Below are 138,608 nucleotides of genomic sequence, written 5' to 3'. Positions count from 1 at the left end.
GTGGTATCTGCAGCCTGTCCACCTGCCGCCTTTCGGTGGGTTGACACAGAAATAGAGGAAGAAGGTGGGGAGGAATAACGCGTGCTTCATATTCAAGGGGAGAAATGACATGGATCGCAACGTGGCCTGTATTGAAAGGAGGGTTTTACAGTACAGTACAGCGAAATCCAAACATCAGCGTTGTCACAAGCTCACGATGACATTGTAACACGCTGATGCATAACAACATTTTAGTTTTGTGTCAGCATGTCATTTGCTATTAAGCACAAAATCATCATGACTGAATGTCTTGACACTTTGTCATCGGCATCCTCGACTCCCTGGTAGGACCAGAGAAAAGCCTAAAAAATCATCAAATCGTGGATGTAAGTGGGAACTTTGACCCCATGATGATATTACATTAGAGGTAAGTGGAGTTATTGTAGATTCATGGGGGGGGGACAGAGGTCAAGGGCCTTCAGCAATGACACGACCCAAAAGCAATCTCATTTTAAAAGGTTCTCATTACCTGCGAGTTTCTGCAATGAGGAATGCCGTAAAATCCTTCGGATCCAATTTATTTTGTTGAGTGGGCTGAAACTGAGCCTCAATACCGACTAATACAGCTTCCCAGGACGTCGAACCTCAGACCAGAACACCCAATCTGCTCATTACTGTGTGATAAGGGAATTATATTGCTTATCATACATGACATCGTGTAGCCAGGGTCATGTTCATCATCCGGGCAGTTTGTTTAATTCATCACGTCACACCAGATCACGTCAGCTTGCATGTTTCAAACTGTGGATTGGATTAAGTATTCAGATCATTAAGTAGAAGTACCGAGACAGAATAGTCCAAACTGTTTTTTACTCAAGAAATTTAGTGGATAAAGTAGATTAACAAGGGTGTTGTGAAATGTACTTTGATCTTGTGAATCCCATTTATCTGAGTTTAAAATGTCAGTTTTAGCTAGTAAGATCCGTAGTGTTACAGTTTTTGGCCTTCTCTACATTTTTATATTACCTCAAAAGTGGTGCTGGGACTAATGAGAAGGCTGAGGCAGTTTCTTGATTTAATATGAGCGGCTCCCTCTGGCTTCTCTTTAAATATTTTACAACCAATCGAGTTCAAATAAGGACTGCCTCAGCTGCTGAATCCTCTGTTTTAGATTAGAAACTAATCTCACAAACAATAACTACAGGAGCCCCCAAAAGTGAAGAGCACATGGCCGAGAGCTCGGCTGGAAGCCATGTCGTCTGCCTGATGAGCAAACCCAACCTGTTCAGATACCTTTATAGTCAATCCTTCTGAAGCTTGTGAAATGGACACCATGTCATTCAAAGGCGAGTATTTCACTTCTGGTTGTGGATTACGTGGATTTCGGACTTTTCCCGATGTGAAGGAGTTGTGTTTTTTTGAGCTTGGTGATACGACATAAACTCAACTCCCTCAGCTGCCCCACTGATATTGAATAAATCTGAATAGCAATGACATTATTTTTTCCCCAAGTTCAAAGCCTCCGGCAAATGAGTGATGAAACGTTAAATAATCATTTGGATGTAAGACACCAAGTGCCAAAGAAAAATGCTTCTCTACATTAAATATTAGTGGATAAGCTCCAGGTTTTGTCTCTTGCTGACTGCACACAGATGGAGGCGTTGTCTCTGGTTTCCTGCATATTTAGATGAAATAAAGCTTTTGAGGAAACATTGAGCCTGTGATTATCACCAGGCGCAATGCATACAGCTAATGTATGTATTTGTGTCATGGGCAAAGCCGACATTTTATGCCGTCTTGATGAGGCGCTCCTCTGAAGTCAATACGGAGGATGTAGCATAAAGGGCTAGTTTTCTGGTAGACAGCGTGCATGAATGAGTGATGAAGACTGGAGGTGGCTTGCTGTGTGCGGCGAAGCGTTCATTTTCTGCTGTTAAATGCCTTGTTAGCAGCCCGTCGTACTACTCTCTCTTGCTCAGGCGTGATTGGAGGTCATTGTATTCAGTGTGCATGAGTGAAATTGTCCCAAAGGCCATTGAATGCCAGTAAAAAGCCACAACCTGAAAGAGAACTGCATCTCTCTTTGTCACTTTTTTTTATTCCTGACAATTGTTTGGTTGTTTGGAAACAGATTTAAATTTCATGAGTCTATAAGTCGGACTATGAATATGTAGAAAATAGTTATTATGCAGGTATTTTTCTTGGAAAAGGTTGTGGGAATTTATAGTGAGAAATTGAAAACCTAGATTTCTCACTTGAAAGAAAACAGTTCTAGGAAACATCTGTTTAGTCGAGTAGGAAAAGGCCCAAATTGCAGTGTTGAGTGAGTCAACACTTTCAAAACCAATTTATTTCCACCTGCTAAATGTCAGCATATTAGCATTGCTAATCCTCACCACTGTTCAGTCTACAGTCTATACTGGATTGATGTAAAACGTCCAATGTGTCCTTCTCTCCTTTAAAAAAACGCTATTTGTAACGGGCGTGTTCCTCGCTGTGAGGCGGCTCGCGGTGCTCAGGGTCGCAGCTCTTTGTCTGCTGAGTGGAAACATGGTCCTCGGGACATCCTGAATGTCCTCCCAAAGGTGCCGCCCTTTCATGTGTAAGTTCCCGGCTACGCTAGCCTCATGCACAATCTGCCTCAGTACCTGTTCATATGTTCAATTTGGTGGATGAAGGAGATAAACTGGAGTTTTTACTATCCTTACAACTGCATTTAGATTCATTAGCACACACACAATCTTTCCGTACATGTTCTGGTCGTTAGACCACTTCAACACTGAATGTCTTCTTGTTATTCTCTATTCTTCTCTGTATTGGTGTTTTGTATTTAGCTCAAAAGCTGCCCAATGGCAAAATTCCCTCGGGGTCAAGAAAGCATCCATCCATCTATTTATCCATTTTATCTGTATCCACAGGGAAGCTGCACAAAGAAGTGTTCCGTACTCATTTAAGATAGAAGCCGTCATCAATATTTTTATCGTTGACTTCACGGACCTTAAATTTTTATTGAAATTACCCCGAGGAACAGAAAACAGGAAATGACTTGTGAAATGTAACTTGATCCCCATTAAAGAAATAATATCGGAGGGATGTAAATCTGCAACGGTGCCTTTGTATTTGTACACAACATCCATTTGTTGCTGTAAAGGCAGGGCAGGGATTGAGAATGAGTAGAATGAGACATGCCTCATACGGCCGAAAGCCATTTAGCAACAGACCCACCGAGCGTGAGTGTATTTGTGTACGCTCAAACTCACTTATCTGAACTCAGAGACTAAAGCAGTTCCCTTCAGTCATTTCCCTCCAGTCTCTCTCCTTCTTTTACTCAGCTTTGAACATTTTTTAGATCCATTAAGCTGAGTGACAAATTAGGAAATAGAAAAAAACGGTGAACTTGCAAGGACACAGCGATACGCGACCGCCCCGGGGGCCAGTTCACGTCTTATCGCCTCGTTCCATTGAGTATATGCAACTTCTGCCTCAACTCTTCACAAAGCCTCTTTTGAAAAAATACGCTCCGCAAAAATGTGCTGTGATAGCATCATAAACAAGAATTCACAAACAGTGAGGGGAGCACTGAACATCCGTTCAACTTGAAGTTGGAGGCACACGTTCAAGCACGTCAACCCGCGAAAGGTGATGAAGGAAATCAAGCACAGCAGGAGCGGGAGGCACGTTGTTATTATCAACACTATTTCAATCATCTCTGATGATTGCTGTCTGCTTTCCTGACTCACACAGTAGATGATGAGATGAATTAGCATTACAGCGTGTTTGTGTGTGTGTGTGTGTGTGTGTGTATTTGATGTTTTGAGGGGTCGCATCAGTATTCCCTTCCAGCTCCTGTAAACCTTTTAGGAGTTGCAGTGTCATGCATTGGTGGCGAGAAGAAAAGAATAGAAAATAATATCACTGAACTTGGATGTGTCGTGTGTCTCAAAAAAAGAAACGTCTCTTTCAGTCTGAAAAAAAGCCTCCTCGTAATGTAACATGTTGCATCTTTAATCTTTTATTGATATAGAAAATATCAGCGAATATTTCACGGATCTCCAATTGGTTGACATCAGACATTTGTGATTCGGGTTATAGTTATAAGAAAGGGCCTAATCTAACACCGCAATCTTCTGACAACAGCAGACACTCAGGGAAACAGGAACTTGACTTGACTAAAGCCCGGAGCTCACCGGGGGGATCACGCCGCTGATTGCAATCGCTCAAGATATTTGGACGAAAAAAATCAATTGTGGCGCCAGCTGTCGATGTCAGACAGCCTTGACAATGTTTGCAAAACATTTAAAAAAAAAAAAGCAATTCATCCTCAAAAGTAGGAAGGCCGCCTGCCTGCCCTCGTTCAAAAATGATTTGAGCCTCCAAATTGAGAAGACAAGGTAAAGATTGGGTTCAATTCACAAAAACCACAGAATCCCTGTGTCCTATTTCCTCCGTGTGCCCCTACCGTTCTACACTTACACATTGCCCTTTGCAACATACTCCAAACCCTTAATAAAGGGTTTCTAATCCAAAATGGTTCGTTCACCGCAGCTTGAAATGTACTGTAGTGTCAGCCCGGTGAGGCGGGGGACTTAAAATCTAATAAAAAAATAAGAAATTTATAAAAAAGGGTACCAGCAACGCCACCTAGTTGCGGAGTCTAGGTCTCCATAAAAACCGGTTCTTTGTTCATCGAAGGAAGAACAGCATGGGTTACAAGACTTAAAAACGTGGTTTAAAAGGAGGATTTTATTATAACTAAAAGTCCATAAATAACTACAATTGTAAAAAGTCCAGCTGGAACAAAGCGCTAAAAACAAGGTTTAAAATTCAACCAGCCGCTGATCCGTCCGGCCCTTTCTCTGAGTTTCCGGTTGCCAGTGAGGTGCCCAATCCGTCTCGTCCTTGTATGCACCCTGCCTGCTCGTCCGCTGCCTTGTCGTCCTCCACTGCTTCACTCCACTGTGGCTTCTCCTTCCCGTGGTCTCTCTGCTCGTGGTCTCTCTGCCGTGCTTGGTGTCCTTATAGCAGCTGGGGTGATTGGGGAGGGGAGGTCCTTTCTCCTAGTGAAATATGGTTGGCCAGGGCTCTGTAGTTGATTAGTCCCTCCAGGTGCATGTAGTTGACTAAACATTGGTTTTACAAGTAAAAATGTAATAAAACAAACCATGCTAAAATGTAATAAAACAAAACATGCTAAAATGTTATAAAAACAAAACATGCTAAAATGTTTATAAAAACATGCCATACATAAAACCAAAACCATGCTGAAATATAACCAATAATTAAACCACAATGTCCCCCTGGTGACAGTAGCGCCTCCCCTCTAAGTACGCTGCTGCGATCCACCCTCTTGGATTTGGTGCGTCCTCGTTTGTTCAGGTACTGGGAGTCGTGGCCCGTGTCCACGCGCGCGCGGCCTCCTCTGCGGCGCACGTTCCAAAGCCGCCGGCCAAGTCCGCCCACCCCAACCGCCCACTTCATCGTCCGGCCTCCGCCTGCAGCTCAAAGAGAGGCGGAAAGAAAAAGTCTCATTCGCCAAATCTGTCCATCTAAATGCAATTATACGTTGGCCCAGTTTGTGTGTGTGTGTGTGTGTGCGCGCGTGTGTCAAAGTGATTGCTCTCCAGTGACTTGTTTTGCTGCTCCTCAGGTAATAGGAACCTTGGGAGACAAACTGACGCTGGACTGATTGCCTCTGTGTCCAACAAAGTGCTTCTGGGATAAATAGGAATATTTTTCTCTATGTGACGGGGCATAGTTTTTTCTTCTGTTTCACAAAACTTTCATCGTGACATTAGTTGTGCCTGTTACGAACAAATCGAAGAGCTGTCAATGCTGCAGCAGAGAGAGACCCACAGGTATAACGACAACACCTCCTCTGTTACTGAAAATAGCGGTAAATGTGGTGATAATTGCAGCCAATTACTGTTTCCCCCCCCCCCCGTCGTTTTGATGGAGCTTAAATGCCTTCAGGAAGGAGGCAGAGGACATGACTGTAATGTAATGCCTCCACGTGAAGTTATTATTTCAAGTACAAGTTTCTTACAGGTGGGGGGGGGGATAACGGTAAGGCAACGAAAGACAAACGTGCCGTATTTTAAAGACTTGATCACTCGTGTCAGGATTGACACCACTCGTGTTAAATATGAAGCTAGGAAAACATCAGCTTTAGTCAAAATCAACAATGCTACGCCCACCTCTAAGCGCTCATGCTAAACCTTGCCTGTTGGATAATAGGATCCTATTTTCCCCTCATCAATATGTCCTTCCAGCAAGGTTGTATCTCTGTGTTAAATATTCCATGGATGTTTCTGTATGATTCAATATGGGGAAATCCTCCACCTGCATCTTATCTAAACTCCTAAACATGCACTTGAAACGTCTTGCCCACACATTTTGGTTTTCTTGACTTTCAACATTGATTTTTCCCACAGAAATAACACCATGAAATAACACCACGGTAATGTTGAAACATTGCAAAAAGGATCAGATCTATTGATGAAAACCAAATGTTTTAGCTTGAGTAATTAAACATCACTCAAGCGGACCCTGTAGCTCAAATGAACAACTGAATGTAAACCAAAATGCACTGGATTTCCACATTTTCCACATTTTCTGGCTGTAACATTTTGTAGTCAACATCCACTGAAAAATAATAAATAAGATGGGCAGAAAGAACTCAGGCTGTGAACACTGAAACTGTGAAGGCTGAGTCTAAATATACCGTGTTATGTGACTCCTTCTTTTTTGTTGAAAAGCCTCCTCGTTCCTGAGGAACACAGAGACCCGTCCCATTGTGAGAAACTAAATAGCCCAGATTTCATATATTTTGATGCATGACATAGACTTTGTAAGTAACTGGCCTAAATCATGTAAAATAAGTACAATGTTTTTCCTTTTTTTAAAGTAACTAACACAAATGAGCAGCTTGCGATCGTGTCTCTGTGTGTGTTCATGTGAGCACTGCGGATGCAGATGTCAGAATCTACTTGCGGCGGCACCTCTGTCGCTTGAGGTCGTTGCAGTCTGTAACCAGATCTCACCGTCACAGCCGGCGATACACAACAAATGAAGCCGCAAGGGCACTCCCTGCACTGTATCCGACCGTCTTCCATAGAAGAAAAAAAAAACACGGTGCTCCCAGGTTATTGATTTTATTGAAGTTACTGTCGGTGCAATTGCATCCGGGGACGAAAGCTACGTGCAACCTTCCTGCGATCCTCAGGTTCTGCAGGCCCGTTCGAAAAGGCATCAGGTGGTGTGTGAATGGGTTATCGCATTCCCTCTTGTCGTTTTTAATGAACGAGTCTGCTCTCAGTTGCGTATCATTTTTCACAAAGGTGCTTAAAGGAGGTTTTTCCAATTTTGCGAGGCTACTTTAAACAGTGTGATTGAAACCGAGCTGGAAAAGGGCAGGAAATGTCTCCCGTGGCTCATTTTCAATGACCTCAGCAGCAGAAGAAAAGTGGATGAATGAGCAGGAAGCTGACACACATGCAGGGTTCTAGAGAAGAGAACCTTTATTCAATGCTCTTCCACAGGAAGTATTTTTTATTGCAATTTTGGTTTTGCTAGTGTTTGTAGCAACAGAGAAATCACCCTCCGTCTCGGTGTTCCTGAGCAGGAAGACGCACAGTGTCTCCTTTGCAAATTGCCAGGTGTGCAACTCCTTTTCTCAGAATATGCAATAAGATATGCATGAGATAGAAAGCAACGCCTGTTCGCTTTCATACTCGGATCATTTGAACACGTAACTCAATTTTTCTCCTTTGACTGCAGATCAAATCATGTACGAATGGTGGAATTGTGGGTATTTATTTGAATTTCTTACCCGAGGATTCTGGGCTCAAGATAAGAGGTCATTTCTGACCTCAAGTGACATCTGCTTCTATTCCTGTTTTTTTTTCTTCATGTTGCATCTATAATCTCTTAAATGTTTCCAAGCAGATGCAGTTTGCCAGTCGGAAGCCACCCTTTTTTTTTTTACCTCTCCATGCTTTCATTGTTGACCCCGTTTTGGGGTTTGTGGGTAATTGTGCAAAGTCTGCAGAAATACAGACTTCATAGCGTTCATAAAGGACTCAAATTGTGTGCGAGAGAGCCCTGAAACACTTGGTTTGACAGAGGAACAGTCCACCAGAGACTTTGAGGGAGCGTGCCGTTAGTCTGTGAGCGTGGACATTCTCTGTTTTCATTTATATTCATTCATGTACAGTATGTACAGTGTGTCTGAGAACATTTGAAGCACTCAATACATGTTTTTTATACACCGATTCCCAAGAAAAATAATGAGATTGTGTAATAATATCATGACTGAGCCTACGGCTAAATGAATGCCACAGGGCTGTCACATGAGATCTCTCAGGGAGTTTCATTTCAGAGAACGAGGACAGTGCACGTATCTTCTGAGACGACTTGTTTCTGTTCATCTGTCTCTGTGCTCAGCGGAGCCTCATTGATCCACGGTGTCCTCACAGAAAAGCTGCCCAACACCTTCTTCTTTTGGAACTGGAACAAAACAGAGTGCCACCTGCTGCCAGCTGCTCTCGGGGCACAACGTTTTGTTTCTCCGCTCCTTCACGCCATGATGGGAGATGGGCACCCACCCTCTCCTCCTCCTCCTCCTCCCCCTCCTCCTCCTCCTCCTCCTCCCCCCCTTCATCGCCGCTGTCACTCTCCCATGCTTCACAGGCGCTGCGAAGGGATGAAGAAGCCTGTGAAACAGCTGTGTGCGAGCAGAAGCAGCGAGTCGCTTCTCCAAAGACCCCCTGCTGTAAGATGGCATGATTATACGTGAAACTTGATAGGCCAGTGTGTGTGTGTGTGTGTGTGTGTGCCACTTTTGATTAGATCCGCTGTCCTTAAAGGGAATCTCCTGCGGCTGAATGAAGCGACAAAACAACGACCATCTTTGGATCTGAGCTCGAGTCCTTATTATTCTGGAAGAGCTCAGCGTGCATGTTGCTGCTGCCATCTGCTCCTTCCGCTTCTGCCTGTCTGACAGGAGTCATGTAAAAGAAAAAAACACGCTATGGTTCCTCTGCTAACCAGTTCATGTTGACATCGGAAGCCCTTCACAATGTATTTCATAATTATCAGTGAGCATACGTGACTGACTTTATCTCCCTGCTACACTGTGCGTGTGTGTGTGTGTGTGTGTGTTTATATAAGCAGAACAAGAGCCAGTCGATCTGAACAAAATAAAAATGCAGCAAAAATAAAAGAATATGGCATTAATATATTTGCGTTAGTATTCCCAATGTGTTGTGTTCCCTGTTACGCGATGATTTCCTGCAAGGACACAGGAGTCATTTATTATCCGTATTCTGACATCAGATCTGATTGTTTTGCAGAGGCGGCTTAGTCCGACTAAAGGGACTGAAAGTGAAAGTATTTTCTTCAAGCCAATCAATCAGAATCTCTCTGGATCCACCGACACAAAGGATTCTGTTTGCCGCTCTCCCTCTTCAATAGAAGGATTTCCTAATGAGGCCAAACAGCCGTTGATGTTGTTATGTAAGACAATTCAAAAACTAAAATCATGAACAATCATTATTTTCAACAGTTTCACAATTCATTATTAGATTTATTGCACTACAATGTGCTATTGTGATGAAGTAATGTGGAATATATTAAACAAATACAAGTTAGGTGACAGGGATGCAGGTTGTAAAACACCCAAATCCAAACATGCTAAAAGTTGTGTGTGAAAAGATCTCAAAGACTCTATGATGAGTAAACAGGCCGATGTGTGCAGTGAAATGTTTGATGGGCGAGTCGCTTCCTTTGGTTCCCGCATTGGACCACTTGCTTTCATCAGAGCCCGACAGCCGTCCTGCCGGGCCAGGTGCTTTATTCTCATTCCCTGAACAATTCAATACGCTGATTAATTGCTCCCCTCAGAGTAAAAAGGGCTGAAAAGCCAGCAACGGGCCTGCGGCCATTTCTCCTAAACCAGCACACAAATAATGGAATCGACTGGTTTTAAAAAGTTTTCATAGCTCACGAAGCAACTGTGCTGGTGAAAACATGTTGTTCTTTTGTGTTCACATCAGGAAATATGCAGACGCACACCAGTGGAATGCAAAGTTGTTGGAGTCGTTTAAATAATCTATTCAAAAACATCTGGAAAATATCATCCCTCTGTGGTTCAAGCGAGGGTCATTTTTATTCATCATATTTGGAAAATAAATAGATTAATCTCATGATAATCACAATGTATCTTTTGGTGGTTGTATAGATATTATCAACAGCTCGTGTTTGATTGTAAGGGTCCATCAGCAGAACTTAGACAAAAAGAGCAAAGCAACGAGATCTGTTTTGTTGTTGTTTTGGCAAGCCATGTGACATGTGACATTACATAAATAACAAACTGCTGCATGAACAGTTGTGTATTTTATCCCCGACCACAAATTCATCACAGTGTTCTCAAAAGCCGAAGGATCAAAGGTGTCACACATTAATGTGACGAAAGCTCTGCAGGAAAAGGTCGCTGCTGACATGGCATGCATAAATGATAAGGGCCGTAACAAATGACAGCAATAAACACGTCCACTCAATGGCTTGCCTCCTAAATTATGACCTTAATCAATAGTTGGCCGTGATCATTAGTAAAAGCCTAATAAACCTCTCGCGACTGTTAGCACTTGGGAAAAGGTCAGTCTACTAACAATTTGTCACACTAGAAAAAAGTTTGCAAATAACGTCCCTGAAAGAATATCACAAGTCCCCCCCCCCCCCCGCTGGCAAACGCAGCTTTAAATCATGCTCACACACAAGACTCCACCAAAACCATCCCGCTTGGTGCCTCACGTGATCAACACGTGAGGCTCTCCTCCATCATTGTGCTCGTCTTTGTAAACGCGCAGTCTCCCGAAAACTGCAAAAAAGTCCACCCGGCCTCCGGGCCGCCTGTCTGCAAAACAGCTGTCCCGCCTTCGTCTCCACAAGCAAACGCTTCACGTTACGTGGACGGGACGGGGCCTGAGTGTGTGTGTGTGTGTGTGTGTGTGTGTGTGTTTGTGGGGGGTTTGCCGGCGAGGGGCCTCTCTCTCTCCGAAACCGTCACACCAGAGACGTGACGAACGTAAACGTGCTGCTGTTGCTGTCGCTGACAAAGTTGATTTGGCAGTGCTCCAGCCTGGCGATGTCCCCGATGTCCAACTCCGACAGCAGCTGAGTCGGGTCCGTGCTCGTGGTGAAAATCGTTGCCCGCCGCTGCGCCGCCGCGTGCCCCGCCGCCGGCTTCTCCATCGCCTGCTTCTCGTCTTCACTGTCCCCATCCTCCGCTTGTCCTTCTTCTTCCTCCTCCTCCTCCTCCTCCGCGATGGAGCAGAGGCGGGCGGCGCCGCCGGGGTTGTCGGCCGCCGGCCTGTAGTGGCACTGCCCGTTCAGCAGCCTCCTCAGCGGCATCAGGGGGACCGCGTCCTCGCCCAGCAGCTGCTGCTGGCAGTGCCGGAAGTCGCTCTGGCGCTTCAGCCGCTTGAACTCGCCGAAGGCGGACGTGGCGTTCCGGAAGAGGCTGGCGGCGGCGGCGCGGGCCTTCTCCGGCTTGCCCACCAGGACGGCGTGGCACCGCAGCACCACGGCCATGTTCTTGACCTGGTGCCTGTAGATCCAGGCCAGGATCTTGGGGCGCGACGGGTCGGCGCCGCAGTGGGTGATCCTGTTGAGGGAGTAAAGGTGGACGGGTTTCTTTTTCCCCGATTTGTCGGCGCTCATCCGGATGCCCTGCGGCCCCACCGTCAGCCTCATCTTGACGCTCTGCTCCCCGTAGTTGCTCCTGGCCCAGATCTTGGCCACGGCCTCCCGGGTGCAGCCGTCTCCCTTCGCCGTGATGGTGACCACGCTGCCCAGGTAACGCACGCCGTAGACGGGCTCCTCTTTGTTCAGCTGCACCTTCTGCCGCTTGGTGTGGAAGATGCTGCCCACCCAGTCGAGGGGGCAGTCGGGCAGCAGGTCCGGACAGGAGCGCAGGAGGGACGAGAGGATGGAGTGGTAGGTCAGCCCGGTGCCCAGGCTCTTGGGTTTACTCTTGGACTCATCCTCCACCAGAACAAACTTATTCCTTTTCCAGGGCAGCATGGGTGCAGAAGTAGTCGCAGGGGGGTGGGGGGTCGAGTGAGACCCTCCGCCGCTGCGTCTGCTGTTGTCAGCTCAGGCAGAAGAGTGGGGGGGGGGGGGGAGAGAAAAATCTGGTGCGTGCGAGAGAGAGAGGGGCAAAAAAAAAAAACCAGAAGCAGAGAGAAGCTTCTTCAGCGAGCGGAGAGGAGAGACTGAGGGCTGCGAGCCTCAACCGGTCCGTTTCACCGCTCGCTCCTCCTCCTCCTCCCTCCCTCCCCAAACCCCTCCTCCTCTTCCTCTTCCTCTTCTTTCTCCTCCGCCGTGTGCATCACGCAGCGCGGATCAGGGCAGGAGCCTTAGCCGGCGCTCCAGCGTACCTCGAGCCCCTCTCCCCTCCGCAATGTTTTGCTTCTCGCTACAGACGCTTCATCCAAAGGTTGGACCTTTAGAACATGAACTAACATTGCTCTTTGCTCTAAGTGCTGTTCCCTGCAGTAGCTAGTCTGTCAGCAGGTTTCAAATGTAATTATTTGAAAAATGCACAAAACTTTTATCCTCTATGAATATGGACGTGGACTAATTAATTCAAGAGCAACTCAAAAAAAAAAGGAAAATTATGTTTCTGGAATAAAAAATAGCTTGCATGCCCTTGCTTTTTCAGATTCAGAGGATGAAGCATTAATCATGCACTTGAAATAACGAGTCTCTAACAGAAAATGTGATTTATTTTTTACTCAATTCATCACAAGCTGCATGCCTTCTTCTTGCAAAATATAGACCTGCAGTTTATTTGTCCAATTACATGTTGAATTAATAGGTGGTCATTGTTAGGCGGTAAGATCAGGAAAGTACAACATTGGCCGTTACGTGTTGATGACGTACAGGGCAAAAGCTCTTGTTCTTCACGTCACTATTGACATTACAGTCAGGGTCGAGGACATCACTCAAGAGATGCCAATCGCAGGCGGCGTCTCGGCCGACAACTTAAGTCCAGACCGGCATGCCTCAACAATTAGTGTTTTCTATAATCATGACTTAACTTATAACTCTGTACAGATATTCATGCTCCCTAAAGGCCGAATCACTGTAGTGATCCTCTGTCTTTTCATACGGTGCCACTAGAAGGGCAAATCTCACGCTCGGATAACAGCTCAACGTCCTACGGGTGGAACCTCCCAGCATTTTGGACCGATTTTCATGGTTCATTGAGAGAATTATCATCTTGTGCCATTGCTAGCTGGTCGAACCTTGATCTCCCAAATACTTCACTTTGACCAAACACGTGCGAAATTAAGGATTTCCCTTTGTCAGCTGCACTTTGTCAGCAAGTGTTAACATATTCAGATTTGCAAGTTTTCAGAAGGATGACAACCTTCTACTGTAGCGACCCGATACATAATCAAGATGTCAGGCAACATGCATGTTTCCTATGTGGATGGTAGGTGTGGATTTCGGGGGGGGGGGGGGGGGGGGGGATTTGAGTGAACATGAGCTGGTGCAGCTATTTAAAAGGAGTCTGTGTCGACCTCTGAGCTGCTGGGTTGGTCGAGTGCGGACGGAGTCTCTGCTGAGAGGGTAGTTACACTAGAGGCTACACTACAGACGGAGGTCTCTTTATCTGCTTTTGACGCATGTACCGTGAACAAAAGACAGAGACGTATGGACTGAATAAACAGCAGGACCGTGATCTGAATCAGGAACATCTGGTACCTTCTTGAACTGCCCCCAAAAAGCAGTGAGATACTAGCAGCTGTAGTCCCATTATTCCTCTCTGTAATGTGAGATAGTTCATCTCCGACAGAAGATTAAAGCAGACCCTGATATGCGAAATTGAAAATAATCCATCATGGTTTGGCCTTTCCATAAATGGATAAGTGTATTAAGTATTGACTTATCTGCCATCCCAGTTATCATCCCGGAGAAGAGGGTTCGTCTAATGAAATTAGAAAATATTTCGGCTCTCTGTTCTCATCCAGTTTTCTTCTGTCTTTTCCTGTGAAAGTAGAAGGAATGTTGCAATAATGTCTGAAAGCATGATAATATAATAATTTGTGGCCTGCTGGTACAAAGTGGGATGTATTTCTGAATTGGATTTATTTTTACGTTTAAACTATTTTCTTACATACGCACTTCCTTTCATCCCCGTCATTTATTAAATATTGGAAATCTGGCAAAAAATCCAATGTTCTGAATTAGTTCTGGAGAGTGTTTATGAGCCATGAAGGTAAAGTCCCTTTAGCTTACCTTCAAGTGGTCCATTTACTGCTGTTACTCGTAGCTTGTTTACAGATTTATGGGTAATATGCGCATGTGAGACTGTTCCCCAGTACTCCATTGAGGCTCTAATTATATTTTATTTAAGTGTTTTAGTGTCCTTGTAGTGGTTGTTGCTTTGTGGATACAATTGTGTTTTTATCAAATGCAAATTCATTTTTGAATTTGGAGATCAGCAGAGAGAGAGAGAGAGAGAGAGAGAGAGAGAAGGAGAGAGAGAAATGCCAAACCTACTTGGTTCACCAGAAGCCCCCCCCCCCCCCGAAAACACCTCAAACATTATACACAGACGTTACAATTAGCTTAAAAAAACTCAAGGTAAAGGTGAGTAAGAAAATTGAAACAAACATGCTGAGTTTGCGTTTGAGGTCTTCCTCACCTCCACTAAATTGAATTTCCTCCAGCATCGAATGTTCACCTCACGGTGGGCATGAGGAAGAAAACAAGCGATGACCACTGGAGTCCGTGGGCTTCATCATGAACTGCAGAATGTGATCACAGCAATCCAATAACCTTTATCAGAGTGACACTGCACCCCAACCTGCCTCATCATCCCCTTCCTTACCCACAGTGCCTTTGTTTCTTGCTCTCGGACACATCTTTTTATCCAGGGCAACATATGCTGCATATTTTTACCCAGCAAAGTCACCCTAATTGAATTGCTCTCTCTCTCTCTCTCCTCTCTTCGCCACACTAACTCAGCATGGTATAATCAATTAGAGGGGGCCTGGCAGAGAGGGTCCCGGCTCTTAGATGCCTGATTTATGGCTGTATGTGATTGCGTCAGCGGGGCATCTAAGCTCCCAGTGAAAAGAAAGAGGGAAACTTCAGGCCGCTGTCATGAATAAAACCACAACCACTAATCAAAATGAAGAAAGACACTCACAAAAATGACACGGTAACCACATGAACATCTGAACTAGGGGATTACTGTGTTTACAAAAAGAGGAAGTACAAGCCTCAAAGGATTGAAATCAATATCATCTCACTCTGATACTATAGATTCCCTCTGGCTTTGATGAATACTGAATGCACTTCAAATTAGTCACGGTTTAATGAACAGGACATTGGGTACAGGAGCCTCAATCAGGCCATTAATCAGGGGAACGGTACAGTCACGGGAGTCCTGCAGGTCGACGCTCCCTCATTTACTCCTGTACTGCGTCTCAGGGAACGAGCTGCACGGCAGTAAGTCACTCCTCACTTTGCATGAACACTCAATGCCATTTAAAGAAAAATGTCATTAGCTGAATGGAATCAAAAAACGAGTATATAGCTTCAGTATTTGACCTGGATTCGTGCAGAATATATCATTTGGAGAGGTATGATTATTATGCAGTGAGTTATGATAAAAAATAAAGCAACTCTCATACCTGTGCACTAAAATGTAAAGCCACAGCTCGTGGCTGTTCAGCTTAGCTCAGCACTAAACTAAACTAAATGAGGAGCTAAAAAGCTCTGGGTTAATCGGTGTCAGAGGTCAAAAGTCGTGGACCAAGCGTCGGTGTTGAAAAGGTTGCTTGAGTTATTTAAGAAGACAGATACCACTCACCCAATAACAAAAGGAATGAACGAATGGTCTACACTTTGAAATCCAGCATTTTATCTCATCCCTCATTCACAGTGTGTTAACTGGACACTGATATCCCCATCATCAGCATCATTGGCATCATGTGGTGCAGGTAAATGGGTTATGCCTCTGAAGGTTTAGGGGGACAGAACATGAGGCACGCCACAATAAAGGCTGTGCCCAATAGCTTCATTATACATTCACTGCTCCTGTTGCGTAATCCTCAGAGGCAACCCTCCAGCCACACAACGCCGGAGGATTTCAATATCTCGGGGGAACTGAGGCTTTTCCAAATGATATGCCTTTCACTGAATGAGCAGGTTGCGTGCAAGTTTAGAGCCAAAAGCCGTGTGACACGCTGAGAGAACAACATAAGAAAAATCCTTAAATTATTTCAAAATGCTTTAAATGAGACTCCAAGCTCCAATGTTTTTGTCCAAATGCCCCAGATACCTTTGAGTCCATGAAATGCACCCCCCCCCCTTTTTCATATGCTAATCAATGCTATTTCACCAGTCAGAAAGACATTCAAAGTTTGTTGAAAGTTTGGGATACTAAGGACCAACTTTGTTCTGTTCAGCAGCTAAACCTTCAAATCTGACATTTCAAAAGTTCAAAAGTTGTTTTTGCCTATAAATAACAACATCAAAAATGTCTCATTTCTTCCAGCGTGCTGTGAATTACTTTGACATTTGAAAAAGAGCTTGCAACTCCAAAATCTGTGCTGTGAATCCAGCAGATCATCATTGGAAATGCAAGTGACTGTTGCGCGTTGTGGTTCTCAGTTTATAATTGGATCGACTCTACAAGGAGGAGAGTGTGTCTGGTGGATGTCGCACGGTTAGGCGAGGCTTATCTGAACCACTCGCTGGAGTACTCCAACTGTCGTCTTTGCAAGCCAACGGCTCAGGAGAGGACACGCGTGATGTTCTTCTCGCCCATTGCACTCCTCCCATTGAGCTGCCGCATCCATCTGCTGCCGTTGTTTCTGTCTGTCAGGAACCCGCATGCATGTGTGTGGGGTTGGCATTTGAAAAGGAAACGTTGTGTGACACACGCTAACACACACACACACACACGGGGGGGGGGGGGGGGGGTAAGGAAAGAGGAGTTTATTTCTGTTTTACGTGGGCAGACTCGATGTTAAAGGTAGACTTTGTCCACAACACTGAGTAATATGGAAATATAAGACCAAAGGATATTTCTGTTCTTTTGCTGGGGTTGAAAACACTGTGGGACCATTTTTCCCGTCTGTGGCAGCGGTGTACACGTGTCAGATTGATTATATCAGGCTCATTCAGCCCGAGGGGTTTTGTGTGGCAGCTTTTCTTTTCCTCTTATTTAAAGTTTCTAGAAAGCTAGCTCCAAGAATTCACGATTCAATATACAATATATACAATGTAGTCTGAAGTACAATATAGTGTACAACACAGTTCGTAATAGTCCGCAGTCATTGGCGAGAGCACAAATGATCATCCTACTCCAACCAGCATCCGTGAAGGCGTTGTTCCAGAATGAAGAGCTCAGTCCACGTCAGCTATCAGCAACACGCTTTTGTGCCGCAAACCACTAATAAAGAGATGTCATTTTTTCGGAGGCCCAGAGCAGCTCTACGCTACTCTGAAAGTAAAGCAGCTGAAACATGGCATCTGTATTTACATGTACATTTCATTTTACATTTTTTCGAGATTTAAGTTCTGTTAAAGTGCTATTTTTTAAAAATACCTTACCTGACATAATGAACAGTTTCAGTAGAAGTGTAAATATAGACGGTGCCGGCAATGTGGGGGCATTGAAGAAGTTTCAGGGGAAAATAGACAGAACGGATAAAATCATTTTTTTCCACCTCGATTACACACCTGTGTTTAATTTTAAACTCATATTATACTTGTGCCGTTTGGAATATACACCCTCCGAAAGGTTACCCCTTCTTCATCACAGTTTACGTGAAGGAAAAACAGTCAGAATCATTATAAAATAAAGCTGAATGTTTATTTTAGAAACTAAAAAAATAACAATCACTTTTGTAGTATTTTGAGATTCTCAGTGAGGGTTATCTGTATTTGTGTATATGTGTTCTTGTTTACTAGCTGGCACTCTGTGCCGTGGAAGCTCCCTCTCACTACTGGTTAATAGTGCATGAGGTTTGTTCAGAGAACCATATCCTAACAACTCTGAAGAAGTACACAGCATGCATGATCCAACGAGAATGTGCAATGAAGCAATATATTAAATGGCAAATTCAGTTATTCCAGTAGAGATATTCAGCCAGAGGAGTGAACTCCAAATAGTAATAATACTAATAACGTAATGGTTAAGGTTGGAGTGTGCTATTCATGCTACTGCAGAAAAATACATAATCTGTATGCAGCCAGCAGATATTGACTATAGCTGAAGGGGTCAACTAAGGGCAAGAAAGGGTTGATACCCTCCAGGTGGCCCCTTACATTATTATGGGTCGGAATCTGAATTGATTTCCCTCTTGACCTGACTTTATTTCCTCTGCACCGGCACAAGAAAAATATGTAAACCGTGCAAGAGAAATACCAAATGTGAGACTAACACCAACAGAGCAAAAGAGAGATTCGTGATCTCAGATTAATGAAATTATGAACATTTGACTAAACTATTTACTTGGGTGCAGAGAAGCAAATAATAGTGATAGTGAAAAGCATGACACTAATAACACTAAAGTTGCACGGATGAACGGCCTTCCTGAGAGGAGCAGAGCCATAATTATTGCTATTACGACTGTGTTTCTCCTGCTACAGCACTAGTAACACAGTAAACCAATCTATACTACATGCACACAATATGTGTTATGTACTGATTTGTGTCATACAATGTTGTGTTTCAGGGTTTGAAAAAACAAAAGTGAAACCGGGAAATGATAAAGTGCCTTTGTGTCAAAACCTGTTCTTATTTCCAATGATTAAGAAAGTCTTTCTTGTAAAAGACAATCGAATAAAGGTTTTACCAATCAATAACCCGAAACGATTATTTGATACTTGGCCTTTTATTATTTTAGAGATTACAATGAAAAAATCCATACATCTTTAAATTTACCTTAACTTTAGATCCATGGTTCTAAACGGGCTCTTGTAAATCGTGTGCATATCTGTACAATCAGTGTTTCCGGGAGGTTTTCTGATTCTGATCTTAAAAATAAAGTGCATTGTGCTTTAATTTAAGATCAATGGAAGCCAATAATAAACAAGTACATTTATTCAAGTACTGTACTCACTTAATTTTAGATACTAAACAATTTTTGCTACTCAATGTTTTCACTAGACTAAAATTTTGGGCAAAGTATCTAAAATCTTAACAAAATCACAAAATAACATCAAAATTCCAATATCAAAATGGTCTCATATGTATGACTGATGAATGATAGAGTACTTTTGTGTTCACATGCATTGATTGTATAAAGCAGAGGTGTTACTAACAAGATTGATGACTCATTTACTTTTACATTTAAGTGGTATTATGTATTCATACATAATACAAGGCATCTCTCTTTTTGTCGTGTCTATAAACTACTCTGCACAGCCATCTGCTGGCAGGAAGAAGTATTGCATCACAGAAGCTTTTATTTTGAAGAGGAGCCCGACAGCTGTTGTTCAACCTCTGTTGACAGCGGGACGAGTGCGAATAAAAGGTTAGAAAACACCTTTTTAAAGAAAACGGGCTATCGCTTAATAAAGTGTGTTGTATCGTGACAGCTACGACCGGCTTCAAACGGGCGGGCGAACTGTGTTAATATCTATCTGAAGTGTGGCTAGCTACTAGCTGCTAGCATAGCTCAACAGTCAATGCTAACTAACGTTAGCCGCTGAGCTCGATTCGTGCTACGGAAGTAACGTTGTGTTCCTCTGCTCGGATGCAGCGTTTAGTAAGTTTAAAGTTAACAGGCTTAACGTTAAGTTTTAAAGGTTTCACGGCTTTTAACCATTAAACGGGTGTTTTCTCGAAGGAGATCAGAAAGGTCGCTTTTACTGGCGTTTAGCGTTAGTTTTCTTGCTGACGTTAGCGGTGAACGAGCAGCAATCTTGACTTTAATAATCAGTGCAACACAACGTTACGTAGTGGATATCGTTTAAGAAGCCACAGCTAGTAAAATGATATATATATATATATATATATATATATAAATAAACACCGTCCCCATGTCTTCAATCGTCAAGCCATTCTCCTCACGTCATTGAGTTGAATCTAATGTTTACATGTTAACGAGGCAAAAGTCGAGAATTATGTGTAATATAAACGGCATTTCGGGAGCACCATACTTCATGACGTAACATTCGCACAGTGTGAAATTGATCATTAAAATGATTATCAACAGTGCCTCCCAAGTTTTGGGTTCCAACTAAACCTCTCATCCCTTCCCTTCCAGCACTGAATGCTGCAAACCCCACGATGGACTCCAGTGGGAAACCCTCAACTGCACAAGTTGTGGTTTTAGCCACCAGCTCCGCTTTGACTGCGCTCTTCTATTCCATCTACAAGAGCCGAGCTACAACGGTGGCCAGGTTAAAAGTGAGCCCCGTTTCTCAACACGTTCTCTCTCTCGTGCAGATAAATGACAGCAGTGTGTTCATTTGATGCCTGTTATGTTCTATTTGTTCATGCTTTTTCATGTTTTCTTAAGGGAGCCAAAAGAGTTACCATTGACCAGGGTTTGAAAAAGATCCTGTCTGAAACTCCTGGACGATGTGTCCCGTATGCCGTCATAGAAGGTTTGTTGGGCCTTTTGTGAAGGCCTAAAATAAAGCATCTGCGTCGTGCAGTGCGATTTTACAAAATCCACCCTTCATAATTGCCGTTATGCCGGTTTCACACTGTGACTTGTTTGTTGCCCGCTGCAGGGGTCGTGAGGTCTGTGAAGGAAACTCTGAACAGCCAGTTTGTTGATAACTGTAAAGGCGTGATTGAGAGACTCACCCTGAAGGAGGAGAAGATGGTGTGGAATCGCACCACTCATCTCTGGTGAGGGAAAGCGTTCATTGGATTTAAGAGTAATCACGGACACATCTGCGCTGTAAATCACGTGCGTTTTATTTTCAAGGAAGAAAGTCCGCTAAGGAAAGGGAGACATTTGAAATGATTTGGTTCATGATGGACCACTCTTATTTTTTGCATTAGTTTGTCAGAATGGTTCCCAGCCCACGCGGGTGATATAACAGCCAATGAAATATTACATAAAGCACTAACAACACTTCTATTGTAGGGAACCCGGATTAACTTTTGTTATGTCTTTTAGCAGGTTTCAGTTTGTTTGTTTGCCAAAACCAAATGATTTTCATTCACTCATTTGTCTTTGTTTTTGTTCTGCTGGACCAAGCAGCTACTTAATTATTCATAATAAATATCGTCGTTGGTTGCAGCCCCGAAACATAATAAATAACTGTGACATCTGTGGACAGGAACAACACCGAGAAAGTCATCCACCAGCGCACCAACACCGTTCCCTTTTCTCTCGGGTCTCACGACGACGGAATCGCTGCCGCGGTCCGCGTGGTCCGCCCGCTGGACGCCGCCGAGTTGGACCTGGAGACCACGTACGAGAACTTCCACCCCACCCTCCAGTCCCTGTCCAACGTCATCGGCCACTTCATCAGCGGCGAGCGGCCCAAGGGCATCCACGAGACCGAGGAGATGCTGCGGCTGGGAGAGGGCGTCACGGGCGTCGGAGAGCTGGTCCTCGACAACGACCTGATCAAGCTGCAGCCCCCAAAGCAGGGCTTCCGCTACTTCCTCACGCGGCTGGATTACGAGTCTCTCCTCAGGAAGCAGGGCAACAGCGTGCGGCTGTGGAGGATTCTGACCGTGGCGTGCGGCGTCGCCGCCTGTTCCACCCTCCTGTTCATCCTGTGGCGGCAGTACCACCACCACAGGGCGAGCAGGAAGGAGAGGAGCCTGCTGCAGGAGTTCAAGGAGCAGCAGAAGAAGCGCATGCGCGAGCTCAACGTGGAGGAGGGCAGCGTGTCGCCCTCCAGCTGCAGCGTCTGCCTGGGCCGCGAGCGGTCCTGTGTGTTCCTCGAGTGCGGTCACGTGTGCGCGTGTCTTCAGTGCTTCAACGTCCTGCCGGAGCCAAAGAAGTGCCCCATCTGCAGGGCGCCGATAGACAGGGTGGTGCCCCTCTACAACAGCTAGTGTCCCGTGAGAAGTGTGCTTTTCATCCCACGGTGGGACGTCTGAGACCGGGGGGGGGGAAAAAGGAATCATTCATCTCTTGAGAGGGAATGAGTATTCCTCAAACTGACAATTATTGGTGTTAATAATTGTCAGTTTTTACATGCCACCAAAGAGCGAGCGCACACAGTCAGGCCCTTCAGAATACACTTCAAGGGCGTATTTATCGGTTTAAAAGGGTGGTATATATTTAAATACAGCACATAAATCCTAACCATAGAAATGTTTCAGCTAACGGGCTCGTTGACCCCACTCAGTCTTCACATTTGACATTGGAAACACGTAGAGGCTGTTTGTTCTACCTAACCCTTCCTTACTGTTGGGATTTTTTTCTTTGGTAAGTCGTTGTGGTTCAACTTGTACACGGTTCTCTCAGGTCGTTTTTTATGTTCTGGAGAAAGGGGACAGGCGGACTCTGTCCTTCCTCTCTCGACACTTTGCTGCTAGAAAGACACATGCTGCTCGTGCTGCTGCTCTGCAGACACTGAGCTGAAGAAGGGTGCGGTGCGCCGACGGCCTCACCACCGTCACTGACGCTTATTGTTTGATTTTTCTTGGGCATCTGGTCTATTTCAACAGTAATTGTATTAAAGAAAAATGCATCCTGAACATATACTCTTGTTTTCATTCATTGTGTGGAATAAAGCCACAAGGAGCAAGAAAGGAAACGTTTCCACCAGGAGGAGGGGGGGGGGGGGGGGGGGGGTCCCTGTGAGGAAAACCTTCACGTTGAGATTTTGAAAAATTCAGAGGGCATGAGTAAACTCCAAATTGTGATTTCACGTGTTCTTTTTTTTATTTTGCTATTATCATAATTTCACTTCATTTGAAACTGTATGTTGAAATATAAGGAACAGATTATATTTTAAAAGCCATTTATTCAAAGAGCTGTCATGGTTTCAACAATCTAAAATCTTTATTCTGTCTGGTTTTTTTTATTTAATTCATGTATAAGTAATGGACACATACCAGAGGCAGGAGTGAAGCTTCGGCCTGATTACATTTCAGGCCAGCAGGAAGCTGTAAACAGGCCAGTTTGCACAGAAGAATCCCTTTTTTACCTTCAAGTGATTCTGTATCGTTATAAAAAAAAAAAAACCTCATCCCACGTTATCCTATGAATGTTTAATGGTACCCTACACTGGGGTCTCAGTAGTCATCTGCAGCTTCCCTCTGGATATCTGGTTTCTTGGAGCGAGCTGGTGCCGCTTGGTCCTAAATGTTCTGATGTACAGCGTAATCAGGCCGGACGAGCCTCACGCACTCCCTCTTGTATTGTATTAATGCCCCTGAATGCCTCATCACGGCCACTTTAACAACCAGGCCCATAACTGGCCCAGAGATATGCTTATTTATTCATGTCCCTCCGAATGTTGGTTTCCATTCAATCATTTTGTGTTTATTATATATTTTTTCACCCCGAGGAGTACATCTTCATTAACCTGTTTTTATGCGCATTTTAAGTTTGCTTACTGAGAACCTGAGTGGAATAAATAGTGAAATGCGTGAAGCTTGTGACGAACAAATCCGGTCTGTTTTGACCAATGAGGGGACGGCGACTCTCTTCAAGCCGCGTGAACAGTGAACGGACCAACAAAGACGCCCCGCTGTTACTCCCCAAATGAGACTTTGAATTTGAGAACTGCATGACGGGAGCTGAACCCAGAGCCATTCGTACGCTCTTTATGTCTTTACAGCATTTACTTTTAAGATTTACACGAGATTTGTATTTCAAAGGAAATCACACGTTGCCGCACAAGAACCAGTTGGGCTTCATTTAAATCCTCAGAATCACGATCTCAAACAGTGAGAATACTCAGCCACGTGATTTCTGTGTGATCCGCCTTGACATGAAATGGATATCGGCTGCTAAATCGTCAGATCAATAATAATTACAATAGTGATTATACAAATCTTACTCAAAATGTAAAAGGACTCCATCACAAGCTTTTAGTTGGTATTATTAACATGGTATTCCAGGCATCAAAGATGCTTAATTCACTTAATGTGTACAAAGGACATTTATACTATCAATATATTACCGGTGTATTTATAGATGAATTGCACTTTAGTTTTGTAGCTGTTTGAGGAGGATCAAATATGGCTATATATATATCATGGATATATAGATTATATACACATACGTTAGCTAAAGTATTTGTTGAGTATGCCTTGAATCAATCTTATGTTCTCCTCTTAAAATATAGTGAAGTAGAAATTCCATCAAATGGAAAAACTCAAGTATTCGTTATATCATTATATATAGCAGAACTCCATCCGTACAAACCAGTGTGAGCTTGGCTAATGGTTTAACATTTGTGTGATTTATTAAGAGGAAAACTTCAACAGTCTTCAACCATCTTTACTTCATAGATGAATCACTCATTTCTTTCTCTCCTGATTGCAATTACTTTGCGACATGCAGGCGTGCAATTATTAAAATTACACTTATAACAATGTCATTTTTAATCAAAATAAAAAAAGACTCAAACATGAGGGCCATCTAAAGGCTGTTTGCTCAGATAAACTCACATTGCAGCCGGTTCAAAGGTAACAGCAGGTCTACTGTTATACTTCATAACTTACTTGCAGGACAGGACCATTAATTAAGTTTCTGGAACTCGGTGTTAGTTTGTTACGTTTCCTAGGAGACTAATGGAATTGGTTTATCCATCATTTGGCTTGAATCAGAGTGTCTCACGAAATTTGTTTCCGTGAAGCACCATTGTCAGGGACGGGTAATATAATTAGCTCAACCAGACTTTTCCAGGAAGGCTCTTAGTTGCAGTCAGATAAAAAAGTGTTTTTTTTTAATGGATCGTATTTCTCTTTTTAGCTGCCATTCCTTTCACAGGGCTCAAGCTGCCTTTTCCCCCTATTATGAAGCTATAAAGCCACGTCATCATGGATCAAACTAACATGCATACAGTAAGTAAGTCAGTTTATAAGGTAATACATAAATGAGATCAATTCTAGATATATTCACCACTTTGGACCAAATCCAACATCATTGTTGAGTTACAATTGCATCACTCCTGACGGACAAGGTTGAAGAAAAGAAAACAATGGTTTCCATGGGAACTACTCATCAACCCTTACGTAGAGACAAGGTGAATTTGTTTTACCTCACAATCTACCTCCGGACCAGCTTTCAACTGGACACAGTCATTACTTGTGTGTGTGTGTGTGTGTGTGTGTTCTGTGCGCTATTTATGTGCACATTAATCTGTTGTGACATAAAGCCCTGATTAAATTTGACATCAGCCTCCGCTCTGCAGCCGGAGTTGTTAAAGTAGCTGTAACGCGAGGACATAATTGGCGGTGAAGATTCATTGCAGACGGACTTGTGTAAAATAAGAAGAAACGTAACGACAGATGTGCGAGTGGAGATACGTCAGATGGTTTGACTTTTTTTTCTCTATTAAATGACTGCTTCCATCAGTGGAAACAACTACCCAGTCTGCTGCATCTGCTTCTCACATGTTATGCATTGTACATCAAATATATACATATATACGTGTTGAAACATTTATAGATGCTGTTATATTCTGTCTTATAGTCAGTAGCCTAGCAACAGTATGTGCTTCTTATCCGGTCATTTTCCTTTGATTGTTTATCAAGCATAATGTACCACAATGGATACACATACAAAAATAAACTGAAGGAAATGTATGGACAAAACCAATGCACACATAAGCCAAAGCAAAGTGAACATAAGACACGGGAGCAGAACAAACGCACACTTGCCGTACAGGCCCACACGACACACACATTAATGATTAGAATCATCAGTCGTTCAGTGATTCAAGAGCCATTATCTATGGTGTCTTGCACATTTTATCTTGCAGAGGCAAGGAACTTTTAAAATGATGGTTTGTCAGCCTAATTACTACCCTCTTCTGATTTCAAGGAGCCCCACTATATCAGCTTTTGTTGTTAATGAGGCATGTGCCCGGGGTCACATGTGCTGGAGAAATAAAGCCAATGCCTCGGATGTCACCATGACATCACGTCACCGCCCGAGCCGGGGGGGAATTCATACAGCACGTCCTTCACTCCACTACTGAGGAAGACAATGGGCCCGACTCACTAATAATTTTACCGTTTACCTAAAGTTGTATCCTGGAGAAAAGGGCAAAGTTGTTGCAAGAGAGAAGCACGGCTACTAAAGCAAAAGCATAAGAATTTACAGACTAACCGTCACAAGGAAAAAAAAAATGGTGACCGAAACTGTTGCTTTTCAATTTTATTATTTTCCCAATGTAATCTTGTACTGGGAGAAACTGCTTTTACAGTTTAATATTCTAATTATGAAAAACAACTGATGAGGATGAAAAGAGATCAATTGGTATTTAAAAGTTGTTTCCAATTCATTTGCATATTTTTTTACTGTTTAGTATCGTTGCCTATCAAAAAACTTGTTTAATGAGTGAGATTTGAATAGACAATAGCTGCACTTACGTCTGTTTGATTTTTTTTGCAAACCACTTTGGATAAGACAAGAACAGAAGGGTCCGAGCGTCGACCCTTCTTGTTGTTGACCCCTTTGCGGGAAAATAACGGCAACAGAAAGTGTAACTTTGTCGGTAGTCGTTTTATTTCATGCACCTGCAGAGCTGATCATAGCATCAACATTTATAAAGACAGTAAGCTCTCAATGTCATTTATGAAGGCACACACAGCAAGTTTACTGCACTATACAACTGACCCAGCACATAAAAAATACAATTTATAACACCTACAGCTGCACTGAACTACTGCAATAACATCACAAAAATATTACTATATGACATCTACTGTGTCGTTTACACAAATACTGAACTACTGGCTCCAATTTGGCAATTTACTCACTTTGCAATAAACACCATACCATAAACACATGTGTTCATGCAGAAGGATTTATGCAACTCAGCCTGAGTGGAAAAAAATAATAAATACCTGAGTAAAGCAACACTGTGATGGAATAAGAGAGTCAATCAATAGAGAAAAGTGCCCAAAGAGGCCACACACAGATTTAAGAGACAAATAGAAGAGAGAGAAGGGTATATTTTTTGAAAAAAAAAGGCCAATCGTCTCGCACAAAGCTTATACTGCAATGAACAGATCTATATTTTCTGCCAACTTCAGACCTTGTTCAGGCACTTGCGGTAAATGAGCTGTGAACATGACAGAACTAACGGGACCCTTTGGCCTCAGCAGGACTTCCCATCCTCCTCAGGATTCAATTAATCCATCAGTAAGTGTGTGTGTGTGTGTGTGTCTGTTTTGGCACTTCCTCATTTGTAATTAATAACGGTTAATACATTCCCCACCGTGGTCGTCTTTTCCTCAGTCCTTTGGAATTTTTCCTTCACATTTTTCCTCTTTCTCCACCTCGATGGAAAATGTCAAAAAGTCGAGGAAAGCTGGAAGGACAATTCATACAAATTCAGGAAAAGAGGGTTCGGCAAAAACGACTCTATTTCTATTTTTTATTTTTTACTATTAGACTGTGGCCCCGCTCTGACAAGCGTATTAGCTGCAAAGGGTATTCCATCTAAATCATGTGATGGATTGTTCCCATACAAAAAAGAGCATCCGTTAAAACCTTTGGGTCAGTGCATGGCTGATCTGGCATTCGGCGGCAGTAGACTGCATAGTATTTTGGGGGGTGGCCAGTTTCTCGGCTTCTCGTGGTTGCGGTGACTCCCACGTTCTAAAAATACACCTTTCGATGCCTGTTGCCTGCCGACTTTTCACTCTTTTTCCCCTAACCGGCCCCCCAGCTCCTGATGAATGAGAAGTTACAGTCTGCACCAGCTACTAAATCCACAAAGTGTAATGCTGAAATATGGTTAGATTATAGTTGGTCTCCAAAAGAGGAGAGCAGGAGAATTTTTAAAACATGGTTCTCACATGTTTCGTAACATCAATAGTTTTGGACGGTGTGTTTGGCAAAAAGCCAAAGAAACTACCTTGACACAAATTGTTGCATTGTTGCAGGCAGGTCGATTAATTATCAATTCAGTTTTTAGCAAGTTTGCCGTGTTTGACAACTTCAAGCCATTTGCCTGCATTGGATGTGTCATCTGGTTCGTGTGGTGCAGCCCCTTTTCAAATGCGTGAGGTGAAAACATCCACATTATGTAGCAAACAATGAACTATGCAAGGCAACCTCTGCACCCAGGTCTGCTGCTCTCTTAGAATGCAAATCTGAAAAGACAGGTATATACTAAGATAAGTGAGAAAATATACACTATGGTTATCATTAAATAATAAATAGTAAATTACATGCTAGATTCATAGATTCCCACCAAAGCCACATTTTGTTTTTTTACAAATACTAACATATATTTCTTTATATTTTTGCATATTTTTCTGTGCGCAGAAATGGCAAATATTAAGAACACTGTAATGGCAATAGAAAAAAGTGCAGTACTGCTTGCAAGTACCCAGATGTTGCCATGTAACATTCTCTTCCACAGTACCATCAATCCAGGAAAATCTGTTCATATTTAAAAACAGCATATCAATCCCACAGTTTTTTTTTCTCTTACAATCTTTTTTTCTTTTTAGCATTCACCCCATAACATCAATATGATGACAATAAGAGCTTTTCTCAGATTTTGACGGTCAGTGGTCCAGCATGCTACTAATTTAACTCTGCCCTTCCTTGCCATGAAACTCTAACCCGTGGAACACATCTGATTAGATCCTCACGCGTACAGGGATCCAGCTACAATATGTGGCACCAGCGAGATTAAAGCTAGCACAAAATGCCTCTGAAGAGTGTGTGATATGTTTGGAGATACAGCACATATTAAAAGGAAACACACATCGTTCACAACTGCGACGGCACGATCGGACTCCGGACGACAACATTCCCAAAACAGAGAACACTACGACCTCATTTGGCATAGTATTGAATGGAGCGCTTTGAGTAGTCCGTTTCCTCCTTGCATTCGCGCCCCTCACACGCTGTTGGGGTTGTAACAGAGCATGTTCAGTTGCAGGTTTTCATCCCAGTGTCGGAGGATCATGAAGAGCTGGTTGGCAGCAGCCTTGACGGAGGCCAAGTCCCGCCCTTCCGGGATGTCCTGCGCCCCCAGCCACATGCTGGCCTTGGCGGCCACGAGTTCCCACTCGATGAAGTGACTGGCCGAGCTGTGCTCCAGCCAGGCGAGGGCAACGGCCGTGGCCCACACCATGCTCTCCGGATCTAGCATCCTTTTCGGCACGCCGCCGCCGCCACTGCCGCCGCCGCTGCCACTGCCGCTGCCAGCGGGCGACGACGCTGCTTGCGGGCCCCCCGGCCCGAAGCCCCGTCCGCTGTCCACACACTCCCAGGTGGACTGCGGAGGGGGCTCGGAGGCGTCGGCCCACAGGCTACCGGGCAGCCGAGAGGGGCTGAAGGCGGCGGCGCCCGTGGGCTCGGCGGGTTGCTGCTGCCTCCCTGCTTCACACGGGGGTGTGTGCGCGTCATCAGCACTCTCTGCGCGGCGGCTGCCGGCGTGAGACAGGTGCCCCAGGCTAGTGCGGTGGCTGGTGAAGGGGGACGTCCACTTCAGCTTGTCCATGGGAACGCTAATGGCTTCACACAGGGCGGCGTCCAGCGGAAAGGCACCGCCGGCCAACTGCAACAACACCTGTGCACAGGAAAAATGTTTGTCCAATAACAAACTAAAATGTTTTATTAATCATTCTCTTTTGCCTTGTGCTTTGATTGCTTTTAATTGGTTCATGTGAAGGAATGTGGAGCCTTGTTTTTTTAAATGTGCCATACGAATAAACCTTTACAAGCCGTCTGCGCTCGGCGCTAGGAAATGATGGTGGAAGGTAGCAAAACCCGGACAGTTCATGCAATCAATAATAATTAATCTTTAAATGTATACTATATTCAGTCACATAAATGTCCAATAAAAGAAATGGATGTTGAAAATAGAAATGACATGTTAGAGATGCGACGCTCACCAGAGGAATGTAGTCTTTATTCTCGTTGTCACTCTCTCCAATTGAATCACCGGACTTGCTGTGAGATCGACATATGAATCCTTTGGCAGCCCGAGTCAGCAGGCGAGTCCTGCTGAGGGCCAGTCTTATAGCAGAGAGGGAGACGGATGGAGAGCACACACCACATTATGTTTTCATGACAATAGGGAAAGCAAATGTTATTGATTATTCTGGTAAAACTGTAGTTTTGCAATAGGAATCCAATAAATTGGCCATTTTGAGGCATGCTAATATGGTCATAGTTGGTCCTTGGTATTATACTGATACATTAATCTCAAGCCATCATTCTGCAAAGTCAAAATCAGCTGATACACAAAAAAGAAGACTACATAAACATAAGTTGGACCAGGAATGTTTGCTCCTGCAGTGGTACCAGCGTCACAGAACATTTGTGTTGCCGACCGGGCTCCAATCTCCCACCTGGCAGAAAAAAGGCTCTCAACCAACTTCTGTGATTGGTCAGAGGTCACAGAAGGACTCCTTTGGAAGACTAGGAGACAGAGAAGTAGACAGACGCAGCATTAGACAAGCACAGGAGAGAGAGAGAGAGAGAAAAAGAAAGAAGCAGTGGCAATTTCAGTCAGTCATTAAGTTCTTCAAATTACATTACCTTTTATCCAAAGCGACTTACAATAAGTGCATTTCAACCATAGGTTCTCAGCACGGCTTAATAAACGATCAAATTGACCGATGAGATGTGAAGGACACCTGAGGGCACCGGAGTATTCCACGTGTCCTTTCCCTACAGATACAACACTGGCGTGTGTTTTTGCCTTCAGTTGTTTGTTTCATTGCTTTCAGGGTCAGGACAGTTTGTCCATCCAAGTCACAACATTGTGTTGACTTCAATCATCGCTTGCAACAAGAAGGGATTTCAATGCCAACAACCTCATGTTTTCTCCCTTTGGAATAATGCACCAGACAGATTTATGGCTTTGGCGGACAATGAACCCGATGCACGTACCATCCGTGAAGCTGCTTTTCTCCCAACCGCTGGAGGAGGGGGTGGTGCACGGGGAGACGCCATCCTCTCCGCCTAAGACGACGATACAAGTATTCAAATCAACTGTCAGCTCTCCTTTATTTGAAATAATTACAGAAACTAGAAACGTCAACAAAAACAAAACAAAAAAGGATGAAAGGATAACCAACACTATTGCACATCTGCATCTGCACCCCCGCCGTGCGTGCACCTCTTCTTCTTAACTGGCAGAGCCGAGCAGATGCTCGAGCGGTGTGTTTGGTTTTGATCACCTGCTGTTGCCATGCCACCACGGAAAGCCAATTTCAAATTGTGTGCCCTTTTGCTCAAAGTGAAGTATTTTTAATGTAAGGCAGCGCACAGCCGTCTTGAGGCCTTAATATCTCCCTTCTACCAGCGCACGCAAGAGCGAAAACCCTCTCTATTTCACATGAAAACAGATGAAACACCATTCTTGAAAGATCTCATTCCACCTTCTTCCCGAATGTGATATATATATATTTTTTTTTACTGCAGTCCGACAATGAAACGGAGCCCTGGTGTCATCCTAACCCGATGTCGGTTGGAAATGCAATATATATCAAAGAAAGCCTACTGTTGGGCAGCAGGACATCTTCGGCTTCCTCAGACATGCCGCCGGACTGAGAGCGACCCAGTCCTATGGAGTAGCCCCTGCTCCTCCGGCTCCCCGAACGAGTGCTGGAGCTGGAGCCCCGCTTCAGACCTTCACCTGAAAACACCACGCCGTTGTATTGGTATGTTTTAGAAGCCGTGTTTAGAAGCAGTTTTCCTAGCTGGGCAATTTTGGAAGTGCTTTTTCAGGCTTTTTGGATGGAAGCTCGCTCCACATGTTAAATCTCATTTATTTGGACGGTTAGAGGAGAGATTTACATGCTGCCACATCGTCATGTGTAAAAACACAAACCTACTCATTTTTACTTCAACAAACCAGAGACCACCATTACAAAAGAATTTCATGTCAAAAGTTGTAAAACACAGAAAGGTTGCATGTCATTTCACGCTGCATTGGTTAATTCATTATTTAACGTTTTGTGAATTAAGCTCCATAATTGTTTCAGCTCAAAACCTATAAACTCACAGATTTTTCAAAGGAGATGCGGGTGATATGAAGGTTTCCGGGCAAGTCTGCGAGACTTACCACTGTTTATGTATTCGATGCACGTCTGCAAATACTCATTAGTGTCCAGGTCAATGGGAACAAACGCTGTGTATTGGCTCAGTATATTGCAGGCCTTGCTGGTGTGAATAGCGTATATCTGGTACTTCCTGCCAGAGCCTAGAAATAAAATATTCAAGAATCACATATCATGTGACTATTATAATGTTAAAAATCCTCATCGTCTCTCTGTTGATAATGAGATACAGCTCACCGTGCTCAATGTCACACTCCTTATCCGCCATGTGCTCAAAGTCGCGTATGATGGAGCGTCCAGACAGGTGGTGGAAGGTCTCGTTCCACAGCTCCTCGTGAACCTTCTCCTCGCGTTCTCGGCCGTTCAGGAAGGGCTCGATGTCAAAGACGACCTCCCACTTGGCCGGTTTCCCGCACAGCAGCCCGGACACCACCGCCTTGCAGTCCCCTTTGGGCCGAGGGGCTGCGTCCAGATCTGTTGTTTGGGGCTCCTGTGGAGTTTCTGCGTGACACAACTGGTGTCCATAGCCGTCTGAAATAGAACAGGTTGGATTCCTTAACGTGCACTTGTGTCCTTCAACTCCATCTGACGCTTGCTGCCCCCCCCCGCTGGGAAATCAATTTGTTTGGAATCAATGAATTAAATAATGTTTCCAAAGCTCTCTCTCTCTCTCTCTCCGTGTGCATCAAACGTGGAGGAAGTTCAAATAATTGCTTCCTAAAATGCTACCTTTTCATGTTTTTGATGCATTCTCTGTTGGGTTCCCAAAGTAAGAAGAACAATCTCCCTCCCTTCTCAGGAGTCTCCTCATCGTCAGTCATCATTTCACTTCTTGGATTTTGGGCGGATGTCATTTAAATCTGTTTGTGAGATGCTTTTCACATCCTGGCTTTAGCGACTTTGAAGGCAGATAGTAAGTAGGGTTTCTCTGGAATTTTGGTCTCACCCATGTCCCCGATGCTGCCGACGGGGGGGCTGTCGGTGGACGATCTCGATCCGTCTTCCCCGGCCGAGTTGCGAGCTGCAGGCGGCGCGCCGATGCCGCTCGGCTGGTGGTTGTCCTCCGGCTGGAGATGAAGCTCCGAGCCCACTTCCTGCTGCAGGGGCGGCTCCTTCTGAGCGAGCGGCCTGTGGCAGCTGGCTGGATGCCCTCTGCAAGATGCGGCGCACAGGCTGCCCAACTCCGGCTGAAAACAATATTAGTAAAGATGCTGATGTTTTATTTAGGTACGGAACCACATGTTCTCATTTCAATGTTGTGTATGTCACTGTTTATACATATGCATGTTCATCTATATGCATATTATCTATTTGCAGATTAATGTGGAGTTTATTTTCACGTTCATTTGCCTGTTTAGGACACGGTATGTCAAAAAATAGCACCTCAGCAGTTTCCTAAATCTCATCTGGATGTGATCAAGTCTTTGATTTTCTCTAACCAACTAAAGCCCAAAAGACATTTACTAAAGTACCTCCCGAGGGTTTCTTCAATGTGATGAAAGAATTCAAATAAACAAAAAAAAAGGGGGTAAAATCCTTCCCCTTTTTTATCACAGTTGATTATCATAATTGCATGTCTTTGTGTTTTTTCTGGCAATAGACAAACAGATAAATAGAGTTACTATATTAACTCATATTATTGTTTCAAGACTAATTATGGAACGATGGCAGTGGATCCTCAGCTTAATTTACAAATGGAAGATATAATGTCTTCACATCCCGGCCGTCCCTGTTTGGTTACTGAGCGGCTCCCCGAGCAATATTCAAACCTAATTACCATTCATACATTTTTTGCCCTTCATTAATGAAGAGAGCTTCATTAGTCTGTTATTCATTAAACTCCAGGGTCACATGGCTGTTTAATTTATCAACACAGGCTGAATACAAGAATTGTTGTTTTCCACATGATGACGATACGACAGCTGTGTCATGTACGAAATACCAGCTTCTTTGAGGTCTGCGAGTTGCGAACCAAATTGCAACCTGAGTCAAAAATCACAGCTGACCCATATAATTTTTTTAAAACCCCACCGGCTCTTCTCAAAAGCAATTGTGTTGATTTTATTCTTGACGGCGACGGACCTGGTAGTCGTTCCTCCACTGGGCCTCGTTCTCAGGGCTCATCTGGCCAATCAGCTCCTGGACCTTGGCTCTCCTCAGCGGGTTCTTTGCCACCACCGAGCTAGGGTCACTGGGAGTGAACACCTTCTTGGCCGAGGTGTGGTCTGTTATCTGGTTGGTGCTGTATGCACGTCGTCTCGGGAACATCTTACAATCCAACCCTGGTGTAAAGTAAAGAAAAGTTCAAAAGAGTCCATCCTTGACGTACACGTCGCACAGATCGTCGTCGGTTGTAGGCGGTTCTGAAGTGAAAAGCTTTAACTCAGAGGTTGTGACACCAAAGTGACCCCATCATTTCACCACAGCGTGACTTTATCACGTCCGTGCTGAAAGGAGGAAGATCTCCGGTGACGCACTAAGCCATTCATGTTCCGATAGCATCATTATGTTTGGAATAAGAATGAGAATAATAAGATAGCACTTTTTCGTTGTGACGGTAATTATGGCTCTTTGAAGGAAGCCGGTCCTCGCGCCTCTCTTCCTCTTCCAGAGCCATAGTGTTCTAGTCTATTCTCTTTAATTTACACGTTTTGTCACAGGAGGCACAATTGTAAATCCTTTCCAGTTTGCAGTTCTTTGCGAGGCAACAGTTTCTTTACTTATCAGCCAATGAGTCGTGTGTGATAGTAGCTGTCATACCACCCACCGTTAGTCCGCCACAAAGGATGCGCGTCCTCTGGGTTCCTACCTGATGGGTCTTGCTCGGTGATGGCGGGGCCCTCTGTCACGGGGTCCTGGTGGGAATCGTCCAGAGGCGCTTCCCTGTTGGACCCCTGTAAGCCGCTAGCTGCCTTCAGCGCGTCCTCCTCTTGGGATTGGTAGAAGACGGAGCTGGCTGACTCAATGGAGCGCATCATACTGTATCGCCTCCTCTTATCCTGTTTGGAGGAGGTGACACGTTCAACATTTGATTAAAAAATTCCTTCATCGTTGACCTCAGGTCCTTTTTAATCTTCTTGCAAAGGTAACAGGTCATTGAGATGAAACTAACCAACACAAATTAAAAAATAGGAAATTAATCAAATGCAAAGAAAAGACGAGTGAGTTATAGTATTAATCCTACTCTAACTAAATTATTCAACAGATCTTGTTTCCTTTTCTGAAATATTCACAACACAAAAGGTCATCCTGCAGGCAGTCTTTTGTCTTCTTTCAGTCGATGTCATGCACTTACAGATTTGGGGTTAGCGTGGTAGCGGGTGGCGTCACAAACCACACTGTAGCCAATCAGACTGTCCCCTGGAAACAGGAAGGTGTTGCCCACAGGGGTCAGCAGCACTTCTTTCGTCTCGGGGAAGAGCCAATCGATAGAAATGTCACTCAGTACGGGGGACATGGTTTTCTTCAGCGACTTTATCATCTGTGGAGTAAAAAGCAAGACAACTAAAACAGACTTCCAGATGTCGAAGACAGCTTCTCGCTGTCCAGTACTTTAAAGTTAGGTCATTTAAAGCGCCTTCTTATATATGACTTCCCGATTGGTGTCAGGGGAAGGCAAATTGTGCTATCGTGCTAAGTACAATGGTTCCCTGGTGACCCCTAAAAATCAACCCGGCAGTTAATGAGAGAGAACGATGCACAAAGTCGGAAATGAGCACCTTGGGCTGCAGCCTCTCTCCTTCAGCCAGGAACTCTGCTGTTCCTTTGGAAACCGTCGCCAGTCCCTGCACCAGCCTCCGGCAAGCGTTCTGTCCTATGCCGAAAGTAAAACATCTGCACACAACACGTTAAACACGGCTGAGTGTGGAGGATTTTGCGGTGAGCCGAAGAGCTGCTTTTGAGACGCATCTAACGTCATGTTGTAAAACAAAGATTTTCTGGGGAAAGGAGCCAAACAGGAAGTCATCTTTTGTTTGTGGTTATGCCTGCTTCCTGTCAGAGTGCTCCCGGGGGGGGGGGGGTGGTAGAGGTTAGTTGACGGTAGACTTTATGTTCCGTTGCATTTTAATGGTCTAAATTTAAACAAAAATGTTGGTAGAAGGGAACCTGACATGGATTTTTTCCACAACAGATATTCCCCATTGTTTGGTGGGACTGGCTGCGTTGATTTGTAAGCATAGTGTGATAATAACCCAGGCGGTGTTGATGAATAGGCCCGGGCTACCTAATGCAATGCTCTGGGGGCGTTAATTCATTGAAAAGGGGGAGACAAAGGTCAATTATTTCCAGAATGACTCCACAGTGAGACTTCCATGCAGCCTTTTAAAATCAAACGACTTCCCGGTGTATCGCAGATCCTTTGTGTGACTCAATCAGTTGACACACTTAGCGTGTGCATCCTCAAGAGAGCATTTGTATTTCCTTACTCCAGATTCCATGGTAAAACATCTTTTGCTTTTCACATAACATTCGATGTTTTTGAATTCCATGTTGAGCGGATTATTCTTTTGAGCCCCTGACAATCACAACATGATTTCATCTCACATTTCACTCGTTCCATTTCCCTCTGCATAATTGTCCAAATCAAACTAAACATTTGTTTTCATGTTTGCTTTTACATGCAGTAGCTGTTACTACAACAGTGTTCACTATCCTACTTACCCTTAACATCATCATAATTTGCAATGTCGACAGGTACAAATTATACGCTTCAACCAGCGCAGCTTTGACAGCAGAGGTTTCTTTTCAAGAATATAACAATATCCCAAACAACGTCGCTCATTAACTGATCTTTGTCCTTCATTATGACACGCACAATAGAGAATTAACAGCGATTCTTGCCTGATGTAGCGCGAGTGACTGCGGACCACCTCGATGATTTTGCCTGTGTTGCCGGCGGCTCCGTCGGTGAGCAGGAAGAGCAGCCGGGGGTGTCCGCTGAACATCGGCTGCCTCAGGATCCAAGTGAGCGGCGCCAGGACGTTGGTCCCCCCCATGTCGGCCCTGATCCTCCGCACATAGTCACAGGCCAGGGCCAGGGCCTCCTGAGAGGAAGAGGAGACGAGACAAACTCATTTGTGGAGCCACGGCATCTTACGGTTGCTTTGGGTCGTGCATTCCAGAACCTGCTTTTACCTCCTCGTAGTGTTGGCTGGTTGTGAATAGCGACTTGAATGTGGAACCGAAGCCTACGATGTTAAAAAGGCAGCCCGGAACGAGGCTCTTGAGGATCACCACCATGGCGTCCTTAGAAAGAGAAACAGGCCGAGAGCGAATTATTAACCTCGCGATCAAAAATTAGAGCAGAAAAAGGAAAACCTCGAAAAGGCCGATCTCTGCTGTTCAGCAAGCGCTTAATGGGTCAGTTGAACATTTCCCGCTGCAGTACAGCTCCGTCTGCTGATGTCAGGTTGAATGAAAGTATGGTGCTCCACACAGCGGCCATCTCTGCACATCCGATTTTCTCAAGGAGAGGAGAAGAGGGATTAGAGTGGCATCACTCTGTGTCCTTTCATCCATCACTGCTTCTTCTGCAGAGGAAGGCTAGTGTGTCCAGACCCTGGATACTACCCCTCCGCTGCTCTTCTGGACTCTTGAGCTGCACCACTTATTGCAACCTTCATTCAGGTGGAGAGCACAAAGATCCTACCACATCAAAAACGCAAAATACTTATTCAGGTGCAGGAGTTTCATGTGATGCTTTATTCAAAGCCATTCAGCCCGATTTCTCGATGGTCAATGGTAAATTCATAAGATCAATGGACTTCACTGGAGCCTCGGGCCCAGACTCCGTAGTATCAGACACAATCAATGAGAAAAGAGCCTTGATTCACAAATAAAAACAGCCGGTCGACATCACACCAAACAGCACAGTCCGAAGCAGTCAGAAAATCTACAATGTGACAGAAACTCACTTACTGACATATCACGTCAGCCTTTAGCCATTTAATATCCTTGTTTTTTGTGTTGTGTGTCAACTGCAATTGCAACATATTCAGCACGCACAAAAATGAAGAAAAAAACCCTGTCTTTTAAGGGGGTCACGTTACAATTTAAATTTGAAATCAGTGTCATGTGATGAAATATAACTCTGCACACTGAGCCCACTGAGATTAAAAATACCTTAACACAGTTGATGTTAACTCCGCTCATGCTGCCGCTGCGGTCAATGAGGAAGATAAACTCTCCGTGAACCTTCCCCAGGTCTGAGCTGATGGACTTGAGGTCAGGGCAGAAGTTCAACATGACCACAGGGTTGTGGAGGATGTCCTTGTGGAGTCGTCTGTGAATTACAGCTATCTGTAAATATAAATGAAAGGCATACATTACAATTGAGACGTGGAACTATGAAGTAAATTGTACATTGCAGGCGTTATTTCAACATTTAAAGAAGGCAATGAAAGGCACTTGATCTGATAGGCAGAGCACATCAATTATTGTAGATGTGCAGGACACTCCAATGCGAATGTGGATCATACTTGAGGTGTTTCCATAGAAACCCATTTAATGGCTAAGTAGTCTTTCTTCTCCTGTTTACCTCCGCTGGTCACTTAACTGCTCATAGCACACGTGGATGGACATGAGGTAGGTAGAAAAAAAGTTTAATGGTGTAACAACTACAAATGTCAGCTTCTTGTACTTTTGTTTTTATATGACACTACTTAATATTTCTATTACAGAAAGTTGCATTTGCAGAGTAATAGGCAGTAGTGCACCAGCAATATGCATTCAAAAACATCATATACAATAGGAAGAGGAGACCCTTAAATACTTTGATACTTTAAAATATCAGTACATTTTACTGAATGTGCATTTACTTGCATCTGAGTATTTTCACCGTGTCATATTGGTACTTTTGCCAAAGAAAGAGATCTGAATATACCTGCTCCTGCCTGCTGAACCCCTCGTATTGGATTGCATGATTTTGTTAGAAAAAACTAAAAAAGATCCCAAATACCTCAAAGCGCCAACAATGTGCAGTCTTTAGCACTCCCCTGGAGGTACATGGTGCGAATGTGAATGACACACTCACTTTCCTCTCATTGCTGGAGTCCTTCTTGGCGGCCTTAATGAAGTCGCTGCGCCCCTGAATATATTCATCGTACTCCTCCTGCGTCATGTCTCCATTCTCAATGAGCACATGTGGTAGATGAGGCTCTAAGGGGACACAATTTGTGGAAATATAGATATTAGTATAAATATTACAGGCAGAAATACCTGGAAAATCTCCAGTACTGTTGTTTCAGACTTAATTTGTCAACTTATATTTGGTTGATTCAAAATTCCTGCCGCTTATGCAGTTCATACTCATTTCTATTTACATATACTGTATTAGTGGTAGGATTTGTTATATACTGCAGGGAAATACTCACTAAATGTGATTCTAAGTAACGTTCCTATTGGTTTGATATGGTTGTTATTTGGGCATTGAAACAACTATGAGATTGTTGATGTGGTTGATGTTGTTTTTCAACCAATCTAGTATTGAAAAGACATTGCTCCTCTCTGTTTTGTTTGTCAGGACAAACACACGCATGCCTGTATTGCCACTCAGTCGCATCCATCTCATCTCGAGCAGGGCGTCCATGGTCTGACTGAAACTGGTCTGAGCCGATTTGAATTACCCAACAGTGGCAGCATGTCAGTTTGTGAACAAAAAAAAAAAAAAACGTCTAAAAGGGATTTTTGGTTCCCCGAGGGCCGTGGCTCATTCCTCCCTGGGAGACACCTGGCCTACACAAAGTGTTGGTCAAGACTGCAGAGAGAAAGTGACTGGCATGTCATACAGTACCAGGGTGTTGATTCCCGTCATAGGGATCTATTTCAAAATATTGCACTTGAGAGGAGAGGTTTCGGATAATCAATTGCAAGATGGTGCTGTGAGTCCGTTTGGAAGGTGTGGACCTACCGCTGGGATAGATGAGGATTTTGACAGGACAGTCGTAAGTGTACTTGTCGGCCAGGGTGATAACCACACTTGTTGCGGAGCGCGCCAGAGGGTCCGCGTCGGCTCTGATGGCGTGAGACGGACTTTCTACGCCTACACAGAGCAACAGACACAGCAGATTGAGTAACCGGGGGGGGGGCTTCACCTCCAGTGAAACAATAACCAGCAGGTCCCGCTCACACATAACACTCAACAGAGAACAAAGACACTACTATTATGAGCTTATGCCTTCATGCAGCTGCTGCAGTCTGAGAAAAACAACCAGCAATTAGGAGTTTTAATGAGAGAATTTCCTTGATTGAAAAAATCACCAAATTGAAAGTAATCCCTTTTTTGGGGGGGAAAATGTGTTCAACCAAAATCGCTCTGTTGCTAAGAGTTAAGATTATTACCACTCTCATATGGGTAGGGTACATATGAAGCTATGGCCAGTGGACAATAGTGTAGCATTAAGATTGTAAAATAGCTTTGCTTTGCTCTGTGCAAAAGTCACAAAGTCATATTACTTCTCTATTAAAACTCTTTCTTGGCTGGCTTCTCCCATTCACTGTGCAACGTTTGTCGCAACAAGGCGCGAACAGATCAACCAAATTAAACAAAATGTGATAATTGGTGAGTTTCAGAGGTGCTGTTACCTTTAGACAGACCCTTTTACCAGTCTCTATGGTAAGCATTTCTTTATTAACAATAAGCGTTTCCTGATAATGTTGCTAATGCCCAGCAAGATACCAGCATTCAGCGACAATGTGTGACATAGACATAGATAGACACATAGATATCATTTGGATTACACAGAAGGACGGGTCTTTTTTTCTGTTCACTTGGTCTGGATGCATCAAATCAGCAGCCTCTCATTTCAGGCGTGAGAACTTGATTACAGAGGAGCTCAAGTTGGAAACTCTCTATTATTTCAAGATAGCTTACGGGTGCATAACTATACAGCTGAGCAATCGGACACATCATTGGTGTTGGTTAACTTCTCTGACCTGCGAGGAGATAGGGAGCCCGTATCTCCAGCTGGAAGTTAAATTCATAGTCCATGGAGTTGATGGCCTCCTCCTCCAGCAGTGAAGCCAACCACAGCTGAGGGGAGTTGGGAGTTGGATCGTGGGTACTCGAGGAACAACTGGGCCGGTCCCGCCTAAGATTAGCAAAGAATACCTACATTTAAATGAAGGGAATGACTATATACAGTTTCCATCTGTAGAAGTCAACATTAGGGGCCTAAAAATCCAGTTAACAGTGTCAAGTCCAACTTCAACATCTACCAAATTGGAACATGTGACAGGTTTTAATACCAACAAGGAAGCTGCTTTTACATTTGATCTGTTTTCTTACGTTCTGGAGAAGTTTGGGGACAGCCCCTGCTCCTCGTTGATGGTCCTCTGAACCCGCGGCGTGCACACGGGGGGGGACGAGACCATTATGCCTCCGTTGGGCAGGGTGGACAGCTCAGAGGAGGTGCTAACCAGAATATGGACCGTCTCCATAGGAGGGATGATCCCGAGGTTAACCACTAACACTGTCCTCTCCAGATCCTCATCAATCAGTACGTGCCCTGCAGAATCAGAACGGATGAGAATGGCTCAAAGGGAAATTGGAGATTGCATTTCCATAGAGTTGTCATACTTTTGGAGACTTAACTTTAAAAGAATGATGAAAAACTGAAGCAGCACACGCATATCGCGTCTTGTTCTGTTCATGGATCCTACATTTCCTAAATATCTTCTTGTACATTACCGTTAAATGTCTTTCAAAAGTCATATTTTCAATTTGTTACCAAGGCTTTCTCTTCAAATCCGTAGTCACAATCCTGCCCGGGGAAAACCCCCAAGGCCCTCAAGTATTAAGTACATAGCCCTAATCCTTTGACCTCCATGAAATCATTCATATTTCTGGTCCATTGGGTGCAGCCACAACGAGCCCCAAACAACATATTGAGTTATTAATGGGATAGGGTTGCCTAGTTACCCATCCAGCGGACACATCGACATGAACGTGAAAGTTGTGTTTTCAGACATTATTGCAAATGTACGTTCAAAGGTCACTCTCTTTTAGCTCTGTTCTGTTTTGTCCTCCAGCAAGTCCGCGGGGAAATATCTGCCTCTTTAGCTGTTAAATGCTGCGCTGTGTTCACCGTCTCTAACATCTCGAACTTTGTCCGCATACGGGAGTGGGGGGGCTGATTTTTTTTTATTACAGCTTCCTGGGTTGCTAGAAACATTTTTCTTTCACACATAGTAATTTTATCTATTGCCATATAACTATATTGATTAGAGCAGCTTCAATCTTACCGCCGCCGCTCTGGAGGCCTCCGTTAGATGCGTTGCAGCAATCCACGTAACAATCCTCAATTTTTGCCTTGTCTTTGATCTGCAGTGTTATGATCTGACTCGATATCATGGACTCAAACCCCACAACGATAGAATTTTCCTCCAGTGGATAAATGAAGATCCCTACATGTCAGTTGGGGAGGAAAAACAAAAATGAGGGTATGAACCAGAAGGTGAACCATTAAATACACCCGGTCAATGATTTTCACAACAGTATTTCAGAGAGTACGGTTGGTTTAAAGTGCGTAGCAGTCACATAGCTAAAGTGAACAACTGAGTTTCCTGAAGTGTACACACTCACCCTCAATTGCATGATCCTCAAAATTCTCATAGGTCATGGAGGCTGTCATGGCCAGCGTGTAACCCCTGACACAGGAAGTGATGTCAGAGACGCTGAGGGGGAGAGCGCTCCGGGTCTCCTTGTTAATGAGTCCAGGCATGGTGGTGGCTTTAGGATTCTGGTTTGTTGCCACATGTCAAACAAAGGCCCCCCCCCCAAAAAACAGTCATTATGAAATAAATACAGACAAATGAATAAATTGTGTAAAATATAATGTATTGCTGAAATAATGATTCAAGCAATTATTAAGATATAACTCATTACTATGGGATGTTGTTCTATTATTGTCTTGTAGTACTAAAAGACTTACTTAGTATGCAGATGCAACTGATAAAGGTTGGGCGTATATTGTACGTTATATACTATATATATCATTCCTTTTTGTCACATATTTTTTATACCTATATCTGCGTCTGCAGAGTAAATTATCAAACGTATCAAAGAAATATATAGTGGAGTAAAGGGTACAATATCTCCTTATGAAAGGTAGTAGTTAAGTAATGCAGCAGAAGTGTCCTCTTGAGTAGCATAAAAGGGAAAACTAAACGTTGCTCAAAATTGTATTTCAGTACTGTGCTGGAGAAAATGGCCTTGGTTACTTTCCACCAATGAGTGGACAGAATGGGCAGTATGCACACGTATAGATGAATAAAAAACTGCAACATCTATAGTGGGAGCTGTGGATGCTATTTGTGTTACATGCATCAGAGTGAAGACCAATGGGGAAAAAAACTGATCCTGTGTCTTTTTTTTGTTGCATACAAGTGGGGAAGAAGTTTGATTGTGTCCAGGTTGTAAAGGGTCTGCATTGATCTTGTCACCAAGCATGTAGCTGTACATCAAACACACATAAAAGGCCTCATTACAGACGATAAGTCTACGTGACATGAAAGCACCTTTCTACATGGCAATTCAGTGCAGCAGGTTTGGTAGATAGCCTAAGCCCATTAATCTTCAAGAGTGGGATGTAAAATCAAAGAGCCTCTGGATGGCTGAGCATTTGATATAAAGGTCACAGCAATAAAACTAATGTAGGGAGCTATCATTATTACAACGCATCCGGCAATGTAAAAAGAGAAACAATATGCAGTGCCGTGTGAGGTGAAAAAAAAAAAATCTTGAAATGATTGAGGAGGTAAGGTAAGGTTTACAATCAAAATGACCTGATGCGTCTGGACCACGCATCGTTGTTAATGTATTCTCCTCCGCCAGCAATCAGACTCATGGCTATGGGCTGTTAAGGGTCTGTGCCTGCCTGCACGGCCAGAGCCCCGGCACACAGGCTTGATGGGAAGTGTTATGACGAAAGCGATTTCCATAGAGACAGTTCTGCTCACGTGCTCAGCTGCAGACCGCCCAGTTGTAATGCCTTTATTTGTGATGATGATGGGACCGATTTTAATTACAAAGCTAGGCCATCTCTTTCCTTCACACAAAATGAAATTCCCTTGGAAAGGTTCATCTAATCTCCAAAGACACAACTTTAACACTCCCTTGCTATACAAGCGATCCATCGGGATCAATTCAAAATTGAAATAAGCATTGTCAAACAAACCGGTGTTGGTCAAACTAAAATTTAGGCGCAACATGGTTATTCGTGGTGACGAAAAAGTCATGCTGATGTAATTGCAGTCTATTTAGTTGTCTGTCTCCACAGTGCCATCGTGTGTCTAGTCAACCACAAACTGAGAAGCAAACAGGTACACATCCCTTTGTCCCTGTATCCAAACAGTCTCTCCATACAGGTTGCTGCAGTGCAAGATACACCAAGGCTCAATATACGACAACATCAGTGAGGAGACACAGACACTGTACAACAATAAATCAGAAGTTAAATATCTAGCTCATGCCAAAGGTGATTTGTTATATAAGTTTATATTAAGCGTTCACAAAAAAACACATTAACATGCGTTACAGGTGTTTTTCCCGAAGGTGTCATAACGGTCTTTCAGCTTCTGCTAATTTGAGGTAAAAAAGTGTCAGTCCCAGGATGCTCAGTCACATGAGTCACCATGCCACCCTCCTGGGTTTGCTTTAAAGACCAACAAACCTCAACCTTTCCTGCCAGTGGATCCACACTTCTCTGCGCTCATTAGTGTCAAAACGGAGAGCAGACACTGAGGCAACAACCTGTTGCAACACAGTGTCTCGTATGTGTACACTGCAAAATCAAGACGCGTCACTGGTGGTTTTAACCATCTGTCTGGCCAACCTTTCCTTCCGATCAAGCAAATCACAGGGATGTTTGATACACGCTTCACCAGAGAGACACGCTGCAACATTAAAATGCATCTGACATGACCACAACATCAGACTCATTATCTTACCTTTCATTTGTGTGAACTGGGTGTGCAGCGAGGATCTCTCTGTGTCAGATGTCCACTTATTAAGAAAGATATCTCCCTCCTCTCCGACCTCTTTCAGCGCACCTTTTGTTTCCTCTCTCTCTCTGGTGCAAAAGAGGGGAAAAGGAGCAGTTTGCAGCAGTTCAACCAAGCACAGCAACATGTGGTTGCAAACACAGTTTCATTTATTCTCCGCCTCCTCTTTATCCTCCTCCTCCCTGTGGATGCTGGATTTGGAGGGGTTTGAGAGGGAGAGAAAGAGAGGGAGAGAGCGTGGGGAGAGAGAGAGAGGGGGGGGGGGGGCTGAGACAGAGGGCTCCAGTTCTTCCAATAAACACCCCTATTCCCATTCAAAGCACCAGCACCACCCACTCCCTGCAGCCAACCGTCTCTGTCATCGATGACAACCGGAACCATTCAGGTGTCCTTTATAACCGCCATGGATCAGAGTACTTGACATGTGCCGTAACACAGGGACAGTGACAAAAAGGCTCGGAGGGATAGACAGGTGGAGGGGGGATGGGGGGAGGGGGGGGCGGGGCGGGGCGTGCAATACGTGTCCCCATCATATCACCTAATCTCGCACTCTCATCCTCTCTCGGGTGAAATGGGAAAAACCCTGAATGTTTTTTTAATCCAACGTGGGTGCTTTGGCTGTGTCTATGTTTATTTTTACTTGATTGTATCATCTGTTTTCTGAAGAGGTTACCATGGCAATTAATTCATGTGTGTCTATAGAGTCATTTTTGTAGTCCTGAAAACATGGATGGCTTCTGTGTGTTTGTGAGCATGTGAGCTATCTGGAACTCAGCATCCGCCTCCAAATTGAATTTACTTGCAGCCAATAAACCCAGGTCTGCACCCCCCACGCACTCCCCCCCCCCCCCCCCCCCACACACACACCAGCCCCCTCCCTTCTTCTTCCAGCTCATTGTCTATCGGTTTCTCAACCTCTCCAACACGGGCACACACACACACACACATCCCAGAGGTGCCATCTAAATTATTACAACTACCAAAGGGACATTGCATTCACTTTACTTCTCATTATGTCACAGAACAACAAAATTGTGGTTGAAATTGTTAGGGAAATTGCCATGGAGCATTCTGCTCAAGGCAATGTAATTCAATTGGTTAAAGACATTCAGTTTGTGATCACATAAGACAAAGAAAACAGACAAATCATCCTATTAGATAAACTAGATCCAGATAGCATTACGTTGAGGATTGTCTCAGCTCCACATGGAACAGTGGGGCTGTGTCTTCTTTAAACGCAAGCTAATCAAGTATGCTGGTAATTCATGTGGTGAACATGAGGTTTGTTTTTCTTATACTATTTTCATATATTGATAAATCAGGTTAGTGTTTCCATAGTAAATGCCCAACTTTCTCCAAGCTCAGAGAAACTCGCTGCTGCATCTTATGTGATAATGAATTGGAAATGTGATTGTTTTGTTGGTCAACAAAGCAAGCAATTGGACGACAATTTGTTGATAACTTAATAAATCGACCAATCATACAATGTTTAAGGTGAAAACCATCTATATTTAAGTTGGTATATAGAAAATTATACTCAATAAGTGAAAAAGAAAACATAATAATCAATAATAGAAAAATACTTGAAGCCATACTGGCTTTTCTATTTACAATGACAGCAGTCCTATAAAATACACTTGAACTAGAAAGAGTAATGACACAAAGAAGTTTTGAATCGAAAAATATTATTAGTTTTTAGTTGATTTCACTGATTAGCTAAATATATTGAATTGAATTGGTCAAATCGGTTGTCAAGTAGTAGATCTGCGTCGATAATGTGATTGTTGTGTCAGCAGGTTCACGCCAAACACTGCGGTGCCTTCACGTAGGATTTTTAAACTTCGTAAATAGACAGTCACATAAATTCATGCGTTTTTATGTTGTTTAAAAAGGTGAACAGATACCTTTTTCTTTCATTTTTGGTAAAAAAATATATACATAAAACAATTAGACATGAGTTGTTTGGCTACTACACAACGATATAGACTTACAAACATAATTGTAATTCCTAAATGATCATGTAAACTTTTTTAACATTCTTAAAACGTTTCTCTTCCACACAAAATATGCCACTGAATTATGGTTAACCTTATTTTACCCATGGCTACCATTATAAACAGTAACTTTTTTCCGGTTATTTGTCAGTTGGATTAGCTGCTTCTGGCGGCCTATATTTCGAAAACACTATATTCCCGATGTGTTTGAAGGCCGCACGAGTGGTGCGGTCCAGCGGGCAACGGTTGGTCCAGGTCAGGAGCAACGGCGCGGCGTCACTTCGCTTTGACGCACATCATTCACGCTGACATCAAACTTTTGATTCTAAACAACAAAAAGTGTCGTTTTGCTTCAACGGAAACGCACATTTAAAGTTTGAAAATGTCGGACTCGTGGGCAGTCGCTGTCGATCTTCAAGAATCTACAACTCCATCAGTACAGGTGGGTTTTGTAAAGGAGACGAACACCTCCAAAAAGTACCTTGCTCATTAGCAAATGAGCTAATTAGCTAACGTCACCTAGCTGCTTTTCGCACCATGCTATCTTGTTTTGTTTAGCTCATAAAGTATTTTTCTCTGACCAGTTTGCCCGCTTAAGGAAAGTGGCTCGAGTGGCTGCCCCTTGTAGCACGAGAGAAGACATAAATGGTAACTTATTCAATTGTTTTTCGATAATATTCGCACATCGATCCGGTAAATTGAACCGCCCCATCGTGACGGTTGACGGTTGGCCTGGTGCTGTTTCCACCTGTGCAGGAAACATTCAGCCGGAGTCAAGTGAAAAAGGAGGTTCGAGGAAATTCTGTGACCAAACGGACCTGGCTGAACAGTCGCTGCTGAATAAAATGATCCGCCGCTCCCTGGTGCGGAACAGAAACCAGGTGGAGGTGCTGCAGCGGGACCCCACGTCCCCCCTGTACTCCGTCAAGAGTTTTGAGGAGTTGAGACTGTAAATACCCCGAGTTATTTCACTCTTAAACTCGTACATGTATTATTTTTTTATTTATTTTTAACCGTATTTCTCGTAACTGTGACTTGATGGACTTTAGGAAGCCCGAGCTGCTGCGTGGGGTCTACGAGGTAATGGAATTCAACCGGCCATCAAAGATCCAGGAGAGCGCTTTGCCCATGATGTTGGCCCAGCCGTGAGTTCACGCTCACACATGCCTCCAACCCTTAAATCATTTAAAAATGACTAAGCCAAAGCTCAGTTTAGAAAAATGTAGGAGACAAAATCCTCACTACTGAGAGCCTAGAACCAGATTTTATTTTAATTTTGCTTGACAAATTACTTGAAAGATGAATCAATCATGTTGGTGAATGGTAATCAGCGCTGATTTAAATTGAATGCAGTTCAGTACAGCATTTGGCTGTAGTGGTACAAATATAATTGTTTTGTACCAGTTCTAGCACATTTAAATGGCTAAGATCTAACTTGATTATAGCAGCGACCTCCGAAATCAAAATGTACGATAACAATAATGAGAAAAGCTAGTTGCCATGAAGTTGGTTAACTAATGACTGTTTTTCAGTTACTGACAATTATTTTCCGTTTTTTTGTGGTGCTGTAAAATCTTCCAGAACTGAAATCACTAAAAAATAATAATGCATAAATGAAAGTCTCCAAAGTGATGTCATCACATAGTGATGATTAAAACTAATAATTCAAATCTATCTACCAAAATGTGGTGTAACTGATCACCTTGCCTAGTAGTTAATCAATCTTTTAGAATTTCCCTTAAATCAAGTTTGTCTCCATGTGCGGGCTTCCTCCAGACCTCAGAATCTGATTGCCCAGTCACAGTCTGGCACGGGCAAAACCGCTGCCTTTTCTCTGGCCATGCTCAGCCACGTGAACCCAGAGAACAAGTGGCCTCAGGTAAGCACAACGTGAAATCGGGCCGAGTCGGCCGGTGTCCAGTCGGTTGTCGACGTTGAAATGCACTCCGCATTCAAAAAACGGTTTTGGTTCTTTCAGTGCCTTTGCATCTCGCCGACATACGAGCTCGCTCTGCAGATCGGTCAAGTGATCGAGCACATGGGGAAGTTTTGCCCTGACGTGACACTGGCCTACGGGATTCGAGGAAACAGAAGTAGGAATCTTCTTTTCTTTTTTTTTTTTTATGCAATGCACGTCCAAAATTGTATTGGACGTCCTTCGTGTGCCAAAGTGGGTCGTGCCATCACATGGATTTCTGCATTGTTTCCAGTGAAGCGAGGCGTTAATTTGCAGGCGCAGATTGTCATCGGAACACCGGGCACGATCCTCGACTGGTGCACCAAGCTCAAGCTCATTGACCCCAAGAAGATTACAATGTTTGTGCTCGACGAGGCTGACGTGATGATCGCCACACAAGGTCATCGGGACCAGAGCATACGGATCCACAGGTGAGTTTCTCTCAGAGCAACATGACCACCGGTGAAAATAAAGGAGTTTTGTCTGCCAACGTAATTCTCGTGTCGCAATATTTTCCGGCTTCTCTTTGTGTCGCCACAGACATCTAACAAAGGAATGCCAGATGCTGCTTTTCTCTGCAACCTTTGAGGACTCTGTGTGGAGCTTTGCAGAGCGTGTGGTTCCGGATCCCAACATTATCAAGCTGAAGCGGGAGGAGGAGACGCTGGACACCATCAAGCAGTTCTATGTGATCTGTAAGGAGAAGGAGGACAAGTTCACATCCCTGTGTAATCTGTATGGCAGCCTCACCATTGCGCAAGCCATGATCTTCTGCCATGTAAGTCAGCTGTTTTAACCCTGCATGGTGCACACTTGGGATCTCAATATGCTCATTGTAGAACTTTGTTTTTTCCTCTGTAATTAAAGGTTCGGTATTTGTTTTCTAAATAACGTTTTGTATGGTAGGTTTATCGGTCATAAGAAATGTATTATTCACCCTATGTCCAGTTGATGTAAATTGTAACTTGGGGTGAGAACTATAGTGATATTACTGGAATACAGTCCAAGTGTAATGCACATCAGCAAACATGAAATATATATGTTGTGTGTATTGTCTGTATTATCACATTTTTGGTCCAGACACTGCTAGTTAGGAGTTTACATTTTGGTGTACTGAGGAATTCGATGTCTTTATCACAGATTCATTTAGCTGATTCCAGGAAAAATGTCCCCTAAAGGGACTCATGTTTTGAGACCCTTTTTGTTTTAGACTCGCAAGATGGCTGCTTGGCTGGCTGAGAACCTGAGCGCAGAGGGGCACCAGGTGGCATTACTGAGCGGGGAAATGACAGTGGAGCAGAGAGCGGCTGTCATCGAGCGCTTCAAGAACGGCTTGGAGAAAGTACTGGTGACTACAAACGTGTGCTCCAGAGGTGAGCAAGAGCTCTTTCAAAAGGAACACATCTCGATCTGTCCTGAGGCCTCCAGCCCATTTTGTGTTTATCTTGACTCCAGGTATTGATGTGGAGCAAGTGTCACTCGTGGTCAACTTTGACCTCCCGGTGGGCCTGGACGGGAGGGCCGACAACGAGACGTACCTTCACCGGATTGGCCGCACAGGGCGCTTCGGCAAGAGAGGGTTTGCGGTCAACATGGTGGACAGCAGACACAGCATGGGCATCATACACGAGATCGAGATGCATTTCGGTATGTTCCTGGCTTTCTTTCAGTTTGATCGTGTAGAACCGCAACCGTACAGATCCCAACGTGACTTTTGTCTCCTCGTCCCCTCTCCCACAGAGCGGACAATAACGGAGCTGGACACAAGTAATCTGGAGGAAATGGAAAGCTTGATCAGCTAAAGACCCTGCAGTGCTAAAACGGAGCCGTTACCTCAAAGGCGACAGCAATTCTTTGCACGGTTTATTGTTTCATTGTTTACAAACTTGTTTTATGGCGGTTCTGTGCCAAAGTTCTTTTTCCTAGATGTGTTTCTCCTTCTGATCCCTGAAGCCCCCTTTTTAGCCTTTATAAGTTGTCTCCCAGAGACTTTAAACCTGCCGTCAGCTGTGAAACAGCACTTAAGGGCGGTGAAGAGACTACAGTGGATGGTTTGCAGTGTGTTTTGTTTTGAAGTGAATTATTAACGTAGAATTGTTTTGATTTAAGAATGTATCTGATCTAAAAAATCACTGCAGGGCCGAGATCCTCCTTGCGGCAGTCTGTGGAAACTCTGTGGCAGGACTTACTGCGACTGCCACAGACTGCCACAAGGATCGCGCTGTCTCTCAAAAATCTAGGTTGAGTTAAAAAAAAAATCTCCTTGAGTGACTTGAAGCAATTAAATAGGTTTAAATGCCCCTTTTTCTCTTCCACAGATGTAGCTCAGTTTCCTGATAACTGGATACGATGTTAAGACTGTGAGGCCAGAGCTGTTGCTCCTTTTGTGTGGACCAAAAAATAAATAACTACTGTTGCATATAAAACCTGAGTTTCTTGCAGTTGAAATACTTTGACACTTTCAGCATACAGGCAGGTTTTTGGCATTGTATCAAGCAGGACTATTAATGCTGTATCTAAAACGCTGAATCTTGCACTTAACCTTTTAATTAAACAATATTTAATTAAAATGTATTTTTTCAGGTAATGTGGAATGTATTCAAAAGACAGGTAGCTTGTAACTTATCAATTCTCTGCAAATCTTTTCCTTTGCCAGAGTGAGCAGATCGACTTTATATTGTCAAACTTGACTCCTTAAGATCACACAACCTTCATCCATCCAGAAATGATTTTATGGATCCATCCAGTGTGAAAACATCCAAAAGGAGATATTTCTCAAACCAGATTGACCAACATGACCTTTTCACAGCTGTCATTTCTACTCTTAAGAAAAGAAAAAGTGTTACTAAGGAGACATGTCATTGTTTATTTTTTTATTTTGATAATTATGGCTGTTCTTCGGTGGCATGTCATCCCCACAGCTGTCCTGGTTATGGTGCACTTACTACTATATATTGTCCATGCAAGTTACCGTAGCCCAAATAGTTGCTCCGCACAAATCTGCAAAATTAATAATCATTCACAGGATGCATCAGTCAATAATCCTCCATCTAGTTGCTGTACTGTGGCACTGCATCCTAATTAAAATAATGACAATAATGACCTGTTTTGACTGTAATAAAACATGTCATTTGAGATGTCCTCACAGGCCAACTGTGGATATACTGTATAAGGCCACTCAGAATACTGTTATTAGTATTCTGAGCAAAAGTGCAGTAAAACAAGTTACATTAGTGGACATTAGTTACATATGTGAAATCACATGAAACATTTAAGTTCACTCATGCACTTTAGTTCTGTGAGATGCACAACACCGATCTGTTCAAGATGTCACACTGGGCCAAGCTCATGTCCATGTCCGCGAAGGTCCTGCGTGGCACGTCCATGGTCTCAATGGAAGCCCCTCCGTACTGTGCTTCGTACCTGAGCTCTGCGCTGGCTCTCACCGTCAGCAGAGTGTCCGTGGGTTCAAAGTGCTGCTCGAACCTCCTTCCGCATGGTGCTCGGATGGCCAGGAGCAAACTGCCACTTTCTCTGGCCGTAGCCGGTGCCCGGTCACCGGACTTTGGCCCAGCCCTCCCGCCCGCCTCCGAGCCGCTGGTCTGGGTCACGTCCTTGTCCCTCGTGGTCAACCCTGGCCCGGACGTGTTGCTGCCGGGACCGACGTCTGATGGCCCTGCGCCTATACACGGGAGAACCGTGTACTTGTTTAGGGACTGCTGGGGGGCGTCGGCAGCGTGTTGCAGCCTTCGCGGAACCCCGTCCCGGCCCAGCTGGCTGGCCTGCCACATTATGGGCTGGGACTGGGAGCGCAGGGACCTGCCCGGCCTGCGGGACGCGGGACAATCTGGAGACGCAGCTTGCCCACTCTGCGTGGCGTCGCCATCGCCGGAATGCGAAGAGTCGTCAACAGACGGTCTGCTTCGCCCTTTGGACGACTTTGGCCTCCTCAAATGCATCGTGACAGCAACAGGAGAGAGTTCAGAATAGCCCCTGGGTGAGAATTAGCCGTCGTTTCTTGGCTTCAGTCCTTCACAATAAGAGTCGAAGGCAACGATAGCCTGACGTTTAGAGGTCGGCTCACCACACGGAAGAAGTTACGTCGCTGAAGCCAAATTAAAGGTTAAAACGCGGGAAAATCTTGCTTGTTCGCTTTTAGATCCAGCTTATGCTTGAAGTGCCTCTCTTTGAGCCTCCAGCGAAGTTGCTTTGGTTGCCTTGACGACGACTCGTAGTTGTGTCCAAGGAGCCCTCTGCTGTTAGAAGTACGAAACTGCAGCTACAGGTGCAATTCAGTTCAAGGGGGTTCTGGCCCTCCAAAAGCTTCAAAAACATATTCAACGTTGTTTTAAAACCGTCATACTTCATGAATGTTCTTACAACAATGTTTAATAAATAATTAACATGATTATATGAACTCAATTCCAACAAATATGTTGTTGACCCAGGCTAAAACATCTTGCTGAACATACAAAACATGACATTTCATTCATTGTCCGACCGTCCTAGACGTGTGATTTATCTTCACGCTGCTCTGCGAACCGGAGGTGCCATCCGAACAAGATTCCCCAATCCAATAGAGGAGCACAAGTGGCGCAGCTTTGTGTGTGTGTGTGCGTGTGTGTGTGTAGATGTGTGTGCTCTAACTCCTGTTGCTCTTCCCTCTGGCTCACCAAACTCTTCAAGCAAACACGTTATACCGTATAGTGTGTGCATTTTAATAACATAACTGGAACTCAACATTTTACCCAATCATTTCCCGTTTTAGCTAGTTTCAAATTGAGTTAATTGTAAAATCTGTGTCTCATCGGTCCTTGTGAGTGTGAATGAGAAGAGTAATGTCATTACACATTTGTTCCAGAAAGGAAAGTCGGATCGGTTCTTCCTGCGTTGGTAATAGTCTGCTGTTATTAAAAAAAATTCAACTTTGAGTATCTAAACTCCTATTGGAACATCTGGTGTTTTGCTAAAAAACATTCTTATTGATTTGGAAGTTGTTTCTATGATAGTGAGACTCCTTCTTAACACCTTAAATCAATGAAATCTACACATCTCTGTTGGAATGGATATTCTAATTCTGTTACTTCAATTATAAGATATAAGAGAGTCATAAGTAACAGAATGTAGTGACCACTACCTTCACAATTGTGAGCACCAAAATATAAAAACATGACACAAGCAGAGTGGATTTATGTCCTCATTTACTTAAGATGACGTCACCAAATGAATTCTTTTAAACACAAATTCACAATCAACCAATTATATTCAACATTGTACACTGTTTATACATTCGTTTTTCATTAGTCATAATATATGTATAGATCACATTACACTCTTAAGAAACAACACATCAACTCTTGCTCACAGTGTATTTGTGATTTATACATAAAAGAAACAGCATTGGGATCAATTATAGTCGATGTAGCAGCTCAGAGTCCACTGCTAACAGCTGTTGTTGGATTTTTCTTTTTTCTCTCCCAAAGTGTCTTGAGTGTTTGGTTTGGCCATTCAACTAATGGGTTTTTGATAAAGCATCCGCAGTATTGATTACTTCTGTTTCGTAATGTACGTTTTGCTTTTCAATGTTCAAGATAAATATAATGCTGTTGGAACATCAATTATGGATGCAGTTGCTCATTGGTCCTCATGAATATCATTTTTACAACACAATGATAGAGGTCCATGCAATATCATGCATTGTACAGCATCAAATTTATGAGGCTTTATTTGGATGAAATATGGTGGGAGAACTTTAAAAACCTGACTTAATGGTCCTATTACTGCATTATAATAAACATATATTTCTCTAATGCATCAAAACCTGATGGTATGTATTCTAAATTTAGCAGAAATTTTATCAACTATCATTACTATAAATCTAATAATTAAATCTCTCAAAAATCTGTTAAATATCAAGGTGAGAACCCATTTCTTATAAAGTAAAATACTTTTGGGCGGGGGAATGAAAAAAATTGGATCATTTTTCTTTAAGCTATTTTTGGAATACATCATTAATACAACACTCTGTAGCCAGTGAGCTAAAACGTTAGTTCAACTGTTTCCCTTCATCTATTTACATTAAAATAGAATAAATCTGCAACAGATAGCTGAATTTAAAATAAGAATGTCATAAAGATTGCAGATAAACGCGCAACATTTAACGCGTGCGAAAGTTTTACATATAATACAATATAGAAATGCAAAAGTTACGGATTAGTGTTGATAATAGTTTGCTCAATTGATAAAACACGGATAATAAACAACCTGAAGGTTACCAAAACCTAGTAGCTAGATTAAAGTGCCAAATGACATCACTTTTTTGCTTCCTACGGTAAATCCATCAAGTTGTGTCGAGTGTAAAGCTCCTCCGTGATCTGGTACACCTCAGAAATCAGCGGCAGAGCCTCCCCCAGCTTGGCCACGACCTGCTCCGGGGGCCCAACGTTCATCACTTCGAAGAAGGCGGGGCGCCCCGGGATCATGCAGAACGCCATGCCCGCGGCCTTGCGGATCACCCAGGGGTGATGCTGCGACAGGGACTCGCCGTAGGCCTCTGAACACATGACCGACGTCTTGCTGTCCTCGCCGCTGGTGCGCAGGCGCTCCAGGAAGAGCTCCAGCCACCTGAGCGCGCGGTGCAGCCTCAGCAGGGTGCGACAGCCGGACTCCGGGTGGCTGCCCCTCTTGCTCAGGTCCACCAGCTCGTTCTCCAGCTCGTACTTGACCATTGACTGGACGGTGACGTACCGGGACCCGTTCTCGCCCTTCAGGTGGGTCACCAGGATGTTGATCTTGTTGACGGCATCGTTGGAGATGAAGCCAAACACGCTGCCCAGGCTGTTCAAGAGTCTGGGAATGGGATAAACGCCACTGTGTGTTAACCCCGCACACTTGGCTTTTTTTCCAGTATAGTATGTGAAATAAACTTACTTTATAAGACCTCGCCACCCAGCCACGTAGTGTTCGAGATAGATTTCTTTGTTATCCGACAAACACAACTTGTATGTGTCGAGCACCTCCTGTAAGGAGAATTTCTGTTCTTCTTCTGTACCAGCCATTACTGATCTATACGGAAGTACTATCGACAAAAGTCAAATCGGTAACTAGCGGCTACCAGGCAACTGGGAGTTAGTAACAAATGTTGTACAATAGTGTAGTACAAGAGGCAGAATGCATCACCTGCGAGAAAATTCTGAAAAAAGGCAAATGTAAGCTGCTGACTTCATCTCAGTGGGACGACAGGTCGATCCTGTTCTGTCCTGCCTCTACTGCGCAGACTCGAGCCGGAAGAAACCGGAAACGGGCAACTTGCCTCAAAAATAAAAGCAGTTGGACAGATTTGAGCAAGTTTAATACTGTTTCCACAAATGGTAGAGTCAACTTCTGACTTGCAAGTTTTGTGTAAATTAATGTAGATTTTAAACTGTCACAAATACAGTACATGACCTCAACGAGTTCTGTTGTCACGTATGGTTTAAAGAAAGGAGTTTAGTTTGAAAGAGCTTCCCGGAAGGGTATAGCTAGACTCTAGTTAAAAAAAGAAGACGATACTTGAAGTGACCCACATGTATGCCAGTTAGACAATACAAATCTTGGTAAACAAGGTCTATATCACAGTAAGACCAGCCTCCTGGGCTAACGCGGTGTCATTTCTCATCTTCAACTTCAGGGCTGAGATAACATGCCCGAAATAAAAGTAACACCACTGGGTGAGTAATGCTAACGGGAAGCTATCATATGCTATGCTAGTTCCGTCAACAATAAATGTGTCAAGAACTTTGACTAGATGTTATATATTCACTTAATTTTTGGCGCACATAAAGCAGCAATAACATTTTTCGGTAGTGTTGGTCGATAAGACTTTGTAAGTCTGAGCCGTCACTGCCATCAACCGCCGTTAGCTGCCGAAGCTAACTCTTTTAGTTGGGAGGCAGTTTTGAATGCGTTCTCCCATCTGCACTGTTCCCTCTCCAAGGTGCTGGGCAGGATGTCGGCCGCAGCTGCATCCTCGTCTCTATTGGAGGCAAAAACATAATGCTCGATTGTGGGATGCACATGGGATACAATGATGATGTAAGTAAACTTTCTTACATTTCAATTTGGTTGCTTGACCTCCATTTTTCCCGAATAACAGTGGGACAAAAAGAGCACACAATTTTATCCATCATCAGAGCCACACATTCAGTAACACACATTATTTCATGAAATAGCCTAAATAAGCACAACTTGTGGTGCAAAAGTTGAAGCGTGACACAAGAGCTTGAGTGTCCACATTAACGTATGAAAATAAATTACAGTCTAATACCAGTTGAATGTAAATCCGGTATTTTCATTTCAGAGACGTTTCCCTGACTTTTCTTACATAACTCAGAATGGGCGTCTTACTGAGTTTCTGGACTGTGTGATCATCAGGTTTGTTGTATTCACAATGTGTAGTTTAAGTTCTCTCTTGCTAATATAGATAGAATACATTAAACAATGCAGTGCTTTTACCTGTTCCTTTTTCAGCCATTTCCACTTGGACCATTGTGGCGCTCTGCCCTTCATGAGTGAGATGGTGGGCTACGATGGACCCATCTACATGACCCATCCGACCAAGGCCATCTGTCCCATTTTGCTGGAGGACTTTCGGAAGATCACTGTCGACAAAAAGGGAGAAACCAACTTCTTTACCTCGCAGATGATCAAGGACTGCATGAAGAAAGTGGTACCTTTGAACCTGCATCAAACCGTCCAGGTGCAGTGCTCATATCATTTTTGCAGATATTCATCTATCAGTCATTTCTGCACCAGCTGTCTGTCTCTTTGGATGTCAAATCAAGCTGTTTTTGTTGTGCTGCTGGCAGGTGGATGATGAGCTGGAGATCAAGGCGTACTATGCAGGTCATGTCCTGGGTGCTGCCATGGTGCACATCAAAGTGGGATCAGAGTCTGTGGTCTACACTGTGAGTGTAAACAAGTCTGCACTGTCTCAGAGTCCTTATCAGAGAGTGCATTTGACGGACAGGTTCTCAAAACAATGTGTTTTCATTCATCAGGGAGACTACAACATGACACCTGACAGGCATTTAGGGTGAGAATTCCCTTCCTTGTATTTAATGATTAGGCTGAAGTTTATTGCTACGGTCTCTTCAACGTTGTGTTTCTACATTTGCAGTGCAGCATGGATCGACAAGTGCCGTCCAGACCTCCTCATCTCAGAGTCCACATATGCCACCACCATCCGCGACTCAAAGAGATGCAGAGAGAGAGACTTTTTGAAGAAAGTGCATGAAAGCATAGAAAGAGGAGGAAAGGTAATCTTCAGAGTTATTTGAATCCTGTATTTTCGGGTGTTTACTTTCCTTCATATATTGCATCGTTTGGAGAAGTTTCAGACCTTTTACATATTTTATTTTCCTCATCTTCAGGTTCTCATTCCCGTTTTTGCTCTCGGAAGGGCACAAGAACTCTGCATCCTTTTGGAAACGTTTTGGTAAGTTTGTTTTTTTTAAAAAGTGAAATTAACATAGGCTGTCTCATATTACCTTAAAAGTTAAAAGAGGCTTGTGTGTAAATAAATCTATGAATGAGAGCAAATGTGAACGTGAAGATAATCTCAGTGATTCCCGTATGAGTGAAAACACATTATTTTACCAAACTGTTGATGTTCCTATTAATTGAACGTCTGGAGTCAAAAAAATTAACTCAATTAATTTTATTATGCTCAACAGAAAAATGGTTGCATTCTGTATCAACTTTTTTGTAATAAGTTCTGGCTCCTCTCCTCAAACAGGGAGAGAATGAACCTAAAGGCCCCGATCTACTTCTCCACTGGGCTGACGGAGAAAGCCAATCATTATTACAAGCTTTTCATTACATGGACCAACCAGAAGATTCGAAAAACCTTTGTACAGAGAAACATGTTTGAATTTAAGCACATCAAGGCTTTTGATCGTTCCTATGCTGATAACCCTGGACCTATGGTAAGCATGCGTTTTTGGTTTCAGAATGAAAATTCAAATGACTGTGAGCTACAACATTATGTGCACTTTCAGGTGGTGTTTGCCACACCGGGTATGCTGCATGCTGGCCAGTCTTTGCAAATCTTCAAGAAATGGGCTGGTAATGAGAAAAATATGGTGAGTCTCGATAGAAAATTGAAGACGTTTTTATTTTATTTTCACAACTGGGCAACTAGTTCTTCCTTTTTTTTTAGGTAATCATGCCCGGGTATTGTGTACAAGGAACAATCGGTCACAAGATCCTAAATGGGCAGAGGAAACTGGAAATGGAAGGCAGATCAACAGTAAGAGATTTAATTTTCCCCATTATGGCATCAAACTTTATTTTAAGGGTTGCAATTTACTTCAACACTTGGAAACTGGAGGTGCAAAAATGCCTGCAGCGTTATTGTATTTGCGAGATTTAGACAGACGCTAGTTTTCACCTGCTTTCAGTCTGTGACAAGATAATTGTCTCCTGGATTTAGCTTTATATTTAATAAAACTGATATATAAAAGTGAAAGATGTAACTCTCAGCAGTAAAGCCAGTATGTGTATTTCCTAAGAACTCAAACGGCTCCTTTTTTAAAATAACCGTAAAACAAATCCATGCGGAAACCAACTCTGGCTTATTAATGGACCGTCTTTCTGTGCTTCTTCCAGTTGGATGTGAAGCTACAGGTGGAGTACATGTCCTTCAGTGCCCATGCAGACGCCAAGGGCATCATGCAGCTGATTCGCATGGCTGAGCCTCGAAACATGCTGCTGGTACACGGGGAGGCGGTAAAAATGGAGTTCCTCAAGGGCAAGATTGAACAGGAGTTCAGTGAGTGCATCTCCATCCACAGAAACAATGTTCGGCTCATTGCAAGTCATTGGTGGAAGTTTGCGTGCGATGAAGATGGGGTTGTCAGTCCTGTTCATGTTCCTTCTTAAATGGCAGGCATAGATTGCCACATGCCAGCCAACGGAGAGACGGTGGCTGTCACAACGAATCCCAGCGTGCCTGTGGACATCTCACTCAACCTGCTCAAGCGAGAGATGGCTCTCGGAGGTACGTTTTTTTTTTTTAATTCACAACCTAAGGAGTAATGAAATGGCACAAAGTTTTCCTTTCGAGTTTTAGTTTAAGCATTTTGTTTGACTGTTTAATGACTTTAAAAGCAGAGAAAATGAGAAGTCTTACGTTACAAGACAACAACAACAACAACAACAACAACAATGGTTTTCCATTTTCCTACTTGACTTGTCTGAAGGTTCTGATTTTGGTATGATTTTTGTGGCTTAATAAAGTTGCTCGATCTAATCAGCCAAAACCGCTGATCATTCACAACAATTAGGAGTTCTTCTCCCTGAGCTGCAGCCAACTCACAATGCCTAGTAAAGCTGGTTGCCAGATCATCTGCTTTTTTTTTGGATAATATCCCACTGATATCTGTAAAAAAAAAATATGGTTTGGAACAATCTGCGGCCAACAAATCTACACGAAGAATGTATCTGTTTGTTTTCGCGTTCATTTATTTATGTCCCAAATCTTTCTTGTGTTGCAGGGCCGCTTCCTGATCCCAAAAAGCCTCGCACCATGCATGGAACCCTGATCATGAAAGAAAACGTGAGTTCAAATTCGTCTGACTACATTATTCGGTCACCACTCGACTATATCTACATACGTATGCGACCTGCAATATGGCAATGGCTCAGGGACCGCATTCAACAGACGATGATGCAACTTCCCCATGGGTTTCCCTGCACACAGAGTCTGAAGCTGGTGTCCTCGGAGCAGGCCCTGAAGGAGCTGGGCCTCAACGAACATCAGCTCCGCTTCACCTGCCGCGTGCAGCTCCAAGACCCGCACAGCGACTCTGATACACTTAACAGAATCTACACACACCTCAAGAGGTGAGAGTAGCACTGCAGGAGGAGGAGCTTCACCAGGCCTCCTGCAACCACCTTATAATCTGCATTTATTTTTTTATATGCAAATCTGATATACTTCTGGATATGCAGCACAGAATTGGTCATGCTTAAGATATTTAATCTCTTTTAATCATGGATGCTTGTTTTTTCCCTTCTCCAGCGTGTTAAAGGGTTCCACCATACAGCATCTGCCCGACGGTACGGTCATGGTGGAGTCGATTGTCATCAAAGTCTCCTCCTGTGCTGAAGACGCCAACACCAAGGTTTTGCTACTTTCCTGGAGTTATCAGGTAAAAATGTTTTATTAACGTCATCTAAATCGATGATTCTTAACCATAGGGCCAGCGGCCTCCGACACAACAGGTCATCAGAGCGGCTGCTGGGCAGCCTGAAGTCATCCAGACGCACTTTCAGGACGAGTCGGTGAAATTAGACGGCTCATGCCCCGAACCCAAACGTTTGCGTTATTCACACAACAAATAAAGAGCAGTGATGGTGGTTATTTATTTTCATGGTGGATTGCAAAAATTATTATTACGTTCTCTACAGAGACGAGTAAGGGAGATGAGCCACGCCCCCTTCCAGGCGCGCATAAAGCGGGACGCATGGCGAATGAAGCGAAATAACTACAATCCAAAATTCGCTTGGCTTTTGGTGTGAACGAAGCATTGAAGCTGTACAAAGATCCAACGCTCTGGGAAAACCAGTGGATACTTTTAAAAGAAAGAAAAATGGGCTACAAATGCATGAAGAAGTCCGTCATCTCAGCAACTGGTATTGTTAGGGAGTGTTGTTTGTTTGTGCAGGTTTACATACAGATAATTAAAAAAAAATATCCTTGTGATGATCACTTAATCCAAGACCGTGTTAATATTTGAACGGGCCCCGGGCCACTTTGTACTTAAAAAGTTGGGCCCAGAGGTCAAAAAGGTTAGGAACCCCTGATCCAAATGCTTATTATTTTTGGCACCATTAAAAACAAACTTGCATGTCGAATAAAAGAACCTTACCATACGATGAAATATACCCTTATTTTCTATCTTCCACTAATAACTAAATTAGTCCCACAGTCATCCATCTTTTATTTCTCTCAGTGCTAGCTTAGACAAGATATACAAAAGGGGACTTTGACTAGATCCCTGTGGAACTCCTTATGATGCGTTGATGGACTGCTTTACCGATATCCCACCCATGGTCCCAGGCTTTCTAAAAAATGACCGTGTGATCTACAGTTGTGCAGGAAGCGTGCATATCTAGAGGGACAAGAACATAAACGTTAAAGTTAGCACTGATGCATCAATAACAACTCATACGATAGCTATTTTAGTTTTGTGCTCAGCTGTGAACTCGAGACTGAAACTGCTCAAAAAGGCCGCAGGCGATAATTATAGTGTTGGTTGTAAACATGCGTGCTTTAAAGCTGTGCGCCACTTTCCATTTTTAAATCTCTTTCACGAGTCCTTCTTCAATCAGAGGGTTCGGAGGTTGGATCCCGCGTGTCGATGTGTCCATGGGCAAGGCACCTAACCCCAACATGGCTCCTGTAGCTGCGACTAAAGAGTGTGAATGTTGGTAATCTGTCATCGGTGTATGAATGATGTCATGTAGTGTTAAAGCTCTTTGTTAAATGGTCTGTACTTTTCTAGTGTTCCGACCCCTCATTCTGGGGGGGAAAAGGTTGTTAAAGAAGGGAAAACTTGTGTGGGCAGACCGTGTGAGAGTGGGGGGGGGGGGAACTTTGTATTTGCACTGCAGTACCTGCAGTGGTTTCCTGTGCTTTCATCAAAAGAACACAGAATGAATGTGTTACTGTGTTCTGTCTTTTTCACACGTGTTTTCTCCCAATGAAGACTGCCATGTGTGTCAAATGAATCAATTCATTAAATAGATCTACAGAAAATGAAACGCCAACTAATCTGTACCAGTGTTTATTTGTAACATGCACAGTAATAAACATTTGTATGGTAGAGATGAGAAAAATTAAAAATGATCTTTGAAGTTTTGTCAGACAAACAAACAGCAGTCGGAAGATGTCCCCTCAGGCTTTTATATACAGTATTTTATATACAAAACAAGTAATTCCAAATATAATCTGTTGATTTAAATTATAATTTTACCATATATTGTCTTGGGTTGTATTTTGGTAGAATCTCAGGTGCTTTGGGATCTCATTTGAAGGTGTCAACGTGTAAAAGAACATTTGGGAATCCCAATGACTTTCCTCAATATCTGCTATTTTTTGTTGGTTCTCTTTTTATCTCACTGCTGATGCCCATTTCCAAGTATGTTTTTTATTGTTTTAATGTGTTAAAATGAAAATTTGGCTCCTTTTTGACTTACTATTCTGTTTTTCTTCCTCAGGACGAGGACCTGGGCAGCTTCCTTTCAACTCTGCTGAAAAAGGGCCTTCCATCTGGCATCTGCTGAACTATCTTTTGCTTCAAAAACAACAACATTTAAAGGAAAGTTCTCACTAAAAATAATTAATGTACCTCAACTCCTTTTAAACCTGGAAGTGCAGAGGATTCCATACTTTGTACCTGTAAACTTTAAACCGACTGCCTTGTAATGTTGGAATATCTAATGGACCCATTCTTCTTCAAGGGACGTAGGCCACTCTTTCATGGACTTGTTAACTGAAGAGCACAAGCACAAGGAAGTTAAGATTCTGAATTGTCCCTTAATTTTGATGTCAGTTTCAATAAACACTTCTTTTTTTTTTTTTAATCGTTCATGATCATTGACCCGTCTAAGGAGATGGGCACGGCGTGCACACGTCGTTACTATTCAGCTCATTGCGATGGTGTACACCCCCCTCTGTCTCCGGACTCTCCCCCGCAGCCACGCCATCTTCAGCCGCTTCCATTTGCAGTGGGCGGTGGCGACGTAGTAAAGCACGGGGTCCAGGCACGTGTTTAAGGTGACCAGCGCCATGGTGACCCGCCTGGCGTGGTAGATGGCGGTCACCAGAGAGCAGCTCTGGATGACCCCCATCCGGCGAAGGAGGTGCAGCAGGTACGCCACGTGGCTGGGCAGGAAGCAGAGCAGCGTTATGGCCAGGATGGTGTAAATGGCCCTCACGGCCTTTTGCGCCGTTTTAGTCCTTATGAGGGAAATGCGCCTCGCGGCCAGCGGGTAGCACACCAGGATGATGGCGGACGGCACCAGGGAGCCGAAGATCAGGCACAGCAGGCTGTACCCCAGCAAGCGCTTGTCCCACTCTTCTTTGGCGAAATTCTCGAAGCAGCTGTTGCCTCCGGGCACGTCGGTGTTCAGGGGCCCCATGAGGACGAAGACCAGCATGGCCACCGCCATGACGCACCAGAGCACCACGCTCACAACCAGCGAGCACCGGTGGCTCCGCAGCTTCAGGTGGCTGTGCGGGTGCACGGTGGCCATGTAGCGGTCCACGCAGATGCAGGTCATGAAGAAGATGCTCAGGTAGATGTTGGCGAAGTACAGGGTGCCGGTGACGCGACAGGCGACATCGCCGAAGGCCCAGTTGTTTCGGTGGAGGTGGTAGTGTATCTTCAAGGGCAACGTGCAGAGGATGACGACGTCCGCCGCGGCGAGATTGCTGATGTAAACGCTGAAGGCCGTGCGGGGGGTGGTCTTGCGGGTGAAGACGAAAAGGGCGATCAGGTTTCCTGGTAGGCCTACTACTAAAGCGAGGATGTAGACCGCTGGGAAGAAGTAGGACTGGTACTCTGCTGAGGGGGTACTGCAGGCGCCACCGGTCCCATTCATCGTTGCCGAGTGGGTTTTTGATGAAAGTCAGTGAGCGTAGGTCGATTCTCATAAACGCTTCCTACTGCAACACAAACATGTTTCCATTCAGTTTTACCACTTTCAGTTTCTCACCTGACATTTTTTTTTTTTTGTTCCAGAAACTGCCCGCTAATTTTTAGACATGACACACGTTTACTCACACATTAAATTAACAGAGCTAAACAGAAATAAAAAGTGACACATCGATAACTTGCTTCCTGTTTGCTTTAGGCAAATATTTCAATCCTGAGCTCTAAATCGATTGTGAGACTTTAAAGAGAGATATACTTGTATATGTATGAAATGTGTAGATATATATAGATTTATAGACCCTACCGTAAAAATATTTACATAAAATAAACCTAGATTCTGTAAAAACAATAATTTAGGAAAATAAAGCTCACCAAATTGTTTTGCTTCTTATCTGTTGTCTGATCTCCAGTTGAAGAAAGCTCCACCGTATGTTTCGAGCACATGAGATACAAGCTTAGTTGTGCAGGTGCACAGTGGTGGAGCACCTCCTCTCTGATTATGGGGAACAGTGCTGTTCTTATACATGTGTTGATTTCCTGTTGCAGTGGTAGAACTGTGGTAAGACATGGGCAGGAAACATCATGACCCACTGCCTCCTCCCCTACATTTCCATCATTTTCTGACTAAATTTATAAATTGCGTAACTTCACATTCGTCATGCCTTAAAGGCTAGTTTAGAAGTGTTTTTTTCATTGTCATGCAGTGTCTTTAACATGGTTCATCAAGATTTCAGAATCAGAAGCCATGTTTTGCCACGTATGTTACACATACAGTCATTTGTCTTGTTGATCAGTGCAGTATACGAATAAAATAAGATAAACATATAAGCAAAAATGAACAATATAAACAGACATGATAGGTTTGTTAAAACATGTATGCACATACAGTATATCTCCGTGGTGACAAACTACTGTGCAATGTCCTGGGCATGTAAGGACAGAAGGGTGACTCAAGAAGTGGTTTGTGACACTATCTGATCTGGGCTCCTGCCAGAGGGAATGGACACAGACAAACAGAGTCAAGTGTTCCATTTCCATTCATTGCTAATTTAATGAAGCTATTGCATTGACATGGATCTTTAAAAAAAAAAAATGTTGTGGGCATATGATCCATATCCAGGAGGTTGTGCTTTCTAAAATGCTATGATATGATATTTGACACAGTTCCTTTTGCTTGGCTGAACAGGTTGATGATCCAGTTATGATCATTTGTAGTGACATTTCAGGTATTCTTCTTTCAAGTTACTTAAAACAATTATGACACTACATTTTGGCCTGGTGTGGGCCCGTCACTGCAATGTTAGAACAGTAAATGTGGACTTTTATTTTGAAAAGGTAAACCGGATGCGTATTGAGCAGAGCGGGGGATGCGGTGGATTGAAAAGTGGCAATTGGCTAATAAATAAAGTATTCCAGATCACGGCGATACTGATTATTGTATGCTGCTAATATGTGTGCTGTAACAGCTAACCAAAAGGCACAACTAGTCCACAATGCGTTCCTCGTTATAAGAAGGATGTAGGATGTTGAACGGGATGTTGTTATGCTAGCGAACCGAACGTTAGCTAGTTTAGCTAAAACAGCCGTCGTTACTGTAACGTTAAACGTCAATAGTAGTGTAACGTCGTCCGTGAACAGTCGTTTTCTTCTCCACATTTAGAAGATGTATAAATCCACCGTGTCAGACGCAGTGTGTGGCGAAGACGCAGATAAATGTTCCATCTGTCTGAGCCCGTTCGAAAAGCAAAGAGTCGCCTCTCTGGAGAAGTGCCAGCATGTATTCTGCCTTGAATGTATCCTCCAGTGGTCCCAGGTAAACACACGCTTCCACTCTCACTCCTTTTACCACATTTACCTGCACCAGAAAGTAACGTTAGTTCATTAATTATCACCCCTTCGTGGCTCACTGTTCTGTCAAATGATTTCTGCTGATATTATTGTTCATAAACCGTGTCAGAAGCCATTTGAGATTAGTTCAATGATTCATTGATTGAGATTGGCTGCTCTTTTCATTTGGGTTTTAGACTATTAAATGAATACAAAGTTGTAGCACTATTATACACACTATTTGTATTATACTTCACTTAAGTGCATTACATTTTCGTATTCTCTGCACAGACTGAATCTACTTGTAAAACCTTGTGTCTGAACTAAATGAACATCGACATTTATGAAGGTAGATTAGGTAAAAAAATTTTTTTTAAGTAAAAATATATTTACTGAGAATTAATTATTTGTTTGTTTTGCTTATGAAACTATTGTTTTTGCTCTGAAAACAAAAACTTTTGGTCTTGAAAAAAATTCTTTGGTCTCGAATCAAAAAGTTGTGCGCTCGGAATTTGTACGTAGTGGGCGGGGCTTATGCCCCTGAATGAACCAGGAGTTTCTATTGGTGGATCGACTGGCCACTCGGCGTCTGTTCCGCCAATAAACTCTGACGGGAGGCGACCGTGAGGAGCGACACGGACCCACTACGTACAAAATCCGAGCTTTTTGATGTAAAGGTTTACAAGGTTTTTGTTGAGAGCAAAAGTTTTTGTTTTGGGAGCAAAAACAATAGTTTCATAAGCAAAACTAACAAATAATTAATTCTCACTTATATATTCTCACTATATATTTTTACTTAAAAACTTTATTTTTGCTTGCGATGCAAGAATTTTGCTCTCAAAACATTTTTTGTTTGTTTGCATAATAAAGACACAAATCTACCTTCATAGAGATTTGGTTACTATTGTTCAATTTGAGAAACGTTGTTGTCTTGAATCTCAGACAGCCACTACGTGCCCCGTGGATCGGATCAGTTTTGACTTCATCCAGCGGAGACGTTGTCCCGGAGGCGCCGTCCACGAGAAGGTGATTACCGGCAGCATTTGCCAACGTGCCGGATTTACGCGGCCCGGCGTTATTTATGGCTTAACTGTTTTGCTGTGTTGCTGCAGATTAAAGTTAAGGCAAATAAAAGGGAAGAGGATTATGATGAAGATGAAGAAGAAGAAGAGAGAAACGACACTGTCATCTGCGAGGAGTGTGGACGCGGCGACCGCACGCACCAGCTGCTTGTGTGCACGCGCTGTGATGCAGGGTACGATGTTGCACTTTTATCAAGGGGAACCTTGCTCACTCGCGCGTATATTTTAGTACCACTGTGTTTGTCCTTTTCTCTCCCAGCTTTCATACGGACTGCTTGACGCCACCATTGGACGGCGGCCCTGGAGGTGACTGGATTTGTGCTCGGTGTGCAGTCACTCCCCAGCACGCGGGTAAAGCTTTTGTTGTTTTCTACCAAGCTATCTGGGCCCCATCTATACACGTGTCAATGAATTGCTTGTGGAACGATGATAGAGAATATAACATTGAACAAGGAAAGAAACACGTAAATGACTATTTTCAAGGCTAATGATGAAGTTAATATATGCACACCACAGGGTTAAATTGCTTCAAAAGATTATACAAAATAGACTTTAAGATGCAGAAAAAACATATTATTTAAATGCACAGACGAGCTCACGGTGGAGGCTGAGATCAGTGACGGAGAACTAACGGACCTCCTCGCCGAAGCGGATGGATCCGCGTCCACCAGCACTCGCCTCCGGCCGTCCTCGCTGCATCGCCCCAGCAGCTCCCCCGATCGCCGGCGCAGTCAGAGGGTCCCGAGCTCAGCCGGCGCCGATCCTCCTCCCCGGGCCCGCAGCTCCCGGGTCAGTTCTGCATCACACACACACACAGAGAGAGAGAGAGTGGTTAGTTTTGTAAAGCTTGTGTAAATGTAAATATGAAATAATAGAGAGTAGCTTGGTTGGAGATACACATTAAAAGGTTTAAGGTGCAGAAAATGGAATATTTCTCCATCAAGATAGCACCGAGATGTTCGAAACAAGGTGACCTCAAGTGTGCCACAAACGAGGGCAAAGGAAACTTCTTCAAGCAGTTATCAGGGACAAGAGATGCCCTCTCAGACAGCACGTGCACGCTGTGGCATTTAAACCCGCGTCCTCCAAACGTCACTTCAGCATCATCTCCTGCTGCAGGTGTTTGTGGTTCTCTGCCCTTCTGGCTTCATCGGTGTGGGTTACTGCTGCTGCTGCTCGTGTACACAAGACATTCACTCATTTCAAACTGCTGTTGAGGATCAAAGGGGCCCCGCAGAGACTTTGCTTCGCTTCCACCTTTGAGAATCTTGTATCGTCGTCCGAGATCTATAGATTTTCTTTTTTCAGGGCGGTAGGGTGCTCGCGTCTTGTGGCTGTAAGTGACTCATATTTTTCAAGTAGACACAGCGCTTTGTTTATCATTTGAGGACATCTGTGTGTATGTTTCTGCACATCTAACAAACAATTGAGCTGTTGTCCTCTGTGTTTCCATGATTAGTTTTCAGGCAGTCAGATTATACTCAATAGAGACTGACTAAATAATGGTTCAATGATTTGATCTGATACGTTTGGTCAATAGGGTAATGAGGATACCCGATGCAATTTTTTAGCACTGTCGCAATGAAATTCTGCGTTTCTGAGATTCTTTTGAGGTTGAAGTCTTTTTGCTGGGAACATACACCCAATACACAAGGAAAGTTTAAAAATTGCAGTGCTTTAGCTTTAGATGCTAAGAGGCGGTGTGTTTTTCTAACATTATGCAACAAGATGCACATCATTTTTCTCTAACTATTTACTGAAGCAGACGTCTGTTGACATCCCACGATGACATTGGTGTTAATGGCGTGTTTTGTGTTCTTGTTCCTAGCATGTACCTCCATACCTGTTGCGGCCCACAGAGCCTGCAGGAACAACAGCACCAGCAGCAGCAGAAGGAGCTCCCATCCGCCACAGTGCTGCTTTCAGTGAGTCAGCAACTGTTTGTTCACTTCCATTTTGCATCAAGAGCCTTAACGTTTTCCCGTTTGTGTCTTTTAAAGAGTTAAAGAGGAGAAAGAGAAGGAAGCGCGCTACTTGATCTCCCGACACCAGGAGGGTTTTGCGTCTTATTACTTCTTCCTACTAAATGACCACATGGGGGCAGCGTTGGGTTATGAACATGCACCTGAACTGAGGAAGAAGTTGTTCATTTATCTAATGTGGTTGAATGTTTTTATTTCGTTAAAAACATGAGGCTGATATTATTCTATACGTCTTCTATTCTTACTGTGAATAAATCCCATGAAAGTGCCAAAACCAGCAATCAACCTCTGAGTAATGTAAACAGGGCCGACCCGTAGCATTCAGCCCTTTAGTTACTGAAGAAGTAAATCTTAAAGTTCGCGTCAAAATGTGAATATACATTTTTATCAGTGAGTGTGAAGCAACTTGTTTTTCTGAGACTCCTCTGCTCTTCTGCTGGATTCCCTCATCCTACCTCCCTCAGAAGCTCCGAGACGTCGCCTAGCAACACCGACTGTAGTCTCATTTCTCAGGCTCTTGTTCAGTCGTATCAGATTGAGACAGGAGACTGTCTCAGGTCTGTTGTTTCTGGTGATTTGATATAAAGATCCCTCATTTGATTTACAAAATCAATTTTCTGTTTGATCATCCGCTCGAAAATTACAACCTGTTTCTGAGAGATGAAAGAAAAAATATAAATGTGGCGACAATAAATGCTTCCACCAAAATAACACCCTGATATTACAGTTTAGTTAAATAGCTCATACTTATCACTGTTTACTTTTGTGTGCGTGTGGGTTATTATCAGCGTGTTATATTAAGTGGGCGGGTATTTAAAAAAGCCTTCGCTTTGACCCAGTACTCACCCGTATCCACTGGGACCCTGTCCCAGTTTCTCTCACAGGACCGACGTCCTGCAGTGGATGAGGAGCTGGGCCTTTGGCTGCATAGCTGGTTATTCCCTTAAGCAATTAGGCTTAGCCTAAAGTGATTAACACATAAAAGCCAAGGTCAACAAAACCTTTAATGAAATCGCTTCTCCAGAGGAGAGTCTGTTTGTTGGTAAAGTTTGTTGGCAAAGATTTACACACTTTTATTGTTTTTAATCAGCGGTTGTGCAGTAATCCTCTCAAAGTGAATTATCAGAATGTGTAGGGGTTTTTTTCCACCTACTGTATCTAAAACCAGGCAATAACCAGATGAGTAGTTTGACTTGTGGAGGAGTAATACCGCTCTCGTGTCTCCACGCAACATATGAAGCCAGGAAGCTCTACGCATAGTTCATCCCGACTCATACGGGGGGGGGGGGAAACATGCAGCCTGACAGTCCAAAAGTTGAATACTTTTTAATTTGTCAACTTCCTAATTTAACTATTTAACAGTTTCCGTTACGAATTACACCGTAACAGAGTGCACATACAAAGCCACAGTCTTTCCAGGCTACCTGTTTCCCCCTTCGTCCATTATTTATGCTAAGCTAAGCTAACCAAATGCTGGCTACATTGACATTATTTATGAAATGTATCAGACTGCTAAATCCTCAGGAGCTAAATGGGATTATTGAACAATTCCTTTAATGACGTCTTTTCTTGGTTTCCCTGCATAGAACCGGCGTCTCGGTTTTTATGTAACCGTTAAAAAACAGACCTCTCTCTCTTCCACCAAGTTATTTTGCTGATGCCGTTGGACTGCTGCTCGAAGTCGCCCCCCAGGAGCGATGCACAGGGGCAAAGAGGCACTTTGGCTGAGAGACATTAGCTCCACTGACAAATGCACATAGGCAGGGCTGCTAAATAAGTCAGCAGGGTTGTTAGCATGACTGCAAACACCCCCCCCTTCAAAGTCAGACGGGTCATGCGTCGTGGGATTTTTAATGTGACCCAGTATGCAGAAAGAGAATGTAATTTATTAAAATGAGTCTTTATATCCCAACCTGCACCATCCCTTCGTTGGGTGGTTCCCAACCTTTCTGCTTTGTCTTCTTTGGATCCCACTGATTGCTTAGGTCTGATTGGTGTGAGTAGTTTCACCAAAAGTCTTGTTTTTATTTAAACATCTTAGAGGTATAATTAAACAAAGATTAAAGGACAAATGATTCGGTGTAGTTCATCATCTCTGTTGGGTTCCCGACCCCCCCCATGGGGACCCATAATTGACTGCTACTCCAAAGCTCACTTAGATCCTGTTAGTTGGGTCAATATTAAAAGTCGGAAGTGGACCAACAAGAATTTCTATAGGTTTTTTTTAATGAAGCCTCTGACTATCTTTTGTCCGGCACCAGTATATTTCTGGACACTGACAATTGGTCTCTGCAAAAAAATAATAATAATAATAAAATGGCAGATTATTGTTTTTACAATAATTTGTACAGATTGAACAAACAAGGTATGACGTTCCAATTACTCAGCGAGCTCAGCTTCCTATCTCTGTAATAACCAGCTGCTGATGGTAGCTTTTCGTGTACTTTGCAGGTGGATGGTATCTACTTTCTCAATGCTTTCCTCCACCTTCTAGGTACACTTAGTTAATTCAAGTGTGAGCACAGCAGTCCAATGAGCAGATAAAAATTGATTTGAGACTGAGACCGGAGTAAATGTTTCAGTCGGCCGGTGCTTGGTGGACATCCATAATACAGAATACATGCCTCATTGGGAGTGTCTTGTGGAGCATTGCACCTGCAGTAAGAAGGGACAGCGTTTTCAAGCTGTGCAGCTCAGCGGTGCGACTCGCAGCCCAAAGAGGGGAGCAAAAGTAGGTCATCCTCCCAGAGACCCGCACATCTCTCGCAGTGCTGCAGTCTTCCATGAGAGGGAGCAAAAATGGGGGGGGGGGGGGGGGGGGGTCGACACACGGCTCATCTTTCCGTTCACTTTTTCCTTGCACAAAGGACGGGTTAGCCTCATCTCTGGTCCTGTCAGAGGCCACACTGGGAAAAACCAAAGCAGCAGGTGAACAGTCTGCTAGGCGGTCTACACTGTGAATCATCTGGCTGTCAAGCACCCAATTCTCTTCATCGTCATCATCGCCTTGACTCACTCGCCCCCAAAAACCACTTGGTCCCAAATTGTAAATTTGAATGATTTGAGATTTCAGGGAAATACGTTGGGTGGGGCGCAGTGAGTAGCAGGCTAGTTTAGCTTAGCACAAAGACTGGTAGCAAAGGGGAACCGCTAGCTAGGTGGAGGTGTACCATGTCCACTATCTTAGTTTAGCGTGTTAGCTTGCCGACATTAACTAACACTAAACACAATGTACAGCTGAGACTGATGTCATTAATGTACTTGATCATGATCCGGCGATGGCAATAAATTAAAAGTTATAGAATCACCAAAGTAATTACAACTAAAGAGAAACATGAATGTACCTTTGATCATGTGGTGCTGCAGGGAAATCTAGACCATTATAGATTATATGCATATTTCAAGGTCTGTTCTGAAGATTTTCCAGCAGTGTGCACTTTTAAATCAGCCAACTGCTGACTCGACACTTTCAAACAGCGAGGAAGGAGGGGAGGATGAGGATATGAGAACGTAAGAGTGTCTCAAAAGTCAATTCCTAAACGTCCCCTCACACTGTAGGCTTCTTGTATATAACTTAATAATCATAGTCATTGTATGGCTTTTGATCTCAAGGAAATTGTAATTCATTTTTGACCTGGTGCAAGGCAAAAAAAATAGTAGAAGTATGACAATGCTGTACACTGTGGCGCTTTGAACTCAATGCTAAAGCGAGCTAACATGCTCACAGCGACAATGCAGATATGCTGTTGTGTAGCAGCTGTAATATTTATCGAACCTCCGAATGTCCCTGTAACATTTTACAGCAATCCACCCATTTACATGTCGATGTGTTTCGATCTGGACCAAAGAGGTCGACCAACCAACTGACAACGACATCCCTTCGGGGCCTCAGGACCCCTCCAACAGCTGATGGAGTCTGTATTTTCCCTCTGAGGTTGAGTTATGTCAGACACCTCTGCTGCCTGCTGGGAGCGGATGACATCATCTCCATTCTTGGCTTGAGCTGCAGCCCCTTTTTAAGCCGGGAGAGAAAGGAACAATGGCGTTCTATGAAAACCCCAAATTCCAAGTAGGAGCTCTTCCTTCAAGCTTTCCCATTTCCTGTGAATTAATAATAGCTTCGCTGTAGGAGAAGTATACACTCATTTAGAAGCGGCATAGCAAAGTAGAGATTTAGCAATCATTTGGCGTGTTGAAGGTTTCTTTCAAGTGTTTAAGAATCAAGCACTCAGTTTCAAAACCATGCTGTTACATTAAATTGATTTTACCAGCTCTTTATTAGATTTGGTTTCTTATCAGTCTAAAATGTTGGAACATGAGTCATTTATCGGCGTGCATGTCATTCATTCACAGTGGGCATGAGGATGAGCAATGCAGCCATATGAGTTGTCACATGGAAATAGGGTGATCTGAAAAAAAATCCAACCGTTTCAATAAAGAAAAGAAAAGGCCGTCTGTTAGTCGCTGCTTTGAATGAACACGCCAGAGAGTATAAACTTCAGCACACTTCTCTAATGAGTACGTAGCTGAACAATTCAAAAATTGTTTAGTCTCTTCCTTGAAAATTTAAAGAACAACAGCAATGAGAGTGAGCGCTGCAAACCAGCATATTGTTTTTACCTGCAGTGACTGAAACTTTTCTTTTGGCTCTTTCACTAGAACAATGAGAAATGACTGAATCCGAAGAGGGAATATCATTTTAGGCTACCTACGTGTGATTATTACACTTGTAAAAAATTGAATGGGACGTGACGTCAGCGCTCATTCTCATGCAGAGCGGTGAGTAGGCGTTGCTTTCAAGTGCTTCGAGGAATTGTAATGTTTCACGAGATTAGTGAAAAACGACACTGCAGGGATTAGAAAACGAGAGTTACTCATTAGGTGGACTTGTCCATTCAAGAATTATATATCTTATATTATTACGGCCTGATTATTGATTCCTTCACTTAAGTGTGTCACTTAATATATTTGATGGAGAGCTTGTTTTTTGTGTTTTGTATCTTTACCTTATCCCATAATAAGACATTATAATTGAGTTTTGAATAGATGTTACTTTCCACCACTGTTAACAGCTATAGTCCTTGGCAGATAAATGTTTTAAGGCCTAAATGGAAATTTAATTAGGTAACAGTTAAACGACCAATAGTCCGAATTGTAGCATAACTTCAAGTAACTAGAAGTATCTTATCTTAAAATATTCGTAAGCAAAGTTCTAAAGTAAATGCTCTGAGTTCATTTCCACCACTTGATTTCTACACTGTGGTGTTTTTTACTAGGTTACCGAGTACTGTAAGCAATAGTTCACTCTGCAATTCAGCGGAGTGAAATTATTCGCGTGTCGCGTGTTAAAAAATCCGAGGTTATCCGCAGCACTTGAAGGCAGCACAGGGTCCAGTAGTGAGTGAAGCAGCTCGGGATCCTCAAAGCAGGACTAAGCGAGGGACTGAAACCACCGGAGGAGCGGGATCCGACCTCTTTCTCGGATACCTACACCCCTCTAAACGTTTCCTCTCCACCCGGGACATGAAATCCCTATTTTAACCCCGTTAAAAGTTCACTCTCCGGCCCAAAATGACGGTGGATTTTGAAGAATGCGTTAAAGATTCACCCCGGTTTAGGTAAGAGCACGTTACCGTGAATACCAATGTTGTCGTTTTAATTGATGATCGCCAAACCAGACTTTGTTATCGTTTTCTGGTATTTGTGTGTGGGTTCATTCACATGATTAGTCCCAGACATCGCATGCGCTATCTTTGCCATGTGTCTTCTCTTCCTATGCTGCTAATTGTTGGACGTCCGTCTCCATGTAGTTATAACGCGATAAATACATCGGGACACATTAGATCTTTGGTTTCTTATCAGTCTAAAATGTTGGAACATGAGTCATTTATCGGCGTGCATGTCATTCATTCACAGTGGGCATGAGGATGAGCAATGCAGCCATATGAGTTGTCACATGGGCAGAGGCATCAGAGTCTGCTCTGTTGGTCCATTTTGCATTGCTGCCATGGTTTTTTACATTTTTTTTTTTTTTAATTTACAAGCATCCACTTGACTCTTAAAATGATGGTGTCAATGAGAGCACTGTAATCAAACCAGAATAAATGAAGACAATGGATGAAGACGTTTTACTGCATCGGTTTCCCATACGCGCAAAGGGATGCAGCTCAAACATGAACTGCGACTATTCTTTCACAAACAATTTGTCTCACTAACAGTGTAAAACTAAATACCTGACAAATGAACGTGAATTTTCCTAAGTTGTATATGTGTGTGTGTGTTTTTTTTTAAAATTTTAATTTAATTGTGTGCCAGGCTTCCATTGAAAGAAGATACATGATTATATTGAATTCTTGGCCACCCCTACCCAATTATCCATCGCTTCATTGTAAGCCTGCTTTTGTCTTGAAAAAAGGCCTTTGACTGTATAAGAACATCAAGTATCCAAAGCAGACTTCAGAAAGTGTAGTGTAGAAGTACAAAGTAGCATAAACAGAGAACATTGTCCTAAAGTCTTCAGGTTTTGAGTGAATACCTGGTGAGGGAGATACAATCTCTGCTCCCAAATAAATCGTTTGGGCCGCTTCGTACGCTGCGTAATGACGACTCTACCACGGGATTGGTCATTTCTTGTCTCCCCCGATGGGGGCGATACCTCTCGCGTGGAAGGGGAAAACACGGCCCTCCTGCCTCACTGGCTTGGGAGATGCTCTTGTAAGGTCTCTTGTGTCGCCTCTTGCTTCCCTGAGTGTTTAACTGACCAGAAGAGACGCTCAGAGAGACAAAGTAAACGCATCCAACTGACGTTTTTTTTTCTTCTCTCGCTCTGGCGTGTTATGTAACAACCCTTGGAGGTGGATGACTGGAAGGAAGCAGCACACCCAGAGTACAGGAGAATCAAGGCCTTTCACTCTGAGGATTAGCGTGACATGGCGCTTCCCCCACGTGAGAGGAAATCAGTCCCCAGTTCCAGTGGCGGGCCACACGTGACGAATAAGCGGTTCCGCTCGGGGGCCGAGCATCTCTCGCCCAAATTGTGTGTCTGCTCCGTCTCCGTGGATACCGCGACCCCAGACGGATGCGAGCATTGCAAACCGACGCTGCTGCCCGCATCTGTTTTTTTTTTGAGAAAGTGGTCTGTGATGATTACACGGCTGCGGGAACCCGCGTGTTTGCGTTTGCTCCGGCACAACAGCGGCGACGCGCAACGTTTGCGCGGTTTTCTCCCCACGGGCGTGTTAACCCGAGGTCACACTGCTTGGAGGACGGCGTTATTAAAGCATCGCAACCAGCATGTTTTCGCTGTCGTTGGTGGGAAATGAGATGTTCTTAAATCACCTGCAATAGAGATAACTAACGATGATGAGGCGACTCAGATCATCTACATTACTTGTCTCATAAGTTTCTGCAAACAACTACACTTTTATTTAAAAAGAAAGCAAACGGTTCAACAAAGCTAATGTTCAAAGCTATAATAGAGTCTTCTTGTACGTCTCCTCAGGGCCACTGGTCCATTGCACTGATATGACTTCTGGTGAATCTGTCCTTTTACTTTTAGTTCATTTTTTTCATGCTAACCCAACAAAATAGGCTCATAAAAGTGAGAAAAATGAGATGAGACGAGGCACATTAGCTATACTATACGTGTTCGTATACGTAGTATATATAGTTCCGTGTCCTTGTTGTGTCTGAGCGGTCCTCCAGCAGAATGTAACTATTGTCCCCTTGTTTCCGCTCAAAGGCCCGACTTTTTTTTCTTTCTTTCTTCCGCGCCTGAATGGCCCGCTTCCCATGCGAACAGCTGGGGGGGGGGGGGGGGGGGGGGGCGGTGGTGCGGGTGGGAGGCGGTGGGGGGGGGGGGGGACCCGCGGCGAGACCTTCATGGTCATGGAGTTTGCCATTGAGTCAGTGCAGGGAGCCCCGGTGACCTATGGCGCTCGCTGCTTGTGCGTCTCCAGCGTGCGTGAGACAATGACTGGATTTGAGACACAAAGTCAGATGACAGGGTGAGGGTGGGAGGAGGGGGGGGGGGGGGGGGGGGGGTCTTTGTCAGATTCCAGGAGTTTCCTGGTATGATGGTATGCAGGGCATGGGATGTCTCGCTTATTATAAGTAAATAATATATCAAGTCCGGGAAATTTTACAGTCAATGAATACTGAATGTACAGCAGGGTAAAACGTTGGGGGATATAATGTAGCTGAAAATAATACCACATTTCTAGTATTATCATTTTAGAATATCTTCTCTTGACTTTGTTGGTATGATTCAAAATGTATGCAAAATTATGTATACAATGATTAACTTAATACAAAGTGCATTGAACTGGAACCCACTTATATGTTTGACAGCTAAAATCTATTTCACTTTGTCTAATCAACCGTCAAAAATAGTTTTCAGTGTACTGTCACATGTGAAGAATAAATGTAACAAATCTTCACAAATGAAAAGTATTATTTTGGACATTTTACATTAGTTTCATGTTCTGTCTATGGAGAAAGCTCTCCTGGCTATTTATCATCTTAACATTTTACAATTGTCATAATGTGAACATATTACTGTAGATGAGAATATTGAAGTATTGCTTCTGATTTTAAAAGAATCTTACACAAAAATGGGTAAAAAGTTCAACTTTTAACTCCTTTTGAGTTGTGTTTGAGTCACGTCTTGTAGAATGTTCATTGCTGAGGGAACTGGAAAGTACCTGACTCATATGGCTTCTGGATTTAAAAAAAGAAATGGTCCACGATCTGCTCCCATCTGTTTCCCTGTAAGTGGAAAAGGGAATTACATTATCTCCATGACTTCATATTGACTGCATGTTCACAGAGAGGAGGGTTCTGCTTTCAATATAAAAACAAATCCTAATAAACCAAGCTCGGATTGGCATGAAAGAACCGCAGTCCTTCTTCCCAGCATCTCCCGGAGGTTCGTCACCATTCGTCACTGTGAGTTTGGGAGGTTTGAGGTTGTTTCCTGTGAAGATCTCCACGTCCAAACTCAGACTGACCTCCTTCCATCTTGATTCGGTGTTGAAACATGGGCCCGCGGGTACTCCCACCGGCTTGTTTTAAGGGTCTCATCGTACTCTCTGCCCCCCCCCCCCCCCCCCCCCCGCGGCCCTAACGGCTCCAGGTAATGAAAGTGACGGGGATTAGAGACGCCTCTAATCTGGGATTGGCCCACATCCGCCTGGCCTGGCCCCCGGTCCGGCGCGGGCGGCGAGGTGTCGCACCTGGAGGATTTAACGTCGTCTCGACGCCGAGCACTGAAAAACAGATCCAATGACACGTCGGGCCTCCTGATCGCAGTGCTGTCTCCCTCCCACTGAGAAGCCGCTGAGCCTTTACCCCCAAAAGGCTTTCATCTTTTTAAAATGAGAGCGGATCAAGGGCTTTTTTCCAGTTTGGGGCCCTTTGGAGCTCACCGGCCTCCGAAGCAGGCGGCTGCACATAGATGATCGCCGTGTTTGGAGGGAAATGCTTTTCATTGAAGCACACAAGCTAAAAATAATGCGGTTTAATGCAACAATGGTGCAACACATCTTAATGATCACCTTGGAGGGTGTGGGCTGTAGATCATTCATTTAGCATAAGCTCGTTGATATCAATGGGGTGAAATAACCTTCATGAGAGTAGGGTTTACTGCAGGCCTGTCGTGTGAGGTTGCATTCCTACCCGAAAAACTGGATCAACTGCTAACTGACTGCGTGTCTTCGCAGTGTCTTCGTGCGACGGATATTTCCCGGTCAGAACCAAACGGACAGCTTTTGCATTCGCAGTGCGCGAAGGAGGCTGCAGAAAGCTTTCCTGCTCAACAATTAAAAAGCAAGCAGGTCTGGCGGAAGCCACCGGCGTGTCACCGGGTTCGTCCTTTGTCTGAATGCGCTCGGTCTCTGTTGTGTAACAGCCGCGCGGCCACGTAGGAAGGCAGAGTGAAAGGCGGCCATCGTAGAGAGAACTGATTACATTTAAAGTTCAGGTGGAATGAAAAAGGCCTTATCAACCCCATTCCCTGTTTGTGCATTGTGCACTTACTTACCAATATGTGCAAGCGTTTGCTTGTGAATCCCAACATGAAGTGTGTTCATGCAAGCTTACTAAAGATCCATCTGAAACCTTTCATCAACTACTGGGAGGTGTGTGTGTGTGTGTGTGGAACCACATTCCTCTTTAACTCTGCATCGTAACCGTTCAGTCACTTGTGAAATAAGCTCACCGTACAGCGACAGCACAACACGAGGTGTACAGTGCTGCGCCATCTATTATCACATGTCTAAATAAGCTGTATATCCAGGAGGTTAATTGACGATTTGTGTAAATGCAGATTAATCTCCCGCGGGATGCTTTGGGGGTTTCAGAGATGATGTCATCCCTGAGCCGTTTGTGTTGAAGGATGGGTGGGGGGGCGGGGGGGGGGTGTGAGACGTCCCTCTCATTTCACCTCGATGAACCGCAAGGCGTTTCACACACACTGCTCACACAAAGGGCCACAAAAAGCCGCGCCGCGCGCCGTAGGGCCGCTAATCTGCTCCCGTCGCACATCCCGAGAGGCGACAGAGACCCCCGTCAGTCGGGGGGGGGGGCGGGGGCGCAAACGCCCAGAGCGTGGGCAGTTTATCAAGTGGGCTGCAATCTAACAGCCAAGGGCTCCATTGCTCTTTTTTTTCAAATGGGCCAAACCCGGCTGGTTGCAACAGGTTGCTCCCGCAGACACTGAATCAGCGCCATTGGCCGCGTCCCGAGCCCTCGGTGCAGTGCGATTTGTAGTAACTCGCCATGAGTATTCCCACCTCACAAACCACGGTGGATGAGGCCCGGTGATGACTAATGCGAGGCAAAGGGTCTTAGAAAAACAAGAGCCGGGCCAGTCAGGAAAGAATCTCACACACACACACACGCACACACACACACGCTGTAACACACTGAGCTGATTTTTAGCGCTGATAAGCCTTTTGGTCATAGTTCAGTGAACAAAACCGCGGATTGCATTATGGTAATTGAGACCAGACATCTGATCCCAATTACGTACGGCCGTAGATATCAGTCGTCTTACACGGGTCAGCCGAGAAAATCCACTTTCCCCTTCATCTGTAAGAGCCAGGCTCCCATTGGAGCTGGTTGATTCTGTTACTCTCTCTCTCTCCCGAACCGGATACAACATTTTAATAATTATTATAGGTGCTGGTAGGTGGTCTTTGTTGCCTTTTGGTTAGAATAAAATGTAAGTTAACCAGCTGCTGGATGTGATGTCATATTCACTGTATACATATGGACGTACATGTGAGAGAATAACAGACCATCGATCGGTGTAGGAGGCTGAGCAGAAATTGAACACAAACACAAGCCCCCGCCCCCCCCAAATCCTGCTTCAACTGCTGTGGGAACATTGTTAGTTCGAAACACTCCACAGATGTTCCTGCCTCGGCAATCCGATTAATCCGTGTCGGGTTTTCTCATGGCGGTAGTGCACCTAATTACGCCGCGCCGCGCTTTTCATTCACGACAGAACCCTAATCGGAAAATGCCCAATTTCCTCTGCACACCGCGGCTGCGAAGTGTCCTCTCTGTGGGACAGCGGCTGGGTTTAGCTCTCTGACCTCGTCATTTGTCGGCAATTTGGTCGTCGCTCTGCACTCGCGGTGAATAACATGACACAAGGAGAAAAAGTGTGGGATGAAAGTAGAGGTCGTATAAAACCAACTCTACGTCCAGCACAGATACCGAAGGTGAAGCCGATAGGAAAGTAAAAATCATTTGGCTCCGAAGGCCCCCGTCGCTCCGCTTCTACTCTGCTCTTAAACGCCGATTCACACGTGTACAGGCATCTGTTTTCGATTTGTTTCCGCCTCTCTCCCTCCCCGCCTTGCACTCTCCCCCCCCCCCCCTTTCAGTCCTCTCCTCTGCGTTCCTCCGTGTGGAAGGGGCCGACTTCTGGTGTTGGCCCGGGCCAGAACCCGGGTCCAGGGACAGGCCAGGAAATGCGTCAGCCTGCTGACATTTTGGAAAGCAGGTTTAGGGCAAAGGGCGAAACCCCCCCCCGCCCCCCCCCCCCTCTCGGGGAGACTATGTGTGCCGAGGATGGTTGCTGACTCTGACTGTTAGGACACCCAGACCCGAGTCACAACATGAACCCCGTAAACAACTTGCAGCATGAATGTACCTTGAATGACAAGATTATTTTCCTCAGGCTTTTCTTCCATTTGGGAGTTTTTGGTTGGAACTAAGAATCGATTAGTCATCTGGTGTTTCTCTAACGTCTCATGAAAAATGGTTCCCGGTTGTCAAAGATGTTCTCGTTGTTTTCTCACTGTTTGTTGTGGTTCTCCCCGGAGAGAGAGAGAGAGAGTGAAATGGCACAATCCTGCATCCCTTTCTATTCGCTCTCTGGAGTCCGGCATAACTTCCGTAGCTGTAATCCCCCCGGAGAGTCGTCTCCGGTGCCACATGTGTCCGCGTTGTTGACTGAGAGCAGCCAGCTGCGTCTCGCTTCACTTCTCCGAGCAGAAATCAGCCAAATGATGCCCCCCCCCCCCCATCTCAGGTCGAGCAACAGGCCTCGGTGTCCCCCGGCCTTCCGGCGCCCGGCGCCCCTTCCTGAGAAAGCGGTGCTTCCTTGCTGACGGCGTTCCGTTAACTCTCTGTAGGTCGAAACAGGAGTCACATGATCATTCAGGTCCATGGACTGATGGGAAGGGGGCGGGGGGGGGTTGGGCGGCGCGGGTCAGTGGAAAAGACCACGAGAGTGACGTCAGGGGCGGGTTATTGACTGCGGATCAGAGGAAACACCTGTGTGGGGGGGCTCAAAGCGCTGATCCGATGCGTCTCCAAGGGAGTCGTTTTAAATTCTGGGGCTCATTCGTCGAGTGGCCGCGTGGAAGTTTTCATGTTTTTCATGGATTTTGTCTGTCGACGCAGTCCGCGCCGACGCCCGCCCCCGGAGCTCTCAGACAGGAAAGAGCCGAACGCTTCACGCGCCTGGTATGCCTTTCTAGTGCGAGCCAAGCTGCGCGTTTAGCCCGCAAAAATGCCGGGAGGACTCCCAGCTCAGCCGCACCAGCATCACGCCTGTGTAGGGATTTTCACAGAGGGGCTTCGGCTAAATGTCGCTGTGTGACACCGAAGGGTCGGTCCGCTGTGCTGCCCACAAAAAGGCCGCGAAGAGCTTCACGTCTGTAGGCTTTATTGTCTGCCTCCTTTCAATGGAACATTGTCCAGGCTGCTTCTCACATCCGAGGCCTCATCTGGTGTGTGTGTGTGTGTGTGTGTGTGTGTGTGTGTGTGTGTGTGTGTGTGCGTGTGTGTGTGTGGGTGTGCGTGCGTCCTCTCATACGTCCAAAATATCTTCATTGACATATTTGTGTGTTACCGTCATCCCGGACCACCCTGAGTTAGTATAAACCTGCGCCGCCAGACGAGACATCTCATATCCTGACCTTTCTCTGGCTTTTTTCTCCCCCCCCGATCGGCGGGCGTCCCCTCTCCCCACCCAACTCCCACAATGCTGTTGTGACGTCCAACACATCCTCCTCCATCCCCTGTAATAATAAACGCACGGCTTAAGGCCGTCCATTCAAGTCTGCTTCACTTGCGATGGCGGGAGGATCAGGGAGCACATCAATTTAGTTGTGGGGGGGGGGGTGTACAAGCCGCTCTGGCCGCGCTGAAGGGGTTAATGCGTGTCACATTTTCCTCTACACGACCGTCTTTGTTGGATCCCTGTCTGAAGTCTCATTTCCCCTTCGGCCTTGCTGGCCTAATTGCACGAAGCCCCCCCCACCCCCCCCCCCCCACCCACCCACTGCCACCATGGCTAACGGGGGGGGTGGATGGAGTTGCCATTGCATTATGGGTGGCGAATGCTTCCAGCTGGTTTGTGATCCTACTGACTTCCTCCTTATACCCTGACGTTTAATTTAGCCCTTTTTAAGTTAATTGCCCCAACAACAATTGCTTCAGTTACGGCGAAAGTATTAATTCTCACAGAGGGGGTGTATATATAGATATAGAGAGAATCACACAATACTTTCAACCAAACATCTCATCTTTGCTACTTGTTTAAGCTGTTATCCTTTTTGTTATTGATCGTTTCAGTGATTGAAATGTAAATCCTTTCTATACTGTCCTTAGGTAGCTCACGGGATCTCGCTCAAGAAGAGCAGAAAGATCCTGGTATTTTAGCCCAAAAAAGACAATAATGTGTTATTTGAATGACACCAGCAGAGTTTTTCGTGCACGTGGGTGTTTGATCCATTGAATAAGTGAGTGTGAAAGCAGGATTGTCGTTTCTTCCTGTGTTGATGTCCGAGTGGGAGTTGTTGTTTCCAGAATGACCTCACCGCTGACCCCACAACAAGTCGAGGTCGCGCGGGACTTGTCTCGCCCGCATTCATTGTCGTTTTTTTTTATTTTTTATGAATTCCACGTCAGCTTCCAAGAACTGTGCTGACGGCAGGAAGTTCGAGAGGGGAGCAGCACATGGTTGCTGCCAAATATACACTCACCGGCCACTTTATTAGGTACCCCATGCTAGTAACGGGTTGGACCCCCTTTTGCCTTCAGAACTGCCTCAATTCTTCGTGGCATAGATTCAACAAGGTGCTGGAAGCATTCCTCAGGGAGTTTGGCCCATATTGACATGATGGCATCACACAGTTGCCGCAGATTAGTCGGCTGCACATCCATGATGCGAATCTCCCGTTCCACCACATCCCAAAGATGCTCTATTGGATTGAGATCTGGTGATTGTGGAGGCCATTTGAGTACAGCGAACTCATTGTCATGTTCAAGAAACCAGTCTGAGATGATTCCAGCTTTATGACATGGCGCATTATCCTGCTGAAAGTAGCCATCAGAAGTTGGGTACATTGTGGTCATAAAGGGATGGACATGGTCAGCAACAATACTCAGGTAGGCTGTGGCGTTGCAACGATGCTCAATTGGTACCAAGGGGCCCAAAGAGTGCCAAGAAAATATTCCCCACACCATGACACCACCACCACCAGCCTGAACCGTTGATACAAGGCAGGATGGATCCATGCTTTCATGTTGTAGACGCCAAATTCTGACCCTACCATCCGAATGTCGCAGCAGAAATCGAGACTCATCAGACCAGGCAACGTTTTTCCAATCTTCTATTGTCCAATTTCGATGAGCCTGTGCAAATTGTAGCCTCAGTTTCCTGTTCTTAGCTGAAAGGAGTGGCACCCGGTGTGGTCTTCTGCTGCTGTAGCCCATCTGCCTCAAAGTTGGACGTACTGTGCGTTCAGAGATGCTCTTATGCCCACCTTGGTTGTAACGGGTGGTTATTTGAGTCACTGTTGCCCTTCTATCAGCTCGAACCAGTCTGGCCATTCTCCTCTGACCTCTGGCATCAACAAGGCATTTCCGCCCACAGACCTGCCGCTCACTGGATGTTTTTTCTTTTTCGGACCATTCTCTGTAAACCCTAAAGATGGTTGTGCGTGAAAATCCCAGTAGATTAGCAGTTTCTGAAATACTCAGACCAGCCCTTCTGGCACCAACAATCATGCCACGTTCAAAGTCCCTCAAATCACCTTTCTTCCCCGTACTGATGCTCGGTTTGAACTGCAGGAGATTGTCTTGACAATGTCTACATGCCTAAATGCACTGAGTTGCTGCCATGTGATTGGCTGCTTAGAAATTAAGTGTTAACGAGCAGTTGGACAGGTGTACCTAATAAAGTGGCCGGTGAGTGTACATATACGCTGTATGTATATACACGTCCGGCTTCTCGTACTGAATTGTTCTATCCCAATCGATCCATCCCATTGTCTGGACTTCTATCTATTGTCTCCTGTATCGGGGGCTGCTGCACATCGTATTAGCAAGTAGTAGAGCTCTAAGCACGCCGCTCCCCAGAGGCTTTTAGGAGAATGAATGGTAGAGAAAACTGCTAAAGCCACAAACACTTTACATTGGTATCCTTCAATGCACAATTAAGTCCACGGTTTTTGGAGAGGACTTTTTTTTTTTTTTAACCCTCTTCCAACTGACCGAGATCACGGTGAAAGTTCAAGCAGACTCATTTTAGTTTACCATTTAATCAGTCTTGGGATACACTGACGGCCCTTCAATTTTGGTCTTTTCATTTGATTTGTTGACAGGAAGAAAGATACAGAATAAGTTGAAATGTATTCTTTAAAATGTGGCATAAAATTGAACTTCCAAGTTTGCATTTAAGCCATTGTTTCAGCTTGCAGCAAGGCCTCTGGCAACATATTGAAGTGACAATCTAAACAGCTCAGAATGCTCTGAAAAGACCCTTGTTGTAAAGGCAACAGTGTGTGGGAGATGTTGCTTTTAGAAGGTTTGGCTCTCCCCGTTTGACTGTCTTCAGTATTGAAATCTATCCAGCTGCCCCACTAAAGAAAGAAAGCCGATATTGTGCAGAAGACGTCTGTTCCACAGCTGACACGTACTCAAAGCTTTGAAATATCAGCGGAAAAGGCTGAGACACGAAAGAAAACCCTCAGAGATCCAACCGGGACGGAACAGGAGAAAAACTTCCTGCCACAAAACTGGTTTATAATTGTAGCGTTGAAGCGTGTGTAATGCTGCTTTAAAGGGCAGCTAATAACTCCAACTTGACTCGGGTCGTACACCCTCAAATCAATCCGTCTGGGCCGATGTTAAAATTAGATCATCCAGATTTTTTGCCATTTGTCTGCTGCACAAAATCCCAGACACGTTACAAGTTATAAATGGAAACGATATTCTTTCTTTTAGACATTTGGAGAAAAAAATCTCAGTGGCGAAGAGGCTTTTTTTCATCTTCTAACTCATGTTGAGATGGGTATTTGCAGTTTTGGTTCGTTTGGGAGAAAAAATATCCCTTTGTAATGGGTTTGAACTTATAGTAATAAATAAATAGAAAGTAATATATTCTGTCAAACATAAAGCCATATTATGTCATCAGTTTTGCATTAATGTTAAAGCAGGTTGTTACCTTTGTAGTTGGTTGAAATGGAGCTCATCAATTTTATAAAATTGTATGTATGAAAATGAGTATTTTCATTATGAATTTGAGCAAAAAGTGAGACAGTTGCACTATTTTTAATTTAAAACAATTCCTAATACACTTCACTTGTTACTGTTGGGTAGTTTTAATATATAACAAAACATATTATACATACACAGCTTTGTACTGGAGGGAAGTACTTCTTTTTGTACTCATGTGCAGTACACCAAGAACTGTGTGGGGGTGACGGCTTTTTAATGTGAACTGGCTGCATTTAAAAAGAGCGGGAAAGACGACTTCAGCTGCTGAGCTTGGTCAACAGCACCTTGCCCCCCTCTCTCTCTCTCTCTCTCTCTCTCTCTCTCTCTCTCTCTCGCTCTCACGGTATTCCGAAGCAGACGGGGTGAGAGTCGTGCTCCGGTCTTTCCTCATTTGGCAGATAAAAGCCACTTCCTGCGAGCGGCCCCCGAGCCTCGTGTTGGATCCGACGGAGGGGAGTCAGGGGGCAGCTGCTTGCTCCCCAGGGGGGCCTCGGGTCACCCTCAGCGGTCACTGCGGGGTCAGGAGTCAGGGTTTGGCAGACTGTAGGCCTGCATGAGTTGTGAAAGAACTGCCTGTAGAGGTTTGTGAACAATTACGCCGTCTTAATGTCTATGAATATTTTATTTTTTGGCCAAGGATCCCGCTTCAGTCCAAAAATATGCTCCTGATGCTTTTGGAAGGATTGTCATGAAATATTGTACAGACATTTTCCACAGCGGGGTAAGTGCCCTTGACTTTATCCCCTGGTTGGTAGTTATGTTTAAAACAGGCCTAACCTACCAGCGAGCTTTTAATTAATTCAAAAGTTCAACATTTTTGGAAATACAGTTTCTTGCTGGGAGTTCAATGAGAACAATGGTCCAGCTCTTATGTCTGTATACAGCATGTATGAAGCTATTGCCAACGTGTCGCCGGTTGGCTGGATTTTGTTAGCTCGGTCTTTATGCTAAGCTAACTGGACGCTGGTCGGGGAGCCAATACTGAAGGGATACTCGCCTTTAAACATCAGGGTTGTATGAATGAACGACACAAAAATGTGCAGGGCTTTGTGTGTGTGTGTGCGACTGGAAGGAGTCTGTGAAAATACTCCGTGGGATACTCAAGATCTGTGTGAAAGTTCTCTCAACTAAAGCAGGAAGGACAAAAAACAAAACATTGACATGCATGACCACGGGTCAGCAGAGCCCTGAACTCTCAAGTCCGTTTAGTTCCCAAAAGGCCGACTTTTTTTTTCGTGGAGGCATCACAGCGGCAATTTGTTTACCAAACTCTGCTGTCAAAGTGACGTTGGGTTGTCTTTGTGTTTCACCAGAAGAAAGTCTCTCTGTTGTCGTTCTCCAGGTGTGAAGATTGGATCCATCTCCTCAGATCAGAAAAAGGGGGGAATGTTATCCTGAACTCGGGTGGCTGCTTTCACTGCGTTGTTCTTGGTCCAAAGGGACTCGATCCAGGAGGAGCATCTGTCACAGCACCGGTTGTGATTATATGTGAACAATTTCAAAATGTGTGACCAGTAGAGAACACAGACGTGTTTTTGTCCTTTTTTTCCACCGTGTGAGAATCGGCGAACTCGTCGTGAGGGGGACCCACTCAGTTTTGTGCCAGCTGTGGAATGACGTCCCGCGAGGCTTTCTAGAGGACTTTGTTGAGTCTGAGAATTTTGGGGGGTTTGGAGGTGATGTGAAAATGTGTCTGCCAATGGTAGTCCAATGGGATTATGGGATATATAGGTATTCAGGCTTTTTGTTACTTTTATCATTGTCATGTTTTGTAATAATTAAGAACTGACAATGGTTTCATTCTATTATTATTCTACGATTCTAGAGTCCACATTTCCTGGTCCTTGCTAAAACTGCCAATACGTCAGAACAATTTGGCCCTTTTTATTGAAAAGGGGTTTTTGCTGAGTCATGGGGATGCTCTTCTGTTGTAACTAAGGGCCTAGTTTCGCCACAGCCAAATTAAATCAGTCAGTAAAACCAGCATTAAAGAATGTGTTTTTCTTTTCTTTTTCTCGGTTTTCCTATCCAGTTAAAAAGTCGACCGAAGATCGTGACATGGTCGTAAAGATGTTTTTAGCTCCGCTCTTGGCCTTCTGAGGTTCATCAGCTTATTTGAAGAGCTTGAAATGTCTGTGGCCGTGACACAAACAACAGGGCCGCCGCTCCCCCCCCCCCCGAGGAGAAGCTTCCTGGCTGCTCTTTTACGTCAGGATTTACCGCCGTGGTCTGCAGCTGCAGAGAGGCACCAGAGAGGGGGGGAGGGGGGGGGGTAAAAGTGGAGCGCTCAACCTGCCCGCCAGTCTAGATATCTCCTTCAGTTCGGGAAAACATCAGGCTTGTTGATTTTGGAGGGAAGTCGTGTGCACTCAAGAGGGGAGGGATAGATATTGTCAGCCAAACTCCACTTCCCTCCCCCCCCCCCCCCCCCCCCCTTTTCCCTCCCCTTTCAAGCTCCTCTTATACTTTATCCCTGCTGTTCTTTCCATTCAAGACAACCTTCTGGTTGAGACATCTTCTCCTAACACTCCACATGCAGATACTGTGAGTTTTCTGACGTCCCGTCCCACGTTCAGGTTCTGGAGGGAGGACACACAGCAGCCAGAGATTGATGCTTATTTAAGGTTTGGTGGACTTCAGTCAATGCCCGAGGTCTTCTCCATGCAGAGCCATGACGTGCTGCACCGCAATAACTATTCTGAAAAACGGGGTGGCTTTGGATGAACTTTAGTGAAATTGGAAGATTCTCTGACTCAGTTCTTTCTTTTTTTTTCTTCTATTTAGCTCATTGATGAAAAGGGAGTTAGAGTCGTTCATCACATGTGGCGTCAGTAGAGGGAAGAAAGGTCAGCATGGTGCACTTAATGTGACATTAAATCAAACTGCAATGCTCGCTGATTAGTGTGGGTTTTTTTGGTTGGTTTGCAGCAAAGTGAAACACATACAACAACACAACTTGGAAAAAACAAAACAAGCGGCTATCGAAATATGGTACCGCGAGGCGTCGGGTTTTCGTGTCCGCCAGGCTCTGTCTCTGTGGGTGATTTATAAGGCTTTTCGTTGTCGTAATGGAGGAGCAGCCCACACATGTGTCCTCCCGCCAAAAACAGACCACATTATTTGGGGTGCTTCTCCACGAGGACGCTTTTGCTGTTTTTTCAGTTGCTGAGGGGCTTCGGAGCCGCGATGGGGTTTCGACTTTCATCCTGGAAAATTGAGGTGACGGGACATCGGAATCACGCTGTGCAAGACGGAGAGAGGGTGAAGTAAATCAGGTCTGTGCACCATAACTCATCTAAATGGGTTCTGGTTACACTTGATGGGGAGGGGGGGGGGGGGGGGTTCTTTCTGTTTTCTGACCTTGACTAAATGATTCATTGATGATGGATTTAATGTTGAACTAACAGATCTCTTGTTTTGTCCAACCAAGATTCAGAAGATCTTGAAAGATGTGATATATATTATATCATATCTATAAATCATGACTAATGGACACCATGAGCCCTGCACATTATCATTATCCTCATGACAATAAGTCTTTCTACTTGTAATAAAAGGCTTTTTTTCTTGTCCAAGTCATGATTAGGAACCAGTTCACTTCAACTGATTAATTGTCTGTGGAATGATTCATTTCAGCGACCAACACAAAGGTCGAACTCAACACCAGACGGCTTCTGCTCACACTTGGCAGAGATAATTCACTCGAGGGCCCCCCGTGTTTACTGGGGAGCAATGGTGGTCTCAGTATTAAGTCCAACTAATGAATGAGTGGGCCAGGAGGCATCGTCTGCGGACGAACGTCGCTGTGGAAACGGGGCTTTGGTCAATGGCTGTTTTGGCTGCGCACATACAGTATATGCGGCACAGGAGGCGATCATCGGGGGAGAGGAGGGGGGGGGCGGGGCCGTTGGAGCTGGCTCCACTTGTAGAAGAGCAACAAGGCTTTAATGCCCCGACAGCACATGAGACATGCATGTTAGCCCCCATCCATTAGCTGCAGCCAAATCGATAGGGCTTAATGCCACGGCCTCCGGCATGTTGTAAAAGAAGCACAGACGGGTAAGTCCACGCTGCGGTGAGGCCATCGGTGTGGATGTGCGCGGGTTCACACTGCGGCCCGGTCGCCTCGTCTCTTCGGGAGCGGAAGGCCGGCTTGTTTTGAGTACAAAGGACACAGTCTAAGCTTTCAAGACCAAGACGAAAGCCTGGGCTCATGAGACAATAGTCAGGGCTTTGAGCACATGTTACCGGAGGCTGGCACTCCCTCTGCACCTTAAACGCAGGGGGATTGGGTTACGGCGGCTATGGGTTGGTATGATCCGGATGATGGACGTGGACAACGTGGTGTCAACTGGATGTTGCTGTGGAGGTCATAATGGGCTAATGTAGCAGACTGTCTACTAAGCCCCTCCCCCATTGGTTACTGATGTTTTCTGTTCAGATTTGAAATGTATTGCTAGCAATCATTTCACATTTTATCAAATACAGCTAGCTCGCTAATCAAGTGTCACGAGTTAGTGTCTATCGTGTTGTTGTACTCTACTGTTATCTTTTTTGTGTGTTTCCTGTCAACTCGTGTCAATGACAGAATCCTGTAAAAGGCATTTTAATTATGAATATCTTCATTCCTACATACGTGATGTTGAGGTTACAGCTTCAGGCAAAATGTCAACACCCATGCAGCTTATAATCCTGAATCATAAAGGTGAATATGATGTTGCTCCCTTCAGATAATGTTGGCTGCTGGATTGTATACTTCCCCCCAATTTCTGCTCTTTTAGTTTTGGATTTGGAAAAGCTTTAAAAAAAAAAAAGCAACGCTCCAAATATGAATAAATCCAAAGCTTGACAGGCTTGATGTGCCCAGTTCTGGTTAAGTGGTTGAGGGGGTATTTATGAGTGACTCTGAAAATAAACCGGATAGGATTGCTAGGCATTGCATAGCCAGGGGGGGGGGGCTCCTTGACCCTGCACTAGTTCATGTAGTGGTCTGTAGGACGAGGAGAGCATCAGGAGCCAGGCAGCAAAGGGCAGCTAAGAATAACTTGAGGTGCTGTTTGATGTGACCGAAGGGAAGAGGCTCATCCCGCCCGCCCCCCCCCCCCCCCCCCAGTCAGCCATCCATCTCTTCAATCCAGCCTCAATTAGGACACTGAAGCAATCAATAATACAACAAAATGCTGCCAGTTCTCCAGACAGGAAGTTGCTTTCTCACAATGGGGCCCTCAGACAGACAGCCCCCCCCTTCCGTCTCCGACCTCCTTGGTCCCCCCCCCCTCCTCCTCCTCCACCTCCTGTCCCCAAACGCTCCACAGCGATGAATCCGTCAGTGGCAGGTTTTGAATTGAGATGAAAGATGCTGAAAATCAAGCAGTGTGCTGATTGCTGAGGGCCACTTGAAGCCAGCCTGCAGCCTGCTCTACAGCTGTTCTCGTGGCAGAGAGAGACGGGAGCGCTCTGACATCGGGCCCCAGCTGCCGTTTTTTTTTTTTTTGGGGGGGGGGGGGGGGGGGGGCGACCACGGCTGTATTATAGGGGTCACTACCTTGACCTGGTGCTGGCTCCCTCCTCAGCATCCCACCTGCTCATCCTCCCTCCAGACCGCCAGGCTGCTCCGCCAGGAGAACAGAACCCTGGGGGGCCTCGGTGCCCACCTGCATCCCTCCCTTGTCTCGCAGCTCCCACACAGCAGCCTCTGCGCAAGTACTGTGCTTTGATGTGCTGATATTTTTAGATCAACCGTTTCCATTTCATGCTACTTGAGAATTCCACTCCGCCAAATGTTGAGAAATAGTCTTTTTTTTTTGCTCCTACCACTGGAATTATTAAAACATTCTCAGGGACAATAATGCATAGCAAGAGACCTTAAGCATCATGTGAACCAAGTTACGAGTTGCGGTGGTTTAATGAATTTTAAGCGAAAACACGTTTTTTTTTTTGTGATTCGGGGCCCCGTAAACGCCCCGTTTCAGGTTCCTCTGCACGTCAGCGTGTAGAAAACCACCAAAGCCGCAGCTTGCTTAGCACAATCTCCCTTCTAATGATGGTTTTACACTGCTGCGTCACGGCTACATTCATTATTCCAACTCTGACGCTTCACTGCTGTTGAATTGTCCCCCGATGAGGGGTGTGAGGACGGTCATCCCTTGTCACAGGAGCTGTGTTGTAAGTCAGGTTATTATCTACTTAGCTACACCCCCTCCCACCCCTCCCGCTTGCCCCCACCCCCTGTGGCGTGAATAAGGGTCAACTCACAGGCACACCGGGGACCTCTGCGGCCCACTTAGGAGGGTGGTTGCCGTGGTTACGTTCCTGGGGCGGAAACCCGTGTGCATCCATTATGGGAGGCATGTGCAGCGAGACAGGGCAATGGGGTGGGGGGGGGGGGGGGGGGTTACGGCCTGGGGGGGGGGGTCCGCACATCTGGAACAGTTAGCTTGGCTGTCGACGCGTCGAGCCGCTCGTTCGATCTCGAGGTGCCCGTCGCATCGCGTTTGTCCCTTCGCCCTCTGGGAAGCGCCACAGGTCGATCAAAGTAAGACAATTATTAAATGATCAATGATTAAAACAAAATATTACTCTGATGCTTGAAAAAATCCAAAAAAGAATTCAGAATTTTATTCACAAAAGGATATTGTGACTCTGATCACACACAAAAACCTTGAATAACGAGGAAGACCTAGACATTACAATTTATAGACACAAATATAGTTGATTCAATATTTTAATAAAAGGTTTTACAATAGACGAAAGAAACGTTCTTCGTGTCAAAAGTGTGAAAAGTGAAAGGGAAAACAATGCAAATATATCACTGTGTCTGCTTTTGGCAAATTTAAGTGGGTCATTCACACACTATTGAACATCTGCGTCTGAAAATCAGATACTAAAATAACATTTTGAGATCAGCGTGAGCAGAAGGAGCCTCCTGGAAACCGAGAGCTCGCTAAGCTCTGCATTAGAACATGAAGAGGGCAGTTTTGAAAGTGACATCAGCAATGAAAACAACTCTGCTCGTAGCAACACTATCCCCGGGTGCGGTCGGCCTGAAGGCCGCTCAGCAGGAGGTCGACCCAGGTTACAATAACACACGTCCACATGTGGAATCATACGCTATTGATTATTTTAGTACGGTATGTTTCCAATTTGCATGACGTCGGAGCTTTTGACAGATATTTCCTCTCGGGGGTATTTCTCCTTCACCCTTTCCTGCCTGCACTTCCTCACATCCTCATAAAACGAGATGGTGAGAGTAAAGGCTGGAGGGCAGCATGAGAGCACGTGCCATCCTCCCGTTGCCCTGAGCTCTCCCCCCCCCCACCCCGCAGCCTCGGGCCAAGCAGGATAATCCACCCAAGGCCAGCGAGAAATGGACGAGACAGAGATTTTTATACAAGTTTTATATCCTGCCAGCTGTGGCCGATAGATGCTACAGATGCTCTCATCACAGAGCTGCTGTGTGTGTGTGTGTGTGTGTGTGTGTGTGTGTAGTGCTGTGATGCCTTTTTTTGTCTTAAATATTGGTGTCAGTTTGTGTGAATACTATTTACAATATTTTATGAAGAGAAACTGAACCAACAGTGAATCTCATCCTCATCTTATCCTATCAGTAGAGGAGCTCCGACTTCATGCCTGTTCTCATATTTATTCTGTGTGCTGCAGGATGAGCGGCAGGTTACTCACTCACTCCTCGTTGGGAGGGGTGCATTTGAAGGGGCCGGGACGTACAGCTGGTGGCCTCTGGGTGCCAATCACACGTCTCTCTCGGTTGGGTGCAGCATTAGTGGCGGTGGTGGTGACAATGAAGGCAGTTGCATCCAGGTTTGGCGTGTGCCAGACACCCATTTCCCCTCTTAACGTGTGGCCACCTCGTCTGTCTCTTTTGTACGGGAGGGATGGCGTCTTAAAGCTCAAAGCTCACTTAAAGCTCCCTCCAAACTCTCGCCTGCAAAGAATCCACCTGACATCCACAGATTTATGTATTTGTGTGTTCTCGCGCGTCCGTGGAACTTAAATAAATAAATCACACGCACTGTTGCTGCTTTCCAAATGAGATCAACTAACTTTAATAAGGTATCTTTTCAGACATCCAGTAACACGGTACCACAAGCGCTTTAAAAGTCTATATTTCTTTTGTTTTTCAGGGCAAATATCGATGAAGTGGAGACGGAGGTTGTGGAGATTGAGGCAAAACTAGATAAGGTAAGACAGTTTTTATCTCCTTGTCCCTCTGGTCTTGACACGAATGTATATAATGTATTCCAAACATACTTTTTACTGAATTAATAATTAACGCTGTATAATTACAAAAGTAATAAGCCCTCGTGAATATACTAATACAGTGCTATAAGCATTACTGACATGGACATTAAATCCAAACACCCTTTTTAAGACCATCTTAAAAATGCATTTGCCTTCATTGCTTTCTCCCCTTTCCACCTTTTATTTTGTTGGTTTCCTCTTTCATTCTTTAAAGCACCTTCTTATTTCTGTCTTTAACACATAAACAAACTTATCCACGCCTATGAAAAGCTTTTAACAGATACGGGTAACATACTCTTATTGTGTCAGTGAGGCCAACACCCAAAGTCACACACAATCGCGATATCTTTGACACTCAGCTGTGCCGACGCACATCACAACGCAGCATGTACTGTATGTGGACTGTGAATGACCTTATAACACATTTAAGGCTTAAGGATTTAAGGCTCTACGCATATGGAAATATGAAAGTCCATATGCAACAAAACAATCTTCCTTAATGCTGCAGAAATAATTCGGTTCACCAGTTTTCCATTGAATTGTTATGCAATGGTTTTGATTTTCAGATTTCCTCTCGCATCCGTACCAGTCTCTCATTGAGCAGTTCATCAGAGGTGTTTGTGTAAATCCTTTGTCAGCCTGATTTTTTTTTTCTTTTTCTCTTGGATTTCCTTGCAGGCCATGTGTGATGATCAGTACACAGTTGGGTGATAGCACAACCAACCGTGGGGAGGGGTACAGCGAGTAGCGATTGTTCACTAGTTAATACATCATTAAAAGCCATCTTTCAGACGGATGAAGAATACAAATGTGTCGCAAAAAATACTTTGGCAGCCATTAATATACCTGGGCGGCCTGCCCAAAGAAAGTCGATGTGCTTCTCATACAACTCAACGAATGCAATAGAGCATCTTTTGGTCTCATGTCTGGTTAGCAGCTGGGAGGAAGCGGGGCCGTGACAATTAAAGCGGCTGGAAACCCCCCCCCCCCCTCAAGTTCTCAAAAACAAACCAACTCCCACAAAACTACGCAGCAAACACGTTGTCAGTGTCCTCGAACCACAGCGCCAGGGGGAAAGCGACTCGTTCATTCATCCACTTCTCCAAATGTGTTTCCTCCGCAGCTGGTGAAGCTCTGCAGCGGCATGATCGAAGCAGGGAAGGCGTACGTCAGCGCCAACAAACTCTTCGTCAACGGCGTCCGCGATTTGTCTCAGCAGTGCAAGAAGGACGAGACGATCTCGGTGAGCGGAGGTCCTTTCATCCAGCAGCTGCCATCGAAACATTATAGGCTTTAAAAAAAAAAATGATTGTGGTTTTATTTGTTGTGTGTTTCTGAGGTTTAGTAGATGGGACAGTTGGAGTGATGGTCCCCCGGGGATGGGGACGTCCCTTCGCTGAGGGTGTTACAGCCTTACAGCTTTGAACGCCAGTGAAGCTGATGACTCACAGATTGAGTGTCAACTTACCTGTGACTCAGCTCGCAGCGTGTTGGACTGTTTCAATGCTGCTGACGTTGAGGACTATTAAAAGCCTTCTTGGCTTTAACCATAGGACTAATTCAGAGTTATTAGTCTTAGTTTCCATTGTCAGAAAATAAAAGCAACTTGAAGCAGACCCTTAAAGTTTATTTTCCTGTTTAAAGTTCAAGAAAATGAATCCCAAGTGTAACTTAAGTGACAGAATCCAGCTTGAATGGAGTTTGATTGCATGAATAGATTTTGCTTTCAGTTTTTGCCAGCGACATTGGCTCCTTTTACTCTCAGACGCAAACACAGCAGCTGTTACTTTGACACATTGTGATGTTATTATGTGCATTTTCATCCTTTGCAGGAGTGCCTGGAAAAATGTAGCGAGAGCCTGCAGGAAATCATCAACTACCACATGGTGAGTGATGCTGCCCTCCAGGCCGCCCCCCCATACGCTCCACGTACGGTGGACTGAGACAGAGCGGCCCAACGATGTCATCCGACATTCACTGGCACGAGGTCCCTGTGTCCCTATGACAACCAACACAGAGGGACCGAGGCTCCATCTGAGCTGCGTTTGAATCGATCGCGCGTAACTTTCTTCTTTCACACCATTAAATGGATCTGATCGTCTGCTCATTTATAAGAGGCCTTTATATAACATTTTACCAATAAGGAACATTTTTTTTTATTATGAGAATTAAAACTATTGAAAGAACGAAAACCAGGCTGCCAGGTAGGGAACTGGAAGGTGTTCATCCCTTCCTACAGTTTGAATTAATAATACAGTTATGAAGGTTAGAAGGTTAATATCTTATTATCTACTAATAAGTAAGTATTAATAAGTAGGTTATTGATTCAATAATTTGTAATAGCTGGTAGCACATGATAATGCACTTACACACAAATTTAAGGGCATGTTTTTTTAATGTTAGCATCACTACAACTCAAGTTTCATTCTAAAGAAATAATATTTTTTTGTATGGGTCCAGTAGCCACAATCTTGAAATCAGATGAGTAGCATTAGATATGAAATAGTCACTCGGTAATGCATTGTGTTAAATGTTACTATACCACTTAGGACAACAAGCCAACACATCCAGATGGTAGTTACCACGGTAACAGATCCAAAAAGCATTCCTAAACCTGACTTGCTTTTATGAAGCCCTTATGAAGGGGTTCTTATGGAGAATGCTACACTGCGCATGTATTTTACTTTTACACAAAGGAAGGGAACAGCGTTTTGTGACAAAGCTTTTGAAGCTGAAATTCAGGTTGAATTATTTATTTTAATTTTTTTCCTCCTCACATAAACAACATTCCTGCTTCACCGCAGTGTCTTTTCCCTCCGTGCCGCGGCTATAACTGACCCCTTGCACCACTCTGCTGCCCCTCCAAGGGCCTTTGAACTCAATTAGCTTTCAGGGGTCGACAACGTCGTGAAGTGCAAAGGGTGTGTGTGTGTGTGTGTGTGTGTGTGTGTGTGTGTGTGTGTGTGTGTGTGTGTGTGTGTGTGTGTGTGAATCACATTCCTTACTGGAGCCCCAACAAAGATGTGTCATCGTAAATCAGCCCCTCCCTCCACCTCATTGACCTCCAGTGGGTCTGTGGAGAGAGAGAGAGTCCGGTCAGCTTTGACTATTGAAGGGTTAATGGACCCTGGCAGTGGTGACCCTGTGTGACCTTGAGTGGGTTACATACGTACAGTGTGTGCGCGCAGGACTGTCGCTCTCTTGTACGATGTACTGTATATGGAGGTAGTGCACCAGAAGGACAGGGAGGATGTTTCCTCAGGATTACTGTGGGCTTTTGAAAAATTGTTGCTGCGGTTGTTTAGATTAGATTTAAGTTGATTATCATTGCACAACTACAATGATGCAACAAAATGCAATTTAGTATCCAACCAGAAGTGTGGACAGCAGAAGCTGGAGCGGTATGTGTTGCAAGAGTAGTGTGAGACCAGCGATGAGAAGGATTCCCCAGGGACGATTTCACGGAAATCATAATATTTACAACCTTGCGACCTCAACTACAGCCTCGTGACCCACTGGTATTAAAGACTGTTATTAACATTTTATGTCGACATCGTTTACGTTCCTACTTTAAAGAGGAAAGCCACGATTCGCCTTTTTCCCCGCGCGGCGCTCTCATCTCCGAGGGGATCCAGCGGGGCCTCAAATGAATAAGATATGATGATGGCTTTCCCTGCTACTTGTGACGGACGTCCCCCCCCGCGTGCATGTTCCTGTCATGCAGCTGCCACTACATAAGCAATGTGAACTGGCACCGCACAAATGGGGAGCGCCGAGTGCCAACTGCCCTTGTTTTTTGCCCCCTGAAGCGCATCAACTCGCGCGGCGACGTGAGCAAACACATGGATCCGAGAAAGGTACCACTCCGTTTCCTGGTGGCTCGTTTCACTCTCGCAGCAGGACAACCAGGCCGAGCCTGTGCCAAGGCGAAGACGACCGCGTCCCCCTTCTTGGATTTAGACACAGAAATGCAAAGAGAGAGAGAGACCACTGGAGGGTTATTCATAAGATCGGATGTGCGGGAGGTTGAGAGGAGGCATGCAAAAGGTGGAGGAATGTAGGTCACAATTACAGATTATTTACAGGCGCATATTCCCTTGCATGCAGGAGGCCGTACGTACTGAAGGAGCGCGTTCCCATGCGAGACGCCAACGCCACAGTCTCGCAGTTATATTTGGAAACTGGAACACAAAGACGGACACAGCGGGAAGCTGCTGTCTCTGCAACTGCAATCGTTCTCATTTCAGGTGGCCTGGCAGATAAACGGATCCTTCAGGGAAACACTTATTTGGCTCCTTAAACGCTAAATATCGACAGCCGGTCATTGGTACGGATGACCTCGGGCCTATGACGTCATGAGCAAACGTGCAACAGTCTGTCGAAGGAATGACCTGTCGTTTGGGGTACGATCGGTTTGATCTGCCAAAACAACAAGTTTATTTCCAATTTGCCAGTTATGTGCTCCCTCCCCGCGCAAGGATCAACCGATTCGAACCAAAGATTAGTGCTCGACTGCGTCCATTAGGTGCGTCCGCGTCCCGACATGCCCGTGGAATGACAGGCAGAACTGCCGCGTACAGTGGTCCATTGTGAGGCCGTTTGTAGCCGCCTCATTCCTCGGCCCTGATAACGCTTCATGGAAGATGTGCCAGATATTCCCGAAAACCTTGGGTACAACGCGTTGGACAGTGTTTTCTATTGTGCGACCACATGCCGGCTCCTTTGCGTGCGTCGACCCGTGTGTTGAATACGGTAGTGAGATGTCACGATAGTCCGGTTTCCAATCCAAACAGAAAGGTATCTCATTCTTAATTTTGTGAAACCTTAAATCCTGATGATTTTTGTACTCTTCTCCTTTTCCCCTTTCCCTTCTATCTTAATAACAATGGCCTCAACCAGCTGCAAAGTGGAGTAAAGAATCCAACTGACAGGAGCGTGTCTCGTTTGTAATGGGTGCTTGTGCGTGTGAATCTTTGTCCTTTCCACACAAATAATATACAAAACCAATAAAACAGGGTACCATTCACTGAACAAAAAGCAACCATAAGTGAAGATTTGTACTTGTAGGTGACGTTTCTGTTCATGGTAGGTCAAAGGATCACCACAAAATTTTTAAAAAAATTCTTAGCAATTCCATTTTATTCATTAAAACAATATTCCTTCAGGCAAAATGACAGTTCCTACGGACCTGGTGCGTAGTCAGCCCTTTAGTTGGGCCCGTAAACATCAGAGACGACCTCATCTTGGCCAATGAAAGAAGGGTATCAACTTGCCACAAAAGCAGCTCAGGAATGCTACAGGCTGCACTTCCCCCAGAGCCAGGAAGTCTCCCAGCAGTCCTCCTGCCACCAAACACACACACACACACACACACACACACACACACACACACACACACACACCTTAACATGAATGTTTGCTTGTTGACTGGATGGCTTTTAAAGATGGTGGTTTACATTGAGCCTTCTCACTCACGGTGCCCGGCCCGGTCTTACACCCGGGTCTATGTGGCCTCTGTTTTGAGTCCCTGCATCTTTGTGCGTGACCCCGATGGCAAAGACTCACTTTCCCCTTTTTGAACTGCATTCGGGAGAAAAGATTGAGCGCACAATCAACCTTTTAAGGTACCTTTTACAAGGGGCTTTTAACATGAAGCCATCGAACGCTCTTCATTCACATGACTGCAACGGTGGGCCCACCTGTTAGTGTGTCAATGGTGTGATGGAGAAGACGGCATCTGGTGCGGCACTGGAGCATTTCTTTTGCTGGTTCATTACATCCAGTAAGACTGGATGTTTCTGATGTGACACGCTGGATTGAAGGGCTGCTTTGTTTTTCCACTCTGACAGTGATTCTGGTTATACAGCAGTAAAATGAAGCCTTAACCCAGCATCAAAACAAGCACGTCTCTTTTAGAGTTAGTGGCAGAAATACGATGACCACTTCCATCTCCGAAAGATTTTTTTATTTAGAATCCTGGTCATCTCGAAGTCATCTGTTCTTGTTTTTGTGCCACTTGGAGGTTCCCTCTTACACTCTTGCAAATGGTCTAATCCACACCCACAGTTGCATGTACGGTACATCCAATTATTCAGGCGGAACGAGGACGCCACCCGTTTAACTGATCTGGCTCTGCTCAGCTATGGTGATAGCACACGGGCTCTGGTGGGTTTGCTTTTGAGTCGGCTGCGGATGCCGACTCGGCAGCGTCACATTGTACCAGAAGCCTTCCTCTCCTCGCTCTCACTCGCGTCCTCCCTCCCTCTCTGTCCAAGTGACCTATTTAGCAGCAGCAGCAGCAGCAGCAGCAGCAGCAGCAGCAACATGGCAGGAGCGATCACAGAGGATGTGCTTCAAGGGTGAAAGCGAGGCGGAGGGCCTTGTTAATGTTAAACACACAAAAGAAGGCGAGTGTGTCATTGTGTAGCAGCGGGTGCAGTTTGAATCTGAGTGGGATTCCTCCACCATTCCAACGGGCATTAAAAGGCTGATTGGCATCATTTGCATGCATAATGTGAAAAAGACATGCAATTTGTCGCCATCTGTTGGTTGGAAATCCAGTGACGGTTCGACGGGAGCATGCGTTTGTTTTCCCTCCCAAACTTCTATTGCTTTGAATCAGTAATGGAAAGATGCTTTAAGTTGTGCAAGAAACATTTGTTGTTGTTGTGGTGTGTTTAACAGTAATGTGGTATTTAAAAAAATTAACTACATATTTGTCACATTAAAGAAGCCCGTATCGATGCCTTTTAGATTTTATTTTCATTTTACAGTTTGGTCAGTGGCGTAAGAATAAGAATTAAGAATTAAGATCCTTTACCTAATAACTAAAGTACTTTTACATTCATGTAATAATAGTCTACTGCAGTCAGCATCCTAAGTACAAGTATTTTCAGCCAAACTTTGTGTTGAATTTAAACTATATAACTATATATTCAACTATAATAAAAACTAACTGTTTCAGCTCTGGTTTAGATATGAATTAAAACCATTTATTTTGAGAGTGATACACATTCTTCATCATTAAGACATCATTAATAATATGTTAATTCCTTCTTTTTTTTCTCCGTTTCAGATCCTGTTTGATCAAGCTCAGCGGTCTGTAAAGCAGCAGTTGCACAACTTTGTGAAAGAGTGAGTAAACATGCGATCTACGGCGCTCCAGTCAGGTATCCGCCGAGAACTTTAAGATGTTTTAAAATATTCAACACAGTTAGAAAATCCCCCTAGGACCTGAACCTTTAAAAAAAGCAGATGTACCCTTGCTACCCCCCCCCCCCCCCCCCCCCGAAAAGCTTTTTGGTGTTTTTTTTTTAAATATTAAACCGAAACAACCTTCACTAGCCAGGATCCGTTGTCACAGACGTATCGTGAACAATGCAGCGTAGCCTCGCGAATACCTGTGACCTCAGGGTCACTATGCGGTGGCGCCCTGTGACTCTTCTTCGACGGGACCGCAGCTGCTGCTCTGTTGATCCAGTGACCGCTGTCAGTCACCGCGGCTCTCCTCTCGCTTCCCTCTGTCCGTGTCCTTCAGGGATGTGCGGAAGTTCAAGGAGACAAAGAAGCACTTCGACAGGGTGCGCGAGGACATGGAGATCGCTCAGGTGAAGAACGCTCAGGCGCCGAGGAACAAGCCTCACGAGGTGGAGGAGGCCGGCGGCGCGCTCAGCATCACTCGCAAGTGTTTCCGTCACCTTGCTCTGGACTACGTGCTACAGGTCGGTACTAAAGTCTCTCCAAGTCCTCGGGGGTTGAGAGAAAAACAAAAGAACCTTCCGTTAGGTTAACTTTTGTGTACATACGACAGAAAAGGTCTGGAGTGCTCAGAGGAAACACATCCAAGTGGCATGATTCCCTTCAAAAGCTGTGTGTATAGTTAGTGGAGGCCCAGATGACTGGAATTGAGTGTCTGTGAGACTAAAAGCTTTGACAGAAGCACATTTGCTATTTAGCGTGCGCTTGAGGGACCATTCCTGACTCTGGCTCCTTAGTTCTGCGAACTGCTGTCGAGTCAACAAAGTAGCGGGCTTCACCTCCGGACCATGAGACGGAAAGAAAGAACAGAATTACCTGAGCAACAAAAGCGCGGCTTCAATCCAGCACTGCTGAACTAACTCCTGAACGGTGTTTTAAGCCAAAAAAGCAAAAGTGCATCATGAGAAGTCACGGCGTCATAAAGAGCCAGGCGATATTCTCCAAACACGGGGGGGGGGGGATCGTAAATGCACGTCTTCAGTCAAAGGCCTTCCTTCGTGTTGCGATCATTAATTCAGAAGAAAAAAAATGGCTGGTTGAATGAATCATACTGAAATAGTTTCACATTTGAGGCGAATCGTGTCCGTCTGGTGAAAGGCCTGCGAAGAGAGCACAAGGGAGGGGGGTTAAACATTAGTGAAAAACACTCGGATGGTGTTCAAACCTGTTTCTTGTCTTTAAAATGAATCTGTTGGACAGACTTATCCTGCCGTGACACATTATCCTGCTCCCTGTTCATCTGCTCATACGCAGCGTGCTCTTTATTTAGCCTACAAGTTGTAACCTCCTACCCATTGGGGGGGGGGGGGGGGGGGGGACAAAGAGGCTGATTCAGTGTGATCGCTGTGATGGCCGTGCCCTCTTTCTCTATTCTTCATCCCGTCTGCTGGAAGCTTCCTCTCAGACACGTATTTTTTGATTGAAAGTGTCTCGAGGCAGAAAAGGTCAAAGCAGTGGGGAGATGCGGCGTGTGGAGCCCGCTTACATGCAGCACAGGATGCTATTTAGCTTTGCATTGTTCAATGTCGAGGCTTCGAGTCTTAGAATCCCACACTGCCCATGTCGTACTGGGACGTGGGGGTCTAATACTAATATAACACTGTGTAATAAGAGATAAGAGAAATCACCTTTCAGCTATTTCTCTTTATTTAAAAAAACGAATTAGCTGTGGTTTGTGTGAGTGATCTGTGTGATCTCTGGACAAGTCCGTCGAATGTGTGTCCTTTGTGATTGTCAGGGTTAACCGAGCAGTAAAGTTGGTGCCAGGAAAGGGCCATCATTGTCCACTAGATGGAGTTACCTCTTTATCTCTGTATTGTTTTGGAAACCACACTCCAGACCGTCTAACCTATTATTTACATTCAAAAATGCATGTGTGTCTTTTTCCCTTTTCTGCAGATCAATGTCCTGCAGGCAAAGAAGAAATTTGAGATCCTAGATGCAGTGAGTCAATGCAGCCCCGCGCACACAAATCCCCGCCTCTTCCATCATGCGTTCCGAATAAAAGTTCTTAAAATGTAATGAAAAAAAGACAAAACTGAAAAACTGCCTCTGCCCCACGCAGATGCTGTCGTTCATGCACGCCCAGTACTCGCTGTTCCAGCAGGGCTACAACCTGCTGGATCAGATCGACCCTTACATGAAGAAACTGGCTACCGAGGTGAGCAAAGCATCTTCTTGAGGGCCTCCGTTTGAGCTGATTTGGTCCTTTGGAGCCATCGACACGAGGGCCTTTGCGTTAGCGTCTCTGGTTGCCGGTTGATGCGTCGGAGTTTTGATCTGATTTCGGGTGTATTTTTACCAAATAAAGGGCGATTCAGTAAAAATGAACCGTGAGAGTTCAACTCAATATCTGGTTGTTGCACAATCGTGTTACGGTGGACTTGCTTGTTGGTCACAGCAGGTTGGTCACAGCAGGACAATCGATGCTTCATTACAGAACACTGACCTAACATGTAATTGAAAGCTAAGCTTGTGTTTTGCTTGTGCCCTTTATACTTCTTTGTAGTAGTCACTGTACTGTAATGTATATCAGTGCCGCCTCAAACTAGTCAGAGCACAAGACGTGCATTTGGCTGGTTGTCCCTCAAGAAACTCTGAACTTGTTTTTATTTTTTTCAGCTCGATCAGCTGGTGATTGATTCGGCCATGGAGAAGAGGGAAATGGAGCATAAACATGCAACTATTCAGCAGAGAGTGAGTTCCTGCTGTTTTTGAAACGATTAGTAAAAAAATTTGTAAAGAATTGTTCAAAGAAAATGCAGTATATATTAGAGTATTGCTGCATGCTGTTAATCTGTTATAACACCCTATTGTGTGCCGTCAAGAGAAGTTATGCACTACAACTAAGACTGCAACATCAGATCTGCAGCAAACTGTCCCAACTGCTGCTGCAGTAACCAGAAGCTTATTGTTTATTGTCTCACAAATGCAAACATAATTAATTTATTGCATGTGCAGAAAGTTTGTGTGTGTGTGTGGGGGGGTGGGGGGGGGGGTGACACAAAAGTTTCGGGAAAAAGTCCATCGTCAGCACAACTTCAACTGGGATGCAACCTTTTCTAGTGTTTTGGGCTTTTCAGCTTGGCGGGGTAATACTGGGATGTTTAACTGGGAATCCAAGAGGCCGTTCATGTGCTTACATCTCACCTCCAAGGTCCAGTCTGCCACCGGGCCCGGTGCATCTGTTGTGACTGGGGAGGGATTAGACCCGGGCAGCTGGGAAGTGTTTGATTAATCCCCCCTAACAAGTCCACCCATTGATTTAAGCATTAAAATCAGGTGGAATTAAGTGCCTTTAAGAGATGTTATTCCCAGTGTTGTCTGCTGTAGATGGTCAGCACATTATCTGCTGTTTGGGCCGATAAGCAGGAGCCTCACTGTGCTGTTAGTCCAATCAATCCTCCTTTTTATTTTTTTCATATTTTTTTACGTTCACTGGCTTTATTTGAAATATCTTCCAATAGGCTCTGCGGGTATATTATCTCTCGGCGCTCCAATCACCCCCCCGTTTGATACCTTGTTGGTTAATAATTCAGAAAGCCTCCTTTCCAGCGGCCCGGGGTCTGGCTCCTGTGTACCCGGGGATCAGTGACCAATGACCATCTGTCAGGCAGCGCTGACCCTCCGGCGGCTCTGTGGTCCGCGGCGTGGACGAGGGGCCACGGGGAAGGGCCGCATGGCGGCCTCTTTATTGATCGTTTTTATTTTTTTAACCAGAGCGGTTAGACACTGAGCATCATGCAGAGTCCATCACCGAGGGACGTGCGCGGGAGTAGCTAAAATAAACGAGGTCAGGGAGCGGAGGTCACATTACAATCCGAGTGTTGCGGTGGCGGAGATGTTTTTTTTTTTTTGTAGGCAGCTTGGTTGCTGGTAAAGACCAGTGAGGAGGATAATCAGAGGTGCATTAAAGCTTGCAGATGATTGTATTATCCCAACATAAATTAGCCTGGTGGTTCTAACAGTTTTTATTTTTTCTTCTCTTCTTTTCTCCAATGTCACTCCCTCCTCTCAGACCCTCATGCAGGTGAGTGCTCCTACATTTGTTTCCTTGTGTGAATTGAATGTGTGGTTACACGAGTAGGGGGTTCGGTGCGGTGCAGCAGAGCCCACTGTGTTAACACGGGACGCTTACAAAGCCCTTTGAAGTCTTCTTCAAGTAGTCAGACTGCAGAAGCCCTGAGGGAAAGCTGAAATAACTCCTGAATCATTTATGAAAGAACAATTAGAAACCCAGGTCTTTGTTTGAAGGAAACGCGCGTTACATCATCTATTTCACTGATGTTGTACTCAGCAATATTCAGGATGTTCTACTTTTACTTGAGTGCTGCTCTATATTTCCACTTCTCTATTTTTTTATTTTACAACATTAGTTACTTAGGAGATTTAGATTAAACTACTGCTTATGAATAGTTAAAGCTACACTTTGAACACTTTTATGCTTCAGTTTTACAAAGGAATATTTTGAATGAAGGGATTTACTTGTAACAGAGTATTTCTACACTGTGGTATTGCTACTTTATTTATTTGTATTTATTTAATGTATTCAAAGGGGACCATGTACCGTTTAAACCTAAATGCCACCACCACTGCACCAGATTACATCTGTCGTTAATTTGTATCTGTAGTCTCTTGACAGGTTATAACAAAAATACCACAAAAACAAAGAGTACAGTAATAATAATGAAGTTATTATTATTTTGCTCAATGGCTACAGTGCCGAGCAGCTTTTAAATTATTTTTTCATACAATTTTTACTTGAACGGAGTACTATTGACAAATTCAGTGCCCTGAAATTAATAACAATATAGATTTTAGATATATTCATGAACAAAATTATCATTGTCATTGCGTTTTTTGTTCTATATTCAAGGTCGCTAATAGAGCAGCATGGCCTTCTTTCATTCATTCTTCTCTATGGCCTTTTAAATATACATTTTCCTTCTTCTTTCTTGCTTCTCCCCCCTATCACATCGGGCATATGCAATAAGCCTTATGTAAACTTACACAGGGCAAAGGGGCAGCCTTTACTCAGTACAGGCCAAATAACCAGGAGAGCAGGAAGGGAGTTAAAGTGCTCCAGCTGTTACCGGGCCCACGTTGCAGCAGAAAACATCTACATTCATTTTTAACCTCGGATTTAATGGAGAAGTTCTGTTCATTGCAGCCGGGTCCTCCTGCTATTCCATATTCCTACCTTTACATCACCAGCGGAACGCTGCATGCTGCCCCATGTGTGCGTCACCTGACCTATTTTTACTGCTTCGAACTCCAGATGGAAACTGTAGTGACAACATTTTCATATTTTTGTGTTGTACGGGGGATTTTTATGATAGACAGCAACATTCTACATCTTAACACAGATGTAAACATCCATAACAGGGGGCAGTAGAAAAAATACATTCACGTACAACATTTAAGTAGATGCAAAAATAGTTTAAAAAGATTTAGGGTTGCAACAACAGATATTTGTATTACTTATCACCTTTATTTGTTGATTTAAAGCCACATCGGCTTAAATAGTTAGAAAACAAATCCTCTAAAATCTTCTAAAATATTCATCCCAGACATTCTCTTAAGGTTTCTGCACGAATATCTTGCAGAGATTGAGTGAGCATGACTTCTGCCCCGGGTCTCCAGTTCGTGGTTGCAAAGCTTCATTAGGTTTTAATTGTATTAGATGTCACAACATATCCGTTTAAAACAGAAATGTTAAGTAAAATAAATTGTCTCATGATGTGAAATGGCTCCATTGGGGAATAACACATGAAACATTGAATACAATGGGGCTGATTGGTTTCAAGTGTGTCCAATCAGCCGAGTCTTATCCAGTCAAGAATACCCAATTCATCTGTTACGGGGCACAAGTATGCAGACACCATTTTTACAATAGTAAGTGCAAGGGGGGATGCTCTTTCATACCCTTAGGAATGATTATATTCGCATATCTAATGCTTGGGAGCCATGTGAATATGACCATTCAGTCAGTTATCCCCTCCATAACAGTGATCTGACTTCGGGGGGGATGTTTAGCCTTTTTACCCACAAGCTATGCTGTAGTTGGAAAATATGTTATATGAGATCAGCACCTTGGCTCCAGCTCTGAAGCGAGCCGGCTGCGGCATGGTTGCCGGCGTGCTCAAGGAACCGAGGAGGCGAAGCATCATTTGGGCTGTTTGTTGTTGAATCAATTCCAGAAAGCTTTGGACCCTTTGTTGCTTCTTCCTGATTAATATCTAGAACTTGAAATGGAATTTTCGGGAGCTTTTCGTGAATATGTTACAACTTCTGCTGAGGATTTGTCAAAGGTGGCTGCGAAGGTACGTTCTGCGAACAGGCACCCAGCGCGTCTCCTAATGGATGGAAGGCGGCAGAAAGAGTTTGCTGTTATCGTTGCACAGGGCAGCACCCTGCACACAACAAACACCATTTGCCAGGCGGCGGTCTGCAGAGACGGGCCTGCGAGGTCGACTTACGTGCTGTGCAGCAGGTGGATGAAGCTTCGGGGGGCAAGCTTCGTGGTCTCCGCCGCTCCACACTCGCACAACCGTTTGCTCGCTCTGGAAGTCCCGGAGCGGCTCAATAATTCACCCATGTTCGTTTGTTTTTTTTTTTCGTCTTTGTGACGTTGCATCATCAAAAATAGACGTTCTCCGTTGTGAGCCCCGAGAGATGGCAGAGCGCAAACCCCGTCGCACTGCGTGTTTGTTAAGAAGCGAGGCCCCTGACGGCTGAAGGTAAGAAAGCCTCCTGCGCTGCGCTTAGTGAGCGCAGAGGAGACGGCGAGTCCAGCCCTGAAGCGGTGCCAGTTTGGCGATCTGGGCGGCCTGCCAGATTGATTTCCTCTGGGTCAACAGGGGACTAACACTCCCCCCCCCCCCCCCCCCCCTCTCCAGCGGATGGGAGGTGTGTTTAGGGAAAGGTGTCTCGTGGCGTAGTCCACTGGTCTCCCTCAGCGCGCTGCCACGGATGCATCGGCAGCTGTATGGTAATTTGCCCTAATCCTCCTGGGGAGGCAGGTGGCTCTGGTGCATGCTGGGTGTGCGTGAGTGAAGGCGGACATGCCGCTACGCTGAGACAGTTGGTTGTCAGGAGCCTATTTTTTTTTTTCTACTCGTGTATTTTTGCCTTTTTTGAGCCTTTCAATGTTGTTGGAACACGTTAAACGCTTCAAAATGAAGATCTTCTGCTGGTGGGACCACAGTTTGGTGGGTTGATTTCCCTTATGTTGAGGTTTATTACTCTAATTTGCTTTAAGCTCTTACTATCTTTGTGGTGATTTGTTGGCATGCCCCGTTTGTAATAGACTAACTGTACTTGTTGTGCTGCTCTATCTGCTTTCTACCCACCAACTCTCCCTCAGCACTCAGTCGCTCTCATTAAAATGTGAAACGTTTTTTAGTGTTTGGAGGTCCCCGGTGTGACGCTCAATGACGCATGTGTACATTTCAAAATAAGGGTTATCTAAGCACATTGTGGGTAGGTGCCAAAGAAAAGGTGGAATTTGAATATTTGCTTCATATATCTGTAACTGAATATGATTTATTGTTATTTCAGTCAATAATAGATTGTATTTAATTGTTTTTTTAATTGTTATCGAAATGTTTGTGTGCAGCCTATTGTGACTTTGGTTAACTTATTCTGTCCCTACTGCATATTGCACATCAGACATGAGGCTAATATAGTCTCAGGAAACATACAGTAGTGTCTTACTGTCTTTCCTAGTCATCAAAACACAGCTGTTTTTGGTGATTCCTAAAACCCTCCAATGTAAGAATGACCGCTCTAATAACCTGCCTTTACTTTCTTGCATCAACGTGCGACATTATGTTGTAGGTCAGGAAGAGGTCTTAGGCGTATGTCACATGAATCGCACTCTGTTTATGTAATATTGTGCGTCACTGTGGCATCTGTTGGGTTAGAAATCACTCCTGTGTGCCACGCACGGTGACGTGCAGCTCCCATGCGTACATGGACCCACACGTGACTATTTCCACACGATCGCACAGTGCAGGATTTGGTTGGGTAATGGACTGTTCCGTCACGTTGAATTCTACTGGCATTCCAGGAAAAGCACGCATGCAGCTTCGTCTGTGCAGGAAAAGGGATTTAGTGAAAATGAAAAGGTTTTAAATGCATCCTGCCAACAATACGCCGCATTGACAGTCACGGCGGATTTAAGGGTCTGATGTCTCCCTTTCTCTTCTCTTTCAGGACTTTTCCTATGATGACTCTAAGGTGGAGTTCAATGTGGATTCTCCTAACGGTGTGGTGATGGAGGGCTACTTGTTCAAAAGGGCTAGCAATGCCTTCAAGACCTGGAACAGGTACAAATAGAGTTTAATATACCTCAATGGAATCACTTTGGTACACACAGGCAATCGATGGGACGACACAGTAGCTTTAGTAACGTTATATCGCATTAACAACTCACAAAAATAAAAAGGTATGGCCTTTTTTGATTAAATAAATAAAAAGGAAGTAAGGAAAGAAATTTGGTACATGATTTGTTTATCTGTTTTAAAAAAGACATGTAATGTAATATATCTATATAGATCTTGTTGACAAGCAGACTGTGAAAACCTTTATATGAAATATATTAAAAATGGGAAAGGATACCTTATAATGCGATGTGATATAATATGTATGTATATATATGTGAGAATGTGTAGTGTAAGCCTTTTGCTGTTCCTCAGGCAGCTTCGGGAGGTTCGTGTTGCTGAGTTGTGAAGCCATGTCATAAAATCTCACATGGTCCTGATGTTGTGTTGCCAAGAGACAAACCCATCTGAGGCGACCTTTGATCATGTAAAGACTGGAAGGAGATGCGTTTATGCTAACTCATCTATCCCCCCCCCTCTCTAGACGCTGGTTCTCCATACAGAACAGTCAGCTGGTGTATCAGAAGAAGCTCAAGGCAAGTCAGCTCTCCCCTTGGTGAAGTGGGCTCAAAAGAGTGCAACTTTAATGGAAGGATAGCTCAAATGTTTTCTGAAGTTATGGGGGAGGGGGGGGCATTTCTAACGGTCACTTACACGTGAAGCTTTCACTTCTCAGGAAGTAAAATCAGGGAGGGGCTAAAGTTTGTGGATTGATAGCAGCGAAAAGACGAGCTGTTTGCGTTTTCCCAGGATTCCCTGACGGTGGTGGTGGAAGACCTGCGGCTGTGCTCTGTTAAACCGTGTGAGGACATCGAGAGGAGGTTCTGCTTCGAGGTTCTGTCCCCCTCCAAGTAAGAGTAAACTATTGGATGGATTGACAAGAAATTGATGTACCTCAGAGAGAGAGAGAGAGAGAGAGAGAGAGAGAGAGAGGGGGGGGGGGGTTCTAATATCTGCATTGATCCCTTAACTTTTCAGCACCTTCATCGGGTCAAATATTTTGGTTTGATTAAATAACTGCTGACATTTTGATCAGACAAAAAGAATACTTTAAATTGTTTTAAAGCATTTCACACTAAACTATGCAGATCTGTGCAGATGGCGGATATTTTGACTGGTGACAGGACTTTGATTTGTCCTGCAGGAGCTGCATGCTTCAGGCGGAGTCGGAGAAGCTGCGACAATCGTGGATTCAGGCAGTTCAAGCTAGCATTGCGTCGGCCTACAGAGAAAGCCCAGACGCGTACTACACAGAGGTAAGGCGCAGGTTTAGAGCCTGGAGCATGCACAGATGTGTTTCATTTTTACAACCTTTACAACAAAAATATAGGAGTCAAAAGATTCATATAAATTAGAAAATGTCCGGACGGTTTATATGGAGTCACTACGAGCTCATTTTGGCTTCAAAAAAGACCAGAAACTATGATGTATTGTTTAATAAAAAAGTTGCATCACAGAATCTGCAGTTGTATTGATTGAGCAGGACTGTCAAGGGATCGGAACCCATTTGTGTTCTCCTACTGAATGACATGCGATGCATTCGTGTTTAGCACCTGGACCGAACGGCTTCTCCGTCCACCAGCAGCATCGATTCCGCCAGCGAGCCGCGGGAGCGCAGCGCGCGAGGGGAGACCATCCTGCAGCGGATCCAGTGTCAGCCGGGGAACGAACACTGCTGCGACTGTGGCCGGGCCGACCCGCGCTGGGCCTCCATCAACCTGGGCATCCTGCTGTGTATCGAGTGCTCTGGCATCCACAGGTACAGTCTAGGAAAATGTTTTTTTTTTATCTTTTACGTATCTGTCAAAACTGCAGATGAACATTTTAGATGCTTTACACCTGAAATAATAGTAATTTAATGATCCTATTTGTAATTAGAGTCCTTTTAGGTCTGACATTGTGGTAATAAATGATCGTTTTTTAATCAAAGTGAGTTTGTTGTATCTTGAGCAGCAAACATATATTCTGTCTTCTTTTAAGATTATCTCCAATTTCGTCTTAACTTCCTTGACTAAGTTGCTGGTGCTTTACAGGAGCCTTTAATGCATTTGACCAGTGAAGTTAAATCTATTTCTAAAGAAAAGCTTCCAGGACCCAATAAAGAATACGTGGAGTCAAAAAGACTGTTTGAACCTTACCGCAGTTGTGCTTTTCCACTTTTCCATTTCCAGTTCAGTTAAACAAAGCAAAGAATGGCGTGTGGGGGGGGGGGGGGGGGGGACCTCAAAACAACAACATGTTACTGTGTGGCTGCTGGCACTGAAGGCAGGAAGTGGTGCCAACTGCTACTTTGGCCTTGCATTGGGCTTTCCAAAGTCTCCATGCACGTTCTGCTACACACACACACACACACACACACACTGCTGAAAGGATTAAAGTGCACAGGCTTTGATTGAGAGTTTCCACTGAGGGAATAGTAGTGAGACGATAACGACAAGCTGCAAAGCCAGGACACACACACACACACACACCTACACATACACAAACCTCTCAATAGTTGAATTCAGCGTCAGATCATGGTGGACATCCTGGACCAGAACTAATGTTTGGATACGTCACACTCATTTGTTTTCAAGCCCCTGGAGGGAACGAAAGGTCCCTCCGGGGGCTTATTCTGAAGTTGCCACTGCTGATGTGTAATCACCAACCCGATTCTTGTGTGTGTGTCCTCGCTTGTTGAATACTCACGCCACCTTTCGGGGCTCATCCTCTCACAGTGAATTTTGTTACAAAGCAGGGGAACAATGAGGTAGAAACATCGACTGAGGGTCTGGTCTTTTTTTTTTTTTTTTTTTCACTGTTGCCTGGATACCAGAAAGCTACATCAGTGGAACTTTGTGATTTGCATGACATTAGAAGCTGCTCCTCTCATTCCCCTCTTATGACCGTACATCCTTGCAGCTATTCAGACCTGCAGCTCTATTATACGACGCCATAGTGTTTGATGCATTTGTTAATCTTCTTCTCTCCTGCTTTAAAGAATATAAACTACTTCTGTTTTGTTTGTTGTGGCCGCCATCAGGTTTCTCTTTCACTCGTCAATCGCTGGACTAAAAAACATGAACATTTTTTTGTTTGTTGTTGCGACAGGAGTCTCGGAGTTCACTGTTCAAAGGTTCGCTCACTCACACTGGACTCATGGGAACCCGAGTTATTAAAGGTAGGGCTACAGTTCGCTCAGCTCAGCAACAAAATCCAGCTAAAGAAAATGTGACTTTGAGGAGAGCATTAAATGTCATGTCTCTTTGTCTCTGCTTCATAGTTAATGTGTGAGCTTGGCAACGGTGTCATTAATCACATCTATGAAGGTTCATACCAAGAACAAGGTCTAAAGAAACCATTACCCTCCAGTTCAAGGTAGGAATTCATTCAATATGGCTGAATCCAATTCAATCAGGGTTTTTTTTTTTTTTAAGCATTGCAAGTGTCTCACATGTTGTGGTCTTGTTGTGGTCTCGTGCAGGCAGGAGAAGGAGGCTTGGATTAAGGCAAAGTACGTGGAGAAGAAGTTCCTCAAGAAGCTGGGCTCCACGGAGATCCTCATCAACGGGGCGAGGAAGTCGGAGCGGCGGTGGAGCGTGAAAAAGTGTCGGAGGCACAACAGCGCCACCATGGTACCTAAAACCCGCCGAAGGTACCGACAGGAGCCCGGGACCACCTCCCCGTCCGCCCTCTCCTCAGGTAAGCCTCTCCGTCCGGACTCGCGCCGCCCGCGAGGGGCGGAGCCTTCTGCCCACGTGACCCGTGACCCGTGTTTGTCTCACAGCCGCTGCTAAATTCCGACGGGACTCCCTGTTTTGTCCCGATGAGCTGGATTCTCTCTTCTCCTACTTTGACACCGGCTCTGGGCCTCGAAGTAAGCAACGCAGTATTTGACTGTTGAACCACGTCCCGAGAGGAGGCGGCGGTTTGTTAATGTGTCCGTGCTCTGGCATCTCCCGGTCCGGCAGGCCTCAGCAGCGACAGCGGGCTGGGAGGCAGCACGGACGGCAGCACAGACATCCTGGTGTTCGGCGCCGTGGTGGGCAGCGTCACGGAGGGTAAGCCCAGCGGGAGGGACGGGGTCACACACGGGTCACGTCACGGAGGGGGACGTCGGATGACGTTCTCCCCGCCTCCTCTTTTCCGTATCAGAGTGCGAGGTGTCGGAGGACTCGAGCGGTGAAGCCGAGCCGGAGGCCGAGCCGGAGACGTCGGACCCCGAGGACGCGAGGGTCCTCCATCCCGGGGCGCTGCTCTGCAAGGCCTCCAAGGCCCGCAACCTGCCCGTCATGGCCGAGGCGCTCGCCCACGGGGCAGATGTGAACTTGGTCAACGACGAGGAAGAAGGGAAGACGCCGCTCATACAGGCCGTGGTGGGGGTGAGTCAAGGTTTGGGTCGGGCGGTGCCAGAAATGAGTCACGTGGGAAGCATCCGATTTGTGCATCTCATTCCGGGATTTTACGACACAATCGAAGCAACACTTCAACGTGTGGGAAACAGTTGTTTAAACTTTGTTAAGTCTGCTGATGATGTCATAGTGGTGTCAGCAGTTTTATCTGGGCTCGAAGTCGTAACTTTTACTTTTTACTTTTTTAATTCCCAATATTACTTTAACATCTGACAAAGTGGAGCCGGCAGATAATCATTGTTTCTGCATCTGGGCAGCTGTCTTTAGTTCATGCGGAGGTTGGAGAGAGTTAATTGTAATGTGCGCATCTTCACATAAACAAAATATTATACCTTATATATATATATATATTCATATTGGTAAATTGTTTCACATATTCACACTGCTGCTGGGAGTGTGAGAATATCCGTCGTACACCCGAATGCCCTTTTCCTGCAAAAATCCATTTCTCTTATTGTCGGTGACGTGTTTGTTTATCCTTTCAGGGTTCGTTGATCGCCTGCGAGTTTCTGCTCCAGAACGCTGCTGACGTCAACCAAAGGGATGCCAGAGGGAGGGGGCCCCTGCACCATGCCACAAATCTGGGACACACGGGGTGAGTCACGAGACTGAAAGTAGCTGCTGACTGTTGCTCCCACTTGCTTTACGTGAGTATAAGACCTGAACTTTGTACTTCTCTTGGCTATGTGGCTCACTTGGGATCAATGACGGCGAGTCTAGTCTTAAGTATGATGATAATATCAACTAAAATCAAATGTGTAACTAAAACTAACTCAGCGACAAACCCGTTTTCTTTTCGCTGGTCACAGCTTATCGAGTTATTTTAGATTTAAATGTGTTAAATGTGCCGGTTCTTCTGTCAGTGAGCCTGACTTTTAGAAAATGCCGATCTGATCAGATGTGCGCTTTGCTGTGATAAACCTTATGTTTCTCTGGCATTTTCAGGCAGGTGTGTTTATTCCTAAAACGAGGAGCCACACAGAACGACGGGGACGAGGACGGCCAGGATCCTTTGAGCATAGCTGTACAGCAAGCCAATGCTGATATAGTCACACTGTATGTTCACTTATACACATACCGTCCATGCATTTCAAAGTCATTCCCCGTGACCTTCTTTTTTAACACCCTTTCCTTCTTTGCTAAAGGCTGCGTCTGGCCAGGATGAATGAGGAGATGCGGGAGTCGGAGGGACCGTTTGGACAGCCAGGTCAATACCCAACCAGCAGCCCCACTGAGCAGCAGTACAAGAGATGCATTCAGGAGTTTATCTGTCTCAATATAGCACAGTGCTAGAAGTTTAAAATACGGTGTCAAACCAGTGCGGGGGGATGCCATTAGACATATGACTGAGACAATGCCGGGGGGGGGGGCCTCATACTTATTTCCTCCACTCGCTTTCTCGCCACCGGATCAATCAGAAAGTTTCCCAGTCTGCTGACTTGAGACCAAAGCCGTCAGCTCTTCACTCAGGATCGCACAGCGACTCAGTGTTCACCTCCTTTAGTGATGTCAGACTCCACATACGGATGATGAGCTTAGTTTTATTCATCGCTGCCAGCGAAGGGGTAGCCACTTTCATAGATCTGCCAGCAGCACCATTGGGAAGCAATCAAAAGAGCACAATTAAGTCATCAGCAGAGGATTCAGGAACGACTTTTTTTATGTGGCGGTTTTTGAGGGCACAGGGTCCTCTGAACCAAACACCAGCTCATCTGTCCCAACAATTCTACATTTTAGTTTGTTTTGAGCCTGAGTGGTTATCCCAGTGATAACTAAGAGTTATTTGGGGCACTGTTCCGGAAGTAAAATCCCTAAACTACAATACCTTTTCTACAGATTAGATCCGCATGAAACTCTCCTGGTTAAATCATCAGTAGAGAAGATTAAAAACTCCATTAAAAGCTGGAGATCCAGGCCTGCGTCAACGTTTAATATGAGTCCCAAAAAGCATTTCAGAACGGAACATCCAATCACTGAGCTTTAATTCAGATTTCACATTTCGTAAACAGGCTTAGTGTCCGGGTCACTTTGGTGTCTCCAGCTGGATTCTTCACCATGGCAACGGCGACCGAGGCTCATGGGTAATTGTTGCATTCAGAGCCATCTGTTATACCAAAACGACTGCTATTCTCAGAAAAGAAGCAGAGATTGATTAGAGTGAACTATGCCCTGAGAGAAAGATAAAAAAAACCACAAGCAGCTGATCCATTTTCTATATCTGATTTAAATTGTACCGTCTAAGCTGTATTCTCTCCTGGTATTACTCAAGAACTTGTGGGAAAACAAGTCGAAGCAGGTTGAAACAGGCGGGGGAGGTGGGGACTCTTTTTTTTTTTCATCTATGATTTACTCAACACAGGATAGAAAACCATGTAGATTAGAAAATGGATCGCCGCAATTGAGTTTTCCCCAACACGCTTCAAACCCTAAGGGAGACATGGCATCAAGGACAATTTGAAATGGGACTAAAAAAAATGGGAATCATTAATTCCGGAAAACCAGTTCCTCTTTGGCGGTATTCGTGGCACAGATGAGTCGGGTGAATCTATCTTGTACAGGGTGGTGCACCCAATTCCACGTGCCTGTTTCACGGTGGAGGAAATAGGAGATTTTTTTAGGAACCTGAGGATCTGTTGTTGATGAAATGGCGTTTGGCGCTCTTGTAAGATAACTGTGACAGAGTAAATGATCCCAGAAGAAGCATCATTACTCCGTTTTGATCAAGAGAATGATCAAGTAAAGCTTTTATGTTCAATTAAAAGCAAAAATATGCACTTTTTCTTACCAACGGTGATTTAAATTTAGTTTTTGCTCATATGTCGCTTATTTTTGATTTTTTTTAAATAAGTTTGAATGCCTTTTGTTTTTGTTCATGATGAACCGTCCAGAGCAATAGTGCAATGATTATTTCAGTACAGATAATCTGTATTTTTTGTATTATGTTTAACAACAATGCAGATTATATTTTTTTATGCTGGATTATTTTTGTTAGATTTGATTTGCTGAGCACTCTCACACATGGCGCCAGTATTATATTCTCATAGTAAGAAAGAGAGCCAATTCTCCAACGTTTCTGCAGTAAAAACTGCATTAGAAGTAGGACACTTTTTGATTCATCACAATAATCCAACTTGTATTTCTGTATATATAGTATTTGTTTGTGAAAACTGTTTATTTATGGTATTCTAATGTATCACTACAATAGGCCGATAATAGATTTGTTTTTTGTTCATAGTGCATGGGGGGCTTTTGCCAGGTCTTCTTCAGTCCTGTTTCTGTTGGTTACTTCTGTGCCCAGTGTACCTGAATATTTTACATTTAGTATTGTTGAATGAATTGTTGATATCTATGTTCTATACTGACAAAACATAACATCAGTGCATGGCATGACAGAAATGATAGAAATGACAGACCGAGCACCCACCTCCCACCGGCTTCCATTGGCTGGTTGCTACAAATTTAATGGTCCCTTTTATGCCCTACAAAAATGATGTAAGATCTATTATTATTATTCTTATCTGAGGTCAAATTAGACCATTTTTTTCCCCCAAAGATGTTGCTTGCCTGACAGATGCTAAGGACCGTTGGGGTTAGTGAAAATGCTGTGTGCTTCAGGCAAATAATGCACGACGCTTACTATTTATCCAGAATTACTCTAAAATATTCTCCAAACGGACATAACGTAAATTTGGAGTAATTTCAATATTGAAAATTTTAGAGAGAAATATGAAAAAAAGGCCCAGTCGCACCAGAAGGTTGAAACACAAACACAAATCAACCAAGCGGCCCGACAATTCGGGTTTCTTTTAACTGGAGTACAAAGAATTTCATGGAAGACTGAAAAAACGACTCTCTTGTGCTAACTGACTCTTGGAAAGTTTGTTGGATTGGTTTTCTAGTTGAACAATAAGATCACACTGTAAATTAAAAAAAAAAAGATGTATTCAAACCATTGAGTCTGCGGAGTGTCTGCAACCTTTTAACGAAGGAGCTTGTAGAGGTTCAATTAATGAGCTGCGACCTCAAAGAGTTTAACTCAAGCGTAGATTTGGGATTCCATTTAAACCAATGCAAGCCGAGCAAAAAAGAGACCAACCACAAAAACCCTGTTTTATGATCCCAACTTTCCCGCCGATAGTTTTCACACAGGTTCTAACTTCTTGATTGCCAGTGACAGATTCAAATGCAGCCTTTTCTTATTGTGTGCAGTACTTATTGTGGTCGCCTGCAAACACAGGGAGCAGATTTTACGAGATGATGTCATCACTTACCGAACAATTCTTTACATCAAGCCATCGAAGGATTACGTGTCGCACAGTACAAAGTGTCTGTTGACTGTTGTGTGGATAAACTAAAACTCTAAACACTTTCCTATCATGCAATTTTTAACTTTCTTGTATTTTCTCTGTCTCTGACTGTTAACTGTAACATGTCTTTGAATACTGTGCCTCTGAATATACCTGTGCATATTAACGCCGACTTCTACTATTACAACTACTAATGCGTTTGCTTTTGATTCCCATTTTTCGTTCAGTAACTCCTCCCACTGTCTTATGAAATTAAATTAAAGATGTGACTAAAATCTAACTCCTCCCTTTGCTTCTTTCTTCTTTTCTGTTAAAGCATTTTGCCTCTTCTAATTTCATTCACTGTTGCCGCACTAATCAAATACTTCTGATTTTCAAAGCATGACATCATAACATTCTTTCCTGAAGTAAGAATTCAATTAAAGGTCTGTATGCTTGGGGAGAGATTAACATGTGGGTTTTAAGTAAAACGTGGTTAATAACACACTGACGTTGTTGTCAGTAGTCGTAAGCACAATTTATTCTTATTGTTTTCATTAACTCTAATAACCCCAATGAATCATCATTTTCCACCTTTTTTAGACATTTCAAGACGATTAACCTGAAATTCACTGAAATGAGTTTCTTTGCGGTCAGATATGCATCGGCTTAAAAGCTACAGTTCTGTAAAATTGAGTAGAGTTTGTAGCATGAAATGAGAATACTACAAAAACTTAAAAAATTTCAATATGTACAATACAGTAAATCTAGCCAACTCATTAAAAAACACATACCGGTAATGCATTTAAAGTATTGTACTCATGTACAGAATCCTCAAGCTAACTGAAGTAGTTCTAATGAGCTTTAGTAGCTGCATAGTTCCTTCATAATGTAAAATGCCTTATTCTCAAACGGGCCATTGTTTAAAATGAATTCTTGGTGCTTTATGTATATTTGAATGGCATTACTGTAACACAATTATTATTCACCTCTAAATGGGAAGTTAACCAATGATCTATTTATTATAAGGCTTTTTCTACGTGATCTCTCCTCTTATTTCTCACACTCACGCATCACACAAACAGGGAAAGCCAGGAATGTTCATTCCTCCGTTTTTAATTAGCCAAGCCTGGAAGCTCTCATGGGACACAAAAGAGTTCAACTGCTTTTGTTGTGCCTGTGGATTCAGTGGTTACCATGGTCACAAGAAAAGTTAAGGCTCAGCATTTGGACGGTTGAAAGAGGCAAGCTTCATGGTGCCTTGGCCCTTTTTAGCCCTTCCTTTTAGCTCCTGTTTCCCTCATTGCTTGTATTCGTACATTTTTATATAAAAGATGTTTCGACTGTTCAAAGAGCTCAATTCTTTGTACCTTTTTTTTTCTTTATCAGGAGACGCCACATACCTCGACATCTTTAGAGAATTTTCCCACATGGCATCCCACAACCCGGAGAAGCTGAAACGGAGGAGTGTACATTTCCGACACTCTTTCAGGTAGTCTCTCAATAACACCTGGAGAGGGGCAAGAATGTCCCACAGCCACAATCCATCTATAGTCTCATCAGTTTAACATCACAATTAAACCTTACTTTCTCCTATATCATAAATAGTAAATTGTCTGTTATTCCTTTAGAAATCTACATCTGAGTTGCATTGAAGTGAAGAATCTATTGCAATTTTCAATGCTGTTGTTCATTATCATTCAATTTGCAATTACCTACATTATATCTGCAAGAGTCTTGTGCTGTTTTAGATCTTTTATTTTGAAATGAGGATATGCTGGTCTTATCCTCTTAAATGTTTTTTTTAATGAAGTTTGTATTGCGTTTATACAGTGTTAAATCAAACCTTTTGGATAAAATGCCAAGCACTTATGCTGCTTATTTTTCTTTGTTTGTTTTTGGTATATAAGTCATTTGTTTGCTGCATCAGTTTAGTTATCTGATAACATGTCTGATTCATTGAAGTTATTTTTCTGTGTGCAATGCGTGTGTGTGTGTGTGTGTAATGCATGCGTTTTTCCCCATTATAGTTCATACCTAAACTTGAATTCAGCTACGTTGCATGGTGTGTCATATCGTCCATAGTCATCATCGTCAACAATCTTGAAATCAGAGGGATCTTTCTCACCATGCATTTCTTTTCCTTTTTTTTGCATAGGCTATGCTGGTGTAGTCTTCATAATGTTTTCTTTAAAAGTATACTTTGCAGTACCACAAAGTGCAGCGCTTATGTTACTGTGTACAGGCTGTAGAAGCAAATGAATGCTAATATATCTGAACGAACAGGAATGAAAAAATAAACATGTGTCTGTGGTTACATATGCAGTAAGAGTTCTTTGTTAAGTTTGCCACATACTGTATCTAGTTAGTACGTATATCACATCTCCATGTAGCTAAATCAACAGCGCCCACCAGTGTTTATAGATGAGATCAGTTAGTACAAAAAAAAAACCAAACTTGCATTAACAGAATCACTGAAAATATCTAATTGACCATAATACATGTATCTACAATTGTGAGTTGATAATGTGGGTTACATACAAAGCAATGTGTTAGCTCCCATACATATCCATACAACCCACCAATAATAATCCCTAACGGCTAATTGATTTTGCATTTTTGTGTTTTGGATTTTCACAATATTTTTCATAATTTTTAACTTGCACTTAACTATTTTCACTATTTTCCTTATTTTGTAAAAGCTGCCCAACAATTTTCCTCCGGATGAATAGTTTGTTTTGGACATTGATTTCAATAATACAAAAACACTATGGTGAGTTTAGGAGTGTGAGTATAATACGCCTAAATATCACAACCACTGACTCCACCAATGCCGAAATAAAATAAAATAAAAACGGTTAAAGTTAGAAGTGAAACATCTGTCGACCAATAACCGATCTTCGGCCGTGCCGCCGCCTCCGGTGACGTCCAGTCGTCTCGCCGCCGTTACGTCTTCTCGGTGGAAAGTAACGCGAGCGCTCGCGCCGCGATGACGACGGAGCCCCGCAGGAACAGAAGGGCCCGTCATGACGCCCGTCCGCCAAAAGTGACACCGCGCACGTTCTTGCTCGCTTGTCACGCGATGTGACCGCGGCCTCGGGTCGGAAGTGACTCGGGTGTTGCTAGCTCGTTAGCTTAGCGGTTAGCTTAGCCTTCCTCCGTCCTGCTGCCAGCTCCAGCTGATCAGCTGCAGCGTCGCACGGGGCCCGGGGAGGAGATGACGATGCGGCCTTAGATGTCCGATCGGCGTCGGCTGTTTTCGGTCATCAAAATGCAGGTATTGTCACCCGAGAATATGTAGAACTTTTAAAAATGTTTTCTTTAATTGCAGCGTTGGTTCTTGGCTTGTTAATGGGTGCGAGAGCATCAGCTGTGTTGTGCAGGGTTGGTGCACAGTTCTATTCAGTGAATGCACTCTACAACAGTTCTAACGTCTTATCGTGGTGATAACCAGTCAACTAAATAAAGAGACACGGCAGCCCATCACTACTTGCCTATTTCTGTCCCCACACATTTTGATGGCAAGCTTTCGGTTTTTTATATTATTATTATTATATTCTTACTGAACTGTTGCGCAGACATGTCCCTTTCTGCAATTCTCAGTCTGGTTTATACCGTGTACAGATTAATAATACGTGAGAGGCTGCTTTTGAGTTAATCTATTATCATAGGAACCAATAACAAAGACTCCAACCAACTTGAACTCCAGGGGTTTCCAGGGGTGCGTGAAATCTTAGTCAGCGAGCATTTGTCAAAATTGGTTATTGAAAGATGGGTTGAAATGTGATTGAAGATGAATTGGTAATAGTTAACGTACAGATTAATGTACTTCATTAGCTTCATTCCATCATCATCATCAATAGATGACAAACTCCTCCTGTTTTCATTTTATTTCCTAGGTGTCCTGTTGATGGCTCTCTGCTGATCTTTTAATCTGAAGACATGGCGTCGCAGCCGGAGGTGTTCTCCTCTCCCTCCGTGTCCTCCAGTGCCTACTCTCGCTCCAAGAGGCTCAAAGTCGAGAGCGCGTCCTGGGACGTGTCCGTACAGCTGGGAGACGATGCTTACTACCAGCACAGCCCCACCCAGGGAGCCGCGCCCTCCACCTCCGGCTCCAACTTCAACCCGGTGTACAACCCCACCCAGGTGCACCCGCCGACGGCCGGCTCCAGGGAGCAGACGGTGGTGCGGGCGGCAGACAGCACAGGCAGCGTCCGCGGACCTCCCTCTTCCTCCTCCTCCTCTTCCTCTTCCTCCTCCTCCTCATCTTCCTCCTCCAGCCGTCGGGCCAAGGATGCCGAGTCCTCCTCCCAGCCGTGCGACCCCTACCACAGGCAGCACAGCCTGAAGCGGAAGAGCGAGGAGGTGGACAGCAGCGACAGCGTCCAGATCCTGGAGGAGCTCTCGGCCCCTGTGGTCTCCAACCGCGCCGCGGGCGGAGGGGCCGCCACCGCGGCTCAGTCCATAGCGCATTCCACCTCCACCGCCAAGAGCAGCAACTCCCACAGCGAGGGGGACTACCAGCTGGTCCAGCACGAGATCCTGTGCTCAATGTCCAACAGCTACGAGGTGCTCGAGTTCCTGGGACGCGGCACCTTCGGCCAGGTGGCAAAGTGCTGGAAGCGGGGAACGAACGAGATCGTGGCGATAAAGATCTTGAAGAACCATCCCTCTTATGCTCGGCAAGGCCAAATAGAAGTGAGTGTTCTTTTTTTTTTTTTACCCTTTGTTGACAAAAACAGGGAGGTCAAACTGCCCTTAAAACAGCTAGCACAACATGACTCTTTATGGGGACAGTGTCCAAAATGTAAACCAATAAAGAGAAACGGGCCTCAGCTAACTCACTAATTCCATGGCATCTTAGGATGGTTGGAATGGAAAAGATTTCCATTTACCGACACAGTTGCATGATTAAGTTAAGTTGTTATCAACAATATGATATCATGTCCAATGATTTTGGGTTTAATTACTTGTTTTTTGCTCAATTTGAGAAGTCCTTTCTTGAAAGACAAAATGAGACATCGCTCAAAGCATTATGGGAACTTGTCCTAAACACATCATTTGATATTTTACCAGGAAAATGATTATTCTTAATATGAGTTTTAAAAACTTTCAATATAGTTTTTGTTCCTCCTGGATCTTTTTGTTGCATATTATACAAGCTTAGGGTCCAAAGGGTTAAAACATATATGTTATGAACCAACAACATCCTCCTCGTCTTCCTCCCTGCAGGTGAGTATCCTCAGCAGGCTGAGCACAGAGAACGCAGATGAGTTCAACTTTGTCCGCTCGTACGAGTGTTTCCAGCACAAGAACCACACGTGCCTCGTGTTTGAGATGCTGGAGCAGAACCTTTACGACTTCCTGAAGCACAGCAAGTTCAGCCCGCTGCTGCTCAAGTGCATACGGCCGATCCTGCAACAGGTCGCCACGGCCCTGATGAAGCTGAAGAGCCTGGGTTTGATCCACGCCGACCTGAAGCCTGAAAACATCATGTTGGTCGACCCTTCGAGGCAGCCGTACAGGGTGAAGGTCATCGACTTCGGCTCCGCCAGCCACGTGTCCAAAGCGGTTTGCTCCACCTACCTGCAGTCTCGATACTACAGGTGAGTACGTCCGCCCCCCCGGGGCGCCGCGTGTCAGGGGCTCTCGAGTAACGTGCGATGATCCTGTCGTTCGTGCGTCACGGCAGAGCCCCGGAGATCATTCTGGGACTCCCTTTCTGCGAGGCGATCGACATGTGGTCGCTGGGGTGCGTCATCGCCGAGCTGTTCCTGGGATGGCCCCTTTATCCCGGCGCCTCAGAGTACGATCAGGTGAGCGGCAGTGCCCTCAGGTGACGACAACAACGCCCGGTTGCGCTGGTCAAGCTCTCCACTGAATGGTTTCTATTTTCTTTTCTTTTTTTAATTTTTTTTTTTTAATTCTCCCTCTCAGATCCGTTACATTTCCCAGACCCAGGGCCTTCCTGCAGAGTACCTGCTGAGCGCCGGAACCAAGACCAGCCGCTTCTTCAACAGAGGCCCCGACTCCAGCTACCCGCTGTGGAGACTCAAAGTACGGGACTCCACTGAGACGCACGTTTCTGTTTGCCTCGTCTGGCCTATGTTGCACTAAAGGCCGTGTTAGGGCCATGTGTGTTAGCGCAGTGATGAGGTCAGTGACCCCTGCAAAAGGAAGCAATGTAGTTCCTTTGCCAACAAGTCTCAGAGAATATCTTTTTCTCTTTCTTTTTTTTGAGTGTTTCTATTTACAACTTAACTTTTAACTAACTATTCATTTTAAATGATACAAATTGCTAATGCTTTTTTTTAATCAAAGTGAAAATCAACCTTTTGTTTGGATTGTCTGTTGACAATGACAATAACAAGGTAAAAAGATAACATTTAGACTTTCTGACAGTCTATAACTGACTTTGGGACAATTTAAATGACTTTTAAGGACATTAGCTGTAGTGCTTTCGTGAAAATTTTAGGCCAGACTTAAATTCTAATCTACAGCGACCCTAATATGCAGCCGTAGTGAACTGAGGCTTTTTATGTTTCTGCAGACACCTGCGGAGCACGAAGCCGAGATGGGCATCAAGTCAAAGGAGGCAAGGAAATACATCTTCAACTGTCTAGATGATATGATGCAGGTGAGGACGGAGCCGTTTTACCTCGCACAAGCCGGGCCACTTTTTCTGTCACGTGAATTTGAATGTGGTGTCACTGGGTGGGACGGGACCCGGTTTGACAAGGCCGGAACCTCCTGTCGTTCTGCAGGTGAACATGACAAACCTGGAGGGGACCGACGTCTTGGCAGAGAAGGCCGATCGGCGGGAGTTCATAGACCTGCTGAAGAAGATGTTGACGCTGGACGCGGACAAACGGATCACGCCCATGAAGACGCTGAACCACCCCTTCGTTACCATGACACACCTGCTTCACTTCCCTCACAGCTCCCAGTAAGTTCTGCACCGGGGAGGAGTGCAATTGCGGCGGCTTCCGGTTGGTTCTCGGGATTCCATCTTTGTGTTCCTTCTTTTTTTTTTTTTTACGATTTCTTCACACATTTTACAGTGTGAAGTCCTGCTTCCAGAATATGGACATATGCAAGCGCAGATGCAGCGCCTTTGAGAATGGCAAAAATCCTTTTGCCAGCAGCAACCCCCCGAGTGCAGGCACCAACCTCACGGTCACCTTCAGCAGCCAACTCAACCAGCACAATCAGGTGAGAATGGCGCCCGTCTGCCTGCGGCTCACCGCGGTCCTCACCCAGTCACTCCGGTGGATCCACTTGTCCCTCGTTTTAGTGAGGCGATGGCCTCACTAATCTACTGTGTGACTGTACGCATTTCTATAGAATCTGATTTCTTTCTTTCTTGTGATCACTTAATGTAAAAGATCCATTCAAATCAATCTTGACCGGTAACGGTTCTGTTTGAGGGTCTTTTCATTCTAATTGATTTGTCTGGTTGAGTGCACTGGTTTAAAACAATATTGTAAGGGCAATGACATTAAACTTAAATCCCCTCTGCCCATCTCAACTTTTCATTCCTGTTGTACACTTGTACAGATGCAACATATTTGTAAAGATTTATTTTTGTATTCAAAGATACTGTAAGGATATTTTTACTGGAAACTGTCTCAATGTAATTCTGCTCCATCAAGGAGACCTTCAGAGAGAAGATCATTGCGTTGAGGCCTCTGGGTTTCCTTCTGTTTAAATTCTCTTCTTTTTTCGGCACTGACGGCGATGTCTTCTGCGATGTGTGATACGTTTGACCGCAGATGGCCTCAGCGGGGGGCCAGTCTCTTTCCCTCAGCAGCAACGTCCCGCTGCTGAACTACCCGCCCGGCCTCTACCAGCAGGCCACCATCAACATCCCCGGCATAACCCAGCAGGGCGTACCGCTGCAGAGCCGACCCACGCAGCTCTGCACGCAGGCCGAGCCCTTCCAGCAGACACTCATCGTTTGTCCTCCCTCCATCCAGGGTGAGAAGGCAACATGATGGTGTCTTTGTGCTTCAATGAAGAAAAAAATCTTATTGGCGAATAATTTGACCAACCAGACGCTAAAGGAAAGTTTTTTTTGTTGTTGTTGTGTTGTGTTCACAGGTCTTCAGCCGTCCAATAAGCCTTCTGGTTATCCAGTGAGGATGGACAACTCTGTACCCTTGGTTCCTCAGAACCAGTCGTCCCAGTCTCTGCACATCCAGCCCGGCATGCTGTCACAGGTAGGAACCGCTTCACGGCCGCTACGCGCGGGCTCCGCTGGGGTTTGGTGGAGTCTGATTCCAGTATTGAACATGTCAGGTGGAATGTAACTGAGCATTAATTATTGCACCAGGGCAAGAGAAACATGACGTTTAACTGCTTTGCGTAGTACTCACAATTTACGGTGGATTTTGTAAATACCAAAAGTGATCACTGACTTATTTTAGATATTTTAAGTTGAATGTATTTTCCCCCAATATACCTAATATAGAACTCTTGTGCCTCCTACTGGTAAATTTGAAGAAGACACACAGAAAAAACGCAATGCACACTGCTGTGTTTTAAAGCTTTAGAATCTTCTCAAAACATTTATTTTAGTAAAAACATTTAATTTCCTCTGTTTGTTACAGTCCAGGATCACAGTGCTAAGAAATTTAGCCAGATTTTGTTCTTTAATCTTGGTCCATAACTAATTAAGATGCCTCTGGAGGTGAGTCTGGAAACAAGATTGAGATGCTGGTGACGTCTCGCTGTGGAACAGAGATGCAGCACTTCTTTCCCATGTCAATGTGTAACTGCTAAAGTTAAAGTTTTTAATTTTTTAAAATTTTTTAAGAACAAAATACTTGATGTTTTTGTGTGCATACAGCAGGGCTGGCCCGCAGGCACACAGCAGATCCTCATCCCTTCCGCGTGGCAGCAGGTGCCAAGCATGGCCCTCCACAACCCCGGGCAGGCGGCGGTGCCCGAGTCCCCCATGGGAGCCCAGATGCCCGACGGTCAACCAGCCTCCGGCTGGAGGTGGGTTCGGTCCGGCGGGGACTCAAAGCGGAGCTTCGCGTCTCGGGGGGGGGGCGATACGGCGATGAAACGGAACGTTTTCGAATTCAAGTTAAGCCCATCCGTCCTTTCTCCACAGGGGTCGTCATGGAAACCAATACGAGAGCCTCAGCCAGCAGGACGCCAGTGTGGGCCGTCCCGCCGTCTCCCAGGGGGCCGCTCACTCGAGGTCCCAACAGGGAAAGAGGTCAAAGGCCCGGCACGCAGACGGCAAAGCCGGGTATCCAATCGGAATCTTGTACATTATTTTGGGGTCCTTCTCTAAATTGTGCTGTTAGTGGTTTGATGCCTGGCTTCTCCTTACCACTTGATCAAAGAGTTGATCTACTAACAAAAACACGTGTGAGCCACACTGTTGCAGCCACAGACAGCATAGAGATGTTGGAATGGAATCCGGGACGGACTTACACGTTGTTGGGTCTGTTCTTTGCTTTGACTAAAAAAGAAAAGATCTGCAAAACCGCAGGCTTGAAAGATTAAGGTGGTGCCCTCAAATCCTTTATTCAGTGGTCCAAAACCCAAAGCTGTTCCATGTCATAGTATGAGCTGCCAATGATTTTATTTAAGAAGCTGGAATTTGAAAAGTTGAACACAAATGTGAAAGAGAAATAGATTTTCAAGCTGCTTGAACCCCTAAATTGAATGTGTGTGTGTGTGTGTGTGTGTGTGTGTGTGTGTGTGTGTGTGTACAAAAAAAGGCCAAAAAAATCTGCCAAATGAACGTCCCACAGTCCTCCTTTAATGTGCTTCAGCGATATCTACTTAATTTGATAAGACTATGATTGTTTAATATTAAATTAAAAATGATTTCAAGCCAGTGCAAGCTGTGAAGAAAGTGAAAGTCCTACAATGTTCTAATAGATTTAGCATTTTGCAATGGCAGAGTGACGGAGCGATCGCATTCCCCCTGCAGGCCTGTGTCTTCGGCCACCACTGTGGTCCTCAACACTTCGGCTCTGGCTGGCGACCAGTCTCAGCCCATCGTCATCTCGGACACGCCCAGCCCTGCTGTCAGCATCATCACCATCCACAGCGACTCAGAAGACGACGATGACAGGAAGTTCCCCGCCGCCCAGTGAGCGCTTTCCCTTTGTTTTTTTTTGTTTTTTTGCGGCATTAGAGCTTTCACAGAGACGTGAAAGTCTTTTATTTTACTGCCTCTCTTGTTCTCTCCTGTAGCTCCGGGACGAGCCAGCGGGCCAACGTGATCAGCTGCGTGACCGTGCACGACTCGGACTCCTCCAACAGCAGCCCGCCGAGCGCCAAGACGACCTCGCAGCCCGCCAAGTCTTTGGCCGTGATCACGCCGTCAGTGAAGAACCAGCCGGCGGAGAGCACAATCCACAAAGCCCCCGCAGGGCCAGGTCCTCCGGGGCAGACAGCCCCCTGGTCTTTGTTCATTGCATTCATTTGCTTTTGGATAACTGACAACAATACTGACAGATGCATTGACAAATCAATCAATCAATCAATCAAAAGAAAACCCCCCCCCCGTAAAGTTTGACACACAATATTCACACAATATTCTGTGGTTTTGCACTCGCAGATCAAAGTACGAGTGGCTCCGGAAAAGCCAAGAAAGGCTTGACTCAGCCGTCCGGTCGGGCAGGAGATCCCAACTCTGATCGCCATCCACGGGCCGCGTCCAGCAGGTCCCAGCCGCTCAACCTGAGTCAGGTAACAACTCACTCACACACACACACACACACACACACACACGGTCAACCCACAAATTTCACTCCCGCAACTCAGCGGTCCAGATGTTGGCAGGATCCACGTGATCCTGGACCGGTGTCCTCCTGAGGCCGCTCTACGTGTGGCCGTCTGCGACCCCCCTCTCTGACCCCCCACCCCCCTCCGTCATTTCAGGTGCAGCAGCCCGTGATGTCGTCATCCCTCGATCAAACAGGAAGCGGTGGTTCCCTTCGGCGGCAGCCCACCTACCCCCCCGCCGCCCCGTCCTACCGGCTCCGGGAGAACGCCGTCTTCGGCCCGACCCCGAACCTGTACGCCTACCCGGCGTCTGCCGCCCTGGCGTCCGTGTCCCAAGCCGTGGACCAGATGCAAGGGGGCTCCTCCGGCCACGGGAGGGCGAGCGGAGCGTACCCCTCCCTGGCGCTGCTCCAGAAGAGCGGCAGCCTGGCTCTGGGAGGCTCGGCTCCGGGACAGTACGGCAACCAGCCGCAGCCGCAGCCGCAGCCGGGAGGGCAGCCGTTCCACCACGCCGCCGCGTACCAGCGCAAAGTTAACCCGTACCCGTACCTGTAGAGACTGACGCGCTGCAGGTCAACCAAACGAAGACCGAGACTCGAGACGAGCACAAGCTCACCACGAGCCGCTGTGATGCCACTTTGAACTGTTTTTTTTTTTTCAACAACTTTCTGAGATTTGGCATTAGGTTATCAGTATTTATATTTTAAAATATTGTTGCTTAAAAAAAAGCATACCCATTCCAACTTTGCTGTTTATTTGTGTCGCATACAGCCGGTTAAGAGCAACAAAGAGCAGTCTGTGGGTGTAGGAGCACAGGACATTTTAAAATGAGAACGAGGTTTTAAAGCGCTGACTTTCAGCTTTAATTGAAGCGTTTTTGACCACAACACAAGTAGAAATCTCCAAAAAAAAATCTTTTTCAAACATAAAGCTGCTACAGACTGCAAAGTTATTATTTTATTTTATTGGATAAAATGTTTTTGAGGAAAAACTGGAACTTGTCTGATATTGTTATGTCATAATTATGATGAACTAATTGTGTAAGTTACATTTACATTACACACAATCTCTTTACTTAGGTCAATTTCTATTTTTAACTTTAATGAGATTTTTTTGAACGTGTGTGTATTTTATTGGTTTTCTTTAAAAAAGAAGAAGAAAAAAAGAGGAAGTAAGCAATGCTGTATTTTAATAATGTGTCACTGTTCCATGTCGTTTCTGTTTTAGTGCTGGCCATTGACCTATAATATTTATATGTGAATTGATGAAATACATTCCAGCGCAGAGTAAGGTGGGATTTGGAGGGGGTTCTTCTTAAAGTTTGCGTGTGTCTACGACAAAGACACAAATGATGTTGGGAAAATGTAGAAGCTCTTGTCTCGTTAAGTGATGTCTGTGAAGTAGAAGCGTGCACATAAACACATGGCCGGGTGTCGCAACAATTCATTCGTTTTGGATAATCAAATGTGACAAAAGAAAGAGGTTTATAAATATAAATCAATGTTCAATGTGTACCTGCTTCTATACAAATCATTGTTTATGTGAAATGGTGTTTTTTTTCCTACAATCCTGCTGTGATTCCACACAATGAACCTTAAGGTGTAATAAAATCCTCTCATCACAACATTTTGGATTGATTTTCCCAAGTTCCTTACATTTTGTTGACTGTTGACTGTATTGGATGTAATTGTTATTTGCACCCCTGAAAAATAACAAATACACTTGAAGAAACCCAGGTGCTATTTAATTTATAAGAAATATTTATTACCAGTACATTTGCAATATATTTTATAAAGCTTTGTCAATCCAACACCGTAGCAGGATTCAAACAGTTCACAAATTAGGGAATTGCAACGACATTGTTTGACCATGCATTTGCAAACAAATGAAAATGTAAGGATGAACCAAAGGTGTTCCAAATGTAGCTTACACGTAAACGTTAACAAGAGTGAGCTTTCACACACAGACCACCCTCTTACAGCAATTAAGCAAAAAACAAAGACGTTCAAAGATGCAGCTCATCCAAATTATACTAGTAAAATAAATAACTTCCTCTGCATCTGCATCCTTGTTAAGTACAATTGGATCGCCTTAAGCCGAGATCAAAACAAAAGGCCTTTCCATACATTTTGACCTGACACGGGTCATGTGACACCTGTGCTTTTCCTTCAGTAAGTCAAAATAATATATAAAAGGAAGAAAGGTACATTGTTCTCACACACTGGCATCAAATCAATAATGATGATTTGTGCAGCCAGTCAGTGAGGCAGTTTTACAGAGTTATGCTTTTCTTTTTTTCTCACCGTTCTGTAAGTAGGACGGATACAATCTATACTGGGAACTAATGGATCGTGCCCCCAGAATGAAGAAATCCCCTTTTTGAGTTTAGGCAAATTTGGGTGTGCGTCACCATAATATAACATAAGGGTCCTTTCAGCAGCTTTTTTCTCCTGCCAGAGGCATTGCTGTGAACAAAGAATAATTAAGCTGTAGACAGAAACGTCGGCTAGAAAGACAGATCCAGTCTCTGTCCCGCTGTGACGGGAACAACAATATCTAGTCAGGGTTTAAATTCCTCATATACACACGTTACACAATGTGAGATAAATTAATTTTGGAGTCAAACAGCACGACATCTAAAAAAAGAGCCAATGGACGGCTGGCATGAAGTCCAGGGCTGAAGGAAGGATCTATTATTGGAGTCAGCGGAGGCCGTTTAAAGGCTTTTAAAATCAGAGAATTGCACACTAAAACCTCCCATCATTGGTTTGCCTGAGCACCCCCCTCCCCCCCTTTGTCCCTCCCCCCCATGGCGACCTTGTCTCTGAAGCAGATGTAGGGTGTCGCCCTGGTTCGCTGAGCGGACCGAGAGGGAAAGTGTGTCCTCAGAACTCCTCGTGGACATTTCTGGCGTAATCCATGAGCTTGCTGCCCGTGAAGTATTCGCTGTACTTCAGAATCTCGTCCAGCTCCAAATTATGGTTCTGGTTTTCATCGGCGACGGCGATCATCTGCTTGGCCTCGTTCAGGGCGTTGTGCTCGTTCATCGGGTCCATGTACTCCTGCACAAGCACGGAGGAAAAAGGACAACAAAAGAAAGTCAGCGGTGATCAAATTAAAAGTGAATCTTATTTAAAAAGATATATATTTGCATTTATGAAATGGTTGACACAATTCAAAATGCCATCATGGGGTTTTGAGTCCTTGTTCGGCAACTTACTGAAACCTTTGAAAACAACAAATAAGCTCACCTCCAGCTCCTCCATGGTCACAATGCCATCCTGGTTTGAGTCAATGACGTCCTCAAACTCCTTCTTCCTCTCTCGGACCCAGTCATCGTCGATGTCCTGGGCCTGCTGGTTCTCCACGGTGCCCACAGGTAGAGAGATGAACTCTGACAGCGTCAACTTCTCATTGCGATCCTGGTCTACAAGCACAGCCACAAGGAACGTTTATCTGCTAAATGAATTGGCGTCGCAGAAAATGCATCCACCGTTACATTTATTACATGAACAGATGACATATTTACCAATGATAACAGATTTAATGTTTTAATGTATCAATCATGGGCTTTTGTCCAAGACTCATAGCAGAGTGGGAGCAATTAGAGAGTACATTTAACTCTGGGATTAGAAATGCTGTTCATATACAAACAAGCAATTCAAAGACCCCACCTACAGAAAATGCTAATTGCCATTTTTTTCATTTGTTCAGGGTTTTCCAGATTAATCAAAATAAATGACTGTGTTCTGCAGATGAATGGTTCTGTAAAACTTTCATGTTCCTGACTGCAAAACGCACAAGTAGCAAACGGTCTGTGCAAAGCTGGTTTCCGCAAAGAAGTGACTAAGAAATGGAAACCTGTTCAAGAACAAGTTTAACAAACTTTACCAGCTTGTATGCGAGTGATCTTTACAGAGTAACCCAGAGTTACTACAGCTACATGCAGATTGAGAGCAGAGGGACAAATTTACAGCATAACAGACTTTTTCCCCCGAAGAAATTAGTCAATTTTGGACCCTTGGTGCTAATGTTTGTTTTGCTATGTGTCTGGATGCATAAATAAGCTGCAGTTTGCTAACTAGTTCCCCATAGCGTCTTAAAAATATTTAAGGGTTGTTTTATGTTTGTTTCCACTGCCGAAAAGTGGGTAAAAAAAGTTCCCCATTGATCCACATGATTCAGGCATTATGTAAGGAAAAGTACCTAAGTCGCGCACAATCTCCTTGACCATGTATTTGAGCATGCCCCTGCTGTGCTCGGGATGAAGGAAGGAGAGGAACTCTTGTTCATTCAGAAACTCGTCACTTGGAGGGGTTTGAGCCTGGAACCAGCGGTCCTTCAGGCTTTCCAGAACCTCCTGAGCTGCAACCAGGAGACAACTCTCCTCAATTACAGTGAGATTTTTGCAGCACATTTTCACAGATATCATTGAAAACATTGTATAATATATATATATATATATATCTCTTTATATACTTACTTTCCTCGTCCAGTTTCAGATCTTCGTTATTCTTTATCTTCTCAGCCACTTCCTTTTCATTGAAACCTTTGCTGGCCAAAAATTTGACTCTGTATTCATCCCATGTCACACGACCTATGAACAAAGCACGAGTTGAAAATTTGGGTTTGTACTAAACAGAAAATATTCCTTAGTTTACGACACATGTCAGCATGCTTTGAATCGAAAGAGTCGGTCCCTCTCTCTCTCTCTCTCACCGTCGCCATCTGGGTCAACAGCACGGAAACTGTTCTTGTTCTCGACCAGGGCCTCCTGAAAGTGCTCCGAAGTTTTCTCCATAATCCAGCGCTGCATCTCCTTGGCGCTAACACTCTTGTCATTGTTGAAATCCACTCTGTGAAGATTTATTGCTTATTATATATGCTTATCTAGTCATTAAATTATAGCGTGTGTGTACTATCATCTGTAATGACGCATATCACTTGTCTGGCTTCTGCCCAACAAGGTGCTTTTGTTTAAACTGGCAAAGCACTAATACTTTTTTAACGCTGACATGTTCATACCATTTTAGGTTAAATAAGCAGCAAGAAGGAGGAGGGAAGGGGGCTGCATGATGTCATAGTGAAGGATAATATGAAAATATGGAGCGGCCTTTGCTGTCATTCAAAATGGCAGCTTGCCTTGAAAAGTTATACAATGCAGAGAATATTTACATGGCTTGTTCTTCATTCTTACTCTCACTGCAGGTATTTTGATGCCTCAGGTGCATTCTTAAGTGAAAGCTTTTATTTTTAAATTTCAATTTTAAGGAATAGGATGTGTAGTAAACATTGGGGTTTCACAACACTCAATTATCCTTCTCATTTTATTTGTTTTGCAATACTGTGTTGATGTGACAAACCTTCAGCTTCTCAGTGATATGTATAGTAATCACAGAATATGTGGGTTTTTCTGAAGGTTTGCACTTCTGTTTGCCATCTCTAAATAGAGTTGAGTTGTAGCTGTTGACTCCTAAAGAACCTGATCACTGATCAGCAGCTAGGATCAAGCTAAAACATTTTTAAAAAGGATGCTGCAGCCCCTGGCTGAGGTTTAAAAGATGAGGCGCATGTCTTACTTGGTGAAAATTTCAATCAGCTTCTTCCTGTTCCTCCTTGGCTCAGAGTCCTCCTCAAACTCCTCGATCTCTTTACCCAGGAAAACCTCCTGGTGGAAGTCCTTATTGAGGTGGCCATCCAACTCCATCTTCATCCCGTTCAGGTGGTCCGCGGGTAGAATCTCGTTGTCGTCCTTGCTGGCTGGAGACTTGTCTTTAGCGGCGGATATGTTGGCTGGCCGTGCATGCACATCCATGGTGTGGAGCAGGATGTAGACGAGCAGGGACACTGACAGGACGTTCCTGCACCACAGTTTCCTCCAAACGGCCATGGTTGCCTAAAGAATGCTGTTGAGAACCAACGTTAACTTAAGTTGTCTGAGATTAAATCCTTTTTTTACATGGACTTCATTGAGCACACGGTGGGCCATACTTCCGCTGATGCATTACGCAAATTGGAAAGTCCAGTTTACGTAATCACACCGAGGACTCACGGAGAGGAATTTTTTATTGTAAAATCACTCAATTAATTACAGAAATATAAGCAGGCAACAGCTAAATGAATGCATGAAGCCATAATTGCTGCTGAAAGGCAACCAATAAACAAAAACGGACATTCACGATTCGTTATTCGGACACTACAACTTATACTCTTAGTTGTGAACCCGTAACGCCAAACCTTCACGGAAATGTTCACTTTTAACGTTTTCCAGTAGGCAATATTACAATATAATAAACAATTACTATGGAGTCATATGAAAGTCACTTAAGATTAATTGCTGTTCGCTCGTGCATTTAAGGCTCGGCACGTCAATTCGAATGATTTTAAACAGTACAACGCAGTTAACGTTATATGGCTTAGCTAAGAAGCTAACACAAATAAGCTAATACCAATACAACTAAAAACAGTTAACGCTAGCTGCAATAAAAAAGCTAGAAGAAGAGACAATGCGACCAACCTATCGAGCACAGGGACTAAGACGACAAGAGTGCGGAAGTTCAGGAGACTTGGGATACTGAGAGGCGGCTAACGACGGTGTAAGTAATTGAGCAACATTACCTGCTGGCTAACGTTAGCTTGACTTCCTACTCGAACTGGTTTCGTCAGGCGAGCTGTCAGACTCCAGTTCCTGTACACGTTGCCTCCCAAAACACGCCGACTCATGGACGTGGGAGGAGTCGTTGTTAAAGCTCGGGCTCTGATTGGTCTCTCTGATGTCCCAGTGAGTTCACCCAGGATGTCAATGCAATGGGTCACTGAGTAGATGCTAATGCTGCTACGAATGTATTTTTCTGTCACACTAAGACGACTTCCGTGTAGCGCTTTCAAGGTAAAATCTATATGCTAGAAATGATATATCTTAAAGTAGCTTCTTCTTGGTTGGTCTGGTTGGGGTTTGTACTGCAGGAAGCGGCCGCTGGGTGGCGCTGTGTTAACATGTAAAATGATCAAGTAGATGCAAAAGCGGTCCAAACACATGCAAGTTTTATTTATTAAGATATGGTTGCTAACATGTTATTTTTTATAGTAAGAATTTGAGAGGCCTGAATTCCTTTCCGACAATGAGCTGATTGTAGGAATATCCAGATCAAAGGTTTGTTCACAAGAGCATTGTTATTTAGTTAAACCTGCAAATGACAGTACTTGAAATCTAAGTACATACTTCCAATCTTTTTCTAATGGAGCCTTCAGAAAAGTGAGACCACTCTCTGAATATGAAAACCGAATAAACCAAGCACGTTGCACTGTTGTACATGGCACAGTCAACGTTCTTTGGCAGGCTTTCAAGCAGCAGATTAAACAAGATAATTCCTTGAGGCCACAAAACAGCACATTTCTATTTCTTGCTTGGATGTAAACAAAGGGCTTTGGTAGAGTAGCCTAATATTAAGCTAAAATGACAAACACACTTAGACCGATACACAAGTTGATACACATCACAGACACACGCAACTCGTCTGCCAAAAGAACCTCTTCAGCTTGAACGTTTCATCTATGAGATAAAACAGAGCTGAATAACCCAGTGAGGTTGCCAATAGTAGCAAGGGAGAGAAACAGAGAAAAACAGTGTGAGGGAGACAGAGACGGGGAGAGGGGAGAGGGGGGAGGATGCGGGGGGGGGGGGGCAAAGAAACGGGAGGGAGAACGGGCGATGATAAAACTTCACCGTGCGCCGTCCTGTGAGCTCAGTCGGGGCAGAGGCGGGACGGGGAGTGCAGAGGCAACCGGGGACCTACCACACAACAGACCGCCGCTCTCCTGCGTGGAAGTTTGCACGTGGCCTTGGACTTGATGACTTGACTGGGGGAGTTGGCAGGGAGCACGTGCTTGGTGTCAGACAGGAAACAGATGAGCAGCCCGGGACAGTTTGTGATACCAGTGGAGATAAAAGAAGACCGAAGTGGACCTCGGGCTTGAAGTTGACTCTGCCTTCTTTCTCCCGGGGGGGGGGGGGGGGGGGGGGGTTTTGCGTGCTTTGCGGACGAGACAGATTGAACTCTGAACTGCGTCTTCTGATTGAAAGGCGACATTTCGTGGCTCCTGCAGCTTTTCCCGCAACCACACAGCTTTCGCTGGAGCCTGGATCCGCCGCTCAGTGTAGAGAGACGGCAGAAGAGCAGGGGGTGGGGGGGGTGGGGTGGGAAAGAGAATATTGCTATCCATCCCTAGCCCCCACAGCCCACCCTCAGCTTTGGACGCCCCTCCTCACTCCCTGTTCTTTTTGACACCACCCCCCCCCCCCTCTCCCCCTCCCCCCCTCCTCCCGTGCCCCCTCCCACCCCTCCTCACTACACGTCACCCACCAACAGAGCAGAAAGCGTGAAAAATCTCACTAATGGGTTTATTTGCTGTCAGATCGGCGCCGATCTGTCATTCCCTTGGACCGTTGGTTTCATAGCCGAGTAAAGTAAGCCCCCCCCCCCCCCCCAGCGCTCCGGGCCGGAGGCAACAGTGG

General features: G+C 44.6%; 13 protein-coding genes across 20 annotated transcripts in view; 7 read left to right on the top strand and 6 right to left on the bottom strand.

Moving 5' to 3' along the window:
- Positions 1–10,810: 10,810 nt before the first annotated feature.
- fam43b (family with sequence similarity 43 member B) lies at positions 10,811–12,267 on the bottom strand. Its single transcript, XM_037479254.2, has one exon. The coding sequence runs from the start codon at positions 12,058–12,060 to the stop codon at positions 11,041–11,043; it is 1,020 nt and encodes a 339-aa protein (XP_037335151.2). The 5' UTR covers positions 12,061–12,267; the 3' UTR covers positions 10,811–11,040.
- Positions 12,268–19,430: 7,163 nt separating this feature from the next.
- Positions 19,431–22,708, top strand: mul1b (mitochondrial E3 ubiquitin protein ligase 1b). Of its 2 annotated transcripts, none has more exons than XM_037479255.2 (5): positions 19,431–19,541; positions 20,277–20,419; positions 20,532–20,619; positions 20,749–20,869; positions 21,307–22,708. In XM_037479255.2, exons 2-5 carry the CDS (start codon positions 20,300–20,302, stop codon positions 22,034–22,036), a joined length of 1,059 nt encoding a protein of 352 aa, XP_037335152.2. In that variant the 5' UTR covers positions 19,431–19,541; positions 20,277–20,299; the 3' UTR covers positions 22,037–22,708. The 2 variants fall into 2 exon arrangements, with proteins under 2 accessions (XP_037335152.2, XP_062421572.1); XM_062565588.1 differs by lacking the exon at positions 19,431–19,541 and adding an exon at positions 19,630–19,775.
- Positions 22,709–28,101: 5,393 nt separating this feature from the next.
- On the bottom strand, positions 28,102–45,391 carry vwa5b1 (von Willebrand factor A domain containing 5B1). The gene is made up of 22 exons (XM_037480686.2): positions 45,149–45,391; positions 42,783–42,939; positions 42,443–42,604; positions 41,487–41,706; positions 41,135–41,289; positions 40,110–40,241; positions 39,234–39,358; positions 38,324–38,500; positions 37,337–37,447; positions 37,043–37,245; positions 35,920–36,034; positions 35,496–35,681; positions 35,010–35,199; positions 34,283–34,482; positions 33,147–33,387; positions 32,438–32,731; positions 32,206–32,343; positions 31,642–31,776; positions 31,029–31,100; positions 30,485–30,554; positions 30,026–30,149; positions 28,102–29,700 (listed from the first exon to the last, which is right to left on the bottom strand). Exons 2-22 carry the CDS (start codon positions 42,919–42,921, stop codon positions 29,026–29,028), a joined length of 3,864 nt encoding a protein of 1,287 aa, XP_037336583.2. The 5' UTR covers positions 42,922–42,939; positions 45,149–45,391; the 3' UTR covers positions 28,102–29,025.
- Positions 45,392–47,351: 1,960 nt separating this feature from the next.
- ddx19a (DEAD-box helicase 19a) lies at positions 47,352–51,586 on the top strand. Of its 3 annotated transcripts, none has more exons than XR_009957067.1 (12): positions 47,352–47,638; positions 47,781–47,844; positions 47,953–48,145; positions 48,246–48,341; positions 48,973–49,075; positions 49,175–49,289; positions 49,407–49,584; positions 49,694–49,931; positions 50,364–50,526; positions 50,609–50,800; positions 50,894–51,014; positions 51,472–51,584. XR_009957067.1 is itself a non-coding variant. In XM_062565578.1 (12 exons), the coding sequence occupies exons 1-11, from the start codon at positions 47,579–47,581 to the stop codon at positions 50,953–50,955; spliced, it is 1,464 nt and encodes a 487-aa protein (XP_062421562.1). In that variant the 5' UTR covers positions 47,352–47,578; the 3' UTR covers positions 50,956–50,993; positions 51,472–51,586. The 3 variants fall into 3 exon arrangements, 2 of the variants coding, with proteins under 2 accessions (XP_062421562.1, XP_037333557.2); XM_062565578.1 differs by having other exon boundaries at positions 50,894–50,993; positions 51,472–51,586; XM_037477660.2 differs by having other exon boundaries at positions 50,894–51,583.
- Positions 51,587–51,816: 230 nt separating this feature from the next.
- Positions 51,817–54,321, bottom strand: ubxn10 (UBX domain protein 10). The gene has a single exon (XM_037479656.2). It carries the CDS (start codon positions 53,110–53,112, stop codon positions 52,444–52,446), a length of 669 nt encoding a protein of 222 aa, XP_037335553.2. The 5' UTR covers positions 53,113–54,321; the 3' UTR covers positions 51,817–52,443.
- A 15-nt stretch (positions 54,322–54,336) lies between these two features.
- Positions 54,337–56,417, bottom strand: cptp (ceramide-1-phosphate transfer protein). Its single transcript, XM_037480893.2, has 2 exons — positions 56,084–56,417; positions 54,337–56,002 (listed from the first exon to the last, which is right to left on the bottom strand). The coding sequence occupies exons 1-2, from the start codon at positions 56,209–56,211 to the stop codon at positions 55,480–55,482; spliced, it is 651 nt and encodes a 216-aa protein (XP_037336790.2). The 5' UTR covers positions 56,212–56,417; the 3' UTR covers positions 54,337–55,479.
- A 249-nt stretch (positions 56,418–56,666) lies between these two features.
- On the top strand, positions 56,667–63,716 carry ints11 (integrator complex subunit 11). Its single transcript, XM_037480771.2, has 17 exons — positions 56,667–56,862; positions 57,129–57,226; positions 57,492–57,565; positions 57,662–57,890; positions 58,000–58,098; positions 58,192–58,226; positions 58,311–58,449; positions 58,564–58,628; positions 58,929–59,118; positions 59,191–59,274; positions 59,352–59,441; positions 59,801–59,963; positions 60,081–60,191; positions 60,688–60,749; positions 60,894–61,036; positions 61,215–61,344; positions 63,416–63,716. The coding sequence occupies exons 1-17, from the start codon at positions 56,835–56,837 to the stop codon at positions 63,479–63,481; spliced, it is 1,806 nt and encodes a 601-aa protein (XP_037336668.2). The 5' UTR covers positions 56,667–56,834; the 3' UTR covers positions 63,482–63,716.
- Positions 63,717–63,721: 5 nt separating this feature from the next.
- LOC119223450 (lysophosphatidic acid receptor 6) lies at positions 63,722–65,597 on the bottom strand. Its single transcript, XM_037480772.2, has 2 exons — positions 65,227–65,597; positions 63,722–64,865 (listed from the first exon to the last, which is right to left on the bottom strand). The coding sequence occupies exon 2, from the start codon at positions 64,799–64,801 to the stop codon at positions 63,842–63,844; it is 960 nt and encodes a 319-aa protein (XP_037336669.2). The 5' UTR covers positions 64,802–64,865; positions 65,227–65,597; the 3' UTR covers positions 63,722–63,841.
- Positions 65,598–65,991: 394 nt separating this feature from the next.
- Positions 65,992–70,503, top strand: LOC134132271 (PHD and RING finger domain-containing protein 1-like). The gene is made up of 7 exons (XM_062563922.1): positions 65,992–66,667; positions 67,624–67,707; positions 67,794–67,936; positions 68,023–68,114; positions 68,353–68,552; positions 69,592–69,688; positions 69,764–70,503. Exons 1-7 carry the CDS (start codon positions 66,518–66,520, stop codon positions 69,799–69,801), a joined length of 804 nt encoding a protein of 267 aa, XP_062419906.1. The 5' UTR covers positions 65,992–66,517; the 3' UTR covers positions 69,802–70,503.
- Positions 70,504–75,148: 4,645 nt separating this feature from the next.
- On the top strand, positions 75,149–121,665 carry acap3a (ArfGAP with coiled-coil, ankyrin repeat and PH domains 3a). Of its 3 annotated transcripts, none has more exons than XM_037479339.2 (25): positions 75,149–75,363; positions 94,906–94,963; positions 96,147–96,266; positions 96,856–96,909; positions 102,099–102,157; positions 102,561–102,744; positions 104,180–104,224; positions 104,346–104,441; positions 104,903–104,977; positions 106,299–106,310; positions 110,498–110,610; positions 111,149–111,200; positions 111,415–111,515; positions 111,809–111,920; positions 112,215–112,423; positions 113,755–113,824; positions 113,927–114,021; positions 114,128–114,345; positions 114,431–114,520; positions 114,615–114,704; positions 114,799–115,025; positions 115,541–115,650; positions 116,001–116,111; positions 116,201–116,262; positions 120,731–121,665. In XM_037479339.2, the coding sequence occupies exons 1-25, from the start codon at positions 75,317–75,319 to the stop codon at positions 120,835–120,837; spliced, it is 2,517 nt and encodes an 838-aa protein (XP_037335236.2). In that variant the 5' UTR covers positions 75,149–75,316; the 3' UTR covers positions 120,838–121,665. The 3 variants fall into 3 exon arrangements, with proteins under 3 accessions (XP_037335236.2, XP_062421552.1, XP_062421559.1); XM_062565568.1 differs by having other exon boundaries at positions 114,431–114,522; positions 114,608–114,704; XM_062565575.1 differs by lacking the exon at positions 120,731–121,665 and having other exon boundaries at positions 116,201–119,642.
- A 636-nt stretch (positions 121,666–122,301) lies between these two features.
- On the top strand, positions 122,302–131,719 carry hipk1a (homeodomain interacting protein kinase 1a). 2 transcript variants are annotated; one of them, XM_037478702.2, is made up of 16 exons: positions 122,302–122,618; positions 123,241–124,039; positions 124,574–124,947; positions 125,034–125,157; positions 125,279–125,398; positions 125,892–125,978; positions 126,106–126,287; positions 126,403–126,553; positions 127,114–127,318; positions 127,442–127,560; positions 128,193–128,341; positions 128,460–128,600; positions 129,294–129,455; positions 129,560–129,744; positions 129,927–130,057; positions 130,250–131,719. In XM_037478702.2, exons 2-16 carry the CDS (start codon positions 123,284–123,286, stop codon positions 130,646–130,648), a joined length of 3,285 nt encoding a protein of 1,094 aa, XP_037334599.2. In that variant the 5' UTR covers positions 122,302–122,618; positions 123,241–123,283; the 3' UTR covers positions 130,649–131,719. The 2 variants fall into 2 exon arrangements, with proteins under 2 accessions (XP_037334599.2, XP_037334597.2); XM_037478700.2 differs by having other exon boundaries at positions 122,303–122,618; positions 128,190–128,341.
- Positions 131,720–131,825: 106 nt separating this feature from the next.
- On the bottom strand, positions 131,826–136,942 carry sdf4 (stromal cell derived factor 4). 2 transcript variants are annotated; one of them, XM_037478704.2, is made up of 7 exons: positions 136,611–136,942; positions 135,673–135,999; positions 134,813–134,949; positions 134,577–134,690; positions 134,300–134,458; positions 133,345–133,520; positions 131,826–133,155 (listed from the first exon to the last, which is right to left on the bottom strand). In XM_037478704.2, the coding sequence occupies exons 2-7, from the start codon at positions 135,981–135,983 to the stop codon at positions 132,979–132,981; spliced, it is 1,074 nt and encodes a 357-aa protein (XP_037334601.2). In that variant the 5' UTR covers positions 135,984–135,999; positions 136,611–136,942; the 3' UTR covers positions 131,826–132,978. The 2 variants fall into 2 exon arrangements, with proteins under 2 accessions (XP_037334601.2, XP_037334600.2); XM_037478703.2 differs by having other exon boundaries at positions 136,712–136,942.
- A 1,169-nt stretch (positions 136,943–138,111) lies between these two features.
- c1qtnf12 (C1q and TNF related 12) overlaps positions 138,112–138,608 on the top strand; it is a 13,913-nt gene continuing 13,416 nt past the window's right edge. Inside the window, exon 1 of the mRNA XM_037480362.2 lies at positions 138,112–138,608. This exon is cut by the window's right edge and continues 467 nt beyond it. The gene's annotated coding sequence lies outside the window, so the exon portion shown is untranslated.

This window comes from Pungitius pungitius, chromosome 1, assembly GCF_949316345.1.
Source record: "Pungitius pungitius chromosome 1, fPunPun2.1, whole genome shotgun sequence".
NCBI classification, from domain to species: domain Eukaryota; kingdom Metazoa; phylum Chordata; class Actinopteri; order Perciformes; family Gasterosteidae; genus Pungitius; species Pungitius pungitius.
The sequence above is the reverse complement of the archived record's forward strand: the minus strand, read 5'-3'. Positions and strand labels throughout refer to the sequence as shown.

What these genes read in the sequence shown, in the direction of transcription:
- fam43b (XM_037479254.2), bottom strand. Translation starts at nt 12,060, where the DNA reads ATGCTGCCCTGGAAAAGGAATAAGTTTGTTCTGGTGGAGGATGAGTCC.
- mul1b (XM_037479255.2), top strand. Translation starts at nt 20,300, where the DNA reads ATGGACTCCAGTGGGAAACCCTCAACTGCACAAGTTGTGGTTTTAGCC. An exon ending in CCCGTATGCCGTCATAGAAG is followed by an intron (nt 20,620 to 20,748) that starts GTTTGTTGGGCC and finishes TGCCCGCTGCAG; the next exon opens with GGGTCGTGAGGTCTGTGAAG. An exon ending in AATCGCACCACTCATCTCTG is followed by an intron (nt 20,870 to 21,306) that starts GTGAGGGAAAGC and finishes ATCTGTGGACAG; the next exon opens with GAACAACACCGAGAAAGTCA.
- vwa5b1 (XM_037480686.2), bottom strand. Translation starts at nt 42,921, where the DNA reads ATGCCTGGACTCATTAACAAGGAGACCCGGAGCGCTCTCCCCCTCAGC. An exon ending in TTAACATCAACTGTGTTAAG is followed by an intron (nt 37,448 to 38,323) that starts GTATTTTTAATC and finishes TCTCTTTCTAAG; the next exon opens with GACGCCATGGTGGTGATCCT. An exon ending in AGTCACTCGCGCTACATCAG is followed by an intron (nt 36,035 to 37,042) that starts GCAAGAATCGCT and finishes TGTTGTGTGCAG; the next exon opens with ATGTTTTACTTTCGGCATAG.
- ddx19a (XM_062565578.1), top strand. Translation starts at nt 47,579, where the DNA reads ATGTCGGACTCGTGGGCAGTCGCTGTCGATCTTCAAGAATCTACAACT. An exon ending in CACGAGAGAAGACATAAATG is followed by an intron (nt 47,845 to 47,952) that starts GTAACTTATTCA and finishes CCACCTGTGCAG; the next exon opens with GAAACATTCAGCCGGAGTCA. An exon ending in CCCATGATGTTGGCCCAGCC is followed by an intron (nt 48,342 to 48,972) that starts GTGAGTTCACGC and finishes GGCTTCCTCCAG; the next exon opens with ACCTCAGAATCTGATTGCCC.
- ubxn10 (XM_037479656.2), bottom strand. Translation starts at nt 53,112, where the DNA reads ATGCATTTGAGGAGGCCAAAGTCGTCCAAAGGGCGAAGCAGACCGTCT.
- cptp (XM_037480893.2), bottom strand. Translation starts at nt 56,211, where the DNA reads ATGGCTGGTACAGAAGAAGAACAGAAATTCTCCTTACAGGAGGTGCTC. An exon ending in GGGTGGCGAGGTCTTATAAA is followed by an intron (nt 56,003 to 56,083) that starts GTAAGTTTATTT and finishes TCCCATTCCCAG; the next exon opens with ACTCTTGAACAGCCTGGGCA.
- ints11 (XM_037480771.2), top strand. Translation starts at nt 56,835, where the DNA reads ATGCCCGAAATAAAAGTAACACCACTGG. An exon ending in GCATAGAAAGAGGAGGAAAG is followed by an intron (nt 58,450 to 58,563) that starts GTAATCTTCAGA and finishes CCTCATCTTCAG; the next exon opens with GTTCTCATTCCCGTTTTTGC. An exon ending in GCGAGAGATGGCTCTCGGAG is followed by an intron (nt 60,192 to 60,687) that starts GTACGTTTTTTT and finishes CTTGTGTTGCAG; the next exon opens with GGCCGCTTCCTGATCCCAAA.
- LOC119223450 (XM_037480772.2), bottom strand. Translation starts at nt 64,801, where the DNA reads ATGAATGGGACCGGTGGCGCCTGCAGTACCCCCTCAGCAGAGTACCAG.
- LOC134132271 (XM_062563922.1), top strand. Translation starts at nt 66,518, where the DNA reads ATGTATAAATCCACCGTGTCAGACGCAGTGTGTGGCGAAGACGCAGAT. An exon ending in CCCGGGCCCGCAGCTCCCGG is followed by an intron (nt 68,553 to 69,591) that starts GTCAGTTCTGCA and finishes TCTTGTTCCTAG; the next exon opens with CATGTACCTCCATACCTGTT. An exon ending in CCGCCACAGTGCTGCTTTCA is followed by an intron (nt 69,689 to 69,763) that starts GTGAGTCAGCAA and finishes TGTCTTTTAAAG; the next exon opens with AGTTAAAGAGGAGAAAGAGA.
- acap3a (XM_062565568.1), top strand. Translation starts at nt 75,317, where the DNA reads ATGACGGTGGATTTTGAAGAATGCGTTAAAGATTCACCCCGGTTTAG. An exon ending in AAATCATCAACTACCACATG is followed by an intron (nt 96,910 to 102,098) that starts GTGAGTGATGCT and finishes TCTCCGTTTCAG; the next exon opens with ATCCTGTTTGATCAAGCTCA. An exon ending in CTCTGGACTACGTGCTACAG is followed by an intron (nt 102,745 to 104,179) that starts GTCGGTACTAAA and finishes CCTTTTCTGCAG; the next exon opens with ATCAATGTCCTGCAGGCAAA.
- hipk1a (XM_037478700.2), top strand. Translation starts at nt 123,284, where the DNA reads ATGGCGTCGCAGCCGGAGGTGTTCTCCTCTCCCTCCGTGTCCTCCAGT. An exon ending in GCGCCTCAGAGTACGATCAG is followed by an intron (nt 125,158 to 125,278) that starts GTGAGCGGCAGT and finishes TCTCCCTCTCAG; the next exon opens with ATCCGTTACATTTCCCAGAC. An exon ending in ACCCGCTGTGGAGACTCAAA is followed by an intron (nt 125,399 to 125,891) that starts GTACGGGACTCC and finishes ATGTTTCTGCAG; the next exon opens with ACACCTGCGGAGCACGAAGC.
- sdf4 (XM_037478704.2), bottom strand. Translation starts at nt 135,983, where the DNA reads ATGGCCGTTTGGAGGAAACTGTGGTGCAGGAACGTCCTGTCAGTGTCC. An exon ending in CTGATTGAAATTTTCACCAA is followed by an intron (nt 134,950 to 135,672) that starts GTAAGACATGCG and finishes AAATCTTCACAG; the next exon opens with AGTGGATTTCAACAATGACA. An exon ending in TGTTGACCCAGATGGCGACG is followed by an intron (nt 134,691 to 134,812) that starts GTGAGAGAGAGA and finishes CTTTGTTCATAG; the next exon opens with GTCGTGTGACATGGGATGAA.